The sequence below is a fragment of the Syngnathus acus genome, chromosome 14 (genome assembly GCF_901709675.1).
Source record: "Syngnathus acus chromosome 14, fSynAcu1.2, whole genome shotgun sequence".
Taxonomy (NCBI): Eukaryota; Metazoa; Chordata; class Actinopteri; order Syngnathiformes; family Syngnathidae; genus Syngnathus; species Syngnathus acus.
Genome location: NC_051099.1, coordinates 7062641 through 7177557, shown reverse-complemented (window position 1 = coordinate 7177557; position 114917 = coordinate 7062641). Strand labels below are relative to the sequence as shown.

The window sequence follows — 114917 nt, the reverse complement described above, 5'->3', positions numbered from 1 at the left end:
CCCTCAGTTTTGCTCACGCCATGTGACTCTTGTAGGGTTCTGTTCGCGCCCGTGCGCATGATCATGGTGCCTCCGCGCCACTACTGCGTGGTGCTCAACCCGGTGGCGTGCGACGACAACGGCCGCGTTCTGTTCGATGCCTCCGGCCAGGCTAAGCTCAGGCACGCTGACCTGGACATCCGGCTCACCAGGGATCCCTTCCCGCTTCACCCTGGCGAGGAGATCCAGCAGGTGGGTTGGATGTCCAATTGGTCAAATGCGTCTATGTGAAATTGTCGAATCCAAAGCTACCTGATTTGTTTGCTTTTTTTTTTTTTCCTTCTTCAGGACGTGACCCCCCTGCAGGTGGTTTACCCCAACACGGCGCTCCGTCTGCAGGCGCTGCTCGACTTCCTGGACGGCGGAGAAAAGTGCGTGGCGGGAGACGAGTGGCTCTTTGAGGGACCCGGTGAGTGCTTTTGGGAAACCCCCCACAGACTCAAGACTGAGGAGACATAGAAACGCAGACATAGTTGTTGAAGTTCAAATCGGGGTTGGGTTTGGGAAAAAAATTGTTTTCTTTGTCTTCCTCGTCAGGCACGTACATCCCGAGGAAGGAGGTGGTTGTCCTGGAGACCATCAAGGCCACGGTGATCGGCGAGAACCAGGCCATAAGACTGCGAGCGCGCAAAGAGGGCGTTGACCGCGGGGGAGTGCTCCGGGTTACGGGTGGGACACGCCTCCTTTCTTTTATCTCACTTCCTGTTTGTTTGTGGTGGCTGGAAACTTCCAAGCCTGACCTGGCGCCCGTCTTACGTTCAGGTGAGGAGTGGCTGGTGAGCAAGGTGGGCGCGTACCTGCCGGGCGCCCACGAGGAGGTCATCGACATCGTCAACGCCTTCATCCTGACGGACAAGGTGCGCTTTTCCTGCGCTTGTCGAGTTCAAACTTGAAGCTGACGGTGTGGTGGGTGACCTGCGCCCCCTCAGAAAGCGCTACACGTGCGCGCACTTCGACCTTTCCGCGACGCGGGAGGTCACGAGCGACGCACGGGAGAAGAGTGGCTGGTGACCCTGGAGGACCGCGAAGCTCATGTGCCGTCGGTGGCGGAGGAAGTGGTGGGCGTGGTCGACGTCACTACGCTCAGCTCGCGCCAGTATTGCGTCATTTTGGACCCAGTCGGAGCCGACGGGAAACCTCAGCTGGGCCAGAAGAGGGTGGTCAAGGTGAGTCTCATTTTTGCATATTCTGAGAGAACTGAAAATCCAAAAGACATTTTTCTTTTTAATTCTACTTTATACGTCTGTTGTGTGAGCTACAGACGTATTTCATTTGTGCAATTTGAGAATTTTGAAAGCACTTGCTTTTCCATGTTGTCCACCAGGGGGAGCGCTCCTTCTTCCTGCAGCCAGGCGAGCATCTGGAGCAAGGAATTCAGGACGTGTTCGTCTTGTCTGAAGAGGAGGGCCTCGTCCTGCGCGCCATTGAGGCCTTCACCGACACCCAGGAGGTGAGCCCCTGTTGCTCCGGGGCCGCTTGCCACCTTGTCCGATGCTCAAAGTGGCCATGTTGTGTTTGTAGGACCCCATCTCGATTGTTTTGCCTCAAAGGCAAAAGCGTAAACATTCTGCTGAGGTATTTTGTGGGAAAACAAAAAAATTAACTAAGAGCAACATATGGGTGGTTTCCTGTCTGAGGTGTCCCTCCCCATCACACCCCCTTGTCCCCCCCCCCTCCCGCATGTCACATGATTCTCCTCACCATTTTCCATCCCGCTTCTCCAGCGCTCCCCCTTTTCCTCCTCGCCCCGTCCCCCTTCCCCACGCACGAGCTCGCTAACCCTGGTCTCCGCCCTCCTGCCCCGTTCTCTCTGCCAGCGCGAGGAGGCGGACTCCGACGAAGAAGAAGAAGTCGAGCGAAGCAAGCGTCGCCGTCACGGCGGCGTGAACCGTCGCCCCGGCGACCGCTGGATGCTGCGAGGCCCCGTCGAGTACGTGCCCCCCTCCCAGGTGGAGGTGGTACTTAGGCGCCAGGCCATCCCGCTGGATGAGCACGAGGGAATCTACGTCAGGGACATCAAGACCGGAAAGGTAACAACCCAAATTATGCACCAACGAATTCATTCATCAATTTATCAAATGAATTGATCACGATTGTGATAATCAGTGATTAGTTGAGAGATTTTATATCAGTCTGGCAATAGTCGCTCGGGGTGCGCAAAATCATTTGGAATAAATGATGTCAAGATTTTAAAAAGGTGCATAGCACATAGTTTGGCTCATGCCTCATTGCGTGTCAGGTGCGCGCCGTGATCGGCCAGACTTACATGCTGACCCAGGATGAGGAGCTATGGCCTAAGGAGCTCCCTGCCAACGTGGAGGACTTACTGGCGTCCCCCCGAGACCCTCTGGCCGACCGCTCCAACAGGAGGAACCTGACTGAGGATCTGGGGGGCAAAAACCGCGACAAGACCCTGGTGGTCTCCTTCCGGGTCCCACACAACGCCGCCGTCCAGGTTTACGACTACCGGGCCAAGAAGGCCCGCGTGGTCTTCGGGCCCGAGCGAGTCATGCTGGGGCCTGACGAGCAGTTCACCGTCCTGTCGCTGTCCGGCGACAGGCCCAAACGCGGCAACGTCATTAAGGCCATCTGCCTCCTGCTCGGACCCGACTTCTTCACCGACATCATCACCATCGAGACCGCCGACCACGCCAGGCTGCAGCTGCAGCTCTCCTACAACTGGTGTGTGTGCCGCAAGAAGGGTGTGCGTGAGCGTGTGTAACGTCCCGCCGTCGTCCCCTCAGGAACTTTGACGTGAAGCCGCCCGTGGACGCCGCGGAGGCCGCCACTCTCTTCTCGGTGCCGGACTTTGTGGGTGACGCCTGCAAGGCCATCGCGTCACGGGTTCGAGGCGCCGTCGCCTCCGTGCAGTTTGACGACTTCCACAAGGTTTGCTGACTCCTTTCTGTCTCTAACACCAATGCAACATTTTTAGACGTCTTATTCCCTCGGCAGAACTCCAACCGCATCATCTACTCGGCCGTGTTCGGCTTCGACGAGAAGCTGGCCGTGCGGCCCAGTCTCCGCTTCCACCAGAACCGACTGGTCATCAGTAGCGTCGACATCCAATCGGTGGAACCCGTCGACCAGCGCACGCGTGACGCCCTGCAGAAAAGCGTCCAACTAGCCATCGAGATCACCACCAACTCGCAGGAGGCCGCCGCCAGGTGACCAAAATCGCCCGGCGTAAGAATGTCAACCTGTTCAGTGGACCTTCTGCCATCTTGACAACTTAATTCTTGTCGGCAACGCCCGCAGGCATGAAGCCGAGCGTCTTGAGCAGGAGGCTCGCGGGAAGCTGGAGCGGCAGAGGATTACTGACCAGGCGGAGGCCGAGCGAGCCAGGAAGGAGCTCCTGGAGCTTGAGGCCCTCAGGTGACTTACTCTCAGCCTTCACGGCCGCCCGTCTGCGTCCTCATATTCATCTATCTGCATCGTGGCTCAGCGCCGCCGTGGAGAGCACCGGCGCCGCCAAGGCCGAAGCCCAGTCCCGAGCCGAGGCGGCCCGCATCCAGGGCGAGGCAGCCGTCCACGAGGCTAAGCTGAAGGCCGAGGCTCAGCGCATCGAGGCTGTACGTCGCCGCCAACATGTCACGGGCTCAGAACGTGAGCTTCTCGCTCAGAAGCGCTTGTGCTTTGCAGGAGGCGGAGCTTGAGCGGCTGGCCAAGGCTCGCCAGCAGGAGCTGGGCTACAAGAAGCAGATGGACCTGCTGGAAGTGGAGAAGCAGGAAAAGCTGACTAACATCCAGAGCGAGCACTTCCGCCAGCTCGTCACCAGCCTGGGCAGCGACACCATCGCCGAGCTGGCGCGCGCCGGACCCGAGCTACAGGTACGGCCGATGAGGCTTTGCCAAATCATGAATGGTTGTCTTGCTCAGCCATCGGTCATATGACCTCACTGCTCGTCTCTTGTCTAGGTGAAAATGCTGCAGGCGCTTGGCCTCAAGTCCACGTTGATCACAGACGGCTCCTCCCCCATCAACCTCTTCACCACCGCCAACGGCCTGCTGGGGGCGCTGCCGTCAGCTGCGCAATGATGCTACAGTGGCCAGAGAAGTGGAAACGCACCAGAGCAAAATCATATCATCGCTAAACAAAAATTGCGCAAATATACCCAAGATGAAGGAGAAGGCCATATGCACGTATATAGTCACTGGTTGTACCTGTCTGTCTCTAAAGGAAATAAATCCTATGCAAAATAAATCCTCCTGCGTTTCATTTGATTTTGTAAAATATATTTCTAAAGTTTTTTTCTCCCTTCCTCAGGATTATCATGCTTGCTGATGATCTGATCATTTGAGTCAGGTGTGTTGGAAGGGTTGCAGAGTTAGCATACTCGCCTCACAGTTCAGAGGTCATGAGTTTGTGCTTTCTATTCAAATCAGCAGGAGGGGGAGGAGCCAAAGAGGTCCATTACATCAAGTATTTTCCTCTCGGTGTTCCACCCGGACATTCCTCCTCCTCCATCTTGTTTTTTTTGTTTTTTCCAAATTGTTTCATTTCGTCCTGTCGACTCATCTCAGCCATTTTGTTAGTGTCTCTTTCTCCCTACTGCCCCCACTTAGACAACCCCCCCCCCCCCCCCCCCCCACACACACACACACACACACACACAGACTCGACGGCACACACACACACTCTTTGAATAATTTATTGGAGTGATGTGGAACTACCGAGTGGATGTCGTGTCTGCATCTTGCTCGCCTCTCTGTCCCAGAATGACGCTTTGGCGCTTGCGACTCCCTGACGTTAATCTCATAATCATCAATAATAATGAGATTTGATCAGCAGTCACATGTAAAGAGAGCTTTATTTTAAAATCTTATAAATCTGTGCATGCATTGATAGACATCCCATACTTGTGACGCAGCGGAGTGGGCGGTACAAAAGAGAATAGAAATAGAAAAATACAAAGGTCACATGTTAGAAAATAAAAGTAGTGCAAACGGTGTTGCCGTGGATGCGTTTGAACATTCAGAAGATTCTCCAGATAAAGATGTGAGCAAATCAAAATGAAGCATTTTCTTCCTTTGATCAAAGCAAGACCAAGTCTTGCGAAAAACAGTTTTGGTCATCGAAAACGGCCGTGTTAGTTTCAAGTCGGAGCTTGTGTCAACAATCTTGTGGCAGATGGAAACAAAATCAAAATTTCATTTTTGAAAATAGGGAGTTCATTAAAAATAAAATCTCAAGATCAGAATGTAAACAAATCAACGTAAGAAGCCACAAGAAGTTTGTTTAATCCAAACATTTTTGGTCACTAATACTGAAAATGGTCACGTAAACAATCGTGCGGCAGGCGAACTTATTGATCGGAATACGATTTTCATGCGCACGCAAGATCAAACTGCGCCCGGGTTAGCTCGGTGGCGCGAGTGAGTGGTTAGCATAGTGTTTATTAGTAAACCAGCATGCTAATTAGGAGTATAACAATTACCGTAATTTTCGGACTATAAGTCGCACCGGAGTATAAGTCGCACCAGCCATAAAATGCCCAAAAAAGTGAAAAAAAAACATATATATGTATATAAGTCGCTCCTGAGTATAAGTCGCCCCCCCACCCAAACTATGAAAAAAACCGCGACTTATAGTCCGAAAATTACGGTAATTGATTCATCAATTAACAAATTATTCAACAACTATTTTGATAATCGATTAACCATTTAGACCTTGTTTTTTCCAAAGTGGAAAAGTGGCAGTTTCCTTGTAAATGTTCGCTTATTTTGTGAGTCCTCTGTGAAAGCAGACTGATTGTGTTCTTTCAAAATAATCTGCTTTTACGTTGGAAAACAATGATTACGATTTTTGCCACAATATTCTAACGGATGTTACAGTACAAACCAGGAACTGAATCGGAATCAATTTATGTTTGTGCTTTCTCTGCACCTTTGAAATGATGTTTTTGAAGAAAAGAATGGTAAACAAACGCATTTATCGGATTTATCGATTAATCGAAAATAAATAATCGAAGGATTAATCGATGATCAAAATTATTGTTAATTGCTACGCTTATTTACACAGTGCTACTGAAAAGAGGCCATGTGGCAAAGGTCGGAAGGATGCAGCGTTATAAGAGTCCTCCGTGACCCAAGCGTGTCCGCCAACATGCGACGAGCGGTCGCCATGGTGACGGACGGCACAAATAGGCGGAAGGTAGGTTTGTAAACATTCAAGTGCGAAAAATGCAGGTAAGAAGCAGGTAATAACTGTGGGCCGTAAATGCGGAAACAAGCATGAGCCTCATCAATACCCAGCTTACGGCGCTGTGTGTCATAAATGTGGAAAAAATAACCACTTTTCAAATGTGTGTAGGGGAGGCTCTGAGAAAAATAGCCATTGTAAAACGAAGACTGTAAACAATATAGAAAAAGAAATGGACTGTTTATACATAGGCATGATTGGAAATGAAGCCAAGAAATCAGCACACCAAACAAAAGACACTGTATGGCACGAAACAGCCACAATCAGAGGTGTTGCAATTGACTTCAAGCTGGACACTGGTGCTGATGCTAATGTGCTGCCCAGGCAGCTATACCAGCAGCTACCAGGTCCCATTCAGCTGAAGTGAGTGATCATGTCCCATTCGCCAGCTATGAGATGCAGTCATTTGCAGCTTCATGGGAGTTCAAGCTCACACACTCCAGCCCAGGTTTTCCCTCTTCAAATGGAATGAACCACGCTCCTACACTGTACAGACACCGGCAGGGCGGACACACAGGAGGAACAGGTGACATCTGAGAAAGATACACCCAAGCCTGTTCAGAGACTCTCACCCTGATGAACATTTGGACTCTGAGTTTCAACATACTCAGACTACTGCAACAGTGGACTCACCACCACTGGAACCGGTACCACGCAACCCTTGTCCTGTGTCTGTGGACAGCACGCCCACATGCTATACCAGGAGTGGCAGAGCAGTTAGGCGCCCTGCCAGGTACACTGATTGACAAAGTGATGTTGTTACTCAGTGTTAAAAAAAAAAAAAAAAAGGTCATTGCTGCTCAATTTGGACTTCGACAGCTACCATCCGCAGTAGCATACGCCTGGATGTAGTACATGTACAGTCAAAACAATCAATAAAAAAAATACAGTATCGTGTCTCTAGCAACTTTTTACGTCAATAAAGAATGAATTGTTATTGTATTACTGCTTAGTTAAGATGAAGCTATCAATTATGTCCAATAGATGTCAGTAGCGTGCTTGCAGAATTGCATCGACCTGTGACTCGGAAACTGTGTCGCTCCGGCCGCCATGTTGGCTCCGAGACACGACTCACTCTTTGGAACCGAGGCTACTGCCGGAGCCACAATGGCGACGGTTTCTTCCGGTTTCTTCCTTATCTAGTGCAAGGCAGGTGATTAGCAGAGCTAAGCTTCTCTCTTCAGCCAATACGTGAGAGATAAAGCTGGATAACTGTACATACCTGCGAGGTAGGACATTACTACTTTTGTTAATGACGATTTATATGTCTGTGTTTATGATGAGGTTGATGACGTTAGCATGTCGTTGCAAGGCAGTCAGCTGACTTGAACGTGTACACGAATCAGCTTTACTTCGACAAACGATTTAACCCAGAAACACTTGATTCAGTTGTAACCAAAAGCACAACACACAAAATAGTAACGACGATCGTAATAGATGCTAATAAATGTTCTGCAGCCTCATCTGTGTTTGCGGCTGACCCTGTGCTGTCATTCATACTGCAGCATCGGGTCATGTGAGCTGGCCTGTTATTGACATTGGAGATGATGAAGTCTTTGCGCTTGTTTAAGTGGCCTAACAGCGTGTGTGTAACACGTATGTCTCAATGGGTCTCTCAGAAGGTGAATTGTCAAGATGGATACCTCAAAACTTCCAAAGATCCAGGATGCCGAGCGAGAAAGCCAGTTCGGATACGTCCATGGAGTTTCTGGACCAGGTATTGTTTAGTCACCTTTTGGAAATAGATTCAAAATGCACAATGCTAATTCATCATTTTGCTTTTAAATATACAGTTTGGTTTTCAAAATCTAAGCTGGCCCTAGCTAAACCCAAATCATAAACTAACCCTGTGTGCCTCATATTACATAATAAATACCTAACTATACCATTGTATTTGTTCATATTTGTTCTTTTCTTTTGCAGTGGTGACAGCTACAGCGATGGCGGGAGCCGCCATGTACGAGCTGGTCCGCGTAGGCCACAGCGAGCTGGTGGGGGAGATCATCCGTTTAGAAGGAGACATGGCCACCATCCAGGTCTATGAAGAGACTTGTATCCTGTTTTTTCACTCGGGTTGCTCCTCTGGAGTCAAAGGAGGCCATGCTCATTGAATATTACTAAACTGTCATTAGGTACTCACTGTCTTTGGTGTTGCTTTCCTTGACTAAGCCCCATAGCTGGCGTGTCCGTGGGTGACCCAGTTCTTCGCACAGGTAAACCCCTCTCTGTGGAGTTGGGGCCAGGAGTCATGGGCTCCATCTTTGACGGGATCCAACGACCACTGAAAGACATCAATGACCTCACACAAAGCATCTACATTCCCAGAGGAGTGAATATCGGCGCCTTGAACAGAGACATTAAATGGGAGTTTACTCCGTGCCAAAGTCTTCGGGTATGCTGTTAAATGGATGTTCATGCTCAGTGGATCGGAAAACATCAACGTGTTCATAGTAATACTTCATAAAGTGAAAATGTAACAAAAAATATCTTATAGGTTGGCAGTCACGTTACAGGTGGCGACATCTACGGCATGGTGTTTGAGAACTCCCTAATAAAGCACAAACTGATGCTTCCGCCTCGCAGCAGAGGCACAGTCACTTACGTGGCGCCGACCGGAAACTACGACATCTCTGTGAGTCTTGGTCCCCAAACGTTTTGTTGTTGTTTGTGTTTCAATAGAAATTAATGCTTTCTGTCATCGATGTGTTCAGGATGTGGTTCTTGAACTGGATTTTGAAGGCATCAAGGAGAAGTTTACCATGGTGCAGGTGTGGCCGGTGCGACAAGTCCGCCCAGTCACAGAAAAACTGCCTGCCAATCATCCTCTACTCACTGGTCAGAGAGTCCTGGATGCACTTTTTCCGTGAGGCTGTCCGAATATAACGTAACCATTTAGCTTTTGTGTTTTAAACAAAACTGATGGAGTTCGATGCACTTTACAGATGCGTGCAAGGCGGCACCACAGCTATACCAGGTGCTTTTGGCTGCGGAAAGACTGTAATCTCCCAGTCCTTGTCCAAATATTCCAACAGTGATGTCATCGTTTATGTTGGATGTGGAGAGCGTGGGAATGAAATGTCGGAAGTGCTGCGAGATTTCCCAGAGGTCAGTGAAAGAACTTTACTTGACTTAATTAAAAGGTTGAATTGTAATCTTCAAGTGATCACAATATTCAAACTGAAACCGCCCAACAGCTCACAATGGAAGTTGGTGGAAAAGTTGAGAGCATCATGAAGAGAACGGCGCTTGTTGCCAACACTTCCAACATGCCCGTGGCTGCCAGAGAAGCTTCAATCTATACAGGTACCAAAAAAAAAAAAAAAATCCACTACTGTCCTTGATGAAGTGCGTCACTTAATTCATCTCATTCCAAACAGGGATCACACTATCTGAATACTTCCGAGATATGGGTTACAACGTGAGCATGATGGCCGACTCAACGTCACGATGGGCCGAAGCGCTGAGAGAAATCTCTGGCCGGTTAGCTGAAATGCCTGCCGGTGAGTTCACAATGCATGCGACAAGCTCAGACGAGAGAGAGAAGATGCCATTTTGTGAACCGCGGCTTGGTGTCATCGTGTGTAGACAGCGGCTACCCGGCCTACCTGGGCGCTAGGCTCGCCTCCTTCTACGAGCGAGCGGGACGCGTAAAGTGTCTGGGGAATCCCGAGCGGGAAGGCAGTGTCAGCATCGTAGGAGCGTAAGAAGACTTTTATTTTAACAAGATGGGTAATAAAATGACATATGTGACACATTGTTGGGTTAATTTTCTCTAGTGTGTCGCCCCCTGGTGGAGACTTCTCAGACCCTGTCACATCAGCTACATTGGGCATTGTGCAGGTAAGTGGAGACTGCTATGCACTTATTCACGAGATAACCTTATCAACTATGACACTATCCCCCTACATTTGTGTCCTTCCAGGTGTTCTGGGGGCTGGACAAAAAGTTAGCTCAGAGAAAACACTTCCCATCTGTCAACTGGTTGATCAGCTACAGCAAGTACACAAGGGCGCTGGATGAATACTACGATAAACACTTCCCTGAATTTGTGCCACTTCGTACAAAAGCCAAGGAGATTCTCCAGGAGGAGGAAGACCTGGCTGAGATTGTACAGCTTGTAGGAAAGGTAAGGAAAAAGATGATTTTGAAAGCTCAAGCGGGGCACAATAAATTATCATGGCACCTTGGCTTGTATTTTGTTTTCAGGCTTCTCTAGCCGAGACTGACAAGATCACGCTGGAAGTGGCCAAGCTCATTAAAGACGACTTTCTGCAGCAGAACGGTTACACCCCATACGACAGGTGATTGATGACAAAAGCATGTCATCAAAATATCATCTCACCCAACGTCTCCGCCAATAGGTTCTGCCCCTTCTACAAAACGGTCGGCATCCTCTCAAACATGATCGCCTTTTACGACATGGCGCGGCACGCCGTAGAGTCCACGGCTCAGAGCGACAACAAAATCACCTGGGCCATGATCAGGGAACACCTAGGCGAGACCTTGTACAAGATCAGCTCGATGAAGTTTAAGGTACGACTGATTGTGTCGACACACGGGGTGGAACCAATGCACTAACCAACCAAATTATTTTTTCACCTTTTTGTGCTATCACCAATGGATACACCAGGATCCAGTTAAGGATGGTGAAGCTAAGATAAAAGCAGACTACGCACAACTGCTGGAGGACATGCAGAATGCGTTCCGGACCTTAGAAGAATGAGTTAAGCACCTCCTCCCCAATTTCTCAAGCCCATGTTTGGTGGCGCAGTCTAGTGCAGATTAAACGGTCCTATTTCTGAATGTCACGTGAACTCCTTTGTGTTTACTCTCCCATGTAAACATTCCATCATGTGCACAGGTTATACATTTCATCCTCTACTGTAAAAAATTGAACAGTCAGTACGTATTTATTTATCGATCATAATGTTGCAGGTAAAATAATTTACTGGAAATATGCACATGACTAAAGGGACATTGTGTTGTCTGAAGGGAAGGCGAACTCATCGTGCACCTTTTATCCTCCAAAGTCTGATAATCATGTGATTGTGTGGACTATATACTTGATATTGTGTGTAAAATGTGAATGAATGGAGTCTATTAGAATTGTGTTGTAACAAAGCCGATGTCTATGTAAAGTCAAGTGTGTCTCATGAAATAAAATAATGATAGCAATATATTAGAGTGTGTTTTATTTGTTGACTTTACACCTGCAAAAGCAGGAGATGCAAGAAGAGTAGAGAGTGGACATTTCATTTGTATGACACTTTGCCCTTTTACGCTTCTAAATGTGGAAGTGGGGAAGAATCTGCTCAAGTGCTCAAGTAGATGGCACACAAACTGTCAGGCAATTGAACACCAACATAGTTGGTGACTGCAGTGGTACATAGAAATTGAAATATTCCAATTTGTAAATTTGTTACATTCCTTTTTAGCCCCCACAAATAGCAGAACTTCATGACCCAAAATGAAGACCCAATTCGAACCTAGTGAAGACAAAGGAATTATCAAAAAAAAATGATGAGGTCATAGTTTTCCCGTGCACCCCCTCCCACACACAAACACATACTCATGACATCTTGTGGTGCGCCTGTGCACTCGTCACACACTGGCTCGTTCAAATTGCGGCAGTAATTCCTCCAAAATAGATTAGAGGCGGCATGTGTATCTCCAGTTCCGGCTTCCATCAAGACTAATGGAGGCACAAAGCCACAGGAGCAAGAGCAGCAGCTTTTGCACTACATTGATTGAGTTCATCCAGACTCACACTCATACACATTAAAAAGGTTTAAGTGACCTCATAAGGCACGGGCCTTTAGCTCGTAATGCACGTGGCCCTTTTAGATGATCTGATATTCAGTGATAAATTGATAGAAAAATGAGGGCGGGTTCACAGCTGCTGTCCTGACATCACCTAAGGGCAACTTACAGTCCATAGCAGAGTGCTCATAAAAATAAAAGCACCATTGCAAGTCTGGTCTTCTCATTTTCTTGAGTCGCAAATGATTATAGTCGATTGGCATCTTCTATAGGGTCAAAGGTGAGTGGAAGCCTATTGACCCCTGACCTCAGAACTGTGACAAGGCTGTGCAGATGTGGTTGCACAAGTGTGCACACCCTATTTAGACTGGGACGTGGCTGTATTCGGAAGTAATCACATTCAGACTCAACTTGAATGGGCGTTGTGGTCCAGTGAAAATAATCACAAAGTGTTTTATATCATAACGTGAGTGATGAGGGTCACACTACAATATTCTAATGAAGACGTTTTTTTTTTTCTATGGCCATTACAACACTTGCAGATAATCTTACAGCAAGTGGAATGCAAAGACACAAATATCCAAACAACAAGTGGACCGGTCACAAAGTCTTCCAGAGTTTTCTGTGAGCAAGCGGCAAGGTCAGGTTGCTTGTGTTGGGGAGGAAATGTGATCCCAGAGGGTGGAGCTGCCCTGTGGATCATCACATCACTCCACTCCACTTCACTCCACTCCACGTCCATCTACTACACTGCCTGTCGTGTGGCTAATATTATATTATGCAGCCTTGTCCTGCAGCCAGGCCAGTGTGGAGCCACTGGGGCTGCTGACCATCTCAGAAACAAAGCTCCCTCAGCATATCAAAGTTTTTCCTACCGGTAAAGGTATCTGCAGAAAAATTAGCTTACATTTACTGAAGAAGAACTTTTTGTTGCCGATGTGAAGAAGCAAGGGTAGGACTTGATGAGATGCTCGCACCGTGGGAATGCTAAAGAGGGCGACCATCGCACGGAGGCACCACAGTTGAGACGTGACAACTTTACTTTTTCTTTAACACATTTTTTTTTCTTCATTCACTCACACAAGAGCCGGAGCAATAGCCGAGAGACGTTTTCACTGATTCTTGCTCAGAAGGGTTTGGGAATAAAAGGTAAGTTAAAAATTTGAAAATATCTGTATGTCTTTGTAAAGTTGGAAATTTTTTTATAAGTCTGTAAAGATACTACTAGATATACTGCTCGCTGGATCTACCTTACATGTCCTATGGTGTTGAGGTATGGGGCAATACCTACAAAACCACCCTAAAGACGGTATGCACAATGCAGAAAAAGGCAATTAGAATTATCAACAATGTTGGCTATTGTGAACATACAAATAATTTATTTATTAAATTACAAACATTCAAATTTATGGATTTGGTAGATTTCAAGACCGCACAAATTATTTATAAAGCTAAAAAAAAATTACTCCCTAATAATATACAAATATGGTTCATAGAAAGAGAAAGTGTTTACAGTCTAAGAAGGGGAGGGAATCTTTTACAACCTAAGGTGCGCACCACCCTGAAAAGCATGTGCATATCTGTCAAGGGGGTAAAGCTATGGAATAAGTTACCTGTAACGATCAAAGAGAGTAAACACATTGCCCAATTCAAAGAACACTTTAAAAATGTTACACTAGAAAATTATAGTAATTGAAATCTTCTGCCTGTCTGTTTTCAGCTATATAGTCCATATCTTATTTATTTATTTTTCTTTCCAGAATATTATTGTATAAACTGCTTTTCATTTCTAAAATTACCTTCCTCCGATAAATCAGGTTTCTGTACTTCGAAAAAAACTAATTAGCAACCATGTTGAGAAGGTTGATGTATAAAAGGGGTAGGAAAAAACAAGCAATAGCTTCTTCCTTCTCCTTTTTTGAAAATGTTGATTTATGTGCCTTATTGGCATAACATGAAATTATGTGAAAATGTGAAAAAAATGATTTTGTGTTTGGTCGATCTTATGTTCAAAACTAAATTCCACTTCACTTCACTTCACTACTACAACTAATAATATTAATAATAATTATAGTTTGATTTGCTAAGGAATACATTCAGTGTCCAGCACCTGCACACTCTGGATATAAAAAAAAAGTATCAAAAATTCTGCCAATACTAACGTAAGAATGCTAATTTTGATTAACACTTTGAAGCTGATAATATTCATCGTTCATGTTGAAATATGCAATACTAACGTACAATAGTTGGACCTCAGTGGCAATAAAGTGCAATATTGAGGACTTGATTGGCCCAGATAGTTTGTGTCTCTATGGACATAATGGCCTTGTTTCAACAAATTACATTGAAAGCACCAAAGGCTGATTATAGAAATTAATAATTTTTTAGACATCCCACAGGATCGAGATAATTAGCTTCTAATAACTACGTATTACTGTAAATATAATTTTACTTGCAAGACTTAGGTAACTTTTTTTTTTCTCCTCAAGTGAGGGTTGTTTTGTGTCTAGGTCAAAGTAAGCCACCATGAAATGGGATAAGTTGAAACCACCAGAACCTGATGATCCAATGTGTTGCTGCGAATGTGACGTATTCCAGTACGGATGTTGCTGTGACTGTGAAGATCTGGACGAGGCCTTCAACAGGTATGGATGGAGATACATTTGTGTACCTAAACATCACAATGAAATGAACATCTATTGCTTTGTCTGTCCCTTCACTGATTTTGAAGATGGCTGAGAGCCAAGGCACCAAAAAGTGGTAGTGGTTGTCATTCATTTCTACTGGAGGCCTTGATTGACAACTTGGAGATCTCCCTGGTTCCTGCACTGGTTCTGCTGCCTCTCCTGATGCGTGTGGCGGCACTGCACTACCTTCTTGGTATCATCATCTTAAGCGCTCTGCCCGGCCTGGTGTTGTGGCTCTACTACGCCACCCACAAGAGGAAGAGACGCACGCTCTTCTTCCTCACCCTGGCGCTCTATTCTCTGGCCTACGCGTACTACCTCTTCATCACTGAGATTATACCTCGCGGAGACGTGAGTCAGACGCAGCTGTGTACCGTGACCTCCGGGATGATTTTGACTCTTGTCTCTCTGGTTCGGACCAAGAGAAGCCCGGGATTTGTTAGTGCTACACCACACGAAGAGGACGATAAGGGATCAGCACATCTCACTGGGGCTGTCCTGACAGAAGCATCGTCCTCTTTCTCAAAACCAAGTGAAAAGTGGAGCAGGTGTCTCGTGTGCAAGATAACACGACCTCCTCGGGCGGGACATTGTAGAACATGTGGAGTTTGTGTTCAACGTCTGGACCACCATTGTGTCTGGTGTGTGACTTGATAGTTTATTTACAACGGAAAACTGACTTCTTTTTGTAGAATATGATGAATCCAAGATGTTTACTTTGTTGTAGGATAAACAGTTGTGTGGGTCAGGGTAACCACCGCAGCTTCCTGTTGACCCTGTGTGTGTTCCTGCTTACATCTTTGTATGGGATCAGTTTGGTGCTGCACAGCCTGTGTCCTCAACAATATCTAGTCAGCGCGCTCTTCTACTGCCCGGGTGTCTACTCTCAGGCCAGGTATGAACCGCGAGATTTTTTTTTTCCTAGTATTTTATAGAATAATTGGTAAATTAAATATAAATGAATCTGATTTTTTTTAAAAGGAATTCATGTCATTTCTGAGCTCTAAAATGAACAGGCACGTTCAAACTGAATCTAAGTGGTGCTAAAGTATCTGATGAGGGCCATTTTAGTGCAGCTTTAAAAAAAATCCCCTCTCTAACATCAGTTCAACCCAAGGTGTGTTGATATTTGAGGGGCATATAGTTGCACCTTAATTTATTGACGGTTAATCAAAGGCACTTTAAATGCTGTGCTGAGTTTGAATGTGATTGCTTAATTCTGAACACAGCCTCACGCCTATTTATAAGAGGGTGTGTGCACTTGTGCAACTATGTTATGTCGGGTTTTAAAAAAAAAAAAAAAAAAATTAAAGTCCCTTCTTTGTTTTTGTTGTGCAGGTTTTAGGTTAATTGATTGTGGGGTATAAAAATGTATTGATTTATACTGGTCTATTTTTTTCTCATTTTTAACTGCTGCACATTTTTATGTCCCTCTTTGTCGGTGTGTGTAGCTCGGCGCTCTGCTTCACCTGTACCTGGTACAGCGTGATAGTCACAGGTGGGCTGCTGTACCTACTGGTGGCACAGGTCGTGAATATCAGCTTCAATGTGACCGAGCGGGAGGCCCAGCTGGCCCTGAGGAACAAAACGGGCCAAAGTCGTCTTTGGGGGCTTGCCGTCGCTACGGGAACGTATTCACGAGGCTTCTACCAGAACTGGGTTGATTTTCTCATTATGGCCGACGCCTCCACGTGTCCTCGATCCGGCCCCCCTGACTTGGTCTAGTTTCACAACTCAACATTAACGTAGTGAAGCTTGTGTTTTTCAAACAGGAAACGGTGCTTTTGTTTAGTTGTTTATGAATATTGAACATCTATATGGAAACAAAACATGGATATTACATGCATCATGAGTGGAAAATTCAACTTACGTGTGCAAAATAAAAAGCTCACTTGTGACTGTTTGTGCAGTTTTGTGGTAAATACATACTTTTAATTATTAATATGGTAATGAAGGCCTGTCCATTGTGGGTATGATATTTTATGTGTTCTTTCTCCTTTTCATAATGCATATGGTGGGTGGAGCAAGTTGTTTAAATCAATACAGTCTTCATGTAATGTTCAAGTCGATGGACTCAGCGTTTTTCTGGTTTCCCCATCAATGCATCCCCTTTTATCACCATGTGAATAAATGTGGGCTTCTTGAGTTAAATTATTGCAATGGCTGCATAAGAAATTCCAAGTTGGTTTCCTGAACTCATTCAAAATAAAACTGAGGCATTCTTGTTAAATAATCTGGCAAAAAGTGACATTACATTGATTACATTCTTCCTCGGGGCTGCTGATTTACCTGTTTAAACTGGCAAGGTATGTGAGGAAAGATCTCCCTGGGATGGGGAAAGCGCATTTTTGCCTTATGTTGCTTTTTAATTGGACGATATATCACTATCAACGCTCATTTTTACAATCCTACTCAATAAATCCTGACAGAGCAGGACAAGTGAATACAGTAGATGATCCGATCCACCACATTGGCATTTGGTTTCTCATGTGTCAAGTTGTTTGTGTTGTAACTGCTGACATCTGAATTTCATTCTGTGCCCTCTGCCGTGGAATACACCAGAGAGAACCCACTCTTTTGTTCTCCATTTTGAGTCCAACTAAGGGGATTATGAAATATGCAATGTGACACTCTCAAGGACATTTTGCTGAATCCTAAGCGTGATAGGGTCTAAAGTGTGGCTGCGGGAACATGTTTGGACTCATCCCAGCTCTCATTTTTGGTAGGAGTGAGTGTGCTTGCAGGGGAGAGAAAGAGAGTCCTCCGCTATATAAAGAGATGTCAGGCAGGCAGAGCTTTTACCGTTGGACGTTCTCCTCTTTGTCGTCCGTTGCTTTCCGGCTGCTATGGTCTTATTGGTGACCGTCTTGGCGGTCGTGCTGACCTCCATCAGGGCTGAAGTCATACCCCCAGCTGACTTCAACGTCCAAGGGGTAAGACGTATCGACCGGGTGGAAAGATGATTTTGTCATTTTTGCAGCGTTTAGGATATTTTGCATGTCTCGGCAGATGGCAGGTAAGTGGTACCTGATCGGTTTCGCCACTAACGGCCAGTGGTTCGTCCAACACCGCGCCAGCATGAAAATGGGCACGGCCATGCTCAACCCAACTGCAGACGGTGACCTGGATATTTCATATGCCAGTCTAAAGTGAGAAAGACAGACTAATGTGGATTTTTGAAGTGCGAAAGGGTGACGCAGCTTACCATGTATCAGTTGCTCTTGTGCAGACCTGATGGAACATGTTGGAGAATGAACAACCTAGCCAAGAAGACCGACATGCCTGGAAAGTTCACATACACGAGTGAGTGTACACTATATTGACAAAATTGACTGTTCAAGTATTTACTTTTTACGCAGTAATCCTCAAAATTTGAAGGACAAATTTACTTGTGTGAATCCACGTTACTCTGCCAGTTTTATCTTTTCCATCCAAGCAGTTCTGCCTTCTTGAGATTTGTCCACTTGTGTATTATCAGGTTGGGGCAATGAGAATGACATGCGCGTGGTGGATATCAAGTATGACCAGTACGCCCTGACTCAAACTGTTAAAGCAGCTGGAGATCATCCCACCGTTGTAAACAAGCTGTATGGTAATAATCTTGATTTTACACTTGGTCGGATTTAAAATATTCCGTTGGTCAAGAGTGGGAGACTAACCTGGTGGATCCACAGGCCGCGGAGTGAACCTAAGCCAAGATCTGCAAGACAGGTTCAGGCAGTTCTCCCTAGAAAGTGGAATCCTAGCTGAAAACATTGCAATCCTCCCCCAAAATGGTACGGTAAAGACAAACATTTCATTTCGTTTCAACATTCTGAAGGACATAAATGCTTTGTCCCGTTTAGGTGAGTGCACTGCTGCCTAGCTTCCTGCCAGCCACATCTTAACCCATCAAGACATTTTATGCTAATAAAAGTCAAAGAGCTAAAATACTTTGTTTTGTTTTATTACCTTTTTTTAACAAATACGACACATCCAGAATGACACAGCCCACTTTCATCAAGTGTTTTAACATCTACACACTTTATACAGATTTGTATACAAAACAATAATTTACGTCCCATAGAAGTCTAGTTACACATAACTATACAACAACTTGTAAATGAAATAAATATAAAAAACAAACCACAAGGGTGAGGGGGTAAATGTAAAAAGTACACCACAAGAACCTGTCTTCTGAAGTTGCTTCTACAAACATTTACATTTTTTTCCCTTCTGGTAAGAGCATTGTGTGTTGTTGAAAAAAAAATAGACAGTTCATTTACAGCTTGCAGCACCTCATAGTCGCCCCTCCACTACAGATACGAGTCACTATTTAGGCATTTTTTGTATTGGCTAAATATTGTCTGATTCTAATCACTCACTGATCCACAATTTGTCGAATTTTCACTGATCGTGCGACTTTGTATACCAATCTCCGAATGATTGTTTCTCATTTATGAGCCAAGGAGCGTTGGCTATTGGTCACAAAATGCAAGTCACCGTTCCAGCATCGGGAAACACAAATGCTTTAAGTCAGTCATACATAATTGGCACATACTTTTTGAGAAAAGCCTTTACCCAAGTGTCAAGCGCTACAGCAAATATGCTCCTAATCCAGACTGCTCTAAGTACACTGGGACTCAGAGACGCACCTTACACACAGGTTTGGGGAAATGAAATGAGGACAGTTACAATTGCAGTCTGCAAAATGAAAAAGGGTATCAAAAAGAGACATCTGCATTATCCGCCATGCAACCTCCCCCCCCCCCCCCCCACCCCAATCATGCAGTAAAAAGTGCAAGTCTACAGAGTTCTGCTGCTCACCGACATCATCGGTGTTATGTACATGTGTATACAAGCCAAGAGACAGGAGGTTGACAGTGTAAAAGATTACTACAGTGAACCCCCGCGACACGATAAGACAATTTTAAAGCCATCCTTTGTGACTTTTATACCAAAGCCAAATATTATTTTATGTGTTGCTTTGTGTGCATAAGCACCGGTTGTTTGCAATTGCTGTAACATCTATGCTAACACCTGTTTGGCTTATGCTAGGAACAAGCTAGTGGAAATCCAGATGTGATTGACTGCTTTGGTGTTTAAATTAAAAATATATATTTTTTTAATTGTCTGTGTTTTGCAGTAAACTTCTAATGTGATGCACCAAATACATCTTGAAACACACATGCTTTGCCTTATTTGGAGAACCACGCAAGCAAGTAGTTTCTGATTTCATGACAGTAATGTTTTGGTTAAAACAGGACCTTAAAAATATATATAAGGAAGGGGTAAAAGTTTCACCTCTTGGAACATATCCATGATAAACGGGGGTTCACTGTAAACAAGAGGACAGTCTAAGTGCAGCAAACACTCCACATAGTTTCACGTGAGTGGTGCAGTGCTGAGGGTGTGATGGGCCGTCCTATTACTCTGCCTGGACCACATCTTTGTGGTGGCGCAAGATGTGCTGGTTCTTCTCCGACGGTCGTCGGAAGCCTTTCGAACAAATCTCGCAGCGGTGCGGGTAGTCCTTGGTGTGGATGGAAATCACGTGCCGCTTGAATCCCGACGCGTCGCCCGTGCTGTAGTCGCAGTACTGGCACTGGTAAATTCGGCGCTCTTTCTGTCCTTTGCCGATAACCACGGTCACGCTGCTCGCTAGGCTCGCTGCGCTCACTCTAGCGGGCGGGCCGGAAGCGGCTGCGGAGGCGCTAGGGGCAGACCTTTTAGGGGACGCAGCGGGAGAGTCTGTCTCTGTCCTCTTGGCCTCGCTCTTTTCAGGGGAGGCCTGTTGCTGTTCCTTGGTGTGGACAGACAAGATGTGGCGACTGAGGACAAAAGGGTCGGCGTTTTTGAAGTTGCAGTGTCGGCACTGGTGGACTTTCTTAGTGCGGTGGGCCACCGAGTGCTTCTTGAGTTCGGACGGCCGGTGGAAGCCTTTGCCGCAAACGGCGCATTTATGCGGGTAGTCCTTGGTGTGCACGGATATGATGTGCCGTTTCAGGTCGCTGGAATTGGAACTTTTGTGGTCACAGTGGGCACAATGGTGGGTCTTATTTTCCTCATGCGTAAGTCCGTGCTGGTTTAACTCCTCCTCCTCGGCAAACGTCTGGAAACAGCGCTCGCACTTGTACGGCATCTCCTTGCTATGCTTCGTCTTGATGTGAGTCTTGAGGTTGGACGAGTCAGCTGACTTGTAATCGCAATATATGCAGGAGTAAGGCTTCTCGCCTGTATGCGTGCGCATGTGTTTCTTCAACTCGGAGGGGTGACGGAAACCTTTCCCACATTCCACGCAAATGTGCGGGAAGCTTTTACTGTGAACGGCCAACAAGTGTCGGTTGAGCAGTCCTTGCTCAGCTGTTTCATACTCACAGAACTTGCATTTGTGCGTCTTGGCGGCTGGCGGCGGAGGCGGCGGCTGCTGCTGCTGACTCTTGGCTTCCCGATGGTGGTGCTGCAGTCTGTGGGAAAACAGCGCCGCCTGCTGGTGGAACTCCTTGCCGCACGCTTCGCACTCAAAAGGAGCCTTGGTGCTCAGGGCATGCACCTCCATGTGGTTATGCAAGCTGGCTTTCTTGTTGGTGGTGAAGTCACAGTCTGTGCACTGGTATTTTTTTCGGGTCAGAACCTCCTGGTGGTGATTCTTTGTGTGCCGCTTTAGGAAGCCACGCGATTTGAACTTTTTGCCACAAAGCATGCAGGGATACACCGTCAGAGGTTGACCATAGGGACCGATGATGATGGCTGGGAAGGAGAAAATAAGAGCAACATAATCCATTGGTAGTTTTCTCCAGTGACAACAACAAAAAATAATTGAAAGAAATATTACCAAGGCTAGCAGTCTAGGTTAATCTACTAAGTGTCCCATTATCTAGAGTAGACCACATGTGTGAAAAATACCTTGATCGCTATGGAATACATATGAATGGGCCTCGACACGAAACGAATGTATACAATAAAGTGAAAGAAAAATCTACCCACACAGAAGTTTTAAAAATCGATTTTCAGTCTGTGACCATTTGTACCTGTTTGGACTTGTCGTGGTTCGGATCGCCGCTTGGTCTTGTTGCGCTGTCGGCCTATTTCATCAACCCCGTCCGATTCGTCGATGTGCAGGAGTGCGCTTGCGGCTCCGTTGCGGTTTTCACAGCTCTCGCTATCCTCCACAACTGTGAGGACAAAGGAATTACTTCAATAAGATGAAATCTGACTTCCAGTATGATTCAACCAATTATAAAACCTGAGAAACCCCAAAATGTCACCCATCTAAATGTCACAAATTTCTTTCACAAAAGCATAAAAGCAAGTTCATCACCTCAAACAACTTCAGTCACACACACAAAAAAATATTGACAAAAATAGTATTCAATTGCTCAGGCCTGCAAAGTTTGCTTTAACTCACTCACCATGGTTTTCTTGGTGATGAGAATCGTCGACAGACATGTAAACCATTTTCTCTCGAAGTGTTTGGCCCGAATCTGTCAGTGCCACATTATCCATGTCCCCATCGCTGATGTCCACTGATTCTCCTGAAGAACAATTTTTGAGACAAAAAAAAGCATGTAAAGCCTCTTGTTTGTTTCTGATATTTTGAGAACACCATGGGTGAATGCTTCAGTTGAAAATGCTTCTTACCCATGTCATCCTCCCCAGAGTCAGCTTTGAAGATGTAGACCTTTATTACCTCCTGTCCATCTTCATCCTTCTCCACTTCTTGGTCCTCCACTGCTCCCTGAACCGTTACCTCTGTCCCATCCTCTGACACCATTTTGCCAGCTTCATCCACTAGTGAAGGGTGACAAAAAAGACTTATCTTCACAATCAATCACAGGAGGTGGTGACATTTACTCTTGGTGCTCCAACACCGTCGAAATTTTGGAAGAAAAAAAAAATGGCAGGACAGTCAAGTGGTGATCATCAGTACAGCACAAATAAGGTAACTTACATGATATCATCAGATAATCGCCACAACTATCTTGGTCATCATCCTGCTGCTCGGGGTCGAGGCCATCTTCGGGGATGTCACCCATAGCGACGCCTTCCTCCTCACCATCCAAGGCCATCACGCAGGTTTCTACAGCGACATCTTCATCTTCATCGCAGTGCACATACTCAGATACCACATCCTCAACAGCATCCTGGATGACTAGCTCGTCTGGGGCAAACCTGTGCACCGCCATGCCTTCACCCTCGCCCTCTGACACCAACAAAGTCTCTTGAAGCTCCACAACAAACTCCTGCCCGCCGGCACCACCCTCATCTGGAAGAGGCAGGATTACCCAGTTAGCCAGATAAGCATGCAGACCATTTGCTTATTCAAAATAAAGATCCATAGGATTGAATGGCTCACTGTCATGCATGCGTCATCATCTTGGGTCAAACTTATCTGGCTAAACTAAGAATCCTGCTTCTTCAAATAACCCCAATAGTGTCTTCTTCTTACTAGCTTAAACTTTTTGTACGATATAGACATGAATGGCTCATTACCCGATCCGTGTAATATTATTTTAGGCTCTTCAGAAGATATTGAAAGTCTGGTGACCTCCTCGTCCATTGTCCTTGCACTGCATTTGTTACTGGAGAGCTGAAAACAAATAAAAAACACTTAGGTCTTCCACACTATGAGTAACAGCATTTTTTCTTTCAGATTTTAATAAGCTAGCAATAAAAAAATGTAATACGCATTATTCTTTGATGTCCCTTTTTTAAAGTTGGGAGCTAAAACAGCATGACTTAACATACACACAATTTCAGGGTTCTTTTAGCCCATCGAAACTCTTTACAAGCGAACGAGCACCACCTTCCTGTGTTACATTGTACATATTTATCCCCCCCCCCCCCCTCCACAGAAAGGGATGCTGAAGGATGCTGGGGTACCAGCCGCCGAAATTCAGGGAAAGACACAAATATGGCGTTAAAGTTGATGTGCAACAGAGGAGCCGTTAATTATCGTGTAAACATACACCAGCAAACCGAATCAACCAAAGAGACGAGACACGATACGATCAGCAAAGTAAAAATTAATAACTGCAGTGTTGCACTAGCCACCGACGAAGAACACATTTTCACACGTGAGACAGACTCTAAATGGATTTATGCAAAACAGTTACACAATAAAAGAGTAGGTTATGTAACAAAGAAGAAGCTCGGTCTATATGTCGTGAGCCGAACACACCTCTGCCACAGTTTGATCACACCAGTAGCATCCGCCATTTTGTTAGCTTCGTGTACAAACGAATGCTAATTTTACTCCCGTATGTAGAATAATAGCAGCAAAGAAAATAATTTTAACTGGGCTGCTGTTGAGAATTGTCGCGCGTTGAAAGAGTTGACACAATACACGCGTGGCGGAAGTGATAATAATGCAAAATAAATCCGTTCCTTTTTTGAGCTAGCTAGTTAGCACGCTAGCTAAAACGATAGGCCTAAATTCCCGTTACAAATTGTGGCCTTTCTTTGGGCCTGGGCCTAAGAAGAAAAGGCCACACCGCTTCTTTTTGCGGCCTCTCGGTTGAAATTAATGAATAAATTAAAATGTCTCATGCATGCAGAAGAAGAATAAGCCTAATAAAAAATACACAACACACACGAGCAAGTGCACATTTAGCATTGCAAGTGGCCGCCTTACGAGCAACAAGGAGCCCCGTACCAGATGCAGCAGGGATGGCCTCCGTCCGCTCCTCGGCTTACAAGGGCCGCTTGGTCACCCCCCCACTACCCCAGACTCGGGCTCGATTCAATCGGGTATTTGGCGTTATTTGGGCGGGCCGCAGAGGAGTCGAGAAGGAGGGGTCGGGGGATGTATCTGGAGCTCCACTCAAAGCAAGGCAGAGCGTCTGGAGCCTGATCTTGTCATGCTAGTAGCCCCCCGCTCCTCCAAGCTCCGAGGCCGCCGTCAGCGCGACACGTCACAGCCCGAGAGCTTCAGGAAAATGCGGAAGGGTTTGTGGTGGAAAGCACGCGGATAAGTAGCAAACGAAAACAGGCCATAAACCCGAGACGACCCCTCATTTGTTTCTGGTATATTAATTTGCAAAGACCACTGGGGAGAGTGACACTTGGGCCTTTTTGTTGTACACTTAGCCGTAGAATTAGGGGCTGCAGGCGAGTAGTTTTTACAAAATAGTCACACTACAGTCCCACTTTGGGCATTAAAGCGAAAACAACAAAAATAAACAAACACAAGCTGGACTAGTTTCCATCAAAACACTAACATCTATGTACTAGTTTTCACACACATTTTGATTTGGAACATTGGTTTTCAAACCTTTTGCACCAAGTAACACTTTAAAAAAACATTAGTACTAAGTACTAATGACCACCATTAAAATACAGTAGTGTAGCAGATAGTGTTGGCTCGCGAGTGAACGATTCGTTCAAATGAACGACTCTTTTTAGTGAACGTATCACTTCCTGAAGTTCTTTTTTCAGTTCATTTGACTTCAACAAACATGCAATAACATGCAATCCCGCTCACGACCGAGTGAGTGACTGAGTGTGTGTTTGGGGGGGCGAACGATTTGGTGAACGATTCTTTTGAGTGAATCTTTTGAGTGAACTGATTCCAAAGATCCAGTTCAATTAAAAGAACTGGAATGCACGTCACTACTCACTGCTTCCTGTTAAGTAAGTGAAGTGTTACTATTAGAGCGCCACCACCGACATTACGCGTAAGAAAAACATTTTGTGCACGTTTTCAAAATATAAACAATAAAAAGACTCAAATAGATGTTACTAGCATACTAGCGTGCGTTTGTCGTGCGTGTTGTTTAACGCTAGAGGGACATATTACGCACACTCGTGAAACTAAGTCATCCAGCAAATGTTCATCGGATAATTGTTTTTCCATTGAGAGGACCTGTGAAACAACGCCGTTGCGTCCTGCCCAACCACGGTTTCCTCAAGCAGCTCAGAGCTCTGGACATCACATTGCAAAAACAGAAACTGAGACAACAAATGACAGAAGATTAATAGTCTTAATTAGTATCCTAATTTAATTTAATGAGTACGGTGAAGTAAACAACTTTTTAATGAAATGTCTTAATGCATCTCAAGTACATTGTTAGTAGCAAGGCAATGGAAAAAAAAACACTGTTCAAGAAAAAGTGGGGGATATCCAACACGTTTTTTTTTCTTCATTTTATTGATCCACATGAACATGAAAAGCTGAACAAAACAAAACCCTAAACACTAATAAAAACTAAGCAACTTTCCCTGAATATGAATTAAAACTAATTGCACATAACTAAAACCAAAATAAACATCAGGTACGTATAAGGAATTGTACAGAACCACCAGCTCAGTAGCCTAGTGGTAGAGTGTCCGCCCTGAGACTGGAAGGGTGTCGGTTCAAACCCCGGCCGGGTCACACCAAAGATTATAAAAATGGGACCCGTTGCCTCCCTGCTTGGCACTCATCATTAAGGGTTGGAATTGGGAGGTTAGATCACCAAATGATTCCCGAGCGTGACGCCGCTGCTGCTCACTGCTCCCCTCTCCCCCAGGGGATGGATTAAAACACACAGGGATGGGTTAAATGCAGAGAAATGTGTGACGATCATTGGAACTTTAAGAACTATTATCATGCTGACACCGGTTCACTAATTCTAATTCATTACTAAAACTAAAATGTGACCTTCTGACTGTAGTAAAGGAAAGGAGTACAGCATTTCAATCAAAAGGTACATACTAGAATAGAATTATCATTGATGCATAAACTCATAATCTGCTCAAATGGCAGGTGAGAACTTCATGGATCATTGCTCATCTCCTCAATTCACTTGGAATGCTCAATAGAGACTCTTTGGCAAGTGACTGAGCAGGCAACAGGGTTCTCGCCAGTGTGGATTCTTGTATGAGTTTTTAAGGTTCTCTTTAATGAAAATCTTTGGCCACAAACTGAGCATGAAAAGGTTTCTCACCAGTGTGGATTCTTGTGTGCGTATTTATATACTCCCTCCGAGAAAAAGTTTGGCCACAAACTGAGCATGAAAAAGGTTTCTCGCCAGTGTGGATTCTTGTATGACGTTTAAATGTTACCGGCTCAGAGAATTTCTGGCCACAAACTGAGCATGAATACGGTTTCTCACCAGTGTGGATTCTTGTGTGCCTTTTTAAATGTGCCCCCTCAGAGAACTTTCGGCCACAAACTGAGCATGAAAAAAAGGTTTCTCGCCAGTGTGGATTCTTGTATGACGTTTTAAGGTTACCTGCTCAGAGAATTTCTGGCCACAAATTGAGCATGAAAAAGGTTTCTCACCAGTGTGGATTCTTGTGTGCGATTTTAAATACTCCCTCCCCTCCACTTGCAACGATCGGACGGACATAGAGGAGTATACTGACTCTGTTTCCTCTTACATCGCGAAGTGCATTGATGACGTGACCCACTCGAAATACATTGTCACTCGGGCTAACTGGAAGCCATGGCTGACAGGGGCTGTCCTCAGGCTGCTGAGGGCCAGGGACAAAGCCTTCAGAGCGGGGGATGAGGCTGGCTTGAGGACAGCGAGGGCCGACCTGTCCCGGGGCATCAAGGAGGCGAAAAGGGCGTTCTCTTGCAAGATTACCGCCCACTTCAAGGATAGCAAGGACGCACGGAGCCTTTGGCAGGGCATTCAGACCATCACGGACTACAAGCCCGCGCCGCAGAGCTGTGAGGGCGACATCCGTCTGCTCAACGATCTCAACCGCTTCTTTGCTCGCTTCGACGCTCAGAACAGCACTTGCCCGCTGAAGACCCCTCCTACATTGTCCTAAAGGTTAGACATGTTTCCTTAATTTCAAAGTTTTATTTGGACTTTTAACTGTTTTTTTAATTTGGAGAAAAATCCGCGATGTATTGAAGCCAGGATAAACGAAACGCGAAGTAGCGAGGGATCACTGTATTATCATCGATGCAAAAACTCATGAAGTCTGCTCAAATATAAGGTGAAAACGTCCCAGGTCATTGCTCATCTCCCCAAGACACTCTGAATTCTCAATCGAGACTCTTTGGCAAGTGACTGAGCAGGCAACAGGGTTCTCGCCAGTGTGGATTCTTGTATGACTTTTTAAGGTTCCCTTTAATGAAAATCTTTGGCCACAAACTGAGCATGAAAAAGGTTTCTCGCCAGTGTGGATTCTTGTGTGCTTTTTTAAGTGGTCCTCCCGGGAGAATTTTCGGCCACAAACTGAGCATGAAAAAGGTTTCTCGCCAGTGTGGATTTTTGTGTGCCTTTTTAAGTTTCCCTTCTCAGAGAAGTTTTGGGCACAAACTGAGCATGAAAGGGGTTTCTCGACAGTGTGGATTCTTGAGTGCTTTTTTAAGTTTCCCTTGTCAGAGAATGCTTGGCCACAAACTGAGCATGAAAAAGGTTTCTCACCAGTGTGGATTCTTGTATGTCTAATTAAGGTTCCCTTGTCAGAGAATTTATGGCCACAAACTAAGCATGAAAAAGGTTTCTCACCAGTGTGGATTCTTGTGTGCGTTTTTAAATTTTCCCTCAAAGAGAATTTTTTGCCACAAACTGAGCATGAAAACGGTTTCTCGCCAGTGTGGATTCTTGTGTGCATTGTTAAACTTCCCTTCTGAGAGAATTTTTGGCCACAAACTGAGCATGAAAACGGTTTCTCGCCAGTGTGGATTCTTGCGTGCATTGTTAAACTTCCCTTCTGAGAGAATTTTTGGCCACAGACTGAGCATGAAAAAGGTTTTTCGCCAGTGTGGATTCTCGTGTGCTTTTTTAAAGTTGTCCTGTGAGAGAATTTTTGGCCACAATCTGAGCATGAAAAAGGTTTCTCACCAGTGTGGATTCTTGTGTGCCTTTTAAAATGTTCCCTCCAAGAGAATTTTTGGCCACGATCTAAGCAGGAAAAGTTTTTCTTTCTTGTGTGCATTCTCCTGTTGGTTTGAGACTCATCATCAGCATCAGCAGGAACATGTGATGACATGCCATCACTATCTGATGGTGGAGCTGCTTGTGATCCTCCACAGTGGTCTCCATCACATTGACTTGAGCTGCAGCTTGGAGGCCCTGCCCCTTTGCTCACCTCATGTTGACCCTCATCTAAACTCTTCACATGAACACCAGTCCATGGCATCTTGCAGGTATCCTCCTCCTTTTTAATGTCTTCTCCCTCCTCTTTATTCCAAGGCCGCTCCGGCTCTTCCTCCTCTTTTATGGTGCAAAGAAACTTCTGCTCCATTTTTTCATTGAAGTGATGGACCTCTTTGCCCACATCTTCCTCTTTAATGTGAGTGCGATCTGGCTCCTGCTGCTTAGCTTCATTGATGTCTGCAAAAAAAGACAAACACACATTGAGAATGGAATTTACAGTTGAAGAGAAACTGGCAAAACTTACACAAGGACTTCCTCAATCTGCCTATCACACATGATTTTGATAGAATTTTACTAAAAACAGACACTGGAAGAGGATTCATAATAGAAAATAAACGTGTCCTAACCTGCTCTGCGCAAGACAACATACGGCTGCAGCCGAAGATCTTCCAGTTGTCGACGACTACAGTCCTTTTCCTCCACGTACTTTGCTGTGGTCCTTGCAGACATTTTCACACTGCAGCCACTGTCAGGTCTAAGTAGGAACAGACATTAATTCACACAATGACATAAAGAGGAGAAGACAACCAGTATTTGTTTTTCTCGCGAGTAAAATGGTTGAATATCAATTTCAACTCGTGTTGTTTACAACGTGAACTTCAAGCGACCCAATACCCTAAACGACATTTCATGTCGATCGGTCCCGTTTTTGCAAACGTGGTTACGCGTTATCATAGAGTGCATGTAGGCATTGAGATTTAAAATCGGCGGCATGCCTGCAACCATCACTGCTAATCAGTATTACGCATGGTCCAGACAAGAACCAGCATGTAATGATGGCTCATTTGAGATCCAACATTCGTCGAGGACGCTGCTCAGAGAAGCCTTTCCAGCTCCTCGACAATAGACGGTTGTAAGTACTTCTGTACTGTGACCAGGCAATACTACAAATAAAGGTGCTAACATGATAACTTAGGTCAATCGCGGTAACTTACCTCTTTCGTCGTTGCAGTTGTAGTGTCGCGAATGTTACTGATTCACCACGTAAGTGGCGTGTTTATCCGATGCAACCGAATGGAAGGCGATACGCTTCTGTTTGAGTGCTTGGACCTAGCGCGGCTTTGTTGTTGTCGCTTTACTTCCTGGTACGTAATGATGACGTAATTTGAGTGAGGTCTCGGGCGCTCTCTAGCGGAACACCGTGGGACGTTTTTATGTTGTTGTCCAGCAAACAAACTAACATTGCGTGCAAAAAAAAACCCCATCTTGTGCACGTTCTCAAAAAAAAAAAAAAAAAAAAAAAATTCGAATAGATTTTAATAGCATACTAGCGTGTGTTTGTCGTGCGTGTTGTCTAACACTCGTGTTCACTCGCCAGAAAGCTTTCAGCAGCTTGTGCGTCATTGATGCCAGATGAAGCCTTGAAGCTTTCCAGCCACGTGCTTCACAAAAACGTTAAGCTTATGAGGTTTCATACGCACACTGGTGGCCTTCATTGTCAAAATTAGGTATGGTATTTGATCTGTTTCATTATTTTGAGGTTAATGCCGTGGTATCAAATAAAGTAATGATATGCTGTTTATGATAATTACCTTTGTCGGACTTTTGGTCCACAATTTGGGAAGCGCGCTATCCGCGCCTCACGGCAAAAGCCATAGCCAATCACCTGTTATCCAATTTACTCACCGCGTGCTCATTTTATTTCTTCAGTTTTAGGAAAAGGCTAAGACACCGAAACATAATTTAGACTTACACAGGTTGGTTGAGTTCAATCACAATTCTTGTTAAGAAATCTCTGTTTTCAGGAAAGTACAATACAGCGCTGGGCCTTTCGTGCGACCATGCTCAAGTGCAGAAAGTCTCCATTCACAAAGGCAATGTTCAAGGTTCTTTGATCAGCTTATATTCAGTTGCACATGCACATCGGCGTGGGCCGAGTTTGATGAGTGATGAGTCAGGGGGTGTGGCAAGTTTGCAGGAGAGATCCCCTTTGGTCGGGGTGTTAGGCTACCGATTTTAGTTATTGATCTTACTCCAAATTGCGATCAACACTTAACACAAGAGTTATGTCCTAATTCACACACTGGCGCACCTAACAATTTTGCGAGTTCGTCTTTTCAAAGTAGATCAATCAGACCGAATTTACCAATTGTTTATTCCTGACAAAGCAAACTAATACAGGCGGATTCGTGTGTTCTTGTGACCATCAAGAAACAACACATTCTTCCGGGTTGCCCAGTTTTAAAGAAACACAATATCAATATTCAAGCATTGTGTGATGATTGGTCGATGGCCAACTCCTCCTCGTCTGGGTGTTTTTCGCTGCTAAGTGCAGGTGTCCGGCCTCAGCTGTCTGGCGGTTGGGTCTGGACCACCAGGACGAGTTGTTATCCTCGTTCCTCACCGGCCGAGATGTTCAAATAAGGTGTTCTTTCTGTTCTGTTCTTTCGGACCGATGAGTCCTCCTCCCGTCCTCCCTGCCTGGGACATCATGTTCCACAACACTTTGTCGAAAATAAGTTCATGGAGTTGCCTTCACATTCCTTAGCGCCAATCATGCAACTACACGAGCACACCACTACTGAAGATTATATTGATATGATTATATATGTCTAGCGCAGCTTTAATAAAATAAGTTTGCAAACTGGCAAAAGCATTTATTGATATGATTATAAGTCTAGTGCCGCCTTAATAAAGTATGTTTGCAAACTGCCGAAAGCACATTTCCCTTTAGGGTTCTTGGTTGTTTTCTCCAAGTGTCCTTCCTGTAAACCATTCTTGCACACACATCCACTGCGCCCACTGTCGCACACCACCCATTCATCATTCTTTCAATTTGGTCATTTTGTACGGAATTATGTGAGCTTTTGGCTGTGACATCATCCATTTATTAATGTTCCCTGACTATTCAAAGTTTGTACTCACCACTTACCATGTTTTTGTTTGTTTGTTCTTTTGATACTCCATGTACTTGCTTACGTCATCCTATTCTTAGTTTAATCATGCTTCCAACCATATCTTTTCTTTGTTAGGCAAAATATTTCCCTCTGTCCAGAACGTTCAGTACTAGTAGTAATCGAAAACTGGCGTCTAGCATTAGTCAAAACAGAAGATATAATCAAGTACTGATGACTTTGGCAGTGTCTGTGATTTAGAAAAATCATCAGGCATGCATTAAACAGTTCCTTAAGGGTCAATAAGCTATTCAGGCAATATCAGAGAACATTTGTTATTTCAAAGTGCTCAGAAATACATATCAGATTATAAGGTTATAAAAACCTTTGTCATTACTACCTATCAAAAATGTCTAGTTATGTCTCCTTTATTGATTTGGTGTGTAGGTATAATTATATGCTTAAAATGTTTCTTTTATTGATTTAATATGTGAATACACTTGTCTGCTTATGTATTTTATTAAATGAGGTTTGAGCATATCTGTTTTTGTAGCTGGGCAGGACTTTTTGTATTTCGACCCCATTCCTTCAGTATCTTAAACAGCGTATCACGGCATTAAACTCAAAGTAATCAAACAGATCAAAACACAAAAAACGGACCTAATTTTGACAATGAAGGCTTTGGCCGGCAGTGCGTATGAAACCTCACAAGCTTTTTATTTTTATTTTTTTGCACGCAATGTTGGTTTGTTTGCTGGGCAACCAAAACGTTAAACGTCCCACGGTCCTTCGCTAGGGGGCGTCCGGGACCTGTCTCAAATGACATCAACATTACGCGCAGGGACAAAAAAACAGAAGCTTTTTAAAGTTGAAGTTAAAGTCCCAATGATCGTCACACACACATCTGGGTGTGGTGAAATGTGTGCTCTGCATTTAACCCATCCCCGTGTGATTTTGATCCATCCCCTGGAGAAGAGGGGAGCAGTGAGCAGCATCGGCGCCGCGCTCGGGAATCATTTGGTGATTTTTGCCTTCTATTTGCCTGCATCGGATAAACACGCAACTTATGTGGTGAATCAGTAACATTAGCTACACTACAATTGCAACAACGAAATAGGTAAGTTACGCCTGTGGACCTAAGTTATCGTGTTGGTACCGTTATTCCTAGTACTGCTTGGTTGCAGTACAGAAGTGTGGCCCGCTTTCATTAGCATGGTAGCTACCACAGTGCTAACTTTATGATATTTAGCTTGATTATTGGCATTATCGTTGAATTACAACTGTCTGAGCAGCGTCCTCGGCGAATGTTGGATCTCAAATGAGCCATCATTCCATGCTGGTTCTTGTCTGTACCTAGTTCTTGCCTGTACCGGGAGTAATACTGGACTGTTGAAATACTGCAGAAACAGAAAGAGCTCAGAAGTGATGTAACTGAAAACGCTCTCTGTTAGTTCTCCTCGCGAGTAAAACAAATACTGGTTGTCTTCTCCTCTTTATGTCATTGTGTGAATTAATGTCTGTTCCTACTTAGACCTGACAGTGGCTGCAGTGTGAAAATGTCTGCAAGGACCACAGCAAAGTACGTGGAGGAAAAGGACTGTAGTCGTCGACAACTGGAAGATCTTCGGCTGCAGCCGTATGTTGTGTTTCGCAGAGCAGGTTAGGACACGTCTATTTTCTATTATGAATCCTCTGCCAGTGTTTCTTTTTAGTAAAATTCTATCAAAATCAACACTTTTGCTAGAAAGGGACACTTCATTTCAGACATCGGCTGAGTAAAATCTTTTCCCAATCAGCCGTGTGTCACCGAAGTTTCCTTCCCCGAGCCAACCACCTTTCCACCACCAGCTTTTGAAGACCGTGTGACCACTGAAGAAAATCCACCACAATAGGCAGATTGAAAAAGATCTTGTATAGGTTTTGCCAGTTTCTCTTCAACTGTAACGTTCATTCTCAATATGTGTTTGTCTTGTTTTGCAGACATCAATGAAGCTATTCGTCCTAAGCAGCAGGAGCCAGAGCGCACTCACATTAAAGAGGAAGATGTGGGCAAAGAGGTCCATCACTTCAATGAAAAAATGGAGCAGAAGTTTCTTTGCACCATAAAAGAGGAGGAAGAGCCGGAGCGGCCTTGGAATAAAGAGGAGGGAGAAGACTCCTGCGACATTAAAAAGGAGGAGGAGGAGGATACCTGCAAGATGCCATGGACTGGTGTTCCTGTGAAGAGTTTAGATGAGGGTCAACATGAGGTGAGCAAAGGGGCAGAGCCTCCAAGCTGCAGCTCAAATCAAGGTGATGGAGACCACTGTGGAGGATCACAAGCAGCTCCACCATCAGATAGTGATGGCATGTCATCACATGTTCCTGCTGATGATGAGTCTCAAACCAACAGGAGAATGCACACAAGAAAGAAAAACTTTTCCTGCTTAGATTGTGGCCAAAAATTCTCTTGGAGGGAACATTTAAAAAAGCACACAAGAATCCACACTGGCGAGAAACCTTTTTCATGCTCAGTTTGTGGCCAGAAATTCTCTGGCAAGGGAAACTTAAAAAGTCATTCAAGAATCCACACTGGCGAGAAACCTTTTCCATGCTCAGATTGTGGCCAAACATTCTCTCAGAGGGCAAATTTAAAAAAGCACACAAGAATCCACACTGGTGAAAAACCGTTTTCATGCTCAGTTTGTGGCCAAACATTCTCTGACAAGGGAAACTTAAAAAGGCACACAAAAATCCACACTGGCGAGAAACCTTTTTCATGCTCCGTTTGCTGCCAGAAATTCTCTGACAAGGAAAACTTAAAAATTCATACAAGAATCCACACTGGCGAGAAACCTTTTTCATGCTCATATTGTGGCCAAAAATTCTCTCATAGGGCAAGTTTCAAAAATCACACAAGAATCCACACTGGTGAAAAACCTTTTTCGTGCTCAGTCTGTGGCCAAAAATTCTCTCACAAGGGAGGTTTAACAATGCACACAAGAATCCACACTGGCGAGAAACCTTTTTCATGCTCCGTTTGTGGCCTAATTTTCTCTCAGAGGGGAAGTTTAACAATCCACACAAGAATCCACACTGGCGAGAAACCTTTTTCATGCTCCGTTTGTGGCAAAAAATTCTCTCTCAGGGGAAATTTAAAAAAGCACACAAGAATCCACACTGGTGAGAAACCTTTTTCATGCTCATTTTGTGGCCAGAAATTCTCTGGCAAGGGAAACTTAAAAAAGCACTCAAGAATCCACACTGACGAGAAACCTTTTTCATGCTCAGTTTGTGGCCAGAAATTCTCTGGCAAGGGAAACTTAAAAAAGCACTCAAGAATCCACACTGACGAGAAACTCCTTTCATGCTCAGTTTGTGCCCAAAAATTCTCTGAGAATGGAGCCTTAATAGGTCATACAAGAACCCACACTGGTGAGAAACCTTTTTCATGCTCAATTTGTGGCGAAAAATTCTCTGACAAGGGAAACTTAAAAAGGCACACAAGAATCCACATTGGCGAGAAACCTTTTTCATGCTCAGTTTGTGGCCAGAAATTCTCTGGCAAGGGAAACTTAAAAAGTCATACAAGAATCCACACTGGCGAGAAACCTTTTCCATGCTCAGATTGTGGCCAAAAATTCTCTCAGAGGGCAAATTTAAAAAAGCACACAAGAATCCACACTGGTGAAAAACCGTTTTCATGCTCAGTTTGTGGCCAAACATTCTCTGACAAGGGAAACTTAAAAAGGCACACAAAAATCCACACTGGCGAGAAACCTTTTTCATGCTCCGTTTGTGGCCAGAAATTCTCTGACAAGGAAAACTTAAAAATTCATACAAGAATCCACACTGGCGAGAAACCTTTTTCATGCTCAGATTGTGGCCAAAAATTCTCTCAGAGGGCAAGTTTAAAAAAGCACACAAGAATCCACACTGGTGAAAAACCTTTTTCGTGCTCAGTCTGTGGCCAAAAATTCTCTCACAAGGGAGGTTTAACAATGCACACAAGAATCCACACTGGCGAGAAACCTTTTTCATGCTCCGTTTGTGGCCAAATTTTCTCTCAGAGGGGAAGTTTAACAATGCACACAAGAATCCACACTGGCGAGAAACCTTTTTCATGCTCCGTTTGTGGCAAAAAATTCTCTCTCAGGGGAAATTTAAAAAAGCACACAAGAATCCACACTGGTGAGAAACCTTTTTCATGCTCATTTTGTGGCCAGCAATTCTCTGGCAAGGGAAACTTAAAAAAGCACTCAAGAATCCACACTGACGAGAAACCCCTTTCATGCTCAGTTTGTGCCCAAAAATTCTCTGAGAATGGAGCCTTAATAGGTCATACAAGAACCCACACTGGTGAGAAACCTTTTTCATGCTCAATTTGTGGCGAAAAATTCTCTGACAAGGGAAACTTAAAAAGGCACACAAGAATCCACATTGGCGAGAAACCTTTTTCATGCTCAGTTTGTGGCCAGAAATTCTCTGGCAAGGGAAACTTAAAAAAGCACTCAAGAATCCACACTGACGAGAAACCCCTTTCATGCTCAGTTTGTGCCCAAAAATTCTCTGAGAATGGAGCCTTAATAGGTCATACAAGAACCCACACTGGTGAGAAACCTTTTTCATGCTCAATTTGTGGCGTAAAAATTCTCTGACAAGGGAAACTTAAAAAGGCACACAAGAATCCACACTGGCGAGAAACCTTTTTCATGCCCAGTTTGTGGCCAAAGATTTTCATTAAAGAGAACCTTAAAAAGTCATACAAGAATCCACACTGGCGAGAACCCTGTTGCCTGCTCAGTCACTTGCCAAAGAGTCTCGATTGAGAATTCCGAGTGTGTTGGGGAGATGAGCAACGACCCGGGATGTTTTCACCTTCTATTTGAGCAGACTTCATGAGTTTTTGCATCGATGATAACAGTGATCCCTCGCTACTCCGCGTTTCGTTTATCGTGGCTTCAATACATCGCAGATTTTTTTCCAAATTAAAAAAACTGTCAAAAGTCCAAATAAAACTTCGGAATTAAGGAAACATGTCTAACCTTTAGGACAATGTAGTGTTGCTCCAAATGTTTGTTTACATTCCTTTAGAAGTCTTTTTTCGTGTGTTAGCATGATCGCAAGTTAGTATCTTTCTGCTAACATGTTAGCCTGTCCAGTACTTCTTGTTGGTGACCGTAGTTCGTGGATTTCACTTATCGCAGGTGTTTTTTTAACCAATTATCCGTGATAAACGAGGGATTACTGTATAGTCAACTGGCCTTGGGATGATAATAGTTTTGTAGTTTTTATTGTAGTTTATGTTTATTTTGTTTTTAGTTGTGGATTTTAGCTGTAATTAGTTTTAATTCATATTCAGGGAAATTTGCTTAGTTTCTATTAATGTTCAAGGTTTAGTTTTGTTCAGCTTTTGATGTTTATGTTAAGGTTTTTGCCCCCCATATTTGTCAAATCAGAGGTCAAAAGAAACTTTTTCCCCCCTTGCGCTTGTGTTGCGATTCAGCCCTGCTTTCTGCAACGGAAAAAACTAACCAATCATCCACACCATATCCGAAGCGAGTTGAGACAACTACAGGGAGGAATAGAAAGTTGAGCTGCACAATATTTAAACTCTCCTCCAAAAGTGTGGCCAATTCTTTTCATTTTGCAGAGAAAATAGATGAAGCAATTTGTGTAGAAAAGCTGAATGAGAAAATATGACAGCATGTGGAATGCTTTGTAATCATGAAATAAAATGAGAGTGAATTGTACAGAATGACATTGAACAATGTAAAATCATGTGAAATATTGAATCATATGGAATTGTGTAGATATTAAAAATTGACGAATGATGACATGCGTCATGTGATACACTTTAAGAAATGGAAGTCCATGAGATGTGAGTAATTCCCAACATTTTACGACACAAGTAAGGTAATTATCATAAACAGCATATCATTACTTTATTTGATACCACGGCATTAACCTCAAAATAATGAAACAGATCAAATACCAGACCTAATTTTGACAATGAAGGCTTTGGCCACCAGTGTGCGTATGAAATCTCATAAGATTAACTTTTTTGTGAAGCACGTGGATGGAAAGCTTCAAGGCTTCATCAGGCATCAATGACGCATAAGCTGCTGAAAGCTTTCTGGCTAGTGAACACGAGTGTTAGACAACACGCACGACAAACACACGCTAGTATCCTATTAAAATGTATTCGATTTGTTTTTTTTGAAAACGTGCACAAGATGGTTTTTTTTTTGCACGTAATGTTAGTTTGTTTGCTGGACAACATAAAACGTTCCACGGTGTTCCGCTAGAGGGCGCCCGAGTGTTAGTTTGTTTGCTGGACAACAACATAAAACGTTCCACGGTGTTCCGCTAGAGAGCGCCCGAGACCTCACTCAAATTACGTCATCATTACGTACCAGGAAATAAAGCGACAACAACAACGCCGCGCTAGGTCCAAGCACTCAAACAGAAGCGTATCGCCTTCCATTCGGTTGCATCGGATAAACACGCAACTTACGTGGGGAAATTAGTAACATTCGCTACACTACAACTGCAACGACGAAAGAGGTAAGTTACCGCGATTGACCTAAGTTATCATGTTAGCACCTTTATCTGTAGTACTGCCTGGTCACAGTACAGAAGTACGTCCCGCTGCTTTTAGCATGGTAGCTACCACAGTGCTACCTTTATGATATTTAGCTGGATTTTTGTTAATTTACAACTGTCTATTGTCGAGGAGCTGGAAAGGCTACTCTGAGCAGCGTCCTCGACGAATGTTGGATCTCAAATGAGCCATCATTACATGCTGGTTCTTGTCTGGACCATGCCTGATACTGATTAGCAGTGATGGTTGCAGGCAAGCAGGCATGCCGCCGATTTTAAATCTCAATGCCTTCATGCACTCTATCAAATGATAACGCGTAACCACGTTTGCAAAAACGGGACCGATCGACATGAAATGTCGTTTAGGGTATTGGGTCGCATGAAGTTCACGTTGTAAACAACACGAGTTGAACTTGATATTCAACCATTTTACTCGCGAGTAAAACAATACTGGTTGTCTTCTCCTCTTTATGTCGTTGTGTGACTTAATGTCTGTTCCTACTTAGACCTGACAGTGGCTGCAGTGTGAAAATGTCTGCAAGGACCACAGCAAAGTACGTGGAGGAAAAGGACTGTAGTCGTCGACAACTGGAAGATCTTCGGCTGCAGCCGTATGTTGTTTTGCACAGAGCAGCTTAGGACACGTTTATTTTCTATTATGAATCCTCTTCCAGTGTCTCTTTTTAGTAAAATTCTATCAAAATCATGTGATGGGCAGATTGAGGAAGTCCTTGTGTACGTTTTGCCAGTTTGTAAATTCCATTCTCAATGTGTGTTTGTCTTTTTTTGAAGCTATCCATCCTAAGCAGCAGGAGCCAGATCGCACTCACATTAAAGAGGAAGATGTGGGCAAAGAGGTCCATCACTTCAGTGAAAAAATGGAGCAGAAGTTTCTTTGCACCATAAAAGAGGAGGAAGAGCCGGAGCGGCCTTGGAATAAAGAGGAGGGAGAAGACATTAAAAAGGAGGAGGATACCTGCAAGATGCCATGGACTGGTGTTCTTGTGAAGAGGTTAGATGAGGGTCAACATGAGGTGAGCAAAGGGGCAGGGCCTCCAAGCTGCAGCTCAAGTCAATGTGATGGAGACCACTGTGGAGGATCACAAGCAGCTCCACCATCAGATAGTGATGGCATGTTATCACATGTTACTGCTGATGCTGATGATGAGTTTCAAACCAACAGGAGAATGCACACAAGAAAGAAAAACTTTTCCTGCTTAGATTGTGGCCAAAAATTCTCTTGGAGGGAACATTTAAAAAGGCACACAAGAATCCACACTGGCGAGAAACCTTTTTCATGCTCAGTTTGTGGCCAAAAATTCTCTGACAAGGGAAACTTAAAATGTCATACAAGAATCCACACTGGCGAGAAACCTTTTTCATGCTCAGTTTGTGGCCAAAAATTCTCTCAGAGGGGAAATTTAACAATGCACACAAGAATCCACACTGGTGAGAAACCGTTTTCATGCTCAGTTTGTGGCCAAAAATTCTCTCAGAGGGGAAATTTAACAATGCACACAAGAATCCACACTGGTGAGAAACCGTTTTCATGCTCAGTTTGTGGCCAAAAATTCTCTCAGAAGGGAAGTTTAACAATGCACACAAGAATCCACACTGGCGAGAAACCGTTTTCATGCTCAGTTTGTGGCCAGAAATTCTCTGAGCCGGTAACATTTAAACATCATACAAGAATCCACACTGGCGAGAAACCTTTTTCATGCTCAGTTTGTGGCCGAAAATTCTCTCACAAGAACAATTTAAAAAGGCACACAAGAATCCACACTGGCGAGACACCTTTTTCATGCTCAGTTTGTGGCCAAAAATTCTCTCAGAAGGGAAGTTTAACAATGCACACAAGAATCCACACTGGCGAGAAACCTTATTCATGCTCAGTTTGTGGCCAGAAATTCTCTCAGAAGGGAAGTTTAAAAAGTCATACAAGAATCCACACTGGCGAGAAACCTTTTTCATGCTCGGTTTGTGGCCAAAAATTCTCTCTGAGGGGATATTTAACAATGCACACAAGAATCCACACTGGTGAGAAACCGTTTTCATGCTCAGTTTGTGGCCAAAAATTCTCTCATAAGGGAAGTTTAACAATGCACACAAGAACCCACACTGGTGAGAAACCTTTTTCATGCTCAGTTTGTGGCCAAAAATTCTCTGACAAGGGAAACTTAAAAAGGCACACAAAAATCCACACTGGCGAGAAACCTTTTTCATGCTCAATTTGTGGCCAAAAATTCTCTGACAAGGGAAACTTAAAAAGGCACTCAAGAATCCACACTGACGAGAAACCCCTTTCATGCTCAGTTTGTACCCAAAAATTCTCTGACAAGGGAAACTTAAAAAGGCACTCAAGAATCCACACTGACGAGAAACCCCTTTCATGCTCAGTTTGTACCCAAAAATTCTCTGACAAGGGAAACTTAAAAAGGCACACAAGAATCCACACTGGCGAGAAACCTTTTTCATGCTCAGTTTGTGGCCAAAGATTTTCATTAAAGGGAACCTTAACAAGTCATACAAGAATCCACACTAGCGAGAACCCTGTTGCCTGCTCAGTCACTTGCCAAAGAGTCTCTATTGAGAATTCCGAGTGAATTGAGGAAATGAGTTTTCATGAGTTTTTGCATCGATGATAATACAGTGATCCCTCGCTACTTCGCTTTTCGTTTATCGGGGCTTCACTACATCGCAGATTTTTTTTTCAACTTAAAAAAACATTTAAAAGTCAAAATAAAACTTCGAAATTAAGGAAACACTGTTGTTTTCTTGTCTCACGTCCTGGTCAGTCAGTCTAGTTATTGTTGTGTTAATGTCATGATGTCTTTTTGTTTCACGTCTTTTTCGGTCAGTCTTGTTGTTAGGTTTTGTTAGTGAGTTATGTCAGTTTGCCGAGTCTTTTTGAGTTTGTTTCAATAAACCCTGGTCCAAGCTGCACTTGGTCGCCCTGCTCCATTTGGCCTAGTGGTAGAGTGTCCACCCTGAGACTGGAAGGTTGTGGGTTCAAACCCCGGCCGGGTCATACCAAAGACTATAAAAATGGGACCCATTCCCTCCCTGCTTGGCACTCAGCATTAAGGGTTGGAATTGGGGGGTTAGATCGCCAAATGATTCCCGAGCGCGGCACCGCTGCTGCTCACTGCTCCCCTCTCCCCCAGGGGATGGATCAAAATCACACGGGGATGGGTTAAATGCAGAGGGCAAATTTCACCACACCCAGATGTGTGTGTGACGATCATTGGGACTTTAATCTTTAATTTAATCTTTTTAATTTCCACACTCCGAAGGCTGACAGGTAATTATCATAAACAGCATATCATTACTTTATTTGATACCACGGCGTTAACCTCAAAATAATGAAACAGATCAAATACCAGACCTAATTTTGACAATGAAGGCCACCAGTGTGCGTATGAAACCTCATAAGCTAAACTTTTTTGTGAAGCACGTGGATGGAAAGTTTCAAGGCTTCATCTGGCATCAATGACGCACAAGCTGCTGAAAGCTTTCTGGCGAGTGAACACGAGTGTTAGACAACACGCACGACAAACACACGCTAGTATGCTATTAAGATCTATTCGAATTGTTGTTGTTTTTTTGAGAACGTGCACAAGATGGGTTTTTTTTGCACGCAATGTTAGTTTGTTTGCTGGACAACAACATAAAAACGTCCCACGGCATTCCAAGCACTCAAACAGAAGCGTATCGCCTTCCATTCGGTTGCATCGGATAAACACGCAACTTACGTGGTGAATCAGTAACATTCGCTACATTACAACTGCAACGACGAAAGAGGTAAGTTACTGCGATTGACCTAAGTTATCATGTTAGCACCTTTATTTGTAGTACTGCCCGGTCACAGTACAGAAGTACGTCCCGCTGCTTTTAGCATGGTAGCTACCACAGTGCTACCTTTATGATATTTAGCTGGATTTTTGTTAATTTACAACTGTCTATTGTCGAGGAGCTGGAAAGGCTACTCTGAGCAGCGTCCTCGACGAATGTTGGATCTCAAATGAGCCATCATTACATGCTGGTTCTTGTCTGGACCATGCGTAATACTGATTAGCAGTGATGGTTGCAGGCAAGCAGGCATGCCGCCGATTTTAAATCTCAATGCCTTCATGCACTCTATCACAGTGTTTCCCAACCTTTTTTCATTCACGGCACACCTTTTCATTGGAAAAAATCTCGAGGCACACCACCAACAAAAATCTGTTAAGTGTTACACCAGCTTCTATATTAAAATCAGTTATATTACAACAAAAGACGTAAAGTTCTATTCCTATATATGTATGGAGAGTCGACTAATTGAAGAAAAATAAATACTAAATATTCTTTAAATTGTATTTCTTTTGTAAATAAAAGTGACAGTTTTCGAAAAAAGGTTTTAGACAGCATAAGGAATAAATTATTACAACAAAAGACGTAAAGTTCTATTCCTATATATGTATGGAGAGTCGACTAATTGAAGAAAAATAAATACTAAATATTCTTTAAATTGTATTTCTTTTGTAAATAAAAGTGACAGTTTTTGAAAAAAGGTTTTAGACAGCATAAGGAATAAATTATTGAAAGTGATTGTGATCAAAATCCAAAAGAATCAATATGACTTTGTTTACTGTTTTAGACTAGCTCTATAAATATTGCGACATTAAGAACAAAGTCACTTTTAAAGACGCTCTGCTGTTCTGACAGCGGCTGAGTGGCTATCACAGTCGAGGTGTCTCGACTTGACTGTGTATTTTATGTTGGTGAAAAATGAACAATCCAGGTTCTCCCATTGAACTACCTGCTTTGATTTCCATCGGACCAAAAACGCACCACAGCCGTCATAGTGTCACTGTTAGTAAAAGCACACAGCAACACACACATAAACTGAGTATGTGCCGATGCCACAACATGAAACCTCAAGATTCTCCGATTTGCCCCGCATGCACAATTAGCAAGTGGCTGACCAGGCCTTGTGCTAACTGACCAGTGGTTTGGCCAACCTGTTTACAATGCGCTCCGTAATTAATGTTGGACAATTTCCCACGGCACAGCTGAACATCTCTCACGGCACACCAGTGTGCCACGGCACACTGGTTGGGAAACACTGCTCTATCAAATGGTAACGCGTAACCACGTTTGCAAAAACGAGACCGATCGACATGAAATGTCGTTTAGGGTATTGGGTCGCTTGAAGTTCACGTTGTAAACCACACGAGTTGAAATTGATATTCAACCATTTTACTCGCGAGTAAAACAAATACTGGTTGTCTTCTTTATGTCGTTGTGTGACTTCATGTCTGTTCCTACTTAGACCTGACAGTGGCTGCAGTGTGAAAATGTCTGCAAGGACCACAGCAAAGTACATGGAGGAAAAGGACTGTAGTCGTCGACAACTGGAAGATCTTCGGCTGCAGCCGTATGTTTTGAGCAGAGCAGGTTAGGACACGTTTATTTTCTATTATGAATCCTCTTCCAGTGTCTCTTTTTAGTAAAATTCTGTCAAAATCATGTGTGATAGGCAGATTGAGGAAGTACTCGTGTAAGTTTTGCCAGTTTCTCTTCAACTGTAAATTCCATTCTCAATGTGTGTTTGTCTTTTTTTGCAGACATCAATGAAGCTATTCGTCCTAAGCAGCAGGAGCCAGATCGCACTCACATTAAAGAGGAAGATGTGGGCAAAGAGGTCCATCACTTCAATGAAAAAACGGAGCAGAAGTTTCTTTACACCATAAAAGAGGAGGAAGAGCCGGAGCGGCCTTGGAATAAAGAGGGAGAAGACTCCTGCGACATTAAAAAGGAGGAGGATACCTGCAAGATGCCATGGACTGGTGTTCCTGTGAAGAGTTTAGATGAGGGTCAACATGAGGTGAGCAAAGGGGCAGGGCCTCCAAGCTGCAGCTCAAGTCAATGTGATGGAGACCACTGTGGAGGATCACAAGCAGCTCCACCATCAGATAGTGATGGCATGTCATCACATGTTACTGCTGATGCTGATGATGAGTTTCAAACCAACAGGAGAATGCACACAAGAAAGAAAACCTTTTCCTGCTTAGATTGTGGCCAAACATTCTCTTGTAGGAAACATTTAAAAAGGCACACAAGAATCCACACTGGTGAGAAACCTTTTTCATGCTCAGTTTGTGGCCAAACATTCTCTCAGAGGGGAAATTTAACAATGCACACAAGAATCCACACTGGCGAGAAACCTTTTTCATGCTCAGTTTGTGGCCAAAAATTCTCTCTGAGGGGGAATTTAACAATGCACACAAGAATCCACACTGGTGAGAAACCGTTTTCATGCTCAGTTTGTACCCAAAAATTCTCTGACCAGGGAAACTTAAAACGTCATACAAGAACCCACACTGGCGAGAAACCTTTTTCATGCTCAGTTTGTGGCCAGAAATTCTCTGAGCTGGTAAGATTTAAACGTCATACAAGAATCCACACTGGCGAGAAACCTTTTTCATGCTCAGTTTGTGGCCGAAAATTCTCTCAGAAGAACGATTTAAAAAGGCACATAAGAATCCACACTGGCGAGAAACCTTTTTCATGCTCAGTTTGTGGCCAAGAATTCTCTGACAAGGGAACCTTAAAAAGTCATACAAGAACCCACACTGGTGAGAAACCTTTTTCATGCTTAGTTTGTGGCAAAAAATTCTCTCACAAGGGACGTTTAACAATGCACACAAGAATCCACACTGGCGAGAAACCTTTTTCATGCTCAATTTGTGGCCAAAAATTCTCTGAGCAGGTAAAGAAACATTTTAAGCATATAATTATACCTACACACCAAATCAATAAAGAAGACATAACTAGACATTTTTGATAGGGGGTAATGACAAAGGTTTTTATAACTTTATGATCTGATATGTATTTCTGAGCAGTTTGAAATAACAAATGTTTTCTGATATATTGCCTGAATAGCTTATTGACCCTTAAGGAACTGTTTAATGCATGCCTGATGATTTTTCTAAATCACAGACACTGCCAAAGTCGTCTAAAAATGTACAGTACTTGATTATACCTTATGTTTTGACTAATGCTAGACGCCAGTTTTTGATTACTACTGAACGTTCTGGACAGAGGGAAATATTTTGCCTAACAAAGAAAAGATATGGTTGGAAGCATGATTAAACTAAGAATAGGATGACGTAAGCAAGTACATGGAGTATCAAAAGAACAAACAAACAAAAACATGGTAAGTGGTGAGTACAAACTTTGAATAGTCAGGGAACATTAATAAATGGATGATGTCACAGCCAAAAGCTCACATAATTCCGTACAAAATGACCAAATTGAAAGAATGATGAATGGGTGGTGTGCGACAGTGGGCAAAGTGGATGTGTGTGCAAGAATGGTTTACAGGAAGGACACTTGGAGAAAACAACCAAGAACCCGACCAAAGGTGATCGCCAAGGCCAAAAGACGGGATGGAAAACAACAGCCCCCCCACACACCGAATCGTCCATAATCAGCCCCCACGGAACCAGCTCTGATGAACCAGCACCCACTCCCACGGAATCAAACTCTCCTGCGAACTTGCCACACCCCCTGACTCATCAAACTCGGCCCACACCGATGTGCATGTGCAACTGAATATAAGCTGAGCAAAGAACCTTGAACGTTGCCTTTTCTGAATGGAGACTTTCTGCACTTGAGCATGGTCGCACGAAAGGCCCAGCGCTGTATTGTACTTTCCTGAAAACAGAGCTTTCTTAACAAGAATTGTGATTGAACTCAACCAACCTGTGTAAGTCTAAATTTTGTTTCGGTGTCTTAGCCTTTTCCTAAAACTCGAGAAATAAAATGAGCACGCGGTGAGTAAATTGGATAATGGCTTTTGCCGTGAGGCGCGGATAGCGCGCTTCCCAAATTGTGGACCAAAAATCCGACAAAGGTAATTGTCATGTCTCGTCCCCAGTTTGGCTATGTGTCTAGGTTGCCATGGTTTCTGTTCGCGTCGCCCCTCCTTTCCTGTGTCACCTCAATCAATGTAACCGCGGTCACCTGCCTCGTGTTTCGTGTTTTGTATTTAAGTCCTGTCTGCCCCTCGATTACCGTCGGATCATTGTTGTTGTCGTCAGGTCCTGTTGTTTTCTTGTCTCACGTCCTGGTCAGTCAGTCTAGTAATTGTTGTGTTAATGTCATGATGTCTTTTTGTTTCACGTCTTTTTCGGTCAGTCTTGTTGTTAGGTTTTGTTAGTGAGTTATGTCAGTTTGCCGAGTCTTTTTGAGTTTGTTTCAATAAACCCTGGTCCAAGCTGCACTTGGTCGCCATGCTCCATTTCCACACTCCGAAGGCTGACAGGTAATTATCATAAACAGCATATCATTACTTTATTTGATACCACGGCATTAACCTCAAAATAATGAAACAGATCAAATACCAGACCTAGTTTTGACAATGAAGGCTTTGGCCACCAGTGTGCGTATGAAACCTCATAAGCTTAACTTTTTTGTGAAGCACGTGGATGGAAAGCTTCAAGGCTTCATCTGGCATCAATGACGCACAAGCTGCTGAAAGCTTTCTGGCGAGTGAACACGAGTGTTAGACAACACACACGACCAACCCACGCTAGTATGCTATTAAAATATATTCGAATTGTTTTTTTGAGAACGTGCATAAGATGGGTTTTTTTGTTTTGCACGCAATGTTAGTTTGTTTGCCGAACAACATAAAAACGTCCCACGGTATTCCGCTAGAGAGCGCCGAGACCTCACTCAAATTACGTCATCAAGACGTACATCGGATAAACACGCAACTTACGTGGTGAATCAGTAACATTCGCTACACTACAACTGCATCGACGAAAGAGGTAAGTTACCGCGATTGACCTAAGTTATCATGTTAGCACCTTTTATTTGTAGTACTGCCTGGTCACAGTACAGAAGTACGTCCCGCTGCTTTTAGCATGGTAGCTACCACAGTGCTAACTTTATGATATTTAGCTGGAATATTGGCATTATTGTTGACTTACAACCGTCTATTGTCGAGGAGCTGGAAAGGCTACTCTGAGCAGCGTCCTCGACGAATGTTGGATCTCAAATGAGCCATCATTACATGCTGGTTCTTGTCTGGACCATGCGTAATACTGATTAGCAGTGATGGTTGCAGGCAAGCAGGCATGCCGCCGATTTTAAATCTCAATGCCTTCATGCACTCTATCAAATGATAACGCGTAACCACGTTTGCAAAAACGGGACCGATCGACATGAAATGTCGTTTAGGGTATTGGGTCGCATGAAGTTCACGTTGTAAACAACACGAGTTGAAATTGATATTCAACCATTTTACTCGCGAGTAAAACAATACTGGTTGTCTTCTCCTCTTTATGTCGTTGTGACTTAATGTCTGTTCCTACTTAGACCTGACAGTGGCTGCAGTGTGAAAATGTCTGCAAGGACCACAGCAAAGTACGTGGAGGAAAAGGACTGTAGTCGTCGACAACTGGAAGATCTTCGGCTGCAGCCGTATGTTGTTTTGCGCAGAGCAGGTTAGGACACGTTTATTTTCTATTATGAATCCTCTTCCAGTGTCTCTTTTTAGTAAAATTCTATCAAAATCATGTGTGATAGGCAGATTGAGGAAGTCCTTGTGTAAGTTTTGCCAGTTTCTCTTCAACTGTAAATTCCATTCTCAATGTGTGTTTGTCTTTTTTTGCAGACATCAATGAAGCTATTCGTCCTAAGCAGCAGGAGCCAGATCGCACTCACATTAAAGAGGAAGATGTGGGCAAAGAGGTCCATCACTTCAATGAAAAAATGGAGCAGAAGTTTCTTTGCACCATAAAAGAGGAGGAAGAGCCGGAGCGGCCTTGGAATAAAGAGGAGGGAGAAGACTCCTGCGACATTAAAAAGGAGGAGGATACCTGCAAGATGCCATGGACTGGCGTTCCTGTGACGAGTCTAGATGAGGGTCAACATGAGGTGAGCAAAGGGGCAGGGCCTCCAAGCTGCAGCTCAAGTCAATGTGATGGAGACCACTGTGGAGGATCACAAGCAGCTCCACCATCAGATAGTGATGGCATGTCATCACATGTTCCTGCTGATGCTGATGATGAGTCTCAAACCAACAGGAGAATGCACACAAGAAAGAAAAACCTTTCCTGCTTAGATTGTGGCCAAAAATTCTCTTGGAGGGAACAATTAAAAAGGCACACAAGAATCCACACTGGTGAGAAACCTTTTTCATGCTCAGTTTGTGGCCAAATATTCTCTGACAAGGGAAACTTAAGTCATACAAGAATCCACACTGGCGAGAAACCTTTTTCATGCTCAGTTTGTGGCCAGAAATTCTCTGACAAGAGAAACTTAAAAAGTCATACAAGAATCCACACTGGCGAGAAACCGTTTTCATGCTCAGTTTGTGGCCAAAAATTCTCTCAGAAGCGAAGGTTAACAATGCACACAAGAATCCACACTGGTGAGAAACCGTATTCATGCTCAGTTTGTGGCCAGAAATTCTCTGAGCCGGTAACATTTAAACGTCATACAAGAATCCACACTGGCGAGAAACCTTTTTCATGCTCAGTTTGTGGCCGAAAATTCTCTGACAAGAGAAACTTAAAAAGTCATACAAGAATCCACACTGGCGAGAAACCGTTTTCATGCTCAGTTTGTGGCCAAAAATTCTCTCAGAAGCGAAGGTTAACAATGCACACAAGAATCCACACTGGTGAGAAACCGTATACATGCTCAGTTTGTGGCCAGAAATTCTCTGAGCCGGTAACATTTAAACGTCATACAAGAATCCACACTGGCGAGAAACCTTTTTCATGCTCAGTTTGTGGCCGAAAATTCTCTCAGAAGAACCATTTAAAAAGGCACACAAGAATCCACACTGGCGAGACACCTTTTTCATGCTCAGTTTGTGGCCAAAAATTCTCTCAGAAGCGAAGGTTAACAATGCACACAAGAATCCACACTGGTGAGAAACCGTATTCATGCTCAGTTTGTGGCCAGAAATTCTCTGAGCCGGTAACATTTAAACGTCATACAAGAATCCACACTGGCGAGAAACCTTTTTCATGCTCAGTTTGTGGCCAGAAATTCTCTCAGAAGAACCATTTAAAAACGCACACAAGAATCCACACTGGCGAGACACCTTTTTCATGCTCAGTTTGTGGCCAAAAATTCTCTGATGGGGGACACTTAAAAAAGCACACAAGAATCCACACTGGCGAGAAACCTTTTTCATGCTCAGTTTGTGGCCGAAAATTCTCTCAGAAGAACAATTTGACAATACACACAAGAATCCACACTGGCGAGAAACCTTTTTCATGCTCAGTTTGTGGCCAAAACTTCTCTCACAAGGGAACCTTAAAAAGTCATACAAGAACCCACACTGGTGAGAAACCTTTTTCATGCTCAGTTTGTGGCCAAAAATTCTCTGTCAAGGGAAACTTAAAAAGGCACACAAAACTCCACACTGGCGAGAAACCTTTTTCATGCTCAGTTTGTGGCCTAAGATTTTCAGCGAAGGGAAACTTAAAAAAGCACTCAAGAATCCACACTAGCGAGAACCCTGTTGCCTGCTCAGTCACTTGCCAAAGAGTCTCCATTGAGAATTCCGAGTGAATTGAGGTGATCCCTCGCTACTTCGCTTTTTGTTTATCGGGGCTTCACTACATCGCAGATTTTTTTTCCAACTTAAAAAACATTTAATAGTCAAAATAAAACTTCAAAATTAAGGAAACACGTCTAACCTTTAGGACAATGTAGTATTGCTCCAAATGTTCGTTTACATTCCTTTAGAAGTCTTTTTTCGTGTGTTAGAATGATCGTGAGTTAGTATCTTTCTGCTAACTTGTTAGCCTGCCCAGTACTTCTGGTTGGTGACCGTACTTCGCGGATTTCACTTATCGCAGGTGTTTTTTTTAACCAATTATCTGCGATAAACGAGGGATTACTGTATAGTCAACTGGCCTTGGGATGATAATAGTTTTGTAGTTTTCATTATAGTTTGTTTATTTTGGTTTTAGTTGTGGATTTTAGCTGTAATTAGTTTTAATTCATATTCAGGGAAATTTGCTTTGTTTCTATTAATGTTCAAGGTTTAGTTTTGTTCAGCTTTTGATGTTTATGTTAATTTTTTTGCCCCCCATATTTGTCAAATCAGAGGTCAAAAGAAACACCCCCCCCCTTGCGCTTGTGTTGCGATTCAGCCCTGCTCTCTGCAACGGAAAAAACTAACCAATCACCACACCATATCTGAAGCGAATTGAGACAACTACAGGGAGGAATAGAAAGTTGAGCTGCACAATATTTAAACTCTCCTCCAAAAGTGAGGTCAATTCTTTTCATTTTGCAGAGAAAATAGATGAAGCAATTTGTGTAGAAAAGCTGAATGAGAAAATATGAAAGCGTGTGGAATGCCTTGTAATCATGAAATAAAATGAGTGAATTGTACAGAATGACATTGAACAATGTGAAATCATGTGAAATATCGAATCATATGGAATTGTGTAGATATTAAACGTTGACGAATGATGACACGCGTCATGTGATACACTTTAAGAAATGGAAGTCCATGAGATGTTAGTAATTCCCAACATTTTACGACACAAGTAAGGTGAAGGAATGGGGTGGAAATACAAAAAGTCCTGCCTAGCTACAAAAACAGATATGCTCAAACCTCATTGAATAAAATACATAAGCAGACAAGTGTATTCACATATTAAATCAATAAAAGAAACATTTTAAGCATATAATTATACCTACACACCAAATCAATAAAGAAGACATAACTAACATAACATTTTTGATAGGTGGTAATGACAAAGGTTTTTATAACCTTATGATCTGATATATATTTCTGAGCACTTTGAAATAACAAATGTTTTTTGATATATTGCCTGAATAGCTTAATGACCCTTAAGGAACTGTTTAATGCATGCCTGATGATTTTTCAAAATCACAGACACTGCCAAAGTCGTCTAAAAATGTTCAGTACTTGATTATATCTTATGTTTTGACTAATGCTAGACGCCAGTTTTCGATTACTACTGAACGTTCTTGACAGAGGGAAATATTTTGCCTAACAAAGATATGGTTGGAAGCATGATTAAACTAAGAATAGGATGACGTAAGCAAGTACATGGATTATGAAAAGAACAAACAAACGAAAACATGGTAAGTGGTGAGTACAAACTTTGGATAGTCAGGGAACATTAATAAAGGGATGATGTCACAACCAAAAGCTCACATAATTCTGTACAAAATGACCAAATTGAAAGAATGATGAATGGGTGGTGTGCGACTGGATGTGTGTGCAAGAATGGTTTACAGGAAGGACACTTGGAGAAAACAACCAAGAACCTGACCAAAGGTGATCGCCAAGGCCAAAAGACGGGATGGATAACAACAGCCCCCCCACACACCGAATCGTCCATAATCAGCACTCACCCCCACGGAACCAGCTCTCACCGAACCAGCACCCAACCTTGAACGTTGCCTTTTCTGAATGGAGACTTTCTGCACTTGAGCATGGTCGTACGAAAGGCCGAGTGCTGTATTGTACTTTCCTGAAAACAGAGCTTTCTTAACAAGAATTGTGATTGAACTCAACCAACCTGTGTAGGTCTAAATTTTGTTTCGGTGTCTTAGCCTTTTCCTAATTCTGAATAAAACGAGCACACAAGAACCCACACTGGCGAGAAACCTTTTTCATGCTCAGTTTGTGGCCATACCAATACGATACCTAATGGTCAGGCGAGTCTGCTACTAGCAGACCCAAGTGTTCCCCTTCGAAACAAGGCTGTTATTCTCTCACGTACCCCTGGAGGGCGCCCACACTAATCGTAAACAAACTGCAAACAACAGAAATTACTACTGTCTTCGAAAGAATCTCAAATATGATATAAAGTCTTAATCTTGTCTAAATTGAAGCACACATTTACTTAAACCATAACAAATTTATTGCATGAATGGCAGCAGGTGGACATTGTACCTCTGTTCTCAACAATTGTTGCCTTTCTTACAACACGAACATTTATAATGACACAACTAAATGGTGATTCCTTTCAGACAATATTATAAAATCATGCATTTTGGGTCCACCTCACTTTGGGATAAATATTAGAATTAGTATAGTGGATGTTTTACATAAAACAAACACACATGAATTGAAATTCTTGTCAAATATTTTATTTTAATAGTATATAATTTATTTTTTTTTTTTTAATTACTCCAGTGTAATAGTGCAGTCTATCAGAAATGTGCCTCGAAATCGAATCTAGGAATGCGTTTGAATAAAACCCTCAATGCGTCACAAGATTTACATTATATTTGTTGAATTACTGTTTTATAATACAGTTTAATGTAAACTTTCAATTAAATGCAATGGATTCACTTTCCTCTGTTTGTTTTATTTGTATTTGTTTTGTCATTTACTTTGATGTTCCAAAAAAATAAACGTAATAGCAGGCCTAACACGGTACATGTAGTTATCAAGTCTGCTCATAGAAAATTGAGGTGGATTAAGTGTTTTATTTTGTGTTCATTTTCAACAGCTCCTCCTTGTCAATGGCAAACAGGCGCCAGCCTTCCTCGGATGAAAGGTCAGCCGCCCCCCTTCTCTTGTAGAATTCAATAGATTTGGTGTTGTTTTCTGCTACAATGAAGTGCATGCTGCTGCATCGAGTCCTCACTGCCGTCTGTGACGAGAACATATGACATGAAGACAAAAAGAGGCCACGCAAGATATTGAAGACATTTGTTGACAGTAGCTTTGACTTTACCTCACTCAAGACCTTCAGAATCTGTGAGCCGATGCCAAACCCTGGCCAAAGATTGAAATGATGACATGTCATAAACAGACAGTGAGGATTTACACATTATGCAATCTATCCTGTACATGATTAACACCCTTAATTTACAATGTTTACCCTGAAACTCTGGCATAACATAAAAGTCCTCCAGGTACAGCAGCTTTCCAATCCAAGGGTCGTAGGTGAAGTAGTACATGGCGAAGGCGATTACAGTGTACCCTAGTGGATGATCGAAAATATATTATTTCAGTCCATCTCGTTAAATCAGTTTATTGCTCATACCTTCCGCTGTTTTCGTTTCTGTTGGCACCTCAGCCACCAAGCAGTGGTAGAAGGGATGATCTCCAAAACCATCTTCAAGTAGCTCTACAAGACGAATGCTGACTTTATTGTGTCATTTGTATAAATTAAATATAATTACTGATATTAACACATTCAGATAATGACCTTTCTCGGTTAGGATGACCTGTTCCTCCATCTCCTCAAATTTTGCAAGTTCCTACAGGACAAATAGAATAAATGCTAATGTTTAAACTGCCACCACTCTCAAGTGCTATAATGAGCTTACCTTTATGAGTCGCAAGATATCACATACATCCTTTGGTTGGGCCGTCCTTAATATGAAATTGGCCATTTTCTTTTTTTCCCCTTTTTGCCTTTGCTCACTATCCCTCTGAATGTGAATATAAGCAAAATTTGTTTCTTCATCCGCTCCTCAGGAGTTGACCCCCCCGATGAATTAGACCAAGCTGCATAGACTGAATGGCTTTTGGCTGCGTTTGCTTCACATACTTCACTGGCTCTATATGTAGGCTCTGGAAAAGGAAAAAAACAACAGTCCATATATGGACAAGGTGCTCGTGACATCCTGTTGTGGATGAGCTTTATCTTTGGAGTGATGACTATATCACACCATAACGTCCCTGAAGGTAAACATTAATCAGACCTGGAAAATTTCCAAGCGATTTGACAGTTTTTGACAGTTGACAGTCAACAGATTCTACCATATATATTCCATAAAAGTTAAAGATTTTATGTTATGTTTCATATTTCGTTTGTTATGTAACTGTTAAGAGAAAAGTATCAGCAGACAAATCACAAGTGAGACCGAATATTAATTCTTTTCTCGCGAGGAGTGCAGAACAGATAGCTTACAACAATCTCACTACACTAAATATCTGTATGCACTCCTGCTCTTTTTATTTGGATTTGCCCTACCCACAGTGTGAGACAAAAGCCCCTAAAGGGAAGAGGGAAAGCATGTGGGCTTTGCCTCGTAAGCAAAAAAGGCGCACTTATATGGCAATATAGGAAGAAGAATTTAAGCGATCAGCAACCACTCTTTGTCTCTTCAATAAAAACAGGAAACGTGATGTTTGCTTGTCGTTCCATCGAGAGTGTGAGGCAACGGTGAGGCGTGTTGTTTCTCGGAATTGTCTGTTTCTAGGAATTGTTTCGGTAGATGTCTTCTTCTTGCTGAGTTGTCAGCTGAGTCATGCCTGACCCAGCCGTAACCTTTCTCTTCTGTGGTACAACATAGAAACAAGTTTCTAGGAATTGTTTCGGTAGATGTCTTCTTCTTGCTGAGTTGTCAGCTGAGTCATGCCTGACCCAGCCGTAACCTTTCTCTTCTGTGGTACAACATAGAAACAACAAGGCCAAGCAGCAAGCATGTATTGCAGTAATATTGCGGTAAAGCATTGATTAGAGAACGCATGATAACATATATATACATTTTTCTAACAATGGCTATTGTAAATATCGTTAACAACCCAAAATCTGTTGTATTTCATTTTTTTTATTGATTGCTAAATGAACAACACTCCTTACTATACTAGAGTGGATATTCAAATGAGTTCAAATGGCAGGTTGTTGTGATTAAAGATGGACTAAAACATTCAAAAACGTTTCTTCCGCTATTAACAAGACTGTACAAATTGCTGGGAAAAACAACAACTGTGTTCATGTGTATTAGATATGTGTGAATTACCTCATAACTTGGGCGTGGTTATGTTCAGGATTAACCCATCACATTCAGTCATGTTTAATGGGAGTCAGCACACACTTGACTCCATTTACACTGCCTGTCATTAATACTAAACAATATTTTTCAAATGCTCTTGTTGGCTTTTTGTGATTTCTTTTTTTGCTCAGACTTATATTGGCCAGATTTTTTTTTTATTAGCATAGGATTTGAACAGATGTGTGTGGACTTTTATATCGATGATTTATACTGCAGTCATTTGCAGTAAATATTTTAATTTCAGCCTTTAGAGTTTTGTCATTAGTTGATATGTCCATGGTGTGGCCAAGGTGAGCATTTCCGCCACAGTCAAGAGGTTCCAGGTTAGAATCTTTCCTCAGGCTCTGCTCCTGTGTGAAGTTTGCATGGTTTTTTTTTGCAAATGTGTGTTTCGTCCAGGTACTCTGATATTTACAAACAACGTTTTCTTCAAGTTTCGGGTGAAACTGTTGACAACTGGGTGGTACAGTCATGCATGCCTGTGCATTCGTCACTCAACTGTTAGTGGGCGCCATCTAGTGTTTAAAAGTGGTAACACGAGTAGATTTGTAGTTTTACAAAGAGTTTACCAAACAGCAGTCTTACCAAAACACATTTTATTTGAAATGTCAAATGCATTCCATCAGTTCAGTTTATCAAAATACTTCAGCTTGCCTGAAGGGTCGGGAATGATCTGCAGAGAGGAGCAAGTCAAATTAGGGTACAGTAAATTATTTGGGTTTAAGATATTGAAATATTTTAAGCATGTCAGGTGGGTATGTTATATGAAAAAAAATCTATAAAATGGTGGTGTGGGGCATCAGCCGAGAAAGTTTAAACTTGGGCACAGCCCCAAGCGTGCATGCTCATCATACTCACTGTGTCACTGCCTGGTTTCCATCCTACTGGACAAACTGAAAAAGTAATTTCATTCCAGTTAGGGCTTGGATGATAAAATCTGCAAGAATCTCCTGATCAGCTAAAATTTCAATGTCTGCATGTTCATTACTAAAGCTCCACGTGTTGTCTTTCCATTCGTAGGTTCAGTGAAATCCTAAGTACCTTCTCCGTGTTTGTCGGTGTACTGGAACGCTTGAACCAGCCGAAGCGTCTCATCCACGGATCGTCCAACTGGAAGGTCATTCATGGTGATCTGCCTCAGGACGCCTTTGTCGTCAATGATAAAGAGCCCCCTTTGAACACATCATCTTTCAAATGAGATATGACAGCAGAGTAGCGTGATTGGTAGAAACATGGAGACTGGTTTTACGATCGTACCTCAGCGTATGGCCCTGATCCTCCAGGTAGACTCCGTAGTCTTTGGCAATCTGGTGTGTGAGGTCAGACAAAAGAGGGATTTTCATTGGTCCAAGTCCTCCCTGCTTTCTGGCAGTATTGATCCTGGCAAAGGGAGCACAATTATTCTCTATACTTTAACAGTAGCACCAAACAAACAGTGTATTTCATTCTCCCTCAAGACAAAACAACTTCACAGCATGAGCTATGGCTTATGAATGCAAGACCATACTGCTATCATTCTATTCCAGTAATCTATTGTGGGTATAATGATTTTATGTCAGTTTACCAAGCAAGGTGGGTGAACTGGGAGTCCACCGAGCAGGCAACCACCTCTGTGTTGATGGCCTGAAATTCATGCACGCGATCACTGAAGGCAATGATCTCGGTTGGGCAGACAAATGTGCTGGTGGGGAGGGGAAAAAGACAAATGTAGAGCTATGTCGCTTTCCAGCTATAGCCGTGAAATAATTAAAACGTGACGTTTGTTTGCGGTCACTCACAAGTCCAGGGGATAGAAGAAAAAGACGAGGTATTTGCCTCTGTAGTCTGACAGCTTCAGCTCCTTGAATTCACCATTGATGACTGCTGTTCCTTCCCAGTGTGGTGCAGGCTTTGAAACTGAAAGATCATAGTAATAACCTTTTTGTTAAAGACACTTTAATGAGTCAAGATTAGACAGGTAGTCTTTACTTTAATTACGTGTGGGAAAAGTAATTATAAAAAATTATACCAGCATGTTATGTTATTTGTTTACTGAAAAAACTTTTTTTGTTTTGGAATCAGTATTGCCCAGCCCCACCGCGAAGACATAACCTGTATGTTGGGTTTAAAAAAGGACACGTTTCAGATGCGCGAGTTTAGTCCAACCCCTTTGTGTTCCTTTGCCAGGCTCCGTCGTGCGGGGGGCGGGGACGCTTGAGGAACATAACGTTTAAGAATGACGTGTCCTAAAAAAGCACATAGCATTTCATAGCCGGCATTAATGTCTACGTGCAATTTACCACCATACTAATCTTAAAAAACCTGAATGATAGTAAAGGAGGATGCAGCATGTTAGCATTTCTGTTGTCCTGACAACAGCAAGGTGGCATTGCGATGAAGCGTTGCAAATGCACGATTTGAGAAAAGGCAAACAGCTCGCACGCATCTTAATCGACTCACTTTTGGCCTGGCTGAGGTGCAGGGAATGATCTGAAACGGGCACACGGGAAGCCTCCCCAGGATAGACGTGTCCTCCCGCGTAGTTGTGACACTGAGCGTTCTTCTCTTGCGAGTTTTCTTGCGCGGACGAGAATGTGAAGAAGAAAAGCAAAGCGACACAAAACAGTTCCTTTGGCATGTTGACGTGAACTAAGGTCTCCATCACGTAGTTCCGATGAGTGCACGTAGACAATGGCGCACGGATGCGATCGTGTTGTGATTGTGAAGGCTTTTGCCTTAGTTGCAGAGGCTCTTCGTCTGTACGTATTAGGGCAGTTTAGTGTTCATGCTACCTCGTTACTGCCCCCTTCTGGGGATGAATGATGCTAAACCTCGCAACAAAGCAAGTTGAATGACCATTATGTCCAAATAAAATGTGTATATAATCAATAAGACGCGAAAATGCTGCAAAAGTATGATACACAATTCTGTTTTCCTGAGTTTGTATCTTTTTTAGTATTCAACCAATCCTCTTAATGTATTCAGGCAGATTATACAATATAATATACAGTATTCAATGTATTGCTACTGACGTGCAGTTATCCAACCAGTTCTCTTTTAACTGACTTAACATCACATAATTATGGTCTCAATTTAACACAGCAGCAGTAATAAAAGAAAAACACAGGATTTCAGATTTTGTTTTTTTCCCAGATCAGTTTATTACATGATGCTCTCATCCTCCTCTCAATGTAACAGTTTTAATTGGCAGAGCAAGTTGCATCCAAACAGGTTTAGACATACCCAATGTTTTTGGTTGGCAAAATAGGCTAACTCCCACTTTATAGAGAAAAGTCAAACAAAAGCTCGACATATACTTTGCCTGGTATGGAGTGTGACACTTAGAGAAAATAATTTTTGAAAAAACAGGCAATGGATGCTGATGATTTATGTAGAAGTCATCATGCCACATGACCCAAATAATCCTCTTGAAAGGAGATTTATTGCTTGTTTTTGACTGTCTACTGATAGTTCTAAACAAGATTGCCAAATAAATAGTGATGAATGTAGTACATTTATTTTAAGTAAGACCCCCATCTGTAAAATACACACTGTTGACATTGAGCAAGTTGCTGAGACTTCAGGCTGTGGATCTAAGGTGTGACTTTCACTGCTAACATATTTGCTGCGGGGCACCGGGGGGGGGGGGGGGGGGGGGGGGGGTTGTTGTTTTACATTGAAGTGAAGTGGGTGGAAAAAGAAATTCTTTAACTGACAGATTTCAGCTTGGTCCATGGGTTGGTGCCGCGCACCTCCAGCGGCGCATCGTTGTGAAAGATGTGGTTGCACAGTTCTTCCAGTGGCGGCTCGGGATCCGTTGTGGCAAACTGGGCGGCGTCTTCGATTTCTTTCCTCACCTCGACGTCAATTTCCTACACACACACACAACGTGTGAGTTTACTCAATCGTTAAAGCTCAAAAGTTGACGTGAAAATCTTTTTTTGCTGAGTGGTGGTAGTTGCTACCTTGAGCTCTTCCACGCTGGCCATGTTGTTGCTGAGCATTCGGTCCTTCAGCAAGGAGATGGGGTCACTCTTACTGCGCACTTCCTGGATCTCCTCGCGTGTGCGGTAGCTATGAGGGCAAAGATTGGTGCAGGGTTGTTGTGAAGATACACTACAACAGTCGTTTACAAAGTTTTTTTTTTTAATCAGTTCAGCCCTCTGATGACCCGTGATACCAAGACTCTTTATTACCTGACACCAGGATCACTCATACTGTGACCATGATAGCGGTATGTTTGAAGTTCCATAAGAACAGGACCCTGGGAAAAAAAAAAAAAAGGGTGACTAAGTTGTGAGAACAACAACAAAAAAAGAAACATCTGTATCATATTAAATACATTTAACCTACTTTCCCAGCTCGGCACATATCGGCAGCAAATCGAGTTGCCTCTCGAACGCAGAGGATATCCATCCCATCGACCTGTAATTAAAAACAATGCTGATTTAATGAATGCATTTAAGGTTGCTGGGGAAAAAAACGTGTCCATGACCACAACGCTGTTAAAGGAACACTGCTACCTGCTGGGCAAAAAAGGAATAGGGCAATCTCCAACTGACAGTCTAAGGACGTTTGCAGTTGTTCAATCACTTTCTGAGATCTATAATGTGAATAGACTTGTGGTGGAAGAGTTGTACCCTGAGACCCGGGATGTAGTCTCCTCTCTTGTAGTAGTCGGTGCTGGCTGCAGCTCGCTCTACGGACGTGCCCATGCCATACCTGTTATTCTCACAAATAAAGATGACTGGCAGCTTCCAAAGTGCGGCCATGTTGTACGTCTCAAAGATTTGACCCTGTGGAGCACACAATTTCCTTGAGGAAAAAATCCATGTCCTGTAGTGTGTGTATAATAATAATGATAGTAATAATAATAATAACAATAATAATAATAATGATAAAGAAAATACGACTCACCTGATTGGCAGCGCCGTCACCATAGAGACAGACACATAACTGTTGATTGCCAAGATAGTTGCAGGCCAGAGCTATGCCAGCTCCCAATGGAACCTGACAAGTCAGTTCAAACCTTAATAAATATATTTTTTGACCACGGAGTACCCATTTGGCACACATACCTGTGCTCCAACAATCCCATTTCCACCATAGAAATGTTTACAGTACATATGCATGGAACCTCCCTTGCCCTTTGCGATGCCGCTTCTTCGCCCTGCGCAGAAAAATAACCCAAATACAGAATCATCAACATTTCAATGTTGAAAATATTTTGTGACGTGGGACTCACCAGTGAGCTCTGCCATGATTTCCTTCACAGTGCCTCCCCTTGTTAAAGTGTAGCCGTGAGCGCGGTAAGCTGTGATCAGGTGGTCCGATAAATTAATCGCTCCCTCAATACCGACGGCACAGGCTTCCTGTAAAACAAAATACAAAGCTGAAGTCAAACTGGAGGTGGTAAATAAAAAAAAATAAAAAAAACTCAAGACGGAAAAGTTTAGGTTCCCGATTACCTGGCCATCATACAAGTGACAGAAGCCTCTGATGATCTTCTGCTTGTACAACTGATCAGCCTTCAGCTCCATCCGTCTCATTGTCTGCATGGTGCGGTAGTACTGCAGACCCTCATCGCGAGTCATCACTACCTGAGTGGCCGGGCCTTCGTCCAGTTTATGGAGGTCGCATTTCTACGGAGAAACAACAACGGGTCAATTATAATCTCAAAATGTTGTTGGCTTTGACCAGTTCTGTTGTTTGAAAGCCAACCTTTATTTCAAAGGTAGCCTGAGTTGTGAAGTCGGCGTACGTCCTTGCTGACACAACCACTGCAGCACCCTGAGAACAGACAATGTTCAACACGCGTTTTTAAGTAAATCTGTTCAAAGCAAACATACACTAATTCCAATCTGCATCATTTTAAATGAGATTTTCCGAGGTTGCCCTCTTTTATGTTAAAATCAAACATGGATTCAGCTATAATGCATCAAAGCAGGGTTTAAGGCAAGTTTTGGGGTTCGATTTAAGTTTTCATGGTTACAATACGGAGCCAGGATTAGGGTTTTAAGATTTCAAATCAGGGTTTCCAGAGGGGGTGGATTTGTTTGTGTTGGCAATGAACCACTCCCTCTCTCAAGTTATATTTAAAAAGGGTCTGTTTACTTTTGACCCACCTTGAATGCATCAGTCGTCACTACCATTAAGTGCCAATGTGAGATTACATTTGTCCATGGCAGCGAATATGAATCAGAACAGAGTATCGTGGAGTCATTATTCACTTAGATGCACATTTGATCTTAAACTATCGTAGCAGTGTGTAAGTGTAAATCACGTAATCATAATCAAAATGACCAATGTATGCAGGTTTACACAGGAAGCCTGTCATGTGGAAAGCATTGGTCAACGAAAAGAATTTAGCCAGCTGTGAGCTACTATTCGGCCTAACAAGGTCAACAGATCGCTGACAGTTTCATTTTGGGTATGCATATCCAGGATGTAGGATGGAGGTGGTTGCAAAATGTTATTGCATGTAAGCCTCCGCGATACAAAAACAGTGCACTTACATTTCTTTGAGCACAAGTCCTAACCACATTGGAGAAAACAGACAGCATCTTTCCTGGGTTAGCTTGCTACCACCCCACAATGCTACGTCCTTCGTGTAGCCGGTGTACTTCCGCTTAATTTCTTCTTCTACGCGTAAACTGTTGCCATGGAAGCGTTGCTGCCACCGCCGTTCTAGCGGTGCGTATGAGACAAGACAAGACAAGAGGATAAACAAACCCAAATGCAAAGTTTTTTTATGAACTGTTTGCAGATGTCTTAACGCTGTATTTCACCCTTGATGGAGGTCTACACTAACTTAAAGTGGCATTCTGGTTTTTAGTAACATTGCCGTCTAAAACACCAAATGTAATAGTGTCCCAAGACATAACTGTATGTAGTAAATATTGTCACATTCATGCACAGTTTCACTTTCTAAATTTAATTATTGGGATAAATCCCCGTCTCTACAATACTCTATATTACTGAGATGTATCTGCATACGGACAGGATATATTTTTATGTCTTGTGAGGATAAAGTGATGAATAGATGGATGGTATTATACTCATTACCATTCCTCAAGGGAAATTTCAACACAAGACAGTGGTTTACCAGTACTGTACTTTAATACAGGTTTGCAAAACATAACAGAGCTACTATATTTAATTTATATAGCCATCTATTTTATTTTTAATGTTTTTCTTTCATTTTTAGATGTATGTCGAATGTAAATACAAAAATCGTTCTGTTAACGCTTTCCAAGAGACACTCCCCCCATTGGCTGTGTAGTGCGTCATGCAGTCAGTGCATGGTTCCGCTGTGTTCACTGGATAGCAAATGTTACCTCAGCATCATCCGCGCCAGACTCCTCATTCCGAGCCCCCGCCATGACCTTCATCAGCACTGTTTAGCTTCATGCTGAGGTTGTTTTATTCTCTGGAGGTTTGCTGCTGAAAGCGGACACCTGAGCTGCATAGCGGCGTCACTGCGGCTCTTATTTTGTATATGCGACCATGGCCAGCATACTAGCACCGTCCGACACAGTGCCAGCGGGTAAATATTTACATCATTATTTATTCTTTAATATGATGTTTTCATTAGGCTTCATAGTAGGCTCGTTAATAACCTCATGTTTTAACTGCGCGCTGTGCTCGATGCAAACAATAGCCAAATGTGTGCATGATGATGCAGCCTAGCCATGCTTCATATTCTTGGAAAGATATCAACATTTACATTCATTTAAACTGACGTCATCGTTGTTCCTGTTATTTAATTGTGCATGTGGATAGGGTAGGCTTGTTGGATATTTAAAGGCGCGACGTCTATTTTACGTTGTTATTATAATGACGTCACTGTCGTCGAAGAGCTTTAAATGGTCTTGAGTGCATTGACATGGCCCCCTAGAGATTAGACTATTATTTTACAAGCATCCTCCCCACGCTAGTGATGAAGATGATGATGATGATGGTAAAAGTCATTTTTAGGCCCTCCACATCCTGAAAGAAGAGAAACATCATCAGGTCAGTATAATCATATTTCCTGTAATGATGTCAATGACTACCCCTGTGCTCCATGTCACACTGAGTGAGGTTCACGGCACATTGCAGACAAATTGGCTGAAATCGAAGCTCTTAGTCGTGTTGTCTCGATAGCAAAATTGGGATTTAGGTATGATACTTGTAAAGTATGCAGATACTTAAACAATATTATGGCAAAATAAAGAACATATTTCTTTGTATTTTTGTTTATTCAAAATACTAAATATTCTAAAAAAAAAAATATTCTGATAAAATAAAGAAGGGAAAAGATACAAAAATTCAGCTATTATATCTGCTAACATTGTAGCCTTGTTTGAAATTCAAAAATTGGTTCACAGAAGACACATTTTTGTCACAAAACAGACAATCAGCACAGAGTTTTCTTTTGTTCTCTCCAAATTATTGATTGGACAGTTTATTATAGCTTAGTGGGAAAAAAAAAAGTAAAAACTGCTCACTCAGTGTAGCACAGAGCTGTATTGAGTCATTTGTGGGAAGACCTTTATGGATGCATTGTAATAGTGAGCAGGTTAATAGCCATGCCAGACTTAAAGGTAAAATAGTTTATTTTCAAGCCAATTTTATTATTATGGGTCACAGTGGTGTGAAATTGTACTAAACCATAACAAATTATCTTTTGGTTGCATTATTACAACCTCAATATGATGCAGCGTAGTTTGACACCATGACAAACTACAACCGCAACAACTGTGTTAAATTAAATTGTGCAGTAAAAGCAAAAATGTGCATTCATGTCTTGTGTGACTTTGCCTCAACATATTATTTGGTTTCTGCACTACAGTCGAAAAGATGGCATCTCCAACTGTCCCGCTACTTCCCGACAAGAGAAATGGAACAAACATTCACAGCTCCCCGGGCAGAACTAAAAAAACAAGTGAGTTATCCAAATCAAGACTGGAAATGTTGAGACAAAACCAAATGTCCCATCTCTCCTTCCACGTTGGTGATCACACAAAGCTGCAACTAACACAGACAAGAAGCCTCTTTTGAATGGCCATGCATCACCTTCACATTTGGTTGCAATCATCAGCACCAACCCTGCCAACAAACCAAGTGAGTTTCACTCTAGTGTCACATTCTTTCGTCTTTAGTTAGCCTGTATTGATTTCCTTCAACATCTACCCTTCAGTTGTGGAGGGTTTTTTGAAGACAGACGACAGGATGCGTTTAGCCAAAGAGAGACGGGAGGAGAGGGACAGAAGCCTTGGTAAGGGAGCTCTTGTTTTCAAGCACAAAAGTCACACCGTTGGACCTTTTCTGTATTTTTCTGTCTCTCTGAAATGGCTTTAGGTTTCCTATTCTGATGTTTTCCACCCCACTGCCTAATTGCTTTGCCAGTAGAACATTCACTCTGAGCTCGCTGACTTGATGAGCTGTGTCAGAGCAGAGAATGTTGACCTGCGCATATAGAGTAGCCTGCAAAAATGGGTCTCCTTACAGATAGCGCTGCAGTTCGAGCCTCATGACGACAGTCGATTCGCTCAGTAATCGTGTGCGAATGATGACCTGATATGACTAAGACGTTAATTAAGAACTATAACGTTTGCGTTTCATCTCTTTCAGCGGCACGGGAGCAGCTGATTAGGGAGAAGGAGCGTCGAGCTCAGCTGCAGTACGAGCGCACGGTTGAGGAGCGCTGGAAGCGGATGGAGGAGCAGAGGAACAAGGAGGAGCTGCGCAGAGCTGCGGTGGAGGAGAAGCGAAGACTGCAACTAGAGGAGGAGAGGGTCAGCTGAATCCAGATCACCCTACATGAATACATGTAAATTGACATAGCAAATTGACCCATGATGCGTTTAGGAGCGGTTGGAGGCCGTAATGAAACGCTCTCTGGAGCGCAGCCTGACCCTGGAGAACAGACACAAACGTTGGAGCAGAGCAGGTGAGAGAACGTCCAGGTTGTGGGAGTAACATTAAGCTTAAACAGGAGAACATATTGTCATTTGAAACAGCCGCCGACTAGAGCTTATATGCATTTATTTTCTGCATGCCACACACACAATCTAATCCGAGCCAATACAAGAGCACAAATATGTAAATATAGAAATCAATTGATTTATAGACTGCCAGCTCCAGAGAGAGTCAGGGGATCAAAGCACATCCAAAAGTTGTTTTGGGAAAAAAAAAAAAAAAAAAAGCTCATTATTTGTAAAGGCATAATTTTTCATACAACTCTTGTATTGGATCTAATGCTTTTTAGTGAGCGCTTTCCTCTTGGCCCAATGAGTGCTGACAGCTTGGCTTGTCAACAGAAAAATGCATGAGTAGAAGACAGCATGGTGTGACATATCTGCACAGGCTTTTCTGTGAGGCGCCAACATTTTGTTCATACAAAACTGTGCCACTGAGTTTGAGTGCACACAACCCAAGATGGCTACAAATTAAAGTGTGTTATGTACTAAAAATGTCCTTACAGGTATCTAAACTTACATCTTGGTCTCTAAGGCCTGATGAGCCTCAAAGAAAATGGTCGTAATGCTCTGCTCTGCTCCACCCGTTGACTTTAGGTGACAGTGAGAATGCACCGCTCTCTTTCTCTGCTGCCTCCGCCCTTTCCCATGGCCTTGCCTCCCCTCTTCCTGCTGTCAGCGAATCTGGTAATGTTTACCTCTCCCCAGCAGCCACCTCCACTCCCATTTGTATATCCCCTATAATTTTATACCTGCATTTGTTTGCCTTTTGGTGGGACATGAATGCACCACGAACAAAGACAAACCACTGTTATGCCTGCATGTTGTGTGTGTTTTTTTTAGTTTGGAAGCAAACTAATTTTTAATGTTGAAAGACTAATCATTCCGGATTTAAAACAAATACTTTCAGATCCATACACTCAGAGCTGTAATGCAAATGTGTTTTGTTTAATACGTTTCTTGTATTGGGTTTGTTTAGAACTGTAATGTTGAGACAAATGTTTTTTTCCTGTGCTGTATGTTTCTGAGATTAGATGAGAAAGTAGGTCAAAAATCCATCCATCCATCCATTTCTGAACCGCTTAGTCCCCCACGGGGGTCGCGGGAGTGCTGGAGCCTATCCCAGCCGTCATCGGGCAGTAGGCGGGGGACAACCCTGAACCGGTTGCCAGTCAAAAATCATTGCATCAAAATATTTCTTATTTGCTCTTCTAATATTGGTTAAAATTTAGAATGCTGGATTTCACTAAATAATCCCTCTTTTGAATAGTGACTACTGAAATATTAGCATCTTTACAAACAGCACAGCAGACCACATGAAAATGGTTGTGACCGCCATTTCTAGTGTGCTACATTTTCCTAAAACCGTCTAAATGACCTTTGATGAGCAGATTTTTTTGCAGATTAATTTCATGTGGTCTACTACATAAATGTACTTATCAAAATAGACATGACTTCACTTTTTAGAGATTACACTCCACAGATGGTGACAGATGGAACCGGAGGACATGTGGATAGCAAGAAAACAGTTTGTAGCCTTGTGTGTGATGAATGTTATGGCGTGTCAGTGACTGTACAATGTTGCATTCATGTGCTTCATTGGCACTTTCCACTCCCGCTGTTTAACAACAGGATGGACCTGCCAGACTTGTAAAATCAGTGAAATTTAACATGGATGCTAATTAATTAGCACAGTGATGGCTTAGCTTCTGCAAGTGGCTGTAAACAAGACTCCGTAAGCTTCACGCACTTTTGCGGACAAGTCGACACCCTCCCGTTGCTGCTACGCTGATAGCCATCTGCTGTCGTTTGATTTCATAAGCATCCTATTTGTTGTCACGCAGCGCCCTGCAGCCCTCGCAGATCACCTTTGTACAGCTCACGGAGCCCTGCTGATTCCCACAGAAGTGGACTACTGGAAGGTTCTCAGTCCACTCCCAACACCCCCAAGGTTAGACCTGCTGACCTCCACTCGTAACCTCTGTTAGAACAACAAAGTGAAACGCTCGCTCTCTGTTGCTCTCAGAAAGAGCGTCTGCGAAAGGAGAGGAGAACTGGATCCCCAGGTGGTCCATATTCAAAGAGAAGATCCGAGTCGCCTGTTAATATCGCCAGACAGATGACATCTCCGACTACTTCCAGGTGAGATCCTTTACCTCGTGTTCAAATGTGAGCCATAAAAAGCCAAATGTGTTTTTATTTTGCAAAATTAAATTTTATATAAATAATTTTTTCCAACGTATGACCACAGGCTTGCTTCTAAGACACACATGCAGTCTCCCAGCAATGTTCCGGAGTACCACCACTCTCCCAACAAACCTCGACATTTGAATAATAATAAAGCACAAAAGGGTGGAAGGGGCGGGGAAAAGTAACCCCCAAGTCAAATCATCTGAAGTCGTCAAAGGTGATGGCACCTGAGAAAAAAGAGGGACCTTTTTTGAGATGAAATCTGAGCATGTTGTTCAAAATAGAGAAAAGAAAAGAGGTAGGTGTCTGATAATATTGTTAACAAACATATATATATGTAATAACCATGCACGGCTGCAGGGAAGCCAACAAACGGGATAACCAATGCGGAGGAGGCTAGCAAGCTGCTAGCGGAGCGTCGACGTCAGGCTCGGGCACAAAAAGAACTGGACGACAAAAAAGGAGAACAAGCGTGTGACGAAAGGTGGGGGACAATTGTTTCATGAAAAGCAAAATGGATTGAATTTATAAGCGCAAATGATGTGCCCTGCTGTCAGGCTCTATGAAAAGCAGCAGATCAAACAAGATGCACAAGAACAATGGCAGCACATGGCCAAGGAGTCGGGGGAAAATGTCACAGTTTCTTATAAGGCAACACAACAAGAGAAACAGGAGAAAGAGCCAATCAGCACAGAGGTAAGAAATTGCTTTCCATCATGTTGGATGGCTCCTGTTTTCAAAATACATTTATATATACGTATGTAAGTGTATGTGCATTATAGCTCACATCTATGCATTGTTGCTATTTAAGGTGAAAATATTTATTTTTTTGCCATATTATGGTGTAGTCTAAAGACAAAAGTCTTATTAATGCATGAATTAAACAGCAAAATGACATCACAGTTGGTCAGGGCTCAGTCATTTCAGTCCACAGCAAGTGTCAAAATGGCCGCCGCCTGTATTGGACAAAAACAAGTGGATTTTCCTCTTATTTCACAAACGCAACATTAATCAGAATGCCATGTTTAATACTAGTGCAGCCAAAAATGAAATACAGTATTTCAAGAAAAATCTGTTTGTAGGCCCATTGTGACTAGTTTGCTCTGTCTTCAATGTTTTGCTCAATACCGTCAGAGAGAAAAGGCTAAAGTTCAAGCAGAAGAAGTGCAGCGTCAGCGTCAAGACCGAGAACAACAGTCGCAACAGGACGAGGAGGAGAGGCAGCTAAGAAAGAAGGTTCTATCAAACAGACAAATGTTTTTGTTCACCGCACTTAACTTGAATTTACACGTTGACACCTTTTTGCAGAGAATCGAGCAGATCATGAGGAGAACGAGGAAAGGAGAAGCTGACGTGAAGGTACTGAACGAGACTTCCTCTCATACAGTCCCCCTGCTGCCTTCAAACACCTGCTGATGTCACAATTTTTTCTATTTTAATTTATTTTTGTTTTCTCTTGATTGTGTATTTATTAAATTCTATGATGGTACTTTGGTTTTGCGTCCTATTTGTCGCAAATGTTGATTTCATGGTCATTTTTCTGCATTAAATCTTAAGGACGAACAGGTTGAGAGCAGATCACCACCAGGTTAGTATTGATTTAGTTACCATGCCAATACTTTTCCTGCTTCTTCTGCTTATGTCTCCTGTTTTGTACGCCTTGCAGATGCGTGCATGGCAGATTCGAGCTGTTTTAAAACGCAATTTACTTTTTCCAAATGAGGTTTTTGTTTTTTGCTTGTTAATTAGCAGGAACATGCAACTGATGGGGTGATGCATGGTCTTTTAAAAAAAAGGTATTAAAACAACTGCAATGTTTTTACATTTTCATTTATAAGTGAATGATGCATGTTGAATCTTGACCCCAAAAATAGTTTGGACTCCAATGAATGCCATTCTGCATTTGCAATCTTTCTCTGTCCCTGTCAAGTGCTTTGGCTAAGATTGACTGGCTGAATCTCGTGTACGTCATGACCTGTGTCATTTTGCTAATGTTAGCTCCCACACGTTTAAATTAATTTGCAGGGAGGGGCAATTGACCTATATATCCTGAAATGTCATTTAATGGAGTGGAGCACCATGGGAGCTGGCTTAAAATGAATACGCCCTTGACATTATCGGCCAAGTTCTGACACAGCTCTTTAAAGACACATCAGTTATACTGCTGAGTATTCAATCCGTTTTCAGTTTCTATAGTAAGTCCAACTTTTTAAAATCACACCTCCCAGCGTCAGTTCATCTATGAAACAAATGTAGGCTAGACAAGGGTCTCGTGTTCTCGAATTTGGTCTGATGTGCTGCCATTTATACAACCTCCGGAAACATTAAGCGAATCAATGTAGCGTACTCAACCATATCCACGTGACCTGTATCTGGACGGTTCAAATGAAGTGAAGCCCACTGTGATGTTTGTTATTCTCCACAGGGGAGGTAGAGCCAATTCAAAGTAAAGCTCAGGAAGACTTTATAGGGTCTAAAGAGCAGGTCGCAAGCAACAGGGAGGGGGAAAAAGCAGCAGCAGGAAAGATGGACCATCAGAAGCATGTTGAAAACAACGCTCAAGTTCTGCCAGCTCACAGTGTTCCCGACAAGAGAATGGACAGCAGAAAAATGATCGTTGCAGATGAATTAAACAAGGAAGGTGTGGACGTTCTCCAACAAGTGCAAGGGAATGCAAACAAGCAGCCGGGAATTAATTTTAAAGACCCATTTGCAAAAGAACCAACCAATGAGGCAGTTAAACAAAATGAGATGAATGGAGCAGTCAAGTGGAGAGAAAGTGTTCCCATGAGAGGTCAAGTAAAAGCTGAGGTAAGCAAACAGAAAGCGGCATCCTCGGCATCGGGACATGAAGGACGAGGACCTCAACCACCACCTGCCATTCATCTGAAGCCACTGGAGGTGAAACAGTCTCGTGACGAGGTGCAGTCAATGGACGTCAGGTGAGCCACACCGGCCTTCTAAATGAGATCATTGAATCAACCCGACGCTCTGAGATTCAAACCTGATCATTTTTTTGATTATTTTCCAGCCCATCTTCAAAGGAGGAATTGATTTCCATCCCAGAATTCTCGCCAGTGAATGAAACCCAGCAATGTGGCTTAAGTAACACCCGGGCCCTTCAGGACCTGATGGACCTGACCGGCAGCGTCACATGCCCCAAAAAAACCTCTGAAGACAATGTGGGCGGCGACTACAACAAAAATCTCATCCAGGGGGTCGTCACCCCCACGTCGGACTCTAAGATCGTTGGGATGTCGCTTCCCTCCTCAACTCAACTTAATATCAATTAGCGCAAACATCGTTTCCTCCCTTACGCACACTAGACCTGTCATTTAGAAAATAAACTTCTATTTATGGAAAAGAGCCATAGAAACTGACAGTGACTAAAATTACATCTTGCATTATTGTAATCTACTAATCAAAACACACAGCAGATATAGATGATAGTGAGGGACTAAAAGTGGAAATGTTATTAATTGGCAACCAGTCAAATCCCTCATTTACAAGCTAGCGTCAATATTGAACACAACGCTGTTTGTTTTTGTGAATGTTTGTCAAAATAATGTCACTTCCATTTGTCATGTTGTACAAACTAAATCAACTGCTTCCAGTAACAAAGTAGTAGTAGGGCAAGTCATTTTGCTTCAGTTTTTTTTTCAAGTAAAAATAATTAACAATTAATTCCAAGTGCAATTTCCACCCATGTGTTAATGTTAAATTAGTCAATTTTCATCCCAATGAGTCAAGTATGTCAACGTTTATGGACTTTTATGAACTGTCTCGAATGCCATAGTATCAAGACAATATCACATGTTTGCTTGCACAACCACTTAGAGGTTTATGTACAAATAGAAATAGAAGAGCTTTGATACCGCAATTCTGTGCTGCTACTGTTTGACTTGTATTTCCATCTATGCTGTGATCATTATGTGTGTGACCTATAACATCATGTCCAAGTAACACAGCGTAACAGCAACTCTCTTGCATATGTATGTTTCCATCAACTTTCCACTATCCCCAGCAAGGGCTTTTAAAATGGTCATATACTGTAGCTCATCAAGTAATTTGATTTGACAAACAGAGCAATTGGAATTATTTGAATTGAAAGAAAAATATTTGAATTGCACACACAATTTAGCTGAAATAGAATTATATCATCTTATATTTCAAAATAAGTGAATTTAAAATTGTCACTGTTGAGTTGTGCATGTTATCATGGTAAAGATGATTAGAAACAATAAAATTCTAAGTGATTGTTAGGCTACGGATTTTAGTTATTGATCTGACTCCAAATTGCGATCAACACTTAACACATGAGTCGTTATGTCCTAATCCACACACTGGCGCACCTAACAATTTTGCGAGTTCGTTCTGTCAAAGAGAAGACCAGTAGATCAATCAGACCGAATTTACCAATTAATTATTCCTGACAAAGCAAGCTAATACAGGCGCCTGGGTCCCGGGTCCCTCACACTAAAACACGTGTGTTCTTGTGACCATCAAGAGACAACACATTATTCCGGGTTGCCCAGTTATAAAGAAACACAATATGAATATTCAAACATGCAAAACATTGTGTGATGATTGATCGATGGCCATCTCCTCCCCGTCTGGGTGTTATTGCTGAGTGCAGGTGTCCGGCCTCAGCTGTCTGGCGGTTGGGTCCGACCACCAGGACGGGGTGTTATTCTCGTTCCTCACCGACCTCGAGGTGTTCTTGTCGGGTGTCCTCCCTGTCTGGGCCGATGATACATCCTTGAGGTGTTCTTGTCAGGTGTCCTCCCTGTCTGGGACATCCTGTTCCACAACACTTCGAAGAAAACAACTTCATGCAATTGCCTGCACATTCCTTACCACCCATCATGCGACTACACGAGCACACCACTACTGAAAATTATATTGATATGATTATATATAAGTCTAACGCAGCCTCAATAAAATATGTTTGCAAACTGCCGAAAGCACATTTCCCTTTAGTGATCAACATTGTTTTTATGGCACTGTGGCGTCTAAGGCATATGCATTGGAGGCTTGGAACAAAGATGGAATATTTGGAGGAGTTTGCATGTTCTTGACTGCATCTTCCTCCTCCACTCCCAACACATGCATGTTAGGTTAACTGAAGTATAAATTGTCCATAGGTGTGAATATGGGTGTGAATGGTTGTTGTCTATATCTGCTCTGCAATTAGTCGGTGACCAATCCAGGGTGTACCGCGGCCAGTCGCTCAAAGGCTAAATAGATAAATTTCTAGATTGATTGGGTACCTGTTTATTCAGAACACTAAATGTATAATAGTTAATGTTGGGGTAACGCCTTATTGTTCTTTCTACGTCATTGCTGCAAAACCCAGACAGGTAGAACAGGTTAAGGTTTTTGATCTCTCTTTTTCAAACCACCAACAATGTACGAGTTGAGTAATTTTTTTTATTAGCAAATAGTGTGCAGCATGTTGTGATTCATGCACCCCTTGTTAAAAGAATTCATCCTAAAAGATGTTAGTACTTCAACGAACGTCATAGGCTCAGAGAAAATCACGTGACTCGCGGAGTAACTCGACGGGTCGCGTCAGAACTACGTCATAGCCAAAGCAGCGATCCTCTTTTAGTAATTACATGGCTGACGACGAAAGGGAGCAGCTGAGTTCCTAGCAATCTGATAAGCTTAGTGTTCGACGATTGCAGTTTGGTAAGCAGGCCGACGTTCCTCGCGATATTCTTGCGTGATCATAATTTAATAGAACAAAAGCAAGATAGCCGTGCAGTTCTGTAAGCGTCCATAGTCTAGCACAGTGGATGCCATTTTGTGGCAACTGCGCGTGGTTTTTGCTTAGCTTAGCATCGAGGTAAGGGGCCTTTCTGTATTTTTCAGCTAAAACCAGACTAACGACATTAAATATTCAATTAGTATTTAACGAACTCCTTTTGTGATAGACGTATTTTTTAGCACGAACTGTGATTTGACGTTTAATTGTTGCAGGCCAATGACTGAAATGGGCCACCATTGCACATACCGAGTTCATGATTTCGCTTGGTAATACTACTACTACTACTACTAATAATAATAATATCTTGAAAAAAAAGTTTCTGTACGCGTGTCTGAGGATTGTTTTTTGGACCATCAAGGCTATCGTTATTAAACCGAATGTTGAGTTTGTAGCGTTGTTTCAATCTCTAAAATGTCCAATTAAAGATAGTTATTACACTTCTTTCAACGATTTCAACCATTATCTCTGTTCCCTTACACTAAAACATTGCAATTGAAGCTTTGCTTGATTAATTGCTTTAATTTGATTAAATCTAGCCATACATATTGCCTAATGTCTGGGATAGTGATTTAAATTAAGTTTTGGTGGTAATGCTTTACTCACAGTAGGCAAGGGTTGAGTTTTTTCACTTTTATTTTGCGGGCATAGTTTGGCTGTACAGTATTGGATCAGCAAAAGCTTGAAATTTGACTTTTTTTGATTCCTCTCTAGCATTCAGATTGATTACAGAAGATGGTCCGACCACATTTTGGACCTCCACGCATAAAGCCCAGGTATCATACATTGATTAAGTCAGACCCAGTCATCAAGTGTTCAAGTCTTTTGCTATTTATCTCAGTTGCATAAATTGAAACGATTTACTCTTCTGCTTGTTTACATTCAGCAGATCCTATGATGGTCATGGCAGTGGGCACAGAGAAGGTAATTATTCCCCAAACTCAAAAACAAGAAGAGACCCCCACGGCCACCCAGGAAAGCCCCATGCAAACTGGAGCGAGTCGAGGGGTAGAGGTCGACCCCCACCCGACAGAAGAGCTCCACTGATGGAAGACCGAGAGCCACGTTTCAATAACTGGAGGTCGCACAATCAGGATTCCTATCAATCATATCCTCCTAAAATGGAACCACATCACAGCCAGAGGAGACCGCCTTCATCCAGACCAAACCGTTCCCCGCATGCCCCGCATCAATCATCAGCCCGCAGTCCTCCACGAGGGCCCCCAGGTCATAGGGGTCCTCCTCCCCATGGCCACTCCTCATCTCACAGATCACCCTCCCCGAGACGTGTTCGAGGCCATCCCGGCGACAAGAGGCCTGGCCCCCCACCAGCCTTTCAGGGCTCCTTCAGAGACCCCAAAAGAGAGCCTGGTTTCCCCCAACAGGAGCCGAGGCATCGAGGCCCCCGTGGGGATGTCAGTCCAAGAGAGAGGCCCTTTGCGGACTCTGGTCACGGCAAGAAGCGATGGAACGACGCCGGAGCATTCTCTCATCCGCATAATGGCCAACACGGGCCTCCGGTGCCTCAGCGGAGCCCAAGAGAGATGCATGGGAGAGGCTCGTGTCCAGAGAGGTACAGGATGGAAGCAGCTCTTCCAGCTGGTTAAAACGGTTAAAAAGAAGGCTGACCCTGATGCAGACCTCAGTTACATGGCTCATAATGCCGCATACCCAGCCCCCTTTAAATAATTAACGGGTGTTGATAAGATCTGACGTAAATGTGCTATCACCTGCCTTTGAGAAGAATTTCTGTAATTGGTCTGTAATTTATCTTTGATGCCACCTTCCGCCAGTTTCGTTTTGGGGCTGCTTAATATAGAAAGCTCCACCACCCGCTTAACATGGCAGGAGGATCTGTTATTGTAATGATGTCTTCTGTCTGATGGATATGCAGGTGGTCATCTGAGCAAGACTCCAGAAGGCAACGTGGTCCCATGGAGAGGCAGGGTGGCAGACCCCACAGCATGGAGAGTGCAAAAGATCTCCCTCGGCTCCCCCTTTTCAGACCCCCACCTTGGAAAGGAGGCCCGCCGCCATCTTCGTCCTTCCACAGGAGCCCCCCGGACAGGCAACTGATGGGTCCCCCCCGCAAGAGGAGACTATCAGAAGTCAGCATGTCCTCATCCATCCCGCCACAGGATCACAGTGGCCCTAAATACCCCAGAAGAGAGAGAATTCCACTCCTCAGTATTCCCAGACCATTTGGTGGTAGACCTTTATCACTTAGGGATAGAAGTTTCATATTTAAAGGCAGACAAATGCGATTTGAGCCCCCCATGAGACTAAGAATTCCTCCACCTTTCAGACCCAGGCCGCATCTGGGTGATATGCCCCCTCGGGGACCTCCCAGCTCTGTTCTTGCTATCAGAAAGAAGCGCTTCCAGTCTGATCCTGTTCCCTTGAAAAGGCTGCAACCAAGAGCTCAACAGTCCCCCGACAGAGATGAAGACCAAGCCGGCAGGTCCCTGCGTGAGACTAATACCAGAAAAGAACAGGTGGAGTCTCGTCGCTCCTTGAATACGCACAGGTACGGTATTTTCCTTTTTGCACTCTTCGCAGGGGCTTGATGATGATGATGATTGGGAGGTCAAGAAAGAATGTTTTGATCATGAAAAACGGAGAAGATGATTCACAAAATGCTACGACTCAGACTCCGCCCCCCCCCCCATGCCCTCGCTATCTACGTTCTGCATAATCCATAAAGAGATGTTTATTCTCCCGCGCCGTGAAAGCAAACAGCCCTCAAAGTCTGCCACAAAATGTTTCAGTGATCCAGAAGCCCCGCCCAGTTCTGTCGGTTGTCTTGAGCTTGAAAGGATTTGCCCTCATATTGTAAAAAAGTTCTTTGGCCTCTTGAATCACGCAGACTGTTGAAAGAGAGACCTCGAACACAAGGCATGCTTAAGAATTATCCACAAATACTTGCTAGCGTGAGCATCGGTGCTTTGTTTTACACTGAGATGGAAGACTCAACTGGGGAATGCTTTCCAGTGAAGAGGAGTTGGTAACTAAAGGATGGATTTGCTGCTTCATTCTTTACTCATGGTGGCAAAAGAATATTTACATTTCTCTGCATCAATTGAAATGTATTCGTAGCCAAATTGAAGTCACACTTGGCTACATAGCAAGTGGAAGAGGAAAACTGCATTCTGTCGACAGAATGAGTCCATATTTGACGGGACACCTAATCTGGAGAAGAAATGGAAGACGGAATAAAGTTAGATCACCCTGAAGCACTGAAGAGGTCTGCTTTTCTTCTTGGAAGAGCATTTTGTACATCACGCCTCCCCCCCCAGATCAACAATGACGATAATACTTGAAGTTCAAGCTGCTGTCACCATGATGAGTCAAATGTTAATTGACAGCAGTACTAAAAGGATTCATTCCGCCTCGCCTCACCAAACCAACCCTGCATAGCTGAAGACTGACGTGTCGCCAACTGTTTGCAACTGTTGGCAGTCATGATGCCACCTACAATATCTGGGTCTGTGAATTCTCACTCCAATGCTTACAACCATAAATATATCCCAACTTGTCCGTGCTTCTATGCATAAACACGCCCAAGAAGGCGAGCTGCAAAGATGTCAACCATTTCCCTTGCACTTGTCTAAAGGAAGAGGAGTCTGCTTGCCCTTTTCACCGCCTCGAACCCCCAAGTCCCGTTTCTATGATGACCTGAGGTTTCTCGCAATCGTGGGATCACCTCTTTAAACCCCCAGCACGGCTGGAATTTGGATCCCTGCCTCGAAACGTAAAGAAACCTTCACGACTTGTCAGCGTTTCCATTCAGCTGATAAAATAGCCCCCGCCGCATCAGTAAATCATCTTTGTGGACCAAATAAAACGCGCATAGGAGGCGGATTGAAGAGTTGTTGATGCAATATTTTACAATACCCACCCGACCGGCCGCTTTTACTGGGTAACTGAAGAGAGCTCAGGTTGATTGCGAATATAGGAGTAAAGCAGCATGGCCGATCCATGGTTTTGTAAGTACCACCGTGTGACATCTGGCTTTACATGCTTATTTTCTTCCTGCAAAGCTGTGCTGTTCATTACTGATTTGTCACGATTTGACAGGTCATTCTTTCTTTGTGCGTTACTCAACCATTCGTCTCTCTTCAGATCTTCCCCCGTCGAGAAACGAGACCTTGTCGTCGTCTCTCACTGGGCGGCCGGCCCAAGCACATCCAAGGAAGACTCTCCTTCGAAAGACCGAAGCCCAAAGTCCAAAACTGGTAACTTCCAGTCATTTCCTGTTTTGTCACCTGGGACGTGCTTTTTGTCAACCAATTCATTCTTCTTTTGTCAATCCTCTTCTCAGACACGTCTCTGAGCAACCCACCAACAAAAGCTGACTCAAGATCACAATCGCCAGAAAGAAAACGAGGATATCTGGAGAGAAGAACCTTCAGGTACTTATTCGGATAATTTTACAAAACAAACATGGCATGATTGGCATCCCGATATTGAGAATTATTTTTCCCCCAGGCCAGTTAATATAATAGCTGACAGGCCCTTCAGACGACCTGGACCCATGCAAGTGAGTGAAGGCATCCATTGAAATTACCTGTTCAAAACCTTTCGCTGTTTTTATCTGCTCATTGTTGTCTTTTACTTGTGAAAAGATAACGGATTGATTTTCTCGTGACGTTTGACAGAGACCAAAGTTTCTCGGACCGAGAAAGCCTGGCCCCGAGCCGTCTGAGAATTTTCGACGACCACTCATGGTATGTGGAATAATCAGACCAGATCAAATCATTCTTTTTTTTTTTTTGCCTTGCTAACAAGTATTAACCTTCATTTGCCAAGGAGAACTTGGTGCCACGCCCCTTCCCAAACCAAAAGCCAGTGTTCCGAAAAAGTTACAGTATCATGTCCAAGTACCGCAACATGAGAGTGATGCGACAGCGTGCGCCGTTCAACCGAGGACCCCCCCAACAACGCTGGTGACCACCTCAGTCAGGCACAAGCAGTGACTTTGAGGTAATCAGCCGAAGATTGCAGTGAATGAAAGACTTGAAGCAAGTGCCGATACTGGAGACACTAGTTAAAAAAAAAAAGTCACCAATCAAGTTGTATCGGCGATACACTACTTATTTAACAAAGCCTTGTACAATTAGTTGTTCTTTCCTCGTTAACATTTTAAGTCATCACAAAACTGTTAATATACACACACAAAAATCTGCTGTCAGATGTTCAGGACTGTATTATGCTTTTTTATTTGTTTTGTATTTCGTAAGACCAAGTACCGTTTAAGAACTTTTGAGTGCGTTTCCCAAGGAACTACGGCTTTTCAAGTGACTTGGCATCCTTGTGTAGATATAGTGTTTATCATAAATGAAGTCTATTTGTCTTGAATATTTTCTGTGGCAGCCCGTATTCTGTATGATTAGTGTATTTTGCAAAAGAGCCACAGTTCTCTCCTTACATTCAGCTTTTTTGAGATTTTGAAATAAAATCTGGCCATGCACAAAATCAGATATTTTTGTCAGATGTTTTATTCTTTTTGGACAATTATCCATACTTTGAGGGTTCTAACAAGAATGATGATCTTCTGCAGCGGACTACCGGTTCAAAATGTTGACCAACACCATAAATCTTGTTGATCTATCACCTTTTACTTTTGTGTAAGCCCTTCCTAAAACCACTTGCTTGCCCTTCACTTGGAGACACCCTTCATACCGTGTCCTCGTGATATTCGTGTGCTGGGTGGCGCCCCCTGTGCTAAACTTAGCCCTCAATGCTGCACCCCTCATCAAAACACTGAGCAGGCCACAATGGCTGGTGTTGAGTTACCACAGATGCTGCTGTATCTCACTGGGGAGGATTGCTAAACACGGTAAGTGTGTGTGTACTCGACTCTGTACGCTAAACTCCGATACTAAGCATCGCTGTGCATATTGATATTTGGAAAGGTTTGAAAGACTTTTTATTGAAGTGTATGTGCTGATAAGGAATGCATGTGCGTGGCCTTGGGTAACAACCCACAAATGGCAAATAACTACAGTACCTACCATGTCTCTTTAAACATTACTTAAAAGTCATAAGACAAAACATTGTCCTTACTAATGTTTTAAATACAATATGGTATCTGATCTTATTCCACTAATAAATTTATGTGCAGTATTTGATATTTAATTTCAATGCAGTATAGGTCAAGTGTTTATTTCAAAATCCTGCATTGCCATCAGGTGTAAACTTGATGGAAAATAAAAGGAATTTACGTGTGACTTCTCCAATGCCACAACAAAACTCCCATGAAGCAAACCAGAATGGAGCTTCCCGTCCTGTAAGTATTAGAGGGCGAAAAAAAATCGGATGAAATTGTTTTACTTTGGGTCTTCTATTCTTCACAGGCAGATAAACCCAGACATGTTCGTACGCGGTCATCTGCATCACTCTCGCCGCTGCTTCCCAAAGCTCTCTCCGCCGTCCTCCACGCCAGGCAAGTCCACGTCCTCCCCCGCCTGAACCTCGACTCCGAGCCTGGACCCATCAGAGGGCCGGCAGAACACTCGTCACCCAAACTGGAGCAGCTGCAGTCGGAGCTGGGAGAATTGAGGGAGCAGTTTGAACAGATGAAAACTCAACACAAGTAGGCATTTGCACTCATTGACACAATTTTCCTGCACGCTTGTTTTACCGAGCTCATTATCTTGTGTTCCAGCAAAGAAATTAAACTTCTGATGAGTGAGCTGGATGAAGAGAAGAGAATTCGTTTGACCTTACAGGTAAGAAACAAAAGCAGCAATGCACTTACTACTTTGATTATCCATGCAATGCCATCCATGGTTTTATCTTTTCCATTTTTTTAGATGGAGCTACAACATATGAAGAAGCACATGTCAAAATGACAATAGTTCTAAAATAGTTATTTACTTGTAGTTTGTTGTAGTGTGTAACTAAACTGCACCATGCGGAAAGCTGTTGAGCATTCATGTATAAATAGCTATAAATAACTAAAATACCAAGAACAGCTGTCAGCATGGTTTATTACAGTACAACAATACTGCAAACTACTTAAAAAAAAAAAAATATATATATACCTTCATGATAATGCTGATCAATTACTATGGAGGCAACATTTTGATTATAATTTTGTATTGGATGGTGAAGATGTACCTAATATCTGTACGTTTGTGAAATTACATTTAGTAGAAAACATTTGACATATATTTTAAAATATATAAAATATCATTAGTAATAGTTTCCAAGGATACGTAAATGAGCCAATGTCACTTTATTTTATGTTGAGTGTTTTTATCCTGTTTTTGTTTTCCAAGAAATGTATTATCCACATGAAATGTCTTATTGTGTACTGATTTGAAACAAGAAGAGCCAGTAGTAAATATGCTTAGATAAGTCATTTAAAAAATATATACTATTGTGTATATATATATATATATTATACTGCTCTTGAGTGTATGATACTGTATATATTTTGTTTCAAATATGAGCAAACAATGCTGTGAAATGAGTTGATTGTTGGTTGGCATCCATTAAAGACAACTTATTGTAAAATGAAATAGTTTTTATTATTATTCTAGTACAATCTCATCCACACAAATAAATAATATCTATATACATATATATTTTATATATATTTAGCTGGTCAGTTAAAAATACATGTCTTGTGAAACAGCACTAAAATGTCAAAATGTTGCAGATGAGGCAGTGATTATGTTTACGTTCACGTTACAAAAACAATACTGTTATGTGAGATAATATCTGTAGGGGATTTTATCTGATTGAGAACTAAACTTTTCAGTGGCATCAGATCATCAAACCAAATCTCTGGAAAAAGACAGACAGACAGTACATTTGATGCGGCACATTGTGTGTGTGGCCTCAGAAATTGGACTCCTGGCAGGGAAGTGGGGTGAAGGAGACCTCTTTGCTCTCCTCCAGAACCAGGTCGTAGCGACACAGAGGCCTGAGGTGCACAGGTGAACAAACAAGTGTCAACTAATCCACTGTAACAACAGCGAGGTTGCAAACGGATCAATATCCCACAAATATACCTGTCGTGTCGTTCCAGATGTGTGAGACGTATCCAAAGAATGCGCAGTTTATATTTGGGTTTGAAAATATTCCCAGTGGAGAACATGAGAGACATCTTGGTCACTGACGGTAGGTCGCTGTCAAACTGTGCGAACAACTTTGTCTCTGTGAACTTCTTGAACTGGGCTGCTCTGTTGAAAACATACAGGAATGTTGTGCCAATAATTCATAATCATTTAAGCCACAGGTGTCAAACTCAAAGCCCGGGGGCCAGATACGGCCCGCCACATCATTTTATGTGGCCCGAGAAGACAAATTGTGCATCAAATTCGTGTGTCATTACTAGAATTGCAAATTGTCTTCACTTTTAATAATATCTTTTTTTTTTTTAAATATTTGACCAGTTTTTACTCGTCTGATTTGAAAACGAGTTATTTGTTAGTTTGTTTTGTAGCTTTAACTATATATAATATGAGGTGCTCATACATTTATTTGGGTTGACAGTCATAATGGCCCTCCGAAAGAAGCTATTACTACAATGCGGCCTGCGAAGGTTTGACACCCCTGATTTTAGGAGTATTCATTTATAGACTTACCGGTCAATGTATGCCACGGCGTCTGTACCGTTGCCGTGAAGTTTAGCAGTGATATAACCCCAGTGTTCCGCCTCATTCCATACCACCACATCCAGTCTGTAATTGGCCACTGACAGACAACATTCCATCAAATGACACTTCCGCAAAAACAAACACTCCGTTTCATATTACTATGTATTATGACCCTTGTGGAAATGTAAACATGTCGCCGTGTTTATGTCAAAACATCCCATCCCGTTACCTTTTCTTATTCATTGTCATCATACTTACTGCAGAATGGAGCCTTGTCATTTGTGGTGAAGTAAGTTTTGGTTTGGCCCAGTTTCAACAAAATGTGTCTCCACTTGTTGATGTTGTAACCTGGATTGGAGAGAAAAACATCAATGCAATACAATCTAAGGATATAAAAGACAACACAAAATCTACTTTTGACTTTTCTATTTTCCCTATTTCCATAAACCAGTACAGTATTACAAATGGATCTCATGAAGTTGATTAGGTGTAACTAATAGGCACAATAACGTATTTACCAAAAACAGGGCATCCAGCATCCCCAAATCGCGTACAGCTCGTACACTTGCCGTCCTTGAAATCCTTGAACGAAGCGCACGGGAAGGCTCTGCTGCTGCAACTTTGATTCAAAGACTCAAGGTAGAGGTACACTGATCTCTGATGGTCACATTTAAAGTAGGCTGTTCCTACATAAAAAAAAAAAGTAGAGCGTGGAGTGTTAACACATTTTCAAGGAATTTGAAATAACTGAATTGAGATTACCTGAGAAGATGGTTTTAGGGCAGCCAGGTTGATCTGTTCCTTCATTGGCGTAAAAATCAATGTGACCAATAGGTTCTCTGTAACCCAAGGCTGAAATAACACAAGCATGTTAAAACATGACACGATATCTTCTCCAAATTAATTCTTTTTGTTTTACCATCGATGTCTGTGTGCAGAGCATCGACAAACTGGGCGTCTGTGGGATCCAGACGGTCCTCTAGGGAAGTTCCGGTGAACAAGGGCCCTGCAGGATCCAGAGCTGTCCAAATGCAGTTAAGTTAACCATGACTCGTATGATTCAGCAAAGTAGCCCCAATATGCCCAGACCATTGGATGGAGTGAAAATGCTTCACCTGTAATCCTTCCAATTGTGCCGTTCAAGTTAGCGCCCACAAAACCAGATATGTGAGCGCCAAGACTTATTCCGATCATATGGATATCACTCGGAGAGGCACCGTGCTCCTGTAAAATGACGCATCAAAAAATCTTTGTTTGCCTTCACAAGTCAGACTACACTTTGTATGATGATGAGTGTCGTGTGAAAAGAAATCCACATGGTACCTTCATCAGTTTAAGAAAGGCAGTGAGGTTTTCTCCAGCCTTGTGTGTCTTCTCCACCACTTTGAAATAATTCAAGTTAGCAGCTCCGTTATTCCAGTCCACCACTATGACGTTGATGTCATTTCTGGCCAGAAGCAGTTCTGTCATTTTGTGAGCCCACACGGGGGGCGAGCCCGTGGGCCGAAACCCGTGGATGACAAAGGTCGTGGGTCGAGAAAGGTTGAAGTTAGGCTCGGCCGAGAAGTTGGTGTGAGACAGAAGCGAGCCGCAGTGTATTGTGTCCCTGGTGAAAAGCAGCAATCTTATCTTGAGGCTGGTCCCGATGATCGCGTGAGCCAGCTCTAAATCTGTTAAGTCGGCACATCCTTTAGCTGGAGGAGAAACAAAGACATCAGCCATTGCAAAGTAATTCAAGAGAACAGATTTAATTCCCTTTTCAACATGCATAGTTGTCTATTTGGTCAATGCACTATTGAACACTTTAAAAAAAAAAAAACAGTGTGGGATCACGGGAATTTGTTTTTGTAGTGGTCAACACAAGCAACCACGAATGAATCAGATGAGAATCATCATGAGGACAAGTGACTGTATGGCGCATAATGTCAAGTTCGTCTATTTGTTCAATGCACTATTGACCAATTTAAAAAACAAAACACACAGTGTAGGATCACGGGAATTTGTATACGTAGTGGTCAACACAACCAACCACCGATGAATCAGGTGAGAATCATCATGAGGACAAGTGACTGTATGGCGCATAATGTCAAGTTGATAGTAACCACAAATTTGGAACAACAATACACAGACTCATGGAAGACACATGTTTTCAAATCAAAGATGAAAGCATTAAACTTAGTGTTGATATTTTTTTCCATATCTTAACAGTTGTCTATCATAAGAACCATACATCTTTTATTTTGAGTGACGTTTTCGAAAGAAATGACGGAGCACACCGAGATAGCATTAAATATTACGGTAACTGGTCACTACTTATAAAAGAATTGAACACAATACATAGCATTTCCGGAATTAAAGCACAAATGGGTATTTCAACATGTACGATCGGCTACGCTTTTGAAATGTATTGTACAGCTGCTCTGGAATTCCTTTGCACAGTTGCGTGTTCATTCCACCAATACTTGGTGCATTAGTTTGATGCCATTGTTTGGAATGGACTGACGTGAGGAAAACGAAACCTATTGAGTAATTCAAATGAATTGTAACTTTCTGGATACAAAGCAGGTTTTGATTCCCATCCTTTTTTTTCTTTTTCAAAACATGTTGAAACTTTGTTTTGTATTGATTGCGCAGTTGAAGCTGAACCCGACTCACGCTCTGAAAAGTTATTGTATTACAACTTGTGTTCAAGACCAAGATGAGGCCTTCAGGGGCCAGATGAGTTACAAAAGAGACCATTGTCCCTTTTAGAAACTGTAAAGTGGAGGCATGATTATACGTCATTGTTTGCCATTCCCTAAGGGAAAATTGCAGTTGTGACTGAAGTCTGATGAAAAACAATACAATAGAGATAATATAGACCCATCCTGTTTATTAAGTAATGATGCCCTTGCCGATACAAGGAATCGATACTTGATAGTGCCATTACATTTTTAAATTCCAGGATAGCCTGCCCAAGTGGAGACATCCATGATGGTTAAGTGGTATCGTGTCTTAGTATTGGAGCATTTTTTTAAAGTATGAATACAGATCTATAGTGTGAAATAAAAATAAATAAAAAACATTGACCTCATGTTATGCAGCTATATGTCTAATGAAAATAATAGAAAGTCAGTAAATATAATCATCAGTCATGGCAAAAAAAAAAAGTTAGATAAAAAAAAGCTACTATAATATGAAAACATGACAGAATTGGGGTCGTTAGGTTTCTATGTACAGTATTTGTGCTGCAGAGAGTTAAAATGGTGATATTTCTAAAAATACCAGTGTGACTCAGCGGCACACAATACTCGCATAACTATCCGTTGTGTTGACAATGTTATCGAAAATTTGAAGTGAGTTACAATTGTTTTCCCGCTAACCATCTTTAAGTGTCTCAGTGAAACTTTCACTTCCTCGTATCTTCTCTGAACCCCTTTCCCAATTGCAGTACAGTCATACTTCCCCTGTCAAACGTGCAGTCACAGATATAATAACAATATTTAAGAAAGCACTCACCGAGCCTTACCTTTGCATATATCTGCAGTTATTGCCAAGAGAAGTGTCAGGAATGGCCACGGGAACATGATTGAGGTCAGCCACGTGTAAATTAATCTGGATTTTAAAATACAGAGATTTGGAGTCTCTCATTGCACATAACATCACAAATAAAGTACATGCTTAACACATCCTGTAGCCTCACTCCACAGAGTATCAGAACTCGGAGGTTGGTTTTTTCCCCTATCTGCTATTTTTTTTTTCTTTTTCTGTCCCATAAGAGAGCAGTTTCAAAGTTGTAAACATTTCTTCTCCGGCAGCAGGCAAGACCAGCTTAGTTACTCATCTACTGACCCTCCTATGTTGGCACACAGGATATGCATGACCAACTTTTGTCAGCGTCACAGAGCCGGCCGGTCATTCTTTTGAAGCAGTGATCTCGTGTGACATTAATTAAATGGAGATGAGCAGAAATCAATCTCTGACTTGCTTCTTTACATATGTACACTGTTAGGCATTCCTAGTTACAATCAAAGACTGGAATTGAGTGTCAAGCCCTCAGAATCAACTTCATTAGTCTTACCTTAGTTGTAGGGAAGAAGTCCAAGGTTTCAAATCTAGAAGGCTATCCTGTGTTTATATCCCTACATGTTGAGGCACTGTTCACTTCAGGAAGTTACTGGAGTGAGAGATACGAGTCCCGCCCGTCAGCTCTCACCAGGAGGGCCACACCCCTTGCTCCAGGTCATTGTGCTCGCAGGTGAAGCATTCTTGTCAACCTAGTCCTGGTATGTGCACTATTTCTGTACATTCATTTACATGCTAAGTTTCACTTAGACCATATTATTCTAATAATATGGTCTCTCATTGCAAATTCATTCTCATGACACAATATAATCTATATGATGGACGAGTTTAACCCTATGAACTGATTTGCGAAAATCCTTTTTTTTTTTAAATGCACCTGCATACACTGCATCTAAAAAGTCACACTTTTAATTCAGAAAAAAAAATCTCAGATGGGTTTGGGAGAGTTTGATATGATGAGATGAACGTTTTGGCCAAAATTCCAAGAGGTGCTATATGTGTGCACTGCTCAATAAGTTAAAAAAACACACACACACACACACAAACATGTATTGTTTGACCCATAAATAGTTTAGTAAACTTTACTTCTTTTTTTGTCAAGGATTGACAACGCATAACAACGTGACAAGTTTTACAGTCAAACATTTACAAGCAATAAAATCAAAACTACCCTTTAAAAACTATAAACCATTCCAACGATATCCAACTCTACTGTATTCCAAAGAGTAATTACATAAGAATGCATGACGTGTGTTTGGTTCCAAAGACTGTGCAGCCGCTCACAGTTTGCATTTTTCTTGCTCTGTCACACATCAAAATGCGAAATACATTCTGATGAATTGCTCACAAGAATGATACTTTTTATTTGTAATTCTTTATTACAGTCTTGCGCTGTCTACATGGAGATATGGGGAGTCGACCGGACGTCAGTAATGACAAGAACACCGGCTTGAACTTTGCTCACTACATTGTATCGTCATCAGGGTCCGGCTGGGGCCAGGGAACGGTACGCATACTTGGAGCCAGATAGAGGTTTCCACATATCTGCTGTGCTATAGAAAAGCTACTACATAGGTGCAGGGTTGTCACAAGACTCTTTGACAGAATGGCAGGAAGGAGACGTAACAGAGGCGGCAACAACCAGCAACAGGCCCCGCAGAGACGAAGAGGAGCCTCAGGCCGGGTAAAAGGCATCTTCCCGTGGCTCTTGATTTCAATGCATCTTTTGTTCATTTGCTATGAGGAAAAAAAAAAAACTGGTGATGAAAATATAACCAAAAGTCGTCTTATTTGTTTAACAGAACACAAGCAGTAGCGTGAAATTAGAGTTAAAAAAACAAACAAGCGACATAGCAGATAAAATTGTGTGGGATTACATGTAGACAAAACAAAGTCCATGTACTGAGTCTCAATGATTGCTTGCATTATTCATAGTGGTCTAAAAAATATAAACCTGTGTTTTTCCCAGTGACACACGTTTTTGTTTACTAAGTGAGTCAGACATTTACGTTGAATGCATCTTGGCAACCTTTTAAAAGCTCGACCGGTTTCTCTCGGGATGCCCGACTGCTTGTCCACACACGTCAACACTCTGCCCCACGGGCGGATCTTTAAAGCAGCGTTTCCCAACCTTAAAAAATTTTACAACTTCAAGAAGTATAAAAATATGAAATAATGGTCAGGAAGCTCTGGCTAATTCCGAAGATATATTTGTAATAAATATTTTTTTTTGTGAAAGAAGTAAAATTGCATAATTTGCTGTGGCAGTACTATGATCTCACTGTTTTTATTGACTTTCCAGGCTTTACGGGAGCCGGCTGCGTTTGCCAAGTCGACTGGTTGTGACTCAGACGTCCCCCATGAAAAGTTGACCATCGCTCAGGCGAAGAGGGGCACACCAGGTTGCCATTGATATCTATTTTACAAATTACTCTCTGTAGAGTTTGGTTTGATCACAAATTTTTATTTACAGCAGCTATTACACAAAGTTCAAACTCAAAAATTCCATTTTAATGGATCATTCAAAATTGCACATTAAAATAAAGAACTGAAAACACACATCTGCCCATCCATTTTCAACTTTGTATTCATACTAACATTCCCACTGTCACTACACCATCAGTGACTCACACCCACCTACACACAAACAGTTCAGTTGAAAAACAAACAATCCTTACATAATGGAGAATTTAGCTGGAAGGATGTCAGAAGTTTCAATTAAATTTTTCAAAATGAATTGTACATTGCATATGCAGTATGATTTTATTTCTATATTGTTTGAGTTACTTTTCCTGTTGACTTACTATACAAGTTGACTTAGTGAACTATTTATTATCATATTTATCATTTTACAGCAAGCTGTGAATTTCTAGATAGCCTGTATTGTTATATGGCACCATCAGGTATTATTACCAAAAATGTAATTCTTCCTTTCACATTTCTTGTCTTGTAGCTAATAGGCCCGTACGGGTGTACGCTGATGGTATATTTGATCTTTTCCATTCTGGACACGCCCGTGCGCTGATGCAGGCCAAAAATGTGTTTCCCAACACACACCTGATTGTGGGAGGTAAGCTTGCTTCTTTTCTAAATCCTTCAGCTAATCAACAGAGAACAGAATTACATTGAATGTGTTTGCTTGTATGAAGTGTGCAGTGATGAGCTGACACACAAATTTAAGGGCTACACGGTGATGACCGAGGACGAGCGTTACGACGCATTAAGGCACTGTCGCTACGTCGACGAAGTGGTGCGAGATGCTCCCTGGACCCTCAGCACGGAGTTCCTGACGAAACACAAGGTCAAAGGTCGTGCAGTTGGAAAACAAGCCGCTTCTCGCTGGGCGTTTTTCAGATTATTGTGTGACACTTACAGATCGATTTTGTGGCCCATGATGACATCCCTTACACCTCTGCTGGATCAGAGGATGTTTATAAGCACATCAAGGCTGCAGGTGAGGATTCAAAATATCGCGCAGTGTTATTCATTTTGCTCATGTTATGTATGGTTGAGCAGCACGAACAGGTTTCAGCTCACCGGCGACTATACTGTTAAAAATGGGGGTTGGATGGCTCGTGTGTCATTGTGGCAGGAATGTTTGTGGCCACCCAGAGGACAGAGGGCATCTCAACATCCGACCTGATCACTCGCATCGTGCGTGACTACGACATCTACGTACGACGTAACCTGCAGAGAGGCTACACGGCCCGAGAGCTCAACGTTGGATTCATTAACGTAAGGCCGAAATACGTGACTGATTATTTGACTTTATTGCCACCTGAACAGAAATCAATCAACTTTGTGTCCATGACAGGAGAAGAAATATCGCCTTCAGAACCAGGTGGATAAGATGAAAGAGACCGTCCGTACAGTTGAGGAGAAGTCCAAACATTTTGTGTACCGAGTGGAGGAGAAGAGCCACGACCTCATCCATAAGTGGGAAGAGAAGTCACGGGAATTCATTGGCAACTTTCTGGAGCTTTTTGGACCAGATGGCGCTTGGGTATGTTTACGTTGACATTTAATTCGCATAAGATAAATCTACTGTTGAAGCATTATGACAATCTCCATCTTTTTGTTTGTGTCCTTGTGCAGCATGCTATTCAGGAGCACAGTGGACGAATGCTCCAGGCCTTGTCGCCTTACTCGTCCCCTCGTGGCTCCCCCAGCAGCAGTCCTACCAGAATGCGTTCACGCTCTCCTGACTCCTCCCCATCCTCGTCTAGAACTTCTCCCGCCTCCACATCACCTACTGCCTCTCCATCCACTCGCCGCCGTACCTGAAATGGGAACACTTCTTAGTCAAGGCTACCTCCACATATTTGGAAAATAATTTCCCGACGTTGGGTCTTTCTTTAAATATGATTCTAAATATGGTTGAGGTGTTCAAATTGACTTAATTCAATCTTGTCATCAAAATAATGTATTGTTGGTTTATTTAAATACAAGTGCAAGACATTCATAGTTTTGTTGTTTTCTTCATAAAGCAAAAGTGATAATTTTATTTTGAAATACAGTTTGTTGAAAAACATCAAGTTATTAAAAGTGAAATTAATTTGCAATTTTGGTTATGAATTGAAAGAAACTCAAATTATGAAATGAAATGATATTTAAACATTACTATTCAATGCAGTTTACGTTCACATCTACTGTATTGTACAGTAATTTCCCTGTATGGATACCAACAATTTATGTTTTTAATTGTAGGCACATAATGCAGTCAATATGTTTTTTTAACGTATTGGTGAAAAAAAATAAAGAAAACTAGAAATATTTAGTTACAGGAACGCGAGAAGCGTTGTGGTGTCTGGGATTTGTAGTTTTTCAGTGGTCGCCTCGCATGGCCGTGACGTCACGACTCCACTCGCTGCTACAGACGGACCAATACAGATTAAAGATGGCGCCCTCTCATACGGTGAGGTGCTGCAAACGGGCTCTTAACTGGATACCTGTCCTGTTTATTAACCTGGTCGTTGGCTGGTCTTACTACGCATATGTTGTGGAGCTTTGTGTTTGTAAGTATACTTTGTCATTTATTTAGTTTGTATTTATTTTTTAAATTTGCGTGCACATTTATTTGTCGTGGGGGTGAATGTGCGCTTGTGTTGACAATTTCCCGGTTGCCAACTTATCAGCTGTCATTTGAAGAAGTATGTTTACAGTCATTTTAAATCAAGTCATGCTTACTTTATTATTTTATTCTTCCGTTGTTCTTTCACTTACTAAAAATATGAATGCAAAGGCTCTTGTAATTAGACAAATGTTGTTTTTGTAAGAAGTCTATGCCTCCTTCACGTCAATATTATCTTCCTACCTATAGAACGTAAAATAAGTTGTGTGGTACACGTTCAGATCAATTTTGAAAGCGTGCATTTTATTCTAATGTTCTTTTCCTTCCAACAAATCAGTTTGACTGAAATATACTCCAGTACACTGTAGTGAGTTTTTAAAAATGCATCTTTCATTGGTTTTCCATCGACTTAAATATGATGAAGTGAATTTAAATATATGCCCGTGTCCTTGTGTTATACTTGACTTTTTTTTTTTTTTTTTAGAGGTTTTTTCTTTTCTCTGTTTTATTGCAGCCATAAAACAGTCATTAAGGTAACTGATTAATAAGTAAGATAGATTAGATTTGTTTTTCAAACAAGCAGGGTGATTTCATTTACAAGGAGACAGGACTAAAAAACATTCAGTGTCCATTGCAGATGGCTTCTTTCTAACTGCCAGCTTAGAACTGATGATACCATTATCTGCTCTCGATGAATTTTAGTCAGGCGAGGGGCGTCTCTGCTTTCTCAACAAAGGTCCTTCTCATTGTCTTATTGTAAGGGGGGGGTCACTGCAAGCGGTGCCAGGCCCTTGCCACATGGTGCCAGTACGGGGTGTCGTGTCATGGCAGATGTTAATTTATGCATTCTTGATGAGCATTCACTAATACTTTGTCTCCTTCCTTTGTGCATGTGTTGTAGATACAATCACAAACAATGCAGAGCGAAGTAAGTGACCATACATGTTCCTTTTTAACTTATTAGCAAATATTACATTAGTGTTGCTTCATCTTTGCTTCCTCTTAACAGTCAGCTACCTGGTCATCTTCCACATTTTCTTCTTCATGTTTATATGGTCGTACTGGAAGACCATCTGCACCAGACCTGCCCAACCATCAAAAGTGGTAAAAGTTGTTTTTAATCGTCACACCTCACTAGAAGTGGTTAGTATGTCTGCCTCACATTTCTGAGGTACAGTTTGCGAAATCCGGCCCTTGTCTTGTATTGTCAGTTCACCTTGCCGAGAGCAGAGAAAGAAATGTTTGAAAGAGAAGAACAAGCGGAGATGCAACAGGAAATTCTGAAGAAAGTGGCGAGGAATTTACCCGTCTACACACGTACAGCAGGAGGAGGTGAGGCTTTTAACTGCACTTGGAAATACTGACTGCATTATGGGCTGTTTAACAATAGACCACCAGGGAGTGTGCAACAACGGAAGCACGCACGCACACACATATACACACCATTTGTCATTAGTCATCTCATCCTTCACTAACATCTTTACACACTTGCTGCAATCACAAAAGGAAGTTGGCAAAAAAATGATAAGCAAATTACATTTTAACAAGAATCCAGTGACAAATTTATTTCCTTCAAAAATATCTAGAGCGCTTGTGTTTTCCTGCTCAGGTGCAGGAAGTTCATGTGTAGCCAGAGTAACATTTAACAGACGGGCTAACTGGACTCACGTGAGCTTGTTTGTCTCTTTGGGCACACGTGGGCTGTTCCATTCAACAACAACATGTAGAATTCTGTCTTATTTTTAGACAATATAGTAGGGAGTAATTAATGGTGGAAGTAACTCATTTTTTAGAAACTAGGATTTGAAATTTGCGGGTCCTGCTGTGGTTTGGAAAATATAGTCCTTTGTGTTAACGATCAATTAAATATTTGTAATATCTAAAAAAAAAAAAAACAGTCATGTTAATCTTCTCAATTCCCTACAGCGATCCGATACTGCGGCCTCTGCCAGGTAATCAAACCTGACCGCTGCCACCATTGCTCTACCTGTGAGATGTGAGTACTTCATTTAAGAGTAGTTGAGTGAACCAAAGTACTGTTAAAATTATATTTTCATATGACGCTTTGCTTAATTATGCATCTCCTGTGCTTTCTATTGGATAAGGTGTGTGCTTAAAATGGACCATCACTGTCCCTGGTACAGTAATTCCATTTAATTACGTAAATCAATCAATCAGTCATTGTCAGGTTTTAAGCTAAAGTGTGATTTTCCACTCCCAATTTCTTTTCAGGGTGAATAATTGTGTTGGCTTCTCAAACTACAAGTTCTTTGTCTTGTTTTTGGCATATGCCTCGCTTTACTGCGGAGTCATATGCGCTACCGTCGTCCAGTACTTCATCAAATTCTGGACTGTAAGTACAGACACTTCTTTTTTCCAAATAAATTGATGATTGTGTGTCTCACAAATTTGTATCATTTAATTTGAGGGTCAGTAATTGTCCTTGTGTTCTTCTCCATAGAAACATCTTCCCAACACGCACGCCAAATTCCACATATTATTCCTTTTCTTTGTGGCAGCGCTGTTTTTCATCAGCATCCTATCACTCTTCAGCTACCATCTCTGGCTTGTAGGCAGGAACAGGACCACCATAGGTACATTTGGAGCTTTTGCATTATTGAGTGGGACAGTCACTGCTGATGTCACGCTTACACACGATAACGTTCCCCCCCAACAGAGGCTTTTAGGGCCCCGGTGTTTGTGAAAGGTCCGGACAAAAATGGATTTTCTCTCGGCTTCAAGCGAAATGTTGCCGAGGTGTTTGGGGATGAAGCCAAGCACTTTATATTCCCTGTTTTTACCAGGTAAAATGTCAGTTCTAAATTTAAAGAGCACATACTATCAATACAAGATGTTTAATAGCTCTCTATTTTGTCAGTCTGGGCGACGGGCATTCATTTGTAACCAGACTGGTGCACATAGATCCTGAACAGGCAAACAGCGTCTTGCAACAAAATGGCAAAAGGTTATTTGAATTACTTTTTTTCCAGCATTTTGTTGTCTGTTTTTTTTTTTCCCCCCCGCCTTGCCTTTAATCATCAATGTGGCTTCAATTGCAGTCTTTCTAATGAGGAACTAAGCCCTAATGGACTGGCCCACGATACACAACACAAAGTGAATGGCAACAAGGAGGAGAATGGTACACTATAGAAAAAAACAAGTTTCATGTCATTCTAAAAAGGCAGCATCTGTATTTTGGATTCTGTGTTTCTCTTTTAGGTGGAATCCAAATAGTGTCGGTGGCCATGGAAAGTGAGCCATAGAAGGTAAATCAAATTGGAGAATTATTGTTGTTTTTTTTTGTCTTTTCTCCTGTTTTTTTTTAATACATTGTTTTATTTGCTCATTCAGCTGACCTCACTCGCTGCCTTGACCATCAGCAACGTCCACAGGAGCCATCCTCTGTCCTCAGCTAGACTTCGACACTCCCAATAATTTTTTTTGCTACTTGGTACTCCAAGGGCTTTTTTTAGACTGCAGCAGTCTGATCCAGAGGTTTGCATTAGTTGTGGTCCAAAAACATTAACAACAAACTGGTAGGGCTTTACCCTCCGAGCCAGTGTGCATATTTCACTTCACTAACAAATTTCCATACTATTCAGTATTATACTAGCATCATTGAATAGCGCTCATGTTTGTGAAGCTTCAGTACACACTGAATGGGTCAGGAGAGATGAATGCTGCCAACCATATGTGCAATATGTCCAAGAAGATTCAGCACAATGAATCACTTTTTTTTTTTAACTGGGTTCAGTTAATGTGAAAGGATTTCATTTTGTTTACAGCATTTAACTTTGTATTTTGTCACATTTATTAAGTAATATTTATCATTTCAGCTTTAGGCGTGAGAACTAAATCAAGTTTAACTTGATACCTTAAGTGTCATTTCAGAGACTTTTAACATGTATGTACTAGCAACTTGAACGGCACTATCAATATTTGTAAATGACTTCCTTGTACCGTTTGTAAGTTTATAACCTTTACCTCTTTATTTGTATAGCGCTTTTACAACAGCTGTCGCTGTAACAGAACAAATCTTAAATATTATAAAGCACAGTGATGATTTAATTTCCGCATTTGATACGTTTTTCTTCCACCTCACACATTGTACAAAATAGTTGAGGTATTTGGTTTGATTGAAATTTTCTAAAATGTTAATTAAATTCTAGTTAATGTTTCGCATTATGACTATCAAACCATAACTTAGAGGCAATGTATACCCCCACTCTTCAAATTTGATTTTCTTATTTTCTAAATAATATAGATGTCATAAAATACATCGCAAGCAGTCTGCCTTCCAAACGGCCTTCATGTGTTTTACACTTTTTTTATATTCACCCACTACGCCCAGCCAAAGTTCACGTGTGACGATACATTCATTTACTGTCATCTTAATGACTGCAACTGCCTGTGAATGAATGAGCGACCGTTACTTCTGTAGGGATTCTCATAAAACTGTGATTTCTTAACGTGTCATCAAGCCATAGCTCCTTAAAAGTAGCAGAAGGTTAAAGTACACTTAACTTGAACCCATTGTCCACACGGCCATGTGAGGGAGAAAGACTACTTTTTTACCCCCTGTCACTTTCTCTGTAGAAACTGGGTTTGATCAGAGCTTATGAAATTCGAATAAGAGGATTTATAGGGGGGAATTCTCGGCAAGAAGAACATCAGGAGCTATGGAGGACATCAACAACAGCAGCATTGATCCCGCCTGTTTGCAGGAACCCCCTCTGGCTATGGATGTGATAAAGCGTAAGTCTTTCCTTATCCATCAGGTCAAGCGAATGACAAAGCATCTGAAGTCTTCAGATTCTGCATCTCGTACACGTCAAAATAGCTTTAAGCCAAAAATAACAGTAAGGATAATAAAAGCCGATTCAATGTTGTGCCAAATACTCAGAATCTCTTCTAATTCTAAAAACAGAAATTACTTTTATGTAATCAGAGGATGCTCTAGCCATGTTCATATTTCATATGTCACCAACTCTTTGTTGCACGACTATAATTTTCCTTTTTGTGTGTTCCAATCAGAGCTAGATACGTTCGGAATGGGTCTGTACGCCATCCTCACCTTCATGTCCTGCACATCCCTGCTTCTCTATTTGGAGCAATGTGTTTATATTTATAAAAAACTGCCCTACCCAAAGAAGACAACCATCATCTGGGTCAATGGAGCCGCACCTGTAAGCTTCCCGTTGCCCTCCTAAATATGTCTGCCATTTTATGAATGGACTCACCATTTACGTATTTCAGGTCATCGCCACCATGTCGTGTTTTGGCATGTGGATCCCCAGGGCTGTTATGGTCACAGATATGACGTCAAATTGGTGCGTGATTTCAGGTTTCGGGTTATAAAAATAAATTTTAATTTGCCTTATGTTTTTTTGCTTTAGACAAAATGTAAAAATTAATTCCAACTACTCTCATTGGAAATATGCCCTTGAGCATGTTTTTCTGCTTTAGACAAAATGTAAAAATTAATTACAACCACTCTCGTTGGAAATATGCCCTTGAGCAAGTTACTCAACTGTCACGTCATCACGCGTCATTAACTCGGAGTGAAACCTTGCGTGTAAAGTCTGAGTGTGGTTTAAACCGCTCGATGAATCATTACACGGGAAAAGATCATAGGTCACACTAGTTTGCATGTTTCATATTCATTCAATTTGCCCACAAATACTTGAATTGTTTTTGAAAGGCGGTTCCATTTCTGCAGTTATTTTGCAGTGGTGGTGTACAAAGTGTTGGTTCTGCTCATTGAGGAGTTGGGTGGCAGCGATGAATTTCTGAAGCGCTTTTCTGGGAAACCCTTCAAGATCACCACGGGGCCGTGTTGCTGCTGCTGCCTCTGTTTACCTCATGTGCCCATGTCGCGGTACGAATTTTTTATTTTTTCATCCTACATCAGTGGAATTAAAAGCAAATCCTTTTTAGGGGCATGTTGTTCCTTCTGAAGTTGGGTGCACTGCAGTACGCCATCCTCAAAACGGTGCTGAGCATCCTCTCCATAATACTGTGGACAAACGGCAACTTTGACCTCTCAGATGTAAGTTTCCTTTCTTGCTGCATCCCCCGAACTGCAAACAATTGCAAACGAACCGTTCTTTTCCAGCTCGAGATCACTGGCACCGCAATTTGGATCAACCCGTTCATTGGCGTTCTCACCATCGCCTCCCTGTGGCCCGTGGCCATCGTGTTCATGAACACCAACCACCTTTTACGCCAACTCAATATCGTACCAAAGTACGCCATGTACCAAGTGAGTTGACACGAGCCGTTTGCTGTAAAACAAAACGTGTTATATAATGCATCACATTAACTAAGTGCTTGTTTTTAATCCTTAGCTAATACTCGTACTAAGTCAACTGCAGACGTCCATCATCAACATTCTGGCTCTGGATGGAACCATCGCCTGCGCCCCTCCCTTTTCTTCGCAGGCCCGTGGCTCCAGTGAGAATCATTTCCATGTCCTGATATTTATCCTCTCATTTTGGCATGACCTGAACTTCTCTTTTCTGTCTGTTTCCCACAGTGCTAAGTCAGCAGATGATGATCATGGAGATGTTCATCATCACCCTGGTTACTCGCTTCTTTTATCGTCGCACATATGAAACGCTTAGCTCACCCGCGTGTGACCAGCACAAGGACGGAGCCTCCCTGCAGGCCGCCCACATGGAGCACGACGTCTGAACGAGGGGAGCTGAAAGATGCGCTTTATCTGAGGTACCATTGCTCAAATGGTCAATTTTCATGTTGAAAACATTATATGACAAAGTATTTCTGCAGGACTGTATTTACTAATTTGACTAAATTCTTTTAGGTTAGTTCCTAGTTCACACAAATTAACCTTTGAATAAATAATATCATAATCCCACTTAAAAGGAGCCATATCATTTTGTTTTGGCTATTTCCGGCCTACTTTTTTTTTCTTAATATGTACTCATCTTTACGTATTAACTTATTGTTCTATTAGTAACACTATTATCTTTTTAAAGACTGAATTTTTAATAGTGATTTTATAAATGCCTTTGATTATAGCTATAATCCCTGACACAATATTATTTTTCTCATTGTTTAATGTATGCGCAATTAAGGAGTGTTTACATGAAGATTGTCATAATTGAAAGTTATTTCATTGCTCAATGGAATCATGTATTTAAGGGTTTTTATGTGTGATGTGTATCTGCATTATCTACGTAGCGCTCCCACCAAAGCTTTTGTTGTCTGTGAACAAAACAAAAGAAGTTTATTTAAAGACTGCTGACCCACTTAGTACAAAGCGGAAAATACTTGGATGAAGTGGCAGCTTTATCTGCTGTTCCTCTAATGGCCAAAAGAGGGCGTGTTCCACTTGGAATCCTCAAGGAACCTCCGCCTCATTTATAAAAAGCAGCAAAGTTGACATATTGCATCAAAATACTGTACTATGTACTTTTATTATGCATGCAAACAAAAAAGATAAAGATGCTCTCATTTCTGAGTATGATGTTGCATTCTTAATGATATGCTACTAAAATTATACCAAAGGTTTCTATTGACTTGAACTTCAAAAACAAATACTTTGTTGTTTTCACGTAACTACTCCTCTGCAGTTATGCAATCGTTCTCATGACTTTATTGTGTTCAGTTCTGATTCAAAGGCTTGGTCTTCTTCTGCTTTAAATTTGATTCATAGGTTTTAAAAATTACAATGACAACATTAACACCCACGCAAACATATCAGTTGATATTCTACCATACCTCATATATTGTACATCATATAATTTACATGTATATTATATCGTATATATTTATAAAGATGTAATATTACTATATTATAAAGAGATGTATATTATATTGTATATATTTACAATGATGTAATATTACTAGATTATAAAGAGAAGAATTAGACAAGAATTATGTTTTAATGGTCAAAGGTCCCAATGGTGGAAAGGTTTTAAAATTATTTACCTTGGTTTCATTTTTATAGGACTTAAACGTGGCATTTGAACGGGTGAATAGACTTTAATGTCTATCTTATATGGTCACAATCAATAATAAGACAAGGGACATTTTATTTGCAGTTAAGCTTTATTTAAATGATGATGATCATGCATGTAGGGATGCAGTGAACAAAATGAATTGAGATATTTAAACATGTCGTGATTATTGGCACTTCAGAATTTTTATTACTAGTCTAATTGTCTCTGCCGTTTATATAAACAGTCATCAGGCGTATGGATAAAGAAAGAACATGTTGATGACAGCCCTTGGCTCTGCATTGCTGACGAAAGCAGCTTACTCCCTCAGTTGCCATGGTAACTGGAGAGAGGAGCCAGGCAAAAGCAAGGAAAAGGGGAGGGGCTTTTGAGGGCGAACGAGAGGAGAAAGCATTGGAGGGACAGAGGGAGGGGACCGCAGACAGACGATAACATAGTAAACGCGGGGAGAGCAACGCAGGTGAAGACGTTCATCCGAGGGAGACAAAGATAAACTCCAATGTAAATGCTCCATCCAGCGAGTCGCGAATAATAACCGCATCAAAAGAGGGGAGGAGACGTGGACTGACGCAGAGAAAAGATGGATGTCCAGACGGAGAACGTGGACCCCCCACCTTGTGAATCCCAACCAAGTGGAAAAATACGAAAAGGATTCAAGCTGTTTGGCAAACGCAAGCCCGGTAACATCTTTTCTCTTAAAAACAACAAGTCACCTGTCAGCAGGAGCCAAACCCTCGATGGACTACCCGAAGGCGCCGCGCTTGATGCCGAGCTGGAGGCGGATAAGGAGAAGGCGCGGGAGGTGAGTCAAGGAGACGGCGAGCACACGGAGGAAGAGCCGACGGGCGAAGATGGCGTCCTGGCCGCCGCTCGCAACTCCATCTCTTCAATCGGATCGACCAAGTCCATCAGTTTTTTCTCACGGCTGAGGGGAACCCGGAGAGGAGGGGGGGAACGCAGAGTCCACACCGTCTGCCAGCCAACGACAAGACAACGGCAAGGGTTGAAGGGCCTCTTTGGCAGCATGAAGTTACGCCTGAAAGACAAGGAGGACAAGGTGGACGCTCCCCCGAGCCCACTCCTCATGTCCTCCCGCTCCAACAGTGTGGAAATTATCAAAGAGGACATTGGCCTCACCCCCAAATCTTGTCCTCGCTCTCCGGAGAGCCATGAGAAAGTGACCCGTGAGAGCTCCCCGATACCAGCGAGCGACGCGAGCGGAACTGAGAAGGATGCGGCACCTGTGCCTGCTACAGAAGCTCCAGTGGTGCCATCTGAGAGCAGCCTGGGCTCCTTGCTGGAAGACATCTCCTCACTCCTCACCTTTGAGTCCATCTCAGGAGGCAATATCATGGCTGACGTGAAAGCTGATTGGGGAAAAAGCAGACGCGCCTCCAGCCCGGAATCACCTAAGGTCTCAGCATCGGCCACTTCTCCTTCCACCAGACCTGCCAGCACTTCTCCTCTGACCTCCACTTCTGTGACCACCTCTTCCTCACCTGTAGCTGTCGGCGGTCCTTCTATTACTTGTGTGACAACCCCAACCTCGTCTTCTGTAGCTACGCCAGTCGTGACCAGTTTGACCAAACCCTTGACTCTGACGAACGAGTCAGTCAAACCAAGTTTGGACTCTTCTCCAGCCTCGGGACAACCTTCTGTTGGGATTACAATAAAATCAGCTTCGACAACCACAAACGTGAAATTTTCATCAAGCCCTCCCATAATGTCCACCCCTTCGATAACACTGAAAACCATACCGAGCACTACTGCCACTAACCAGTCTTCTCTGGACAAGACTCAAGTTACCACTTGTAACTCCACTTTTGGAAAATTAGCTTCACCAGACACAGTGGCTCCTTCTCTCGCTTCTCCAACCATCGCCTCAGTAAGTAAACCTCCTCCTGTAGCTACGACAATTCTTGCATCCCATAAACCTGCAACCCATAGTCTTTCGTCCCCTGCTACTTTCACTCAACCCGATAGCAATTCTGAAATTTCCGCATCTCCCAAACCTCAAAATGTAGCTGCAAAGGTGGAAACCGCTCCGAGTCCAGTCGAAACCCGGCCTTCTTCAATTTCCCACGCCACAATAACCACAACAATGCCAACCATTTCCAAACCTGTACAAATGTCCAACCAATGGGTCGCGCCACATTTTCCCCAACCCGAGTCTAACCTCACAAGTTTCTCTACAGCTAAAAAATCTCCCATATCTTTAGATAGCACTATTCTTACAGTTTCTAAAGAACTTCCATCAACCCCTGCAACAAGTAAGAGTCCAGTCTCCCCTCCGCCCACTGCGACTCTCTTTAAAGACCGTCCTGTTCCCGCATCTTTAGTGTCTGTGACTAAAGATCCTCCTGTTTCTGTGCCAACATCTCCTGAGCCTCCCGCCTCGGCCCATATATCAGTTTCTGTACTGAAAAGCCCTCCTGCTCCAATACAGATCCCCGTCACTCAACCAAAATCCCCTGCTCCCCCTGCCACTACCCCCGTGCCTTTGCCAAGTCCAACTGCAGCATTTGACAAGACAAGCGCCAACGAGCCGTCAACAAACGGACAGTTGTCTCGGCCGAGTAGCACAGATGAACAGAAACTGGAGGAACAGCATAATGGGTCACGCGCCGACGTCCCCAAAGAAAGGAGGACACAAGTAAAGACAATTAGCAAAATACCCGTGGTTGGAGGAGCCCGAGCTGGCAAGCTACCAGTGCGGGACAGCCAACATACTGATGACGATTCAAGCAGAGACCCGCCCACCCCCATCCAAGAGGACAAGCGTTTTTTGGACAACACTGGGAGCAGAGACAAACGTGGCAGTGTGGAGGTTCATGTGGCCACCTTCAAACACAGCCAGGAGGAGAGTCAGCAGATTCAGCAGTCCAAAACCCCCGCCGGTGTTCCGCGTGACTCCAAGATCCCCGTCAAGCACGGAGCACAGTCTCCAACCGCATCGCAAATACCACAAGCTAAAGAAACCCCTCGTACCAAGATACCCGTCTCCAGAGTCCCGGTCCGCAGGGTGGGTAATAAGCCCGCAACTGTTGGTGCCGTGAGAAAATAATAAGGTACTATGACACGCCATGCTGTTTCTCCAAAGTTATGACTGCAACCAGATTCCCCCTTTAACTTTGATGCTCATTGTCACCCGCTGATGTCACAAGATCACAAACAGGAACTGAACTGAAGCACAAACATGTCCACGCAAATTCACACAAGGTTCAGGGTCAAATGTCAACACAGCAACAATCCCTCTTCGGCAAGATAAAAAGTTCTCTTGGAATGTCTCACACATCTTGGACTGGTGCCTTTTTTTAAAGGTTGCTTTTCCTACAGATTTCAAGTCAATCTTTTCTACAGTATTTTAAACTTTTGTTACGCCGACGTTTTGTAGAGGTCGTCCAAACCTTTTCGTCTTTCTTTCCGGGACCACTCTGTTACTGGTTTCGATCCAGAAATTGCAGCTCCTAATATACATTCCACACCTAGCTCGGGATCTACTGTACCTATGTAGCAGCAAATGTGCCGTTTATATATTTGCACTCGTCCAATGTACATTCCCTTTTGTGTTTGCCTGCTCCTATACAACATGGGTTGATCACATGGTGAACAAAGGGAGAGACCGGGACTTTGAAACAGGGATGGAAATGACTCGGCAGCCGCTACGGCTGACTCCGTGGACGTTTGAGAGGATGCAGAGATGTGTTTTGCAGTGTGTATATTGACACATATCCTCATCCTGCTTATGCTCAATCTGTGTGCATAGTCATGTAGTTTACTATTTAATCAATAAAATTATATGAGTGTACTCTGCAAGTGGATTTGTTCTATTTAAGCGGCGGGTCAGTGTGATATTTTTAAAGCAGCTCATAAAAAATGATTTATGAAGTGCAGCGGATTATCTTTTATGCTAATTTAATATGGAAGGAAATGACATAACCGTGTCGTCATTCCGAAAAAGATAAGAGCCTATAAAGATTTTTAGCTTGGTTACACTGTGACCTCCTCCCAGAACGCGATTGTGACAGCATCCGCACTGCGAGTTCACTGACCTGAATAGAAAGCACATTAATGTCAACTTCAACCTGGCCAATCCGCTGCAAGGGAACTCACGCTGCTATTCATGCCGTGTGATCTTTGGGCATCCCTTTTAAACAAATGCAAATATTCTGCGTAAAATGAGAATAAATGGGAAGCGTACAACAGAGTAAATAAAAGTGAGAACAACAAAAGATATTGGAGGAGACGAATTTCCTACACAGCACAGAGCAACAAGTGATCATGGCGATTAAATATTTACACTTTAAGATCAAGTGGAAGTAATATCTCTCCGAGTCGATATTCTAATCACATTATGCACTTGGGAAACGGATGGTATGATTCTCGCTGCGGTTTGCATTAGGAAGCTCCTTCAGGAGAACTTAATGAATGTCCCTTTGTCAATAACCATTCACATGATGTCTCTTTCACACTCCTAGATAAAGACTAGAGCAGTATTTATGCTAGTTGAGCTACGGAACACACTGGCCTTGACTTTTTGAGACTCATTGCATAAGCTTTTAGAGACAATCAAGTGTTTGTGTGCACCCCCAATGTGGTACACCAATTCCATCGCCCATAATGCAGTGGAGCGGCCACCCTGGTGCATCTCGTGTTTGAGTCTACATCTGCCTCCGGAGAGAGATGTGCCCCTTACGAGCCTAATTTAGCATGCTTCATTCTGTGTTTCCATGCCAACTCCACTAGGTCAACCAATAGAAGGCCGCAGGCTTTAATGGGAGGAGTTTGAAAACATGAGTGCTTTGCTTACTCACTAAAAAGAAAACTCATTCATTTGCATTATTGGAATGCAGGAATTGAATAAAAACTCAGCTGTGGATTCGACCTGATTGTTTGTGTGTGTCAAGGTTTAATTAATGCTAATCATTATTCATTTGCCTGGAGCAAGTAACGTCACATCATGCTGGTAAATTAAGTAACTCATGCGTATATTAATTTAGCTTTAATGCCTGAGATGATGACTATTTAGGGCATCTTGTTTGCCTTCTCATGCAATGGGATGTTTCATACTGGTCTGACATTAACAATATAAAGGCTTACAGAGAAGAGACATACATATAACATTCATAAAATTTTTGTTTTGTTTTGTTCAAACCTATTATTGCAACAAGAAAACGTGTTGTCTAACAAAACCATTCATATTGAAAATATAAAAATGTATATTGAAATATATAAATGTGACATACAAGTCATACAAGAGCACGTTGATCAAATTCTAACTGCTATCAAGCAGAACAATAAAAGCATTACGTCATGCTTTTAGAAAATATCTCGCACTGAGGGCCTCTGCTGGATGTTTCATACTGGTCTGACATTAACAATATAAAGGCTTACAGAGAAGAGACATACATATAACATTCATAAAAAAATTCATTTTTATTCATTTTTTGTTCAAACCTATTATTGCAACAAGAAAACGTGTTGTCTAACAAAACCATTCATATTGAAAATATAAAAATGTATATTGAAATATAAAAATATATAAATGTGATATACAAGTCATACAAGAGCACGTTGATCAAATTTTAACTGCTATCAAGCAGAACAATAAAAGCATTACGTCATGCTTTTGCAAAATATCTCGCACTGAGGGCCTCTGCTGGTGGAAAAAGAATACTGAAATATTAAGCTCAAAGTATAAATGACCTTATCAAAAATTGTCATCAGCTTCTATTGCCGCTAGAGGACGCCACAAATTATTTATTTCAAAAATGACTTGCTGGCATCACAAATACTGGAGGTAATATAACACTGAAAATTAGCAACACAAATCCATATAATATGAACTTGCACAACCTTCAAAACAGACATGTAGCTCAATTAAAGTAGATTACTATATGCATTCATTTGTTTGTGCAAAAAGGATTTGGAACAATTTGGTGCACTGTGTTTCTGCGCTCTACTGTTGGGCATTCTAGTTCTGTCACAGATGAATGTTGCTCAAGTACATAATCAACTAAATAGCTTAATTACAAGACTGGTATAGAATCTTTATATTTGATTACAAGATAGCGAATGAGTTGTCTCTAAGACATCACATATATAATACAGTGCACATTCAAACACGCTGAATTGGAATCGTGCAAATACCCCCCCCCCTAAAAAAAGACCTTTAAGGGTCTGCTACACCATGAAGTGCATGTGTCCCTCTGCTCCTGTCACAATAACATCCATCCAGATACGCATGGCCTCGGGAGACGGGGCCACCATGTAGTAGACCCGGTCATGAGTCTTCACACTAAAGGTCAACGAGGGGTTGGGACTCTTGGGTGCACAATTGAAAGGAGAGAGAGAGTTAAGATCACAACTGTGAGCAAAAAATAAAAACAAAAATATAGAATAGAATAGCATAGAATCAATCATCTTACTTTGTGTGCATTCTTCAAATGATCATAGTACACCTCCTCTATTGCTTGGAAATAAATGACTCCTTTCATCTTGGTCTCATGCTTGTCTGTGGTGAGAAGGGAAAAAGTAGCCTTCAAGTTATCCCGGAATATTTTAAAGATGACATCACTGCTCTCCTGTCATGTGTCAAATTGAAAGAAGAGTTCCTCACCCGCATAGTAAGTGAGCGTCCTACGATTTTGGTCAAAAACAAACCAGCGCTTCTTCCAGGTTTTTATTTTCCCTCCCATTTTTACAAGGAAGCCTCTGCATGTTTTGTCCGTGATGCCCAGGTGGAAGCAGGCGTCTGGATTGTGGCCCGCCGCCTCAATATGGCAATGAAGATCAAAATCGTCTTTCCTCATGGGTAAGTAGCGCGACAGAAGTCGGGACTGTGGACCGAATGGATGACGTCGTCATTTTGTGCGTCTCATCTTATTGGAGGTGTGTGATGTTAACGTACCTGCGATCTCTGTTTCTCCCTGAGCTTCACTTCCCGCTCCACAAGTTTCTGTCTCCGGTTGGTCTCCTCCTGCAGGCGTTTCTCCAGTTCCTCCCTCCGTCTTCGCTCTTCCTCCAAAGCTTGCCGGCGTATCTCCATCTCACGTTCCTAAGCGTGCCACATCGGACACAAACAGACACAAACAAAAGGTATGCTCACTTTGTTTTTGTTTTTTAAAAAGGGGGGGGGAGTTTTAATACTGTTAGTTTAGATTTTATTATAGAGTGAGTTACCCTGTGCTCAAGCAGCCTTAGCTTTTCCACCTGGGCCTCTCGGAGTAAACGCTCCATCTCCTCGAGCTTGGCCATGTTGGTCATACTGGCACTGGCAGGAAAGAGAGAAGACATTATTTTGGGCCACATCATCACCATCAACATGACTGATGATGTTCAACCTGGAGATGTTATCTGGAGAGCATGCGGAGAAGCTGGTCTCCATGCTGTCAGAACTGTCCACACTGACGGTGTCGGAGGCCTGGCTGTTATCCGGGTAGGACAAAGAGTCCAGGTAAACGTTGGCCTCAGAGAGCATCCGACTACCAAAATCACTTTTTCTTTGTCGGCTGTGTACGCCGTCATTCATATGTGTGTGGCCTGCTGACAGAACGGAATGAAATGATATCAAATTATGAAAGAACTGACACTATTCCAGCAGTTGTTGTTTATTGGACGATGACTCACTTTTTGGCTGGCGGCGAGCATTCAGGTCTCGGGGGGCAAAGCTGAGCCCTTGCGGGATGACGCTGCCACAGCTGGAGCTTTGTGACAGAGGCAGATGGGCCTGTAGAAGGGGGAGGGAAAAAAGAAAAACGCAGATTGCTGGTCACGGCAAGGCACCGCGGCATTCGCACAAGTGCAAGTCTGTCTAGCGGTGGATTGCTATTTGGCACAATTTTTTTTTTAAATCCCACCCTCCTCTGTAGCTTAATTATTATGAATAACAAATGGAATCTAAAAGTCTGCATTTTATGGGGCAATTTCCTGGAAGATTGTATTGATGAATAAATAATGACCTTGGGCGGAAGGGTGCGTCCCAGAGATCGTCCGTAGGGAGTGACGATCTGCTGGCTCCTCTTCGGCGTCGTGTTGTCGCTCAGATGGGCCGAGTTTTCCTTGCCGCTTCTTCTTCTTTCCTTTGCTGAGTGCAAATGCTACAGCAGAAAGGCAGCTTGAAAGCTTCTCAATCGTGGGCGGAAACAATTCGCCAACTTCTTTCAGAACTTTTGTCCACAAATTGTATTATTCTGTCGCCCACCTCTTTGACGGCCCCGTTGCTATAGGCCAAGTCCTGCTTCTCAGACAGCTCTGCATACTTTCCTTCCAAAGACGCCAGCTTGTCTCTCTCCTGCGGTCGTCATGATGACATCTTCAGTGATGGCAACGCATTTGTCGAACTCGGCCAGTTTTTTGCTGAATGGCTTACCTTCTGCAGCATGATGAGCAGATTGCTTTTTTCCCTCTGGAAGTCTTCTCTCTCCTGCTGGGACTGTAAAGTAATCTGCGAGGACTGTTTCTTCAGAGTCGCAAGTCTCTCCTGCGAGAAGGAAGAAAAAAAAAAAGTAAATCGGCAGCACATTTTTTTAATGTGGGAGTTAAAACAGTTTTCATATTGGAAACTTTACATTTAATTTCCATATATGTATCTCCACCCATAACCTGTTCAGAAAGCCTGGAGAAGATCCAGAGTCACTTTCAAGCAACTTCACAGTCACCGTAATGTGGAGGAACTATCATTAAAAAAAAAAGCTACATCTCAAATGGATGTGACACCACCGTTACATCAGGGTTGTTGCCCCCTTGGTCGTTATGGTAACCAAAGCCAGACTCCCGATTGGCTCAGCAGTTTCAGCTCTGTATGTTCTGTATATTGAACCGTACATACGATATGTACCTTGCGCGTGATAGCGAGACGCTGACAGTCAGCAATTTCTCTCAGTAACTGACTCTGATTTTCCTTTTCCTCATCTTGCTGAATCTCTCTCTCCAATTTTTGAAACTCCAATTCCTCCAAGCTTTTTGCTTGCTCCTCTGCTTCCTACGACAGACAGGACATATATATTCATTCATGCACCATTTAAATGAATCTATGAGGAGGCAAATTTGATGGTCCAGATCAGATGGGTTTGTCAACACTTCCTTTTCTGAGCTACTCAAATGTGTCACCGTAATTGACGTGCCATTCTCTTATTGGTCATTATAAGGGCACAATAATACAAACTGTTTTTTTTTTTTTACCTGTGCTTTCTCAGTGTGGCTAATCTTTTCAGTACTATGAATATTTTCCTTAAGCTGGTCCAAAAGCTCCTTTTCTTTTTGCATCTGAGCCATCTCTGATTCTTGCTCCCCTTCCAGCAAAGCGCACTCTACCTCCATCTGCAGGAAATATTTAAAAAGGAAGGAATGAAAGAACTTGTTGATGAACTCAGAAAAGAAAAAAAACACACTTTAGATTTTAATATTATTTCATTGCTCATCAGCTGTGTTGGAGGAGTAATGACTCAACAGTTTTTGAAAGCAAAACATTGTGTGGGCATGCGTTACCTCTCTGACTGACTCTTCCATCTGGTTGTCCAGGTCTTTAATCTTCTGCTCCAGCTCCTCAATGTTGTTGACAACTTGGATCCTCTCCTCTTCAATATGTGTTACTTCCTGCTTCAGCTGCACACTCTCCAACACCTGGATGCCATATAAGGGAGGTTGGTTTAGATCTTCTCTCTCTGTCACTCACACACAGCATACGTCTTATATGGACATTTATAATCCAAGCCAAACATAAATATCTCCATCCTAACCTTTCATGGCATTTTTACGACAAATGAAAATGAAACTAGCTTCTTGCATTAGGTGTGATGTTAAACACGTAGACGAGCAGCAGATATCCCAGCGCCTTTGAGAGTAACAGCGGCAGATGTTTTAACTTGGTAACTGTTGGATGAATGACAACAACAACAGGATTCTTTTTGGACTTAGCCTAATGGAAATTGGAGCATTTTGTTGCTAGTCTTGCCAAAGTATCCAAAACCTCCCATTAAGATACACTTATAAATTGATCATTATTGGTCATTATTCTAGTGAAGTACTGTAAGAGATCATAACATATCTACATAATTATATGACAAGCAAATCCCAGGCATGTTTTACAGAACAATATTTTTTTAAAGGTTGTGGTTATGTGTAATCAATAGTCTCGTTTTTCTTTTCGATTCAAAGTTCCTAACATCTGGAAAAACGGCTTTGCCATGTGTATACACTAGAATTCTTCCATTCAAACACGCACACATAATAATTCTCAGTGGGATAGAGTCATTTCCTGTTGCCCCCCTCTCTCCCTTTCTTTTGGAGTTGAATGTTGAAGCACAACTTAGGTCTTCTTCATTAAAACCAGACACAGTGCCGGTTTGTAACTGTTTTAGCGTGGAAAAAGGCTTCACTTTTACAAAGACGGGACCACTGAGACTACGGAGGAGAAGTTGACCTGGCAGCTGAAATGACACAATTTGATACGTTTACTTAGAGATCAGCAATGACCACAAATATGATGATTGCAATATCAAAGTTGTGATGGAGTCCCATAACATGTAACATGTCACTTAAAACAAACCCCTTAAACAGCAACTGATAAAGGAGCTTTCTATACAAAATGAGGGGAGCATATGCGAGAGATCGGCACTGCACGTTTCCACTTTACTTCAACTCAAATCTAGTTGGAACTAAATGTTTACTGTAAAATGTCCATTAAAAAGTCTTCAGCCTGAATGGTTGTGCCTGAGAAGGTGATCTGCACACAGCGATGTGGAAAAAGGGAGAACACGAGAATGCTAATCATCTGCAGTGAGTCCACAAAAGGTAAACAAAAAAAGATAAACAAGCTCTCGGCAGTCTGATAAAGTGCATTCCGTTTACTGTAAGGGCTTTTCGTGCTCCTTTTCACAAGTGGCGAAAAAGAAAATGCTGAAGAGCAAGGGTGTGTCATGCACAAAACAGAGACAGATTTCAGAAGGAGTCAGAACCGCAAACTGCCGTTGCTTTTAATTCCTTCATGTGAATGCGTGAGCCAACCATGGTAACTCAATATCAATGCCTAAAACAAACACGAGTGTCGTGAGTTGGGGTGGGAAACTTTTGCCAGGCAGCTCAAATAAATTATGAGTCAGGGGTCTACGATTTGATTACCAATTAAATATCGTAAAAAATCCAGAACTGATGCACATTGTTGTGTTAGTCGGCCTTAATGGAGACTTTAAACTTCTTCTTCAATGAGGGTCAAAGGTTAAAACGCTTAAGAGCGCAATAAGAGTCTGCTGAGATGCGGTGACATCATCACCTCACATTTTGATCAACACTGTTAGCAAGGCAATTATGTAAGTCAATGGAGATAGCCAAGAAGCAAATATTGGTAAGCAAAAGGGACATCGCCAAACTAGGATGAGATTGTTAAGGTGCGCTAACAACACTGGCTGAATCATTGATGCTGCATTGGAAAGCAAATACAGCCGAGTAGCAAAAAATAAAATGGATTTTAAAATGACCTTAGCTCTGTGGTTGCTGGATGGTGAGGGTGCACCGCCGCCAAGGCTAAGCGCCGGCGAGCCAACTTCTCTGTAACCGTTTTGCTGACGACTGCTGACCTGCTGCTCGTCACTGAGAAGCAAATCCCGTACTCTGGTGCCAAAACCGCCTTCCGGCGCCGTGCCGCCGGGAGAGTCGGAGAAAACGGACTCGTCGTCCGACACCTGCAGCTTCTCCAACTCCTTATTGATCTTCTGCAGGTCGGAAACTGCTGAACCTGCAGGCTCCACCTGTGCAAACTCCGTACACAGGGTCATGATGGTCTCCAGCCGCTGACTTTCCTGTAGACCAACATATACACTCTCACTCATTTGTATTCTGCAAGTGACAAAGTCCATAAGACTCAATGCTAAACTCACCAACTTGTGCACTTTCTGCTCCCTGAGTCTCTCGTCTCTCTGGTGCTGGTGGTAGTCTCTCAACTCCTCTTTGCCGTTCAAAGAAGTGATGCTACCCACTCTTTGACCTGAACTCAGCCCGCCTTTCCCAAAAGATAACCTCCGCTCTCCAAAGCCCGCATCCAAGTTCGGCCCATCTATCTCAACACCTAGAGAGCTCAGGGAGGCCATGCTGGCCCTCCTGGGTGTATTGGGCATACTGGCTGGTACCGTCACATCAGGTGGTTGTTCAAGGGAGGAGAGACTGCGCCGAGCCACGGCCGAGCGCCCTGCTCGATGTAGATGAGGCGGCAGAGATAAAATGGGAGGATCGGCTGGATTGTGAAGGCGGGGTAGCGAGCGGCTGTGCATGCCCAGACTGTTGAGGGAACCTGTGGAGTATTTCCTCTGCCTGGAGTCACTTACGGCTTTGCCGTGTGAGTAAAGTCTGCGGCCCAGTCGAGGGCTTGAGGGCACGCTAGCTGTGCCGCTCTTAACCCTAGGAGAGCGAGGTATGGGTTCTCCATAAGAGGAGATGAAAGAACTTCCATCCGTAGGGTGGAAGAGGCTGTCTTGCGATTGGTGGCGAGCGTTTGGGTGACGGAGCAAGCCGTTGGGGCTAAACTGGCGCTCACCCTGGCGAGGGGAAGGGGGCATGCTGCTGCTGCTCACATAGGAGAAGTTTCTCGAGGAAGACTGCTGATGCTCGCTGGTTCCGAGGATGGAGAGTGGTCGTTTGGACTGGGGTCCGCCGGGGGAAGGCGTATTGAAATACTTGCGGCTGCACTCAGCCGCCCTCAGACTGGCCTCCAGGGCACTCTTCCTGCGCTGCAGCGTCTCCATCAAATCCTGCAGCTCCGCCTTAGAGCGGGAGCCCCTGAGGAAGGTTCCGCCAACCGGGCTGCTGCCGCTCGGCTCCATCTTCACACAGTCTGGAAATGGGAGCAAATTAACAGAGCATGTAATCCGGACACTTTTTGGGGTCATGTCATAAAGCGAGGCCCATTTAAGAAGCTGACGTGCTGAGTAAGAGGGGGAAAACCAGCAAAGAATGTGCGCTCTTATGCTTCCAAGCCCAACACAAACACTGGCCCTCTCGGTTGCCAAGTGTCTTCTAAAAATGGAAGAAGCCAGCATGCGTCACGGGTTCATCTGTGAGGACACCTATGAACGCATGCTTAAGCGCATTTTAAGGGCACACGGACACCTGGCCCGGAAGTTACAATATGCTCAGACCGGTTGGTATGAAATGTCATTTTATTTTGCAAGTTAGCCTGTAGGTTAAAGTTTACCTGAGCTGTAGCCGAGCGTGCTCACAGCCGCCCTTTGAGGAAGCATCCTGCTCATCTCGCTGACCTCCGTCTTTCAAGATTCAACTGTGCTTTGCTGCCAGAAAGGAAAAAAACAAAAGTCAACATGCAGAACTGAGGCGGGATTGCGTAAGAAGCTTTGGCGCGTGTGCAATTTGAACATTTCTCGAAACTTGTCGAGAATATAAAGACTGCCTTTTATTTCATGCAAATTTAAAGAGAAGAAAGATCTAATTCTTTGAATCATCTTTAAATAGTGCAGACATAAGAGGGATTTCTGTCGTGAGGCTGAATCCACATGCATAGTAAGAGCAGAGATGGTTGATGTGAGACTTTGTGGTCCTGCTGTCTGGAGCCCTGGCCTACAGGAAGTAGGGTATCCTTTTACACACTCACACAATCAATCAGCGTGAGTTCATTCTTAGGACCCCTCCCGCTGAAAAAAAGAGGTGGGCCTCATGTCAGCAGTGAGCGGTTTTACGGCATCACCCAGACTACAGGCTGGCTGGCTAATGCGTAGAGTTAACACACACGCAAATGTAAACACTATACGGGATGGAAGTATTTTATTCAACAAAGAGTCATTGCAGGAGGATTAAAACACAAATAAGGAAAAGAGACAAAACTTTTTGAGCTATGCAATGTCTGAACAGTCGGTTCAATATGCTGAAGCAGATGGAATAAGTTGAGCTACCGAGAAGGAATCAAACAATGATGATCAAACCATATGCAAGAATGTGATTTTGATGCTGCCCCCACTTTCTTTTTTTTTCTTTTTTTTAAATCAAATGTTTCTTCTCAACAGTGTCAAGGCAATTCAGATAAGCAACATGTGAGAACAATTTAACTTGAAAGCTATAACACTTGTGCAATAGAAGTTTAGTACAATTTCCAAAAGCTTTTTTGGATTTTAAATAGCAGCAATATTTGATCGAATCTGGGCATCCATCTATCTGTGAGCATCTTTCACAAGAAAAGTCCCTCCTCTTACCTTTGTGGACATAGTTGCTCTCCCTGTTGGATGGAGCTAGGTGAAATCCTCTCGTCCCTGCACGGAGGCAACAGCAGAGTAAAACCCCAAAGTCTTCCCGTGACAAAGGATCAGACAGGAGACCCTTCCCACCTCCCCAGAGAGGGGAGGGGGAGAGGAGGAGAGTTGCAGCCTCAATGTTACTTTGCGGCATCTGGCAATGCTGTTGCTGCCGCCCTCTAAGGTGGCTCAAGTTATTGCAGAGGACATCAGCTATGTGAGAATTGCTGAAATCAATTCAGTAGGTTACTTTTTTTTCTTCTTCAAGAAATGCTGTACTGTAGTTGCAAGAGGTGGGAAATACTCTCCACAAACAAGACCAAGCCAGAGTACGTATTTGGGTATCAAAATATGTCGGATTGTTTTTGTTTTCCCCCCGGTATGTGCAGGCAGGGGCTGCCCAGAAAAACTCCCCCCCCCCCCCACACTCGTCCAACTATAAAATATACTTGTGTACTGCAACATGGAGAAAATAAACACATTTGCTTTTATCTGTAAGATACAAAAAAAATACTTCTTAGCAACAATTCTTTTTCTAACTGTCAAGGAAAAAGATCCAGTTTGAGAAAACCTTACATAAGAAAAATCCCCCAATTCTCCCGGAACTACAGCTTTGATGACATCATGGGGAAGGGGGCTTTTAGAGAGCCTGGACAAGATGATTGCTTCCAGACAGACCTTGGATCTCTGTCGTAAATTCGCATACACATAAATTGGTGAGTTGCTGGTGACGCATTCCGGGAGGGAGATACTAATTTTCAGAAAACATTGTGAACTTGCACAACTTTGATTTTATTTTTTTTTTCTAAAGTACCCAGCTGCATCCTTTGCAGGTTTTAAGGCCCTCCTGGTCATGACAGGGTCATTGACCCCTTAAGTGGGACTTGATGCCATTTTCATGACACAATGCTCCACATTTGTGTCCACTGCATGTGGCACTTATTGAAATGCCGTTTTAAAACTATTGTTGTGGTTTAGACCTTTTGTCTAATTTTAGATCCTCTTGATTAGGTGTGAATTCATAGTAAAAATTATTTTAAATGAAAACACGCACACACACACAAAGACGCATTCTTTCCGTCTTTTGTTTTGTTTTTTATTCCAGGGCAATAAAATAACTCTCATTTAAAAATGTCACTCCCTTGCTTGCACAGATGTGTTTTCCACCAATCATCGGAACGTTACACCTCCAGACAGTCTCGGGGAAAGATTTAAATCTAACCATATGCGCAGTCATTTAAAATTCTGGGCAGACGCCAACGAAGAAAAAAAAAAGTAAGTCTAGTGGAAAAGGAAAAAAAAGTCCTGTTAATAGCATTGAATATCTCCACACACATTTGATTGAATGCATGTTCCCAGTCTGTTGTTTGGTTTTAGTCCTGGAACTTTTCTGACACACATAGACTGCCTCTATAATAATTGATTGGTAGAAATGTTCATTCCAGGTTTGCCACATTTAGTTCTGCTTTAAAGTTCTCAGGCTCAAACTTGACCAGGTCTTGATTGCTGGACTGCAGATGATCATTTTCTCCATTGTCTGTTTTTTCTATGTCGTCTTCAGGCTTATCGCCTACTGAACCATCGCCGCCTTGGTGATTCTGTGCTGCGTTTATGCCTGGAAATCCATTCAGCCTTCCGGGTTGTACTGGTAATATGTTGCAGTCAACGCCATGCTGCTTTAGTATTTGTAAAGCTGTGATGTTTGGAGCTTTATGCAGCCCGAACTCAATGAGTCCTCCACCGTTGTGTCTGTGTGATGCTGACTGGGCACCTGTTGGGAGAAATATGAGCCAGTTAACACAGACAGATATTGACCACCGTCCGCATATTAATTCTGAATTCTGAAAATGAATGGATGGAAGGTTTTCTGTGATGTAACGCTTGTTACCATAGCAACAGTCTTTACTGGCATTGGGCAAGACACTTATTTTGCTTCTTCATGTTGGCAAGACATTTTGGAACAATTTCATGTTTCCAAATTTGTGAGAAGAGTTTCGGTAAGTTTTCTGTTCCAGATTGCTTCCATCCCAGAAAATTGAATTTGACACGTTTTGGGCGTTTGACTTTAACCACATCAAACATTGAACAGATTATGAGGCAAAATGAAGGACTGAAGTTTTCTTCTGGATAAATAGGCAGTGTCATTTCTAGTGGGTGTATTGATCACGTGTCCCATTACAGAACTTTGATGTATAATTTGCGATTTGTCACGTACCTCTGTGCCTTAGGCACCGTGGGATAGCTAAAATGACGGTAAACAAGACAAAAGCTGCAGACGCCGCCGTGCTCCATCTTGACCTCGGCATAGTCTGCTCATTCAAACCTGTTGAGCAACTTTGTTTTGTAATATTTGTTTTGTCTTTCTGGGTTCAATTAAAGCCGTTATCACTCACTTATCGCCGCAACGGTAATATTGACTTTGGTTAGAACAATGAATCGACTCTGCGGGCCCGAGATGGTGCACGTGTACGTCCCGGAGTGCTCGTCGCTGTCGGGCTTGCCAAGCAGAAGGGATCCGTTTCCCAGCGGAAGCCGCTCCTGATCCAGTTGGGCTCGGCCTTCCCATAAGTTGAAGGTGTGGTC

At 42.7% G+C, this 114917-nt stretch overlaps 20 protein-coding genes across 49 annotated transcripts in view; 13 read left to right on the top strand and 7 right to left on the bottom strand.

Moving 5' to 3' along the window:
- LOC119133997 (major vault protein) overlaps positions 1–4263 on the top strand; it is a 5664-nt gene extending 1401 nt beyond the window's left edge. Inside the window, exons 3-16 of the mRNA XM_037270362.1 lie at positions 36–231; positions 328–448; positions 577–708; positions 802–896; positions 969–1205; positions 1364–1489; positions 1857–2069; positions 2279–2721; positions 2784–2928; positions 2995–3206; positions 3298–3414; positions 3485–3611; positions 3682–3870; positions 3958–4263. Coding sequence (XP_037126257.1) covers positions 36–231; positions 328–448; positions 577–708; positions 802–896; positions 969–1205; positions 1364–1489; positions 1857–2069; positions 2279–2721; positions 2784–2928; positions 2995–3206; positions 3298–3414; positions 3485–3611; positions 3682–3870; positions 3958–4077 — 2473 coding nt within the window. The 3' untranslated portion in view covers positions 4078–4263. The remainder of the gene's footprint in view (positions 1–35; positions 232–327; positions 449–576; positions 709–801; positions 897–968; positions 1206–1363; positions 1490–1856; positions 2070–2278; positions 2722–2783; positions 2929–2994; positions 3207–3297; positions 3415–3484; positions 3612–3681; positions 3871–3957) is intronic.
- A 3074-nt stretch (positions 4264–7337) lies between these two features.
- Positions 7338–11418, top strand: LOC119134008 (V-type proton ATPase catalytic subunit A-like). Its single transcript, XM_037270395.1, has 15 exons — positions 7338–7470; positions 7864–7958; positions 8165–8293; positions 8419–8633; positions 8736–8873; positions 8953–9104; positions 9184–9346; positions 9436–9544; positions 9619–9741; positions 9827–9941; positions 10018–10081; positions 10164–10367; positions 10448–10542; positions 10603–10774; positions 10872–11418. The coding sequence occupies exons 2-15, from the start codon at positions 7877–7879 to the stop codon at positions 10962–10964; spliced, it is 1854 nt and encodes a 617-aa protein (XP_037126290.1). The 5' UTR covers positions 7338–7470; positions 7864–7876; the 3' UTR covers positions 10965–11418.
- A 1250-nt stretch (positions 11419–12668) lies between these two features.
- On the top strand, positions 12669–16921 carry zdhhc23a (zinc finger DHHC-type palmitoyltransferase 23a). Of its 2 annotated transcripts, XM_037270424.1 has the most exons (6): positions 12670–13150; positions 14491–14646; positions 14733–15039; positions 15112–15329; positions 15416–15583; positions 16140–16921. In XM_037270424.1, exons 2-6 carry the CDS (start codon positions 14528–14530, stop codon positions 16411–16413), a joined length of 1086 nt encoding a protein of 361 aa, XP_037126319.1. In that variant the 5' UTR covers positions 12670–13150; positions 14491–14527; the 3' UTR covers positions 16414–16921. The 2 variants fall into 2 exon arrangements, with proteins under 2 accessions (XP_037126318.1, XP_037126319.1); XM_037270423.1 differs by having other exon boundaries at positions 12669–13150; positions 14733–15329.
- A 539-nt stretch (positions 16922–17460) lies between these two features.
- Positions 17461–18620, top strand: zgc:153704 (uncharacterized protein LOC767759 homolog). Its single transcript, XM_037270438.1, has 6 exons — positions 17461–17621; positions 17698–17837; positions 17918–17991; positions 18167–18280; positions 18363–18464; positions 18534–18620. Exons 1-6 carry the CDS (start codon positions 17535–17537, stop codon positions 18551–18553), a joined length of 537 nt encoding a protein of 178 aa, XP_037126333.1. The 5' UTR covers positions 17461–17534; the 3' UTR covers positions 18554–18620.
- A 72-nt stretch (positions 18621–18692) lies between these two features.
- LOC119134002 (zinc finger Y-chromosomal protein) lies at positions 18693–24606 on the bottom strand. Of its 6 annotated transcripts, none has more exons than XM_037270374.1 (8): positions 24323–24605; positions 23161–23257; positions 22840–22933; positions 22619–22765; positions 22309–22458; positions 22080–22202; positions 21699–21842; positions 18693–21417 (listed from the first exon to the last, which is right to left on the bottom strand). In XM_037270374.1, the coding sequence occupies exons 3-8, from the start codon at positions 22931–22933 to the stop codon at positions 20096–20098; spliced, it is 1980 nt and encodes a 659-aa protein (XP_037126269.1). In that variant the 5' UTR covers positions 23161–23257; positions 24323–24605; the 3' UTR covers positions 18693–20095. The 6 variants fall into 6 exon arrangements, with proteins under 6 accessions (XP_037126269.1, XP_037126270.1, XP_037126268.1 ...); XM_037270375.1 differs by having other exon boundaries at positions 22619–22747; XM_037270373.1 differs by having other exon boundaries at positions 22619–22933; positions 24302–24606.
- A 2933-nt stretch (positions 24607–27539) lies between these two features.
- Positions 27540–29931, bottom strand: LOC119134015 (gastrula zinc finger protein XlCGF8.2DB-like). Of its 4 annotated transcripts, XM_037270411.1 has the most exons (6): positions 29737–29920; positions 29674–29699; positions 29117–29244; positions 28263–28946; positions 27844–28178; positions 27565–27758 (listed from the first exon to the last, which is right to left on the bottom strand). In XM_037270411.1, the coding sequence occupies exons 3-6, from the start codon at positions 29217–29219 to the stop codon at positions 27735–27737; spliced, it is 1146 nt and encodes a 381-aa protein (XP_037126306.1). In that variant the 5' UTR covers positions 29220–29244; positions 29674–29699; positions 29737–29920; the 3' UTR covers positions 27565–27734. The 4 variants fall into 4 exon arrangements, with proteins under 4 accessions (XP_037126303.1, XP_037126304.1, XP_037126305.1 ...); XM_037270408.1 differs by having other exon boundaries at positions 27540–28178; positions 29737–29923; XM_037270409.1 differs by lacking the exon at positions 29674–29699 and having other exon boundaries at positions 27540–28178; positions 29705–29931.
- Positions 29932–33043: 3112 nt separating this feature from the next.
- Positions 33044–40797, top strand: LOC119134153 (gastrula zinc finger protein XlCGF57.1-like). Of its 4 annotated transcripts, XM_037270645.1 has the most exons (3): positions 33044–33262; positions 33584–34917; positions 35170–36355. In XM_037270645.1, the coding sequence occupies exons 1-3, from the start codon at positions 33160–33162 to the stop codon at positions 36238–36240; spliced, it is 2508 nt and encodes an 835-aa protein (XP_037126540.1). In that variant the 5' UTR covers positions 33044–33159; the 3' UTR covers positions 36241–36355. The 4 variants fall into 4 exon arrangements, with proteins under 4 accessions (XP_037126540.1, XP_037126543.1, XP_037126542.1 ...); XM_037270648.1 differs by lacking the exons at positions 33044–33262; positions 33584–34917; positions 35170–36355 and adding exons at positions 39150–40454; positions 40623–40797; XM_037270647.1 differs by lacking the exons at positions 33044–33262; positions 33584–34917; positions 35170–36355 and adding exons at positions 39150–40454; positions 40539–40797.
- Positions 40798–41857: 1060 nt separating this feature from the next.
- On the top strand, positions 41858–49762 carry LOC119133897 (gastrula zinc finger protein XlCGF57.1-like). Its single transcript, XM_037270093.1, has 4 exons — positions 41858–41986; positions 43533–43621; positions 43792–43989; positions 48042–49762. The coding sequence occupies exons 2-4, from the start codon at positions 43549–43551 to the stop codon at positions 49760–49762; spliced, it is 1992 nt and encodes a 663-aa protein (XP_037125988.1). The 5' UTR covers positions 41858–41986; positions 43533–43548.
- Positions 49763–52451: 2689 nt separating this feature from the next.
- Positions 52452–53761, bottom strand: LOC119134156 (diamine acetyltransferase 1-like). Of its 2 annotated transcripts, XM_037270651.1 has the most exons (7): positions 53522–53761; positions 53401–53452; positions 53236–53319; positions 53071–53172; positions 52924–52964; positions 52675–52839; positions 52452–52575 (listed from the first exon to the last, which is right to left on the bottom strand). In XM_037270651.1, exons 1-7 carry the CDS (start codon positions 53585–53587, stop codon positions 52573–52575), a joined length of 513 nt encoding a protein of 170 aa, XP_037126546.1. In that variant the 5' UTR covers positions 53588–53761; the 3' UTR covers positions 52452–52572. The 2 variants fall into 2 exon arrangements, with proteins under 2 accessions (XP_037126546.1, XP_037126547.1); XM_037270652.1 differs by lacking the exon at positions 52452–52575 and having other exon boundaries at positions 52671–52839.
- A 1793-nt stretch (positions 53762–55554) lies between these two features.
- prdx4 (peroxiredoxin 4) lies at positions 55555–57737 on the bottom strand. The gene is made up of 7 exons (XM_037270650.1): positions 57416–57737; positions 56755–56872; positions 56541–56657; positions 56234–56356; positions 56018–56148; positions 55835–55869; positions 55555–55649 (listed from the first exon to the last, which is right to left on the bottom strand). The coding sequence occupies exons 1-7, from the start codon at positions 57615–57617 to the stop codon at positions 55599–55601; spliced, it is 777 nt and encodes a 258-aa protein (XP_037126545.1). The 5' UTR covers positions 57618–57737; the 3' UTR covers positions 55555–55598.
- Positions 57738–58097: 360 nt separating this feature from the next.
- On the bottom strand, positions 58098–61613 carry pdha1a (pyruvate dehydrogenase E1 subunit alpha 1a). Its single transcript, XM_037270649.1, has 11 exons — positions 61471–61613; positions 60677–60745; positions 60424–60597; positions 60201–60327; positions 60034–60125; positions 59873–59965; positions 59596–59751; positions 59309–59380; positions 59152–59219; positions 58921–59029; positions 58098–58827 (listed from the first exon to the last, which is right to left on the bottom strand). The coding sequence occupies exons 1-11, from the start codon at positions 61516–61518 to the stop codon at positions 58663–58665; spliced, it is 1173 nt and encodes a 390-aa protein (XP_037126544.1). The 5' UTR covers positions 61519–61613; the 3' UTR covers positions 58098–58662.
- A 597-nt stretch (positions 61614–62210) lies between these two features.
- On the top strand, positions 62211–71364 carry map7d2a (MAP7 domain containing 2a). The gene is made up of 19 exons (XM_037270092.1): positions 62211–62501; positions 62933–62968; positions 63789–63881; positions 63965–64060; positions 64137–64214; positions 64571–64734; positions 64808–64889; positions 65515–65604; positions 66762–66868; positions 66944–67059; positions 67169–67289; positions 67345–67405; positions 67468–67591; positions 67665–67803; positions 68242–68343; positions 68416–68466; positions 68665–68695; positions 69533–70049; positions 70139–71364. Exons 1-19 carry the CDS (start codon positions 62462–62464, stop codon positions 70398–70400), a joined length of 2310 nt encoding a protein of 769 aa, XP_037125987.1. The 5' UTR covers positions 62211–62461; the 3' UTR covers positions 70401–71364.
- Positions 71365–72658: 1294 nt separating this feature from the next.
- Positions 72659–78354, top strand: si:ch211-114c12.2 (uncharacterized protein LOC336578 homolog). 10 transcript variants are annotated; one of them, XM_037269155.1, is made up of 10 exons: positions 72683–72798; positions 73090–73143; positions 73589–73650; positions 73764–74447; positions 74769–75401; positions 76997–77109; positions 77196–77286; positions 77363–77414; positions 77533–77601; positions 77684–78354. In XM_037269155.1, exons 3-10 carry the CDS (start codon positions 73610–73612, stop codon positions 77822–77824), a joined length of 1824 nt encoding a protein of 607 aa, XP_037125050.1. In that variant the 5' UTR covers positions 72683–72798; positions 73090–73143; positions 73589–73609; the 3' UTR covers positions 77825–78354. The 10 variants fall into 10 exon arrangements, with proteins under 10 accessions (XP_037125047.1, XP_037125051.1, XP_037125041.1 ...); XM_037269148.1 differs by having other exon boundaries at positions 73761–74447; XM_037269149.1 differs by lacking the exon at positions 72683–72798 and adding an exon at positions 72811–72955 and having other exon boundaries at positions 73761–74447.
- A 397-nt stretch (positions 78355–78751) lies between these two features.
- Positions 78752–80583, top strand: si:dkey-71d15.2 (SH3 domain-containing kinase-binding protein 1). Its single transcript, XM_037269166.1, has 5 exons — positions 78752–78789; positions 79066–79163; positions 79231–79469; positions 79542–79605; positions 79690–80583. Exons 2-5 carry the CDS (start codon positions 79077–79079, stop codon positions 79726–79728), a joined length of 429 nt encoding a protein of 142 aa, XP_037125061.1. The 5' UTR covers positions 78752–78789; positions 79066–79076; the 3' UTR covers positions 79729–80583.
- On the bottom strand, positions 80391–85640 carry lipia (lipase, member Ia). 2 transcript variants are annotated; one of them, XM_037269157.1, is made up of 11 exons: positions 85544–85640; positions 84992–85077; positions 82807–83177; positions 82599–82707; positions 82403–82504; positions 82246–82335; positions 82002–82169; positions 81742–81831; positions 81472–81580; positions 80896–81066; positions 80391–80807 (listed from the first exon to the last, which is right to left on the bottom strand). In XM_037269157.1, the coding sequence occupies exons 2-11, from the start codon at positions 85047–85049 to the stop codon at positions 80723–80725; spliced, it is 1353 nt and encodes a 450-aa protein (XP_037125052.1). In that variant the 5' UTR covers positions 85050–85077; positions 85544–85640; the 3' UTR covers positions 80391–80722. The 2 variants fall into 2 exon arrangements, with proteins under 2 accessions (XP_037125052.1, XP_037125053.1); XM_037269158.1 differs by lacking the exon at positions 85544–85640 and having other exon boundaries at positions 84982–85077.
- Positions 85641–86306: 666 nt separating this feature from the next.
- On the top strand, positions 86307–89511 carry pcyt1bb (phosphate cytidylyltransferase 1, choline, beta b). 2 transcript variants are annotated; one of them, XM_037269164.1, is made up of 9 exons: positions 86307–86554; positions 86623–86731; positions 87350–87449; positions 88001–88117; positions 88197–88348; positions 88423–88501; positions 88640–88782; positions 88862–89050; positions 89143–89511. In XM_037269164.1, the coding sequence occupies exons 2-9, from the start codon at positions 86654–86656 to the stop codon at positions 89329–89331; spliced, it is 1047 nt and encodes a 348-aa protein (XP_037125059.1). In that variant the 5' UTR covers positions 86307–86554; positions 86623–86653; the 3' UTR covers positions 89332–89511. The 2 variants fall into 2 exon arrangements, with proteins under 2 accessions (XP_037125059.1, XP_037125060.1); XM_037269165.1 differs by having other exon boundaries at positions 86307–86580; positions 86653–86731.
- Positions 89512–89872: 361 nt separating this feature from the next.
- Positions 89873–94186, top strand: LOC119133394 (palmitoyltransferase ZDHHC20-like). Of its 2 annotated transcripts, XM_037269161.1 has the most exons (13): positions 89873–90062; positions 91020–91046; positions 91128–91222; positions 91330–91450; positions 92045–92114; positions 92224–92256; positions 92351–92471; positions 92580–92712; positions 92796–92922; positions 92997–93083; positions 93178–93257; positions 93338–93384; positions 93470–94186. In XM_037269161.1, exons 1-12 carry the CDS (start codon positions 89888–89890, stop codon positions 93379–93381), a joined length of 1113 nt encoding a protein of 370 aa, XP_037125056.1. In that variant the 5' UTR covers positions 89873–89887; the 3' UTR covers positions 93382–93384; positions 93470–94186. The 2 variants fall into 2 exon arrangements, with proteins under 2 accessions (XP_037125056.1, XP_037125058.1); XM_037269163.1 differs by lacking the exon at positions 91020–91046.
- A 65-nt stretch (positions 94187–94251) lies between these two features.
- On the top strand, positions 94252–97601 carry LOC119133393 (organic solute transporter subunit alpha-like). Of its 2 annotated transcripts, XM_037269160.1 has the most exons (8): positions 94252–94873; positions 95153–95304; positions 95375–95448; positions 95838–95996; positions 96056–96167; positions 96234–96380; positions 96466–96571; positions 96654–97601. In XM_037269160.1, the coding sequence occupies exons 1-8, from the start codon at positions 94798–94800 to the stop codon at positions 96809–96811; spliced, it is 984 nt and encodes a 327-aa protein (XP_037125055.1). In that variant the 5' UTR covers positions 94252–94797; the 3' UTR covers positions 96812–97601. The 2 variants fall into 2 exon arrangements, with proteins under 2 accessions (XP_037125055.1, XP_037125054.1); XM_037269159.1 differs by having other exon boundaries at positions 94252–95304.
- Positions 97602–98461: 860 nt separating this feature from the next.
- Positions 98462–101916, top strand: si:ch211-244c8.4 (mucin-5AC). Its single transcript, XM_037269293.1, has one exon. The coding sequence runs from the start codon at positions 98681–98683 to the stop codon at positions 101162–101164; it is 2484 nt and encodes an 827-aa protein (XP_037125188.1). The 5' UTR covers positions 98462–98680; the 3' UTR covers positions 101165–101916.
- Positions 101917–103517: 1601 nt separating this feature from the next.
- Positions 103518–112457, bottom strand: phldb2a (pleckstrin homology-like domain, family B, member 2a). Of its 4 annotated transcripts, none has more exons than XM_037269290.1 (17): positions 112296–112457; positions 111287–111380; positions 109977–110926; positions 109677–109898; positions 107590–107724; positions 107284–107421; positions 106940–107083; positions 106472–106582; positions 106304–106393; positions 106062–106199; positions 105730–105829; positions 105444–105645; positions 105283–105373; positions 105011–105157; positions 104720–104939; positions 104529–104614; positions 103518–104424 (listed from the first exon to the last, which is right to left on the bottom strand). In XM_037269290.1, the coding sequence occupies exons 2-17, from the start codon at positions 111339–111341 to the stop codon at positions 104284–104286; spliced, it is 2970 nt and encodes a 989-aa protein (XP_037125185.1). In that variant the 5' UTR covers positions 111342–111380; positions 112296–112457; the 3' UTR covers positions 103518–104283. The 4 variants fall into 4 exon arrangements, with proteins under 4 accessions (XP_037125185.1, XP_037125183.1, XP_037125186.1 ...); XM_037269288.1 differs by having other exon boundaries at positions 109578–109898; positions 112296–112456; XM_037269289.1 differs by having other exon boundaries at positions 103523–104424; positions 105444–105642; positions 109578–109898; positions 112296–112455.
- Between the last annotated feature and the right edge of the window lie 2460 nt (positions 112458–114917).

Bases quoted from the DNA above. Each gene is read 5' to 3' on its own strand.
- pcyt1bb (XM_037269164.1), top strand. From the start codon at position 86,654: ATGGCAGGAAGGAGACGTAACAGAGGCGGCAACAACCAGCAACAGGCC. The intron at 86,732-87,349 runs GTAAAAGGCATC...TTGACTTTCCAG, and splicing joins GAAGAGGAGCCTCAGGCCGG to GCTTTACGGGAGCCGGCTGC. The intron at 87,450-88,000 runs GTTGCCATTGAT...CTTGTCTTGTAG, and splicing joins GGCGAAGAGGGGCACACCAG to CTAATAGGCCCGTACGGGTG.
- lipia (XM_037269157.1), bottom strand. From the start codon at position 85,049: ATGTTCCCGTGGCCATTCCTGACACTTCTCTTGGCAATAACTGCAGAT. The intron at 81,581-81,741 runs GTAAGTATGATG...GTTGTCTGTCAG, and splicing joins TGACAAGGCTCCATTCTGCA to TGGCCAATTACAGACTGGAT. The intron at 81,067-81,471 runs GTAAGTCTATAA...TGTTTTCAACAG, and splicing joins GCCGTGGCATACATTGACCG to AGCAGCCCAGTTCAAGAAGT.
- LOC119133394 (XM_037269161.1), top strand. From the start codon at position 89,888: ATGGCCGTGACGTCACGACTCCACTCGCTGCTACAGACGGACCAATAC. The intron at 90,063-91,019 runs GTAAGTATACTT...CATGTGTTGTAG, and splicing joins TGTTGTGGAGCTTTGTGTTT to ATACAATCACAAACAATGCA. The intron at 92,923-92,996 runs GTAAAATGTCAG...CTATTTTGTCAG, and splicing joins ATATTCCCTGTTTTTACCAG to TCTGGGCGACGGGCATTCAT.
- prdx4 (XM_037270650.1), bottom strand. From the start codon at position 57,617: ATGGAGACCTTAGTTCACGTCAACATGCCAAAGGAACTGTTTTGTGTC. The intron at 56,658-56,754 runs GTGAGTGACCGC...CCTCCCCACCAG, and splicing joins TTCTTCTATCCCCTGGACTT to CACATTTGTCTGCCCAACCG. The intron at 55,650-55,834 runs GTGAGTATGATG...TCCTCTCTGCAG, and splicing joins GGAAACCAGGCAGTGACACA to ATCATTCCCGACCCTTCAGG.
- LOC119133393 (XM_037269159.1), top strand. From the start codon at position 94,798: ATGGAGGACATCAACAACAGCAGCATTGATCCCGCCTGTTTGCAGGAA. The intron at 96,168-96,233 runs GTAAGTTTCCTT...GTTCTTTTCCAG, and splicing joins GCAACTTTGACCTCTCAGAT to CTCGAGATCACTGGCACCGC. The intron at 96,572-96,653 runs GTGAGAATCATT...TGTTTCCCACAG, and splicing joins TTCGCAGGCCCGTGGCTCCA to TGCTAAGTCAGCAGATGATG.
- map7d2a (XM_037270092.1), top strand. From the start codon at position 62,462: ATGGCCAGCATACTAGCACCGTCCGACACAGTGCCAGCGG. The intron at 62,969-63,788 runs GTCAGTATAATC...TCTGCACTACAG, and splicing joins AAGAAGAGAAACATCATCAG to TCGAAAAGATGGCATCTCCA. The intron at 67,406-67,467 runs GTAGGTGTCTGA...GCACGGCTGCAG, and splicing joins AAATAGAGAAAAGAAAAGAG to GGAAGCCAACAAACGGGATA.
- LOC119133897 (XM_037270093.1), top strand. From the start codon at position 43,549: ATGGAGGAAAAGGACTGTAGTCGTCGACAACTGGAAGATCTTCGGCTG. The intron at 43,622-43,791 runs GTTAGGACACGT...CTTTTTTTGCAG, and splicing joins GTATGTTTTGAGCAGAGCAG to ACATCAATGAAGCTATTCGT. The intron at 43,990-48,041 runs ATACCTGCAAGA...GCGACATTAAAA, and splicing joins CGACATTAAAAAGGAGGAGG to AGGAGGAGGATACCTGCAAG.
- LOC119134153 (XM_037270645.1), top strand. From the start codon at position 33,160: ATGTCTGCAAGGACCACAGCAAAGTACGTGGAGGAAAAGGACTGTAGT. The intron at 33,263-33,583 runs GTTAGGACACGT...CTTGTTTTGCAG, and splicing joins TGTTGTGTTTCGCAGAGCAG to ACATCAATGAAGCTATTCGT. The intron at 34,918-35,169 runs TCAAGAATCCAC...TTAAAAAGTCAT, and splicing joins AGGGAAACTTAAAAAAGCAC to ACAAGAATCCACACTGGCGA.
- phldb2a (XM_037269288.1), bottom strand. From the start codon at position 111,341: ATGAGCAGGATGCTTCCTCAAAGGGCGGCTGTGAGCACGCTCGGCTAC. The intron at 104,615-104,719 runs GTGAGGAACTCT...TTCTCACCACAG, and splicing joins GACGCTCACTTACTATGCGG to ACAAGCATGAGACCAAGATG. The intron at 104,425-104,528 runs GTAAGATGATTG...TGTGCACCCAAG, and splicing joins ATTTGAAGAATGCACACAAA to AGTCCCAACCCCTCGTTGAC.
- si:ch211-244c8.4 (XM_037269293.1), top strand. From the start codon at position 98,681: ATGGATGTCCAGACGGAGAACGTGGACCCCCCACCTTGTGAATCCCAA.
- LOC119134015 (XM_037270409.1), bottom strand. From the start codon at position 29,219: ATGTCTGCAAGGACCACAGCAAAGTACGTGGAGGAAAAGGACTGTAGT. The intron at 28,947-29,116 runs GTTAGGACACGT...CTTTTTTTGCAG, and splicing joins TGTTGTCTTGCGCAGAGCAG to ACATCAATGAAGCTAAGCAG. The intron at 28,179-28,262 runs TTTGTGGCCAAA...TTTCATGCTCAG, and splicing joins GAAACCGTTTTCATGCTCAG to TTTGTGGCAAAAAATTCTCT.
- zdhhc23a (XM_037270423.1), top strand. From the start codon at position 14,528: ATGAAATGGGATAAGTTGAAACCACCAGAACCTGATGATCCAATGTGT. The intron at 14,647-14,732 runs GTATGGATGGAG...CTGATTTTGAAG, and splicing joins CTGGACGAGGCCTTCAACAG to ATGGCTGAGAGCCAAGGCAC. The intron at 15,330-15,415 runs GTGTGTGACTTG...ACTTTGTTGTAG, and splicing joins CTGGACCACCATTGTGTCTG to GATAAACAGTTGTGTGGGTC.
- si:dkey-71d15.2 (XM_037269166.1), top strand. From the start codon at position 79,077: ATGGAAAATAAAAGGAATTTACGTGTGACTTCTCCAATGCCACAACAA. The intron at 79,470-79,541 runs GTAGGCATTTGC...CTTGTGTTCCAG, and splicing joins CAGATGAAAACTCAACACAA to CAAAGAAATTAAACTTCTGA. The intron at 79,606-79,689 runs GTAAGAAACAAA...CCATTTTTTTAG, and splicing joins GAATTCGTTTGACCTTACAG to ATGGAGCTACAACATATGAA.
- si:ch211-114c12.2 (XM_037269146.1), top strand. From the start codon at position 73,610: ATGGTCCGACCACATTTTGGACCTCCACGCATAAAGCCCAG. The intron at 75,402-76,996 runs GTACGGTATTTT...GTCTCTCTTCAG, and splicing joins CGCTCCTTGAATACGCACAG to ATCTTCCCCCGTCGAGAAAC. The intron at 77,287-77,362 runs GTACTTATTCGG...TTTTTCCCCCAG, and splicing joins CTGGAGAGAAGAACCTTCAG to GCCAGTTAATATAATAGCTG.
- LOC119134156 (XM_037270651.1), bottom strand. From the start codon at position 53,587: ATGGCCAATTTCATATTAAGGACGGCCCAACCAAAGGATGTATGTGAT. The intron at 53,320-53,400 runs GTCATTATCTGA...TTCGTCTTGTAG, and splicing joins GGTCATCCTAACCGAGAAAG to AGCTACTTGAAGATGGTTTT. The intron at 52,965-53,070 runs GTAAACATTGTA...ATCTTTGGCCAG, and splicing joins TGTTATGCCAGAGTTTCAGG to GGTTTGGCATCGGCTCACAG.
- zgc:153704 (XM_037270438.1), top strand. From the start codon at position 17,535: ATGGTCTTATTGGTGACCGTCTTGGCGGTCGTGCTGACCTCCATCAGG. The intron at 17,838-17,917 runs GTGAGAAAGACA...GCTCTTGTGCAG, and splicing joins ATTTCATATGCCAGTCTAAA to ACCTGATGGAACATGTTGGA. The intron at 18,465-18,533 runs GTACGGTAAAGA...TGTCCCGTTTAG, and splicing joins TGCAATCCTCCCCCAAAATG to GTGAGTGCACTGCTGCCTAG.
- pdha1a (XM_037270649.1), bottom strand. From the start codon at position 61,518: ATGCTGTCTGTTTTCTCCAATGTGGTTAGGACTTGTGCTCAAAGAAAT. The intron at 60,598-60,676 runs GTTGGCTTTCAA...GTTTCTCCGTAG, and splicing joins AGGCTACCTTTGAAATAAAG to AAATGCGACCTCCATAAACT. The intron at 58,828-58,920 runs GTAGCAACTACC...GTGTGTGTGTAG, and splicing joins CCAGCGTGGAAGAGCTCAAG to GAAATTGACGTCGAGGTGAG.
- LOC119134008 (XM_037270395.1), top strand. From the start codon at position 7,877: ATGGATACCTCAAAACTTCCAAAGATCCAGGATGCCGAGCGAGAAAGC. The intron at 9,105-9,183 runs GTGAGGCTGTCC...TGCACTTTACAG, and splicing joins GTCCTGGATGCACTTTTTCC to ATGCGTGCAAGGCGGCACCA. The intron at 10,543-10,602 runs GTGATTGATGAC...CTCCGCCAATAG, and splicing joins GGTTACACCCCATACGACAG to GTTCTGCCCCTTCTACAAAA.
- LOC119134002 (XM_037270373.1), bottom strand. From the start codon at position 23,227: ATGGACGAGGAGGTCACCAGACTTTCAATATCTTCTGAAGAGCCTAAA. The intron at 21,843-22,079 runs GTGAGTGAGTTA...TTGTCCTCACAG, and splicing joins TCATCACCAAGAAAACCATG to TTGTGGAGGATAGCGAGAGC. The intron at 21,418-21,698 runs GTACAAATGGTC...TCTCCTTCCCAG, and splicing joins ACCACGACAAGTCCAAACAG to CCATCATCATCGGTCCCTAT.